At 40.6% G+C, this 104,119-nt stretch overlaps 7 protein-coding genes across 8 annotated transcripts in view; 3 read left to right on the forward strand and 4 right to left on the reverse strand.

The window, feature by feature from the left end:
• The window catches only part of emilin1a (elastin microfibril interfacer 1a), a 21,857-nt gene extending 13,735 nt beyond the window's left edge, over positions 1-8,122 (reverse strand). Inside the window, exon 1 of the mRNA XM_068341894.1 lies at positions 7,760-8,122. Within this exon, the coding sequence (XP_068197995.1) occupies positions 7,760-7,872 (113 nt within the window). The 5' untranslated portion in view covers positions 7,873-8,122. The remainder of the gene's footprint in view (positions 1-7,759) is intronic.
• A 26,580-nt stretch (positions 8,123-34,702) lies between these two features.
• On the forward strand, positions 34,703-43,194 carry stmn4 (stathmin-like 4). Its single transcript, XM_068342555.1, has 6 exons — positions 34,703-34,815; positions 38,960-39,022; positions 39,182-39,277; positions 39,467-39,672; positions 40,733-40,924; positions 41,533-43,194. The coding sequence occupies exons 2-6, from the start codon at positions 39,010-39,012 to the stop codon at positions 41,590-41,592; spliced, it is 567 nt and encodes a 188-aa protein (XP_068198656.1). The 5' UTR covers positions 34,703-34,815; positions 38,960-39,009; the 3' UTR covers positions 41,593-43,194.
• Positions 43,195-44,206: 1,012 nt separating this feature from the next.
• Positions 44,207-45,774, reverse strand: il17a/f3 (interleukin 17a/f3). Its single transcript, XM_068343303.1, is given in 5 exon segments — positions 44,207-44,330; positions 44,877-44,970; positions 44,973-45,043; positions 45,143-45,345; positions 45,766-45,774. Coding segments are annotated over 5 exon segments (501 nt in total).
• Positions 45,775-47,226: 1,452 nt separating this feature from the next.
• Positions 47,227-52,598, reverse strand: mcm3 (minichromosome maintenance complex component 3). The gene is made up of 17 exons (XM_068342514.1): positions 52,325-52,598; positions 52,109-52,221; positions 51,590-51,798; positions 51,344-51,474; positions 50,998-51,236; positions 50,810-50,918; positions 50,556-50,709; positions 50,300-50,431; positions 50,005-50,213; positions 49,748-49,922; positions 49,530-49,656; positions 49,274-49,424; positions 48,805-48,945; positions 48,601-48,710; positions 48,431-48,504; positions 48,104-48,197; positions 47,227-48,022 (listed from the first exon to the last, which is right to left on the reverse strand). Exons 1-17 carry the CDS (start codon positions 52,397-52,399, stop codon positions 47,824-47,826), a joined length of 2,442 nt encoding a protein of 813 aa, XP_068198615.1. The 5' UTR covers positions 52,400-52,598; the 3' UTR covers positions 47,227-47,823.
• A 3,117-nt stretch (positions 52,599-55,715) lies between these two features.
• Positions 55,716-56,832, forward strand: paqr8 (progestin and adipoQ receptor family member VIII). The gene has a single exon (XM_068343007.1). It carries the CDS (start codon positions 55,737-55,739, stop codon positions 56,811-56,813), a length of 1,077 nt encoding a protein of 358 aa, XP_068199108.1. The 5' UTR covers positions 55,716-55,736; the 3' UTR covers positions 56,814-56,832.
• Positions 56,833-69,872: 13,040 nt separating this feature from the next.
• On the forward strand, positions 69,873-79,753 carry znf395b (zinc finger protein 395b). 2 transcript variants are annotated; one of them, XM_068342316.1, is made up of 10 exons: positions 69,873-70,066; positions 71,968-72,146; positions 72,334-72,506; positions 72,586-72,698; positions 73,508-73,740; positions 73,868-73,968; positions 75,526-75,817; positions 77,152-77,247; positions 78,220-78,326; positions 78,917-79,753. In XM_068342316.1, the coding sequence occupies exons 2-10, from the start codon at positions 72,015-72,017 to the stop codon at positions 79,026-79,028; spliced, it is 1,359 nt and encodes a 452-aa protein (XP_068198417.1). In that variant the 5' UTR covers positions 69,873-70,066; positions 71,968-72,014; the 3' UTR covers positions 79,029-79,753. The 2 variants fall into 2 exon arrangements, with proteins under 2 accessions (XP_068198417.1, XP_068198416.1); XM_068342315.1 differs by having other exon boundaries at positions 69,874-70,066; positions 75,523-75,817.
• A 1,678-nt stretch (positions 79,754-81,431) lies between these two features.
• pnocb (prepronociceptin b) lies at positions 81,432-99,316 on the reverse strand. The gene is made up of 3 exons (XM_068342914.1): positions 99,239-99,316; positions 87,908-88,157; positions 81,432-82,666 (listed from the first exon to the last, which is right to left on the reverse strand). The coding sequence occupies exons 2-3, from the start codon at positions 88,043-88,045 to the stop codon at positions 82,052-82,054; spliced, it is 753 nt and encodes a 250-aa protein (XP_068199015.1). The 5' UTR covers positions 88,046-88,157; positions 99,239-99,316; the 3' UTR covers positions 81,432-82,051.
• Positions 99,317-104,119: the final 4,803 nt, after the last annotated feature.

The raw sequence follows: 104,119 nt of genomic DNA on the forward strand, positions 1-104,119 counted from the left end.
ACCAGCATGAGTAGAGCATTTCAAACAGTAAATCTAATAAAGTCTCAATAATCCAAACGGCTGTGGAGAAATGACTAAGTTGAAAGTCCACGAACTCGACTGTGCACATTTTCAATACATTTATGGGCACACTCACAGCATAACAAACATACTATATGCCCATTCCTCCAGTAACAGATGACACGCAAAATAAATATGGGGTCTAACTTGCTGTTTCCACTTTAACAAGCATATCATAGCGTTATAAAACTGTGTGTATCAAACATTAAGAACCCAGTTAAGAAGCTAATCTAGGAAGCAGAGAGAACTTCATGTCCCTTCATTGGTATTGTCAACAGCTAATCTCCCTGTTTCATTCAGTCTATCAGCAGCACAATATTCCACTGTATGTAAACAATCCACTTCCGGCATGTACAATACAAATTTTTTTGATAACAGTGTAAATTTGTAGAACATTGATCTATAAATTCTGACATGAAATTCATGTTTCAAGCTGTTTAAGCATTCTTTTTGTCTGCTGCCTCATGCTTAAAGACCTTTCACTGTAATTCTAGAAGAGGGTATGTCAGGCTGAGATTTTGGGTAATGATCAGCCCCATTTGGGATTGTCTCATGCTTCCATTATAAAAACTTCTGGAAGTGATTGTGTTGCTCCCCCTCAGAGGAGAGAGAGTTAACCAGACGTAGATTGGCAAACCTACAAGTTATTACTCACGCTTAATGCCATCTCTCCTCTAAAACCAAAGAATCTGCATCAGACTTTTTGCCACTGGAAAGACTCCAAGGATGAATGTCAAACTGGTTGCATATCCACATGTGGTCAACGTCCCCAAAAGCATAGCTGTGGAGTTAAGTCTGTTAAGCAAGTTAGATCAGAGGTACAACGCTGCTGCAGCCATTAGGTAAGGTCTTGGGGTCAACAGTCACAGTAAACATCATAAAGCAGGGGAAGCGATTACATCTGTCCAGAATCCCTCCAGGCAGTGGGAGTTGTACTTACAAATAAAAAGACTACCGGTAATTAACTGGCCATTAGTTCATATCGTCACTTTCTTACACAGTCATTTTAACTTGTTCATATTAGTGTGGAAACACCTCAACAATGTTCTTGAACCAGTCAAATCTACATGCAAAACCCACGGATCTCCTAATAAACCTAAAATGACCCTCTTACATTTATTTGATGAGCTTTATGAATGTCAGAATTAGGGCACACTATCATTTTAAATATTTTATGGTCTCAGACCATAAGGTTGGCAAGCCAGCTGGTGGTCATTCATATACTATACTATATAGGCATGAACTGGCTGACGGGAAGATTAGAGGTGAGCATTCTCGGCAGGTCAGTAAGGTAGCTCTGACTTGCAGATTTTTTTTTTCATCGTCTCAGAGAGCCAAGACTTTCTGCAGGATACACGCTCAAGTTTGTACAATACTGATTTAGTTTAAGTGTACATAACAAACTTGAAACTATGCCTTCATGGTCACAAGGTTTTGCGATGTTGGTTGGATAAAATCATTTTCTGATGTCACAATTAAAACAAAAACATTTTATTCAAGAATTCATTCATTCATGTTTGCTAGCCGACTGGCCTCATCTTCATGTGCTGTCATAGTCTTATACATTACTTCTTGGTCTGTCAATCACTGAATAAGAGTCAAACACTCAGCAGTAATGTGTATGGTGTTGTTACAGACACAACTTTGTGCTCATTTAAAAAAGACCAGAAAAAAGAGCCATTAACTGCTGTTCAGGCTTCAAAAAGCTGCAACGTTTACCAAACTTGAAGTTGATTTGTTGAACATGTTAGAAAAGCATACAGAACAACTTTATCACTCATTTGAAGTTGTTTGTCCCAATGGCAAAGGCGAGTCCAATGTTCACTCTGCTTTTGCTATCCAATGAATTTTTAAGGACTTTTCGTTTGACTGCTCCAATATGTTCACAAGTTTCTTTGAGACAAAACTCATAGAGCGATTTCAGAGCAGCTGTGATGTTTGAACACTGATGGAAGTAATGAGGGCATAAAACTGCAGGCTGTAAAACCCAAAAACAATGAGCTGAAATATGCTATAAATCTCTTTATAGTTAAAGGAAGCTAGTGATGGTTGTCTTTGGTCCTCACCACAAGCCACTTCTTTTTTGTGTATGCACTGGTGTGATTGTTATAAACACAAAGATTGACTGTAGCAGCCTTCACATTTAAGTGAGACTGTGTTCTCATGGACACACAGGAAAAAGAAATAGAAAAAAAAATTTTAAATAGTAAAGGGGTTGTGTTTGTGGATCAAGACTTGTTTCAGTTCATACTTTATGTGAGGTGTTCCCAGAAGAACTGGGGAACAAGCCCAAACACATTTACATGCATGTGAATGAACACAAACACACTGTGTCCCTCTTCTACAGACACATAAACAACGCTTTCATTACTTCTCTGCCAGGTACCACGCTGTGAAACTTCCATTGCTTCTGTCTTATTTCTATTTACTGGGTTGTAACTCAGTATGAGTGGAACCCTTACACCTGTCTGAGCATCACTTTAGCTCCCTATAAATTTCACCTTCTTATAAAAGGGCTGATGCTTCATAATGAAACAGGAAGTTTGACATCTCAGCTTCCACATACCAACTCCGTTTTACTCAACACCATCTCGGCATGAGTCTGACAGAGAGGAATTTTGGTCAAAGACAGAACAGCCGGTGACAAAAGTGAGATGGAGAGTAAGTGGGCGGAAGAAGGAATGAAAAGGGGAGTTGAGGTTTAATACTTGAACAAAGAAATCACTTGGCGCTGCCTATTGTTGAGGGATCTGTCATTTGGCTTCAAGGGAAGGCTTCGACAGCGACAAGAATAAGTAGATGGAAAGGGGTGTGTCCCCCTTGTTTGAACTGTGACCTAAAGGTCAAGCACCCCTCTAACGTCCTTGTAAAGGTATACCCCTGTACACACACTGAAAAGCACACAGACCGCCACTGATGACAACATACACACTCGAGGGCACTCACTCATGCTTCAGTAATCGCATGACGACAGGCAACCACACTAAAACGGCAGACACACACATTCCTCCAGTCTCTCTGTCTTAAAATGTACTTTTACACACACACACCATTTTCCATTTGGGACTTGACCCAACATCAAGGGACAATGTGACTGTTTAAACCTCTCTCTGATTGTTTAGCCTGGCAGTCATGAAGATAAACGGAGAATGTCCATGATACTGCCCTTTGCTTTAGCAATGTGTCAGCATTCAGGGGTCTGAAGGGGCTTTTTGTTTGACTTGAATTTTAGCCATTTATGGAGACGTGCGTTCGAGACACAAGACTCCTCAAAGCCTTAAAATCTCAGTTCCTTTCTTTAAATAGTACAGACTGCTCATGCAGGTACATCTTCATTATCCTGGAGGTTCAGCTGCTGTTGCATTGATTCCTTCAGGTGAGAAGAACTTTATAGTTTAATTGTTCATGCTTGTGGAATATTAGTATGGAATCTAAAAGTCAGTTTATCCAAACACACTAAATTCAGTCGTCATTGATGAAATGCATGCAAGGGACTGTTGTAATTTGTTAACAATGACCGCAGCTGGAAATAATCCCTTTTCCCACACTTTCTTTATAATATGGACAAAGAGATTTGTTTGCCGGACTAATTAGGAAAATGCAGAAACTCACGCAGATGAAGTGAATTTGGATACTTTCCACAGTTCAGACAATCCCATTTTCATCTAATTGGTGCAGTGGTGTTCTTTGGAACACCATCACTTTGGTAGAGTGCAGTCTTTTACACACCTAATTTGGGCATGTTGTGGCACCATGCCTGGAACCGGCCCATGGATAAAGTCAGATTTGCTCAAAGCAGGGCTGGTTACCTCCATAAAAATAGACATCCATCCATCCGTCCATCAATCCACAAGCATGTATACCGTATATGTCGACCTCACAAGGCTCTCACCAGTAAGACTTGACTTGTTCATCATGGTTGCCAGGGTTCCATGGTCTTACTTTGACTATGCCACATTTGCCAAAATGTGGCATAGTCAAGCACAAGCACAAGACTACAAAGTATCTGTACTCTTATTTAACTTGATTCCAACAGATGACATCGGTCATGGCACCAAGCTTGGTGTCATACCTAATAAGTTCATAGGGTTATCTATATTTAAGTCCCTGTATTTTTCATGTTTCGATTCAATTATTCAGTTCGGTCCCCTTTGCTTTCCTTATCTAAGTCATTATGGGCTTCTGTGGAAAAGAGTAGGTTTTTGTAGAGGAAAGGTCTCTCCAATGGCTGTTTTTCAAATGTCAGTCCAGACCAAATGGCTGGATCTCCTGTCCAACGAGCTGACATGCCAACATTATCCACAGAGCCACTAGACACTAGAACCTTTATTTATAGACCAGTTACAGCAAGTCATCATTCTTGAAATGTTTAGCAATTTCATAAACTGGCATTTTAATCTACAATTTTTGATCAGGGGACCTGAATTGATGGATAAAATAAACAGATCACAAGTTCAACCCAGGACAATGCTTACTTTATATCTGATTTTTGTAGCTTGAACTAATAGTTTCCTGTTACTCTTTTCCTGGTGATTGACACAGGACAAATTTTGAGACATTCCAACAAACCCACAGTGGGTTTCTGCAGCCAATTAAGCTTACAGAGTTACCACAGCAGAAGACTGTTCAGCATAAGATCTTCTGCTGCACTGGAGTCACTGAGGACAAATGACTTTCTGGTGAAAGTTCAGTCAGGAAAACAATTTCTATCTACTTTAAAGTCCTCTCTTTCATGTTTCTCATTCATGCACAGTCTTAGTTTCCTGTTTTCAGTTTATGAGCCTGTTCATGGTGATATTGACTGCTCTCATTGGTTGGTTTCCTTTATCAGTAGCACCGTTGCACATCTTTGACTTCATCAGCTTCATCATTTCAGCAGTATCAGCCAAATCATCAGCCACCACCACCACCACCACCACCAATGTCTAGACTCAATGGCGTTGATATACTGTGTATCTGATGCTGCTCAGAACAGATGCACTTCAATCTCCCTCTTCAATCTCGCTGAAGAAGAAGAAAGGTAAAGACTTTCTGCTGCAGTATTATCTTTGCTTCATCCACTCGATTCTCCTCACTGAATTTGTGTACTCCAGTTTTTTAAAGTGAATTAATTACAAAATGTTTTTCTCTGTATCTTTAGACCACTAACCCAACAGGATACTCAATCACTGTTACTTGTAGATGAAAGCCAACCTCCCACATTTCATTACGAGCACTGAAAACATGTTTAAATACCGAATAATTTGGCATTGTCAGCATTCCCACTGCAACAAAAGTCACTGAATTGTTAATTTGTTATGATACAAGGTCAAGGCTGGTCTACTGTTGATTTTGGACAAGGGTGTTCCACCTTGTCTATTGCTGAGTTTTTGAGTAGTGCTGATGATAGGAATCTCTGCAGGTCAGTCAGATACTACCACACTAAACTAGGCAAAACATTTCTTTGTGTGTCTGGCTTTGAGCACCACTGTACTGGAGATCTGTTTTAAACAATTACAAAAGCTGTACCAACACAACATCTGGAACTCCTATGTCTTCATACAAGTAATGTGTGTAGAAGAGGGAATAAGTGTGATTAATGACAGCGAGGTGATGCCAGTATGTATCATTCTAGCTTCAATTCAGTCCTGTCTTCTAAACTGTACATGAGTCTTAACACATCAGTTTAACAGCATCCATCCCCAAACACTCAGTTCCTTCTCTCTTCCTGTATCGCTGTCTGGAGATAAGTGAATAATGATGAGCTTTGACATTTTGGCCGAAGATGTGTCAGATAGCTCTGGGTCCTCCTGGGATCCCAATAAGACTCTGCTGGACGTCTTCAGTTCATTCAACAACTTTTACCACTTATGGAATACTTCACACATCTGTCCAAACAGATCAACTGAGTTCAACACATGTCAGAAGGGCAAACCGCATTGCCATGGGCCGACGCATTCTTCTCCACGATGCATTACATTGTGTTTGTGTGTGTATGTGTGTGTGTGTGTGTGCCTGTGTGTCAGCCATCCTGACTCCTTCAAAGCTTACCAGTTTCAGCAGGGGGAGGAACTGAAGGACCGAGGACTTCTGTCTCTTGTCACTTTGCTCCTCCCAGCCTTTCTTCACCCTTTCATCTGTTGTTATTCCTGCCCTCTCTTCTCTCCACATTGTCTTTTGTCTTATTTTGTCTTTCCAGCTTCTTTGTACTTTATGTCATCTCTTACTTATATCTCCTTAATCAGATACTCCCTTCTTCTAATCTCTACTCATCGTTGTCTTGACTTCTAATCACTCACTTCTTCTAGGCAACAGTTGAGTTTCATCATGCAATAAAGAGCCACAATAAAACAGCAGCAATAGCAGGATCACGGAGTGCAGAGAGAAACCTGATAGAAGTTCATATTGCAGAAGCTCAGCTCCCAGAAGCCAGGCCTACCTTGCATACACACATACACACACACACACACACACACACACACACACACAGGCTAAGTACAAACACATGCAGGCAGACATCCACCACATGGGTCTGTTCATGAACTCAGACATTCTGCTTGGGCCCCTTTTATTCACACATACACACAAACACATTATCAGTCATTTCGTTTTACCAAAACTTCCTCCTTCATAGTTTAGAAGCACATAAACAATCTCACACACACTCTCATCTGTGCATAGAGGTGAAGAGGTCATCCACACATGGGGCCTCAGGCAGAAGCTCAATTACACGCTAATAACATTACGGGGCTGCGAAAGCGTAATAAAAATATACATTCATTAGCTCACTGACAATATTAACAGATTTATGAGCGACAGCCATCTGTGATTTATGTGTGCCTATTCATCAAAAGTCTTTCAGATGTAATGAATTTCATCACTGTTGCAAAAAAAAAAAATGGCCGTCTGGGTACCCTAAATCTGACTCTAAAATTCCAGCATTATAAAATGTCAATCTTGTGGATAAATGATCCAGTTCAGATTCAGCATCCCAGTGACTTTTCTCTCCCCTGTAGAGCCCATTCATCTTTACTTGACTGCCATTTGAAAGAATGACATATTCTCAACCCCAACAAGGCTGAAGCTGGGGGTGCTGCTAAATTTCTGGGCCTCCTGAAATGTTTCACTTGAGGCCATGAAACAGTAAATAGCAAAAATCCCTTTAAACCCCTGTCCAGCTCCAGCCCCCCCACCCCCCCCCCCACCCCCCAAAAAAAGAAAAACAACCAGCAACCCATCACCCCCCCATTCAGGGAGTGCCCACAGTGAGTGAGCATGTGGAAGCCACCAATACCTCCAGACATAAAACTTTATGATTTTTTTATGTCTAATTTTCATGGACTCACATCAACAGAGATTCCTTAGCCTTGTCATGTTGATTCATTCATTCACTTTAACGTGAACTGATATTGATTTGTTGTTACCAAAATGTTTCAGATCATGATAATTTTCATTATTGATTAATCGGAGGGGCTGGATTAATAGATGACTTGTTTCCAAAAAAAAAATAATTTAAAAGAGCATCGGATAACATCTTCCAATTAAATTACCTGTCAAGTTACAAAATGCTAATTATTCTAGTTTTAATTAAATAAATCTGACATATTTAGAAAACGAACCAACAATCATGTGGTTAATTCATTTATGATAAGCATAAATGAACCCTGACCCCTGAACACAACTACTACTCTTACATTTACACAAACAGTGATGGTCCTACCTGTGTCTGCTGGCTGCTCTCTGACCCGTCTGAACGCTGGACTCCACGTACCCTAACCCCCAACTAACCCGGGCCAACAACATGAAAGCGAGCAGGTAAAAGAGCGTCTCCATCCTCGTCTCCAGCGCGCGTTAAAAACACAAAAAAGTCATTTAATCCCACCAACGCGCGGGTCCCCAGAAATGTCCTCTTTATTTAGTTTGTCTTCAGTGCTGCGCCGTCTCCAGATGAAGATGGAGCGCCATGGCCGAGCGACGGGCTGAGGAGCTCAGCAGAGTCCTGTCAAGTGCATGTCAGGAGGTAAAACTGGAGCTGGAGCGGCCGTGGAGGAGCTGCGCGACGAGAGGAAAGTTTCCTGTCAGGGTTCCAAGCAGCAGTCGTGCCCGCATCGGGCCCCCCCCCCCCTTCTCTCTCTCTCTCTCCCTCTCCTTCCTCCCTCACCCCCTCCCTCTACCCTTATGGACTCCTCTGTGTCTAAAAGACCAGTTCAGCCCATTTCAGCAGCATTCAACAGGAACTGCTTCCTTGGCATTTTTAAGGTTATTTTTCCACCAATGACAACTTTATTAATGCTATAATGACACCGATCCAAAAGATACAAAGAGGTCCAGACAACTTTTCCTTCATAGCATGTCGACCTTTGAATGTCACAACTTTCAGTATATTCTCTTACATTTACATAGGCTGCATTTAATTTGTAGTGGTTATTATTATTATTATTAAGGGAATCATAAAGTTAAGAAATATATTTTTGTATTAAGTTAATAGACTACGCGACACACTGACAGGCTTCTAACAAGGCAGAGCGAATTGGAGGGATGGGAAACCGTTCAGCACATAGTTTCCACCCATAGGAGCAAAAACAAGCCTCTAACATAGGTATCAGGGTTAGGGTTGGAAAAAAAATTACTCGTTCTTTTCATCCATCTCTGCAGAGCCATCAGCCACCACCACCAGTGACTGGATTCCATTTGGGTTTCAGCTGGTTTCTTCAAGTATAATCTCCCTAAATAATATGATCACTGAATGCTTTCTTAAAGAATAATTATCACATATCATCTGCTGCATTAAACAATTTCCTTTACCTAACCCCATTTACTCTATTCTCATAAGTGAGATGATCTTCTAGTAAGCAGGTAAACAGAAACATATTTCCCTCAAGCAAAACGTTTTTCATCCAGACCAATAAACACTGTCTTTTAACATAAGCCAGCAGTGATCATGTTTCATATCCAAATCTATCCGCTGTTGCAATTTAGTTGCGTATAAGCACATTTTCCCAGAGACAGGGTTGCAACGGTTGCAAGGTTCTTTTTTGTTCAGCAATACAGTTAGAGTACTGTGATAGACTGATGATGAGACTTTTCAAAAATCGTTATAAATTTATTCAGAGGAAATTACATCAATTACATTTCAACAGGCTTACTTGATTTAGTTTGTTGAAGGATATCTGAAAGGCCTAATATTGTATGTAGAAGTAACAAGGGTAGCCATAAAAATCAGTGAACTGCCTCGGTCAGTTGCTGAGCGATATCTGCCTAAAGTTAATGTTAGCAAACAAAGCTGGCGGTCAGATCAGACAAAGTTTGTCCGGACCCCTGTGCGCGCTGAACCTAGCATAACCTATGTTTTTAAATATTTAGTCAACATTTTGTCTTCTTATTTTCTAAAGATTTAATGTAAAACAAGTCAAACTGAGACCGTTTGTCCACCACTAATCAAAGATAAACAATTAGTCAACAATGCGACATTTCACAATTTTTGAGCAAAACCCATCAGCAGAATAGTTTGATATGACTGAAAGATTCAGAAAAGCTATAAATTCTTTTATTTTATTTTTTTATTTCATTTTATATTATTTTGGTGGCCATCGGTGTTGAGTAATTATGAACGAAAATCATCTGGCAAGTAAAATAATTTAAATATAAAAATCCTTCAGTGCGCGAGTTGAGCAGAAGCTTATACGTGTGTGTGTGTGTGTGTGTGTGTGTGTGTGTGTGTGTGTGTGTGTGTGTGTGTGTGTGTGTGTGTGTGTGTGTGTTGCGTACATGAATGCATTCCTGTTGACTCTCTTCTCATTATCACAGTCCATTCTAAGACACTGTGTTTGTCTTTTGCTCACATTTGCAGATTCCAATCTGAGAAGCTGAAGACATCTAACAGCTCGACTCTGACACACAAACAGTTCATGGTAGCAAACCTTATCTGCTGGATAAGGAGGCTGTTGTTGAGGTGTGATTGATGCTGTAACACTCCTGCAGTTTGACTCCTTGCCATGATTTATATTGCACTTCATTTCCCCTCTACCTCTTTCCTGTCATTATCTCCATCCAAACTTGGTGAACATGCCAAACACTTATAAATAGACTGACACAATCAAAGCAGTTTTTCTTACTTTTCTCTAGTCAAGTTTGAATTTCTTTTCATTGTAGTCATTTTCAGTGAAGTACAGTTATTAAGCCACTTTTGGGTACTTTGGACCAAACTATGATGAGAGAGTAGTTTTTGGAGATTTGAGAGTCAAAAGAAAACAAAAAGGCAAACCGTGAGAGCTGAACACTCACTCTTTCTTTGGTGCTAAGTTCGAGAGGGTTAATTTGATTTTCTACAGTTCCCTTGTTCGTCCAGTTGGTTTTTCATTTTTACTCAGCGGATCTCCTCCACTTCTACCACACTGGAATGCTCAACTAAGCAGTCCTCCCATCATTCCACTAATGGGATCAGCTCTCCCAGCTGCTCTGTCACAGACTTATCGGCTCCCAAACTGTGGAGGACATTCATACTGTACCGCCACGACCTGATCATGTACCACAATAAAACTGGTGTTTAAGTCCAGCATTCATAACATCACTGAACCAAGATATCAGTCAAACAGACTTCATGACAAGTCCATTTGTAGCACATTTGTTTCGTAATGGCGATGTTTGTCTTGCTGGTTTTTATACGCTTAAGCTGTTAATACTCTATTAATATTAATGCCGTTGACAGATTGCAAGAAAAAAACATCTGGCAAACACATAAAGTGAGGAAGAGTCTACTGGAATCCTTGTTAAGTGCATTCCCAGTGCGCGAACCTCTCAACTTTTTTCTTTCTAAAACAATTCTTTAAAATAGTTGCCAAAAAGTGCTACTGCAGATTTTGTTTTGATGACCTCTATTTGGTGATGGAGGGGCCTCTCTTCTGTGTTGCAGTGACTGATTATGTGTAGTACCTCTGCCTTTCAAATGAATTGTGGCTGAGGTTACAGTGTAAGTGATAAGACTGTGAATAAAAGAGAGGTCTTCACCAACCATGTGGTCGTTGACACAAACCAGATACATGAAGAATCCAAATGGATTCACATTAAAAGAGGTGCTGAAAAAGGATGGCATTGATCTTGTAAATATTATTTTTTTTATTGTTGCTCCCTGTTTATTGACTATAAATGTCATGAATCTACAAAGGAGTTAATCTGGACAAGCTGCAGATAGACACAGGCACATCCTGTTCATCTCAGCCAAATTCCTTTCCCTAAATTGCTTCCTTCATTGAGGCCAAAAGCTTACCCGCATTTATCTGTACGGTTTCCAGAATCAGACGAGGAAGCTACTCTAGCTTTCAGTTGAAGAGTTTTGTTGTGAACTTGTGTCATTTCCAGACAGGTACCCCTAGTTTATCAGCTGCACATTTCAAACAAACTCACGTTCATTCAACTCCTCTGTGCAGTCCAGGCCATGCTCCATCATTCCGGACACTGTTGACTGTGGAGGATTTGTTCCATGCTGCTTTTCTACTCATTCGTTTTCAATCCACTTTTCCTTGAGAGACAAAATAGATTGCTCCTTTAAGATTGAGATTACCTGAAGTGCAGCTGTGGAAGTCATCGTCATAAATGAACAAAAACTGTGAAGCTTACAGTAACACAAAATCCCCTGAGTGCAGCTAAGGCTAAAGATATCTCTGAAGTCACCCCCGTACACTATATTTACATAACAAATACTTTCCACTTTACTCACTAGTTAAATTTGACTTTTTATACAGAACAGACCTACTTATCAGTGTCATGACAGGTGCAAAGTGAATTGTTAACCGTACGGCCTATAGATAATATTTTTTCTTTTGATTAATTGAATATTTTGAACTCTGACACTCAGGGGGAGTTTTGCCTCTTCACACGTCAAACGATTACAATCTGGAGCCAGATTCAATCAGCCAAAATGCATTTGTCATGTAAATTAGTAGCCAAAACTCAACAAAGGCTTGCTGTGGGTAAAACCACAGCTGTATAAATGGACCCGTAGTCATAATAATGGGACGTGTTCACAAGAAAATCTTGACTTTGTTTTTAATTATGTTAACCAGTGAACAATAATTATAAAATGAGAAAAGCATTTGAAGTTACAATAAGACGCTCGTCTAAGGCCAAAAACATGCGATGTTACTTCATGTTGCCACCTTCCATGACTTTCAAGTCTTCATATCTTGACCCCCTCCATTCCAAAACCCTTATAGTGTTTATGTTCGATACCCAGGAGCTCATGTTCACCGTGAGCTGAACCCATGACAGTGTGGTAGGGCATTAATTTCAGTTTGTTTCTTTGTTCGCATAGACGCTTCAGGGTAAACCTTGATGTTAGAGTTGTCCTGACAGTTAGCTTGGTTCACTTTCATCGGTGAGTGGTTGCACTGTTAACCGTCTCTAAATAATGCAGGAAGCTCAGTTCTTTCCGCTCCGGGGGCTCTGGGTTAACTGTATCCTCCTCAAAGAGAGGACTAGTACTCGGATGTGCATGGATCGACCCTGTCAGCTGTGAGGCGTTCGTTGGCTGGGGCAGTGGACTCTTGACCAAAGTCCCTTGAAAGATTAACATTCCTATGTGTGTGGGGGGGGTCATCAGCAATTATAAATAGGCAGGATTAAATCATTCAACAAAACAAACAAGTCTCTCTGTTGTAGCAACATACAATATAAATACTATATATATTTGTGTGCTGTGAAGTCTGAGCTGTGTGTACCTTTGAAACGTGTGTTCTTTTGGCCTTTCTTTGGTCCCATTGTACCCCATTCCTTTTCTATCTTCTCCCACTACTTCCTCTATAGCCTTTATCTACACTCTGAATGCGGGTGGTGTTTGACCGGATCATGTTTTTGATGCTTTGCGGCTGCCATGTTGACATTCTTTGAGGCTTGGCCTGCATTTCACATTTGTGCAGGTCAGGGTGTTTTGTTTGCTTTTACTATTATAGGAGACCCCCAGTTGTTATTTCGCACTTTGGAGGAACCTTTAGAATGCGGTATGCTCTACTGCACAGAAAAGACTTGGGTCTTGGGGGAGGTGTCTTTAGAGAGCAGCTCTGTCAGGATACAGCCGAACTCTGGAGTTTATTCTTCTGCGCTTGCAAGACAGCCTACATTCATAAGTCACTGCAGTGTGTGCACAGCAAACATACAGTAGTCTTAAGCAAAGCCAGGTCCCCAACGTACAATGTGCCTTCGTGTTTTTCCAGACTTTATACGCAGAGCAGGAGCCAAAGTTTCTGAAACCTATCACGCTTCTTTTATAGCCGTCCAACAAGAGTTACTTCACTTTAAAGCCTTGTTTGACAAAAAAACAAAAAGTAAAGCTATGTGTGACTGTGGTGAGACTGTTTTGACTGAGAATGTGCTTTCACTGATAATTATTAGGGTTCACCACAATGAATCATAATCTGTAGTTGTACTTTCACATTCCAACAAAGATAATATGAATGAGTACAATCAAATTAAAATCTGCTGGAGGAAGCCTAACAGGAATTCTTTATGATTCAGAAACATGGGGGAGCATGACTTATATCCTACAGTAATAATCTATAGGCTGAGCTGTGTTCATGGAACATGATCAAAGTATTTGGTTGATGAATTCTTTTGTCCATTTCTGTAATCCTGTTGAATTCAGCAGTCAGATAGTAATGAAATGAGACTTTCCCTTGGTGCTGTGGCCTTCTGGTGCATTTCAAAGCTTAACAAGGCCTCAATACAAATGTTTAAATATTATGACCTGTTTGACCAATGGGGGCAAACAACATCAAAAGTTCATCTGATGGGCCTGACAGAGCAGAAAAATTTGCATTGATGTGACATTGTATTTAAGAGAAGCTAAGGAATCCCAGTTATAATCTAATTTAAGCTCTGTCTTTGCATCCATCACTTCCCCAAAGAAACGTGTGGCAAGTTTTTTGAGATAAGAGCCATCCCTTGGTCTGTATTTTTGGTCAACATATGAGCAAAAATGTGAGATATGAGCTGTATCTCAGATTTGACGTAACTTTTAATTAATTATGCGCAGGAAGAGTTTGGGGCTTTTTGTTTATGACTGGAAAAGATTAAAATGATTTAAGTTACTTTAAATAGGGAAATTTTCACTATTTTATAGCTCAGTCCACTGGGGGGGTGGTTAGTTCAAGACCTGTGTGGACCAAAAAGTTGTGGTATTAACTGGTGGTGGGAGGTGTCAGTTCACCTCCTGAGCACCGCTGACGTGCCTTTGAGCAAGGCACCATCCCCTTACAAGTTGCTCATTTGCTGCGCTCACGTGAGAGCTGGCCACCATTCTACCTCCTACAGGCCCTTTGTGTGTGTGTGTGTGTGTGTGTGTGTGTGTGTGTGTGTGTGTGTGTGTGTGTGTGTGTGTGTGTGTGTGTGTGTGTGTGTGTGTGTGTGTACAAGCCTGTACTGATTTATGTACAGTACGTGTGATTATTAGAGCAGAAAAAAGTAATTTTTATACGGGATTAATAAAAGATTAATGTTGATTAATATTATTATTATTCAGTTCTTTTATTCAGTTCTGTATTTCTTAAAAAACACCTTTGCTGTTTTGTATACCCTCCACCCTCCCAACACCACCCAGTCATTTGTCAATAGCCACTGTCACCTCCACCTAGCATTTAGTTTGCTACAGCTCCAGTCAGATGCCTTTTGATTACAATTTCCCAAAAATTAAGCCTCAGACAATACCTGTCAGATTAATTATCACATTATCTGGTGCCATAAACAAACTATTTTGAGAAAATGATTTGAAAATTGAGAGCCACAAATTTTCTTAAGTCAGTCCAATGTGACTTCTTGCTTGTAGACAAAGGAGCTGATGACACTGGAATGGCGCGTAAAGCTAAAGTCAAATCACCATAGGTTACCTGTGACAGATTAGACATCGTTTTCAGAGCAGTTATTAAGGTTTTAACCAAAATTTTTGGTATATTTTTTTCATACTCTTCAATGTACTTTCATTTTCATAGCTTGTGAGAAGTTCCTTCAAACAATAATACTGGCATGCTTGTGTTTATTTTCCCAAGATAATGTCTTATCTCTATCTCCTGCAGAAATAAACACCTAGACCTGTTCTTGGCCCTTTTTGTCTGTTCTGCAATGGTGAGACCAATATTCCAGTGATGCTGGGCAGGGCACAGAGGAAATAATTTCACTATCATGGCAGTCATTACCCATGGCTGTTATCATCAAGGATGTTTGTCTAAGAATCTGCATTAGCACAGCCATCATGAGGATGAGGATGGCATCCTTTACAGGGATCATGTCTTTGACTGTTTTGGGGTCAGTTTATAATTTCATCTAATTATAAGGCAGCCCTTCAAATTTCAGTTCCACAAATTATACAGATTACCTCATATTTTCCTAGCATAAAAGACAGCAGGCCTTATATGGGAAATCAAGGAGTGCAAATGGAAAATATAAGTTTTAAGCTACTAAGTGCCACATGACTCTTTTAAAAGCAATGGTTCCGAGCATTATATTAACAAAATGTTTCTGTTCCATTTGAGTCTTTTATTTTAGGCAATGGCTCATGCTTCTCGCTCTTTTTTACGAGCCTTATTGAGCTACTTAATAGCTGCCAGTGATGGCACATTGAGTGAACGATGCTGATTCCAGTCGTCATACGAGATGAAACCGGCCATCCTGTGTGGGCTTTGTTTGAAGAGGCTGAGCTCATAAACAAACCACGAGGGAGCTGCAGCAGGATGTTTATGGGGATATGAGGTAGAATGAATAGGAACCACAGGGGTTTAAGCTTCGGGGACATTGCCACACACTCACACACATTCGATGCATACTGTGTATCAATTCCCCATGCGATACTAGAACTTTTCCAGTTCTATACACCTCACAAATACACACAGAAGTCCAGTAAAAGCAAAAAACTGCTGCCCAACTTCAGTAGCACAACTTTTATAGTCATTGGGCAACAGCTTTGTTGAGTTTTGGTTCGCTTGCTTAATGAGCAATAAAAGCCAATTTCTCACACTATCTATGGGGGAGGCCAAATGAGAAGGTCTCACATGAAAGAAGCAAACAGACAGTCATGGAGTCCGTCCATCCAGAATCCACCTTCAAAGGTGAAAGTATACCTAAACCAGACGTCCAAAGCTGAAACACATGCAGTGCAAATATGGGAATTAAAACAACGGATTTGCTCAATTTCTCAATTTATGAGCGTTCCACTTGCTGCATAATGTTTACCATGTGTCCACAGCAATTGCACGCAATGTTCAGCAGCTGCTTTGTTGTTGTGTTGCTCTCCAGTGTGGAAAGAACCATAAGCCTGACTCCTGTTTGAAGCTAAATAGCCTTTGTTATCTGTTGTCAGATAATTGTATACATTTAGCTGCATTTTTAAGGCAGCAGCTTCTCATTTATATGTTCATTCCAAGGCTGGCATGCTACTGGGAAAACATCAGCCTGAGCTAAGACCAACAGCTATATTTTGGCGTTGTAACACACGCTGACATTTAAACTGTTCTCTAGTTTTGTGGTTTGTGTGTGTTCTGCTGATCAATGGAAATGGAAGGTCAAAAACCTGGGCTTTGAACAAGAAAAGAAGGCTTTGTCTTCCCCTGTCCATTAGTTTTGTGTTCCTTCTTTGGTCATGGGTGACATTCATGCAGAATTTCTTCCTCAGTCAGATGAGCTGTCAAATATGTCTCTGAGCAAAGGACAGAACATCTGGGCATATTTATATGTGATAAACTGTGATTTTTAGTGAGTCCCAGTCACGTAGAGACTTTGTAATGCTAACACTGTTGTTCCAATAGCTGGCATTTCATTGGTTTTACTTTGGAAAAATCCAGGTCAGTAAACGGAGAAAAGGGCCCATTTACTTGGATCTGCCTGATGCCAAAATAAGAAATTGACACTGGAAACCTCTTACTAGTGTTCGGAATAATATGTTTATAGTGAGTCATTTATGAGATATCAACAACAATTATTTTTATACAGGAAATTACTGCATGTATTTTGTTTTAACGATTAAAACATTTACAATGTATTTACATACAAAATCCAATATTCAATGTGTCAATACACCACAAAGATGATCATTTTGATGGGAAACGAATTTAATCCTTCATAATCACTTTTAAAAATGCAATATTACAGAAAAAACTGAAAGTACTGGCCTTGCTTTCAAATTCCATAGAAGGACATGCCCAGCCTTGAGAATTTAGGGTCTCTTGGGGCCAAACGCATGCCTGACTGCATATGGCCCAACCTGACCGCTCAACTGATTCCCTCACCACACCAGTGAGCCAAGAGGCAGCTTGAGCAGAGGCAATAATGAGGGAGAAAGTTTAAACAAAAAGCAAAAATCTTAAGTGAAGGCAGTCTTTATGTGGGGGGTATGTGTGCATGGATTTATGTAGAGAAAGACAGAAGATGTGATAAATATTTTCTTGTGTTGGTTCTTCCTGTGTACATGATTGTGCTTGTAGGTTTTGAACCTACAGGTTCAGCTGCAGCAACCTAAGAGTGAAACCCCATCCAAAGCAAACACGGCAGTGCCTCTGTTTCGATTTGAATTCCCGCTTCTTGGAAATTTTGTTTTCTAAATGGTGCTCTTTGTCCTTGCTGACGTGTATTGATCTGGCTGAGCACATGGGAGTCCACCCTCACTTAAAACGGACCCAGGAGTCTTGTTTTGCAGAAACAGAGACCACCACCTGGATAGGCATATTGAAGATTAGTAGAAAAGTTGATTGCTGGTTCTTGCGGACATGTCAGTAAGATATTTCTCTGCTCCCACCATCTACTCTGCATCTACTAAATGTTCCATTCAAATGAGATGTCCAAAACTTCAGTGGAATGGAAATGACTGCTCGGACATCCAATTGCAAAAACACATTTTTACTTAAGTGGTTACTTTCCCAGGTCCACCCTGCGCTTTAATTCGTTCAACAAACCATATTCAGTTCAGAAAATCATAAATCCTTTAAATGTTTGTAATTCATATTAAAAGTAAGTCTTTTCTTCACCAGCAGTAAGGTGAAGACTATGTTTTTTTCCCCACTCATGCCCCGCCTAAATGGTTAGACTGGAGGTGATCACAACCCACACATGCCGGCATACAAAGCCCAGCATTCATGCCTTCGTCCACCATCCTCGACGCCCACTGCCCTGACAGCATACAAAAAGCAGCGGCCAACAGGATGTAGAGAAACCTCGAGCTGATATTTCATGGAAAGGAAAAACACGAATAGCAGTGAATGAATAGTCCCCTCAACACACCTAGAGTTGTCTAGCATTGAATTCTGTAGAGGCAGTGTATGAGGACAACACACCAATGTTTGAACTCAACCACTTTTAATTATCAAGAAAAGCAAAAGTGTAACTGCTCCATCAGTTGGAGGGAAAATATGTTTAGACTGCAGAGAATAGTGTGAAAAAAAAGATTTTAAGTTCTGCTTAGAGACAGTTCATTGTACTCATGGCCTGAAGCACCCAATCCCAAAGCTCACAGGAGTAAGAGGCTATCTAATGTATGTGCAGTCCATACATCAGATCTGAGTTGGAACTTAGTCTCACATGCATGGCAGACTTTCAGACTATGACCTCTTCAGCTTCTTACTTGGTATTTTGAATGCTAAATCCAGAAGCTTACAGCAGGTTTTAAATGAGAACTGGAGTCTTATTGTCATTATTGGGACCATTCTAAAGCCAAGTCTTAATGACTTTGCATTTACCACATCAGCTATTAAGGAAACACAACTACAAAAACAACTTTTATAGGAGCAAGCAGCATGGGCCTCTTAAAGCTGTTTAAATAAAAAGCTCTCAGAGAGCACGTCGCTACACAACACCGTCCTCACTGCTTTGTTTGATGGTTGTACCCTGGAAAATGCAAACTAACTGACTAAACCTACTCATAACATTAGGAATCATCATTTTAATGCCAAGTAATCATTAGGAATATGAATTTCATGGCAAATCCATATCTATTTGTTAACATGATATAATTTCCTAACTTCACATTTACATGTAATCTATGTAAATCGAGTATTAATCATCTCAGCTACTTATTAATGCTAGTGTCTGCTCTCCTTTCATTTCTGTGACCCAATACTTACTGACCCTCTTCTATTTAGATTTTTATCCAGATCAATTGCACACATTATTAGTGTTCAATTGTAGTGTGTTTTTTTAAATGTTAAATATTACCAAAAAGATTCTTTGATATAATGTTGACGGGTACCAAGACCTGCCTCAAAATTTAATTTATCTGTGGGCACTGATTAAAGGGAGAAACTACAAACTGTTGGTGTCAGAGTTGGAAAATCTAGATCTGTCCATGAATGGGCAAGCCAGTGGACTAGACTGGTTAATTTGATTTTTTAAAATTATAGCTAAAACAGCTAAACCTCATGTTTCCAAGTTACCCCCTACCTAAACTCGCTTTGAGCGTTTCTTCTGTCACTTTTGCAGATATAAACTGTTTCTATGTTTGCTGCCAGAGTAATTGTTTGTACAGCTAATTTCTTAACAATTCTATCTGATTAACTGATTGCTGATAATAGCCAGTTAATAATTTTTTATGCTTCTGATTCTTTTTTGTGTCGTATTTTCACTACAATACAAATAATATAATTAATTAAATTAAAAAATAAAAATAAAAAATCAATACAATAATAAAGTGCTTCAAGCTAACAAAATTGACAGAGAAGTTTAAATCCTTAAAAGCTGAAACTGTTGTGCCAACAAGAAACAAGAAAAGATCTGCCAAAGCCTTGACTTTCATAAACTCTTTGCGTCTCTGTTGACTCAAAGGTCAGAATTCGAAAGCATTGCTTGCTGTTGTTCAATATAATTTTTTTTCTAGACTGAAAAAGCATTTGAATGTTACTTTCAAGAGTGTAAAGAAGCTTTTTTTTTTTTTTGGTCGAGACTATGTACAGTATGGAGAAAACAGCCAACCTGACCTCTGCAACAAGCTAGAGATAATCAGGGATCACAGATCTGTGAACAAGACACATCCGTTTAACTTATGGACTTTTCTCATGCCATGCTCTGATTCAATGCCTCTAATTCATCAAGCCTTGACACATTTCATATAAATCTGATTGATAGTCTTCAAATAAAAAATAAAAGTGAATAAACATTGTGCACTTTGCTTCAAAAGATTTATTGATACCGTGTAAAGCGTCCATGTACTCCTATGCCTTAATCTGTCCACCATCGCCAAGCAGGTCCATTATCTTTATGCTTCATTGGATTACGGGAAATATACACACTGGGTCACCACCTCCCTCCACATCCCAAATGTTATGGTAAAACATTCCTTACACATTACCTTATTTCTGCTTTCTAATTTCACACTGGAAGCTCCCACCTCACAGCCAGCAGCCCAGTGTGATGAATGTCTGCCAAGGTTGCAGCACTGGATCCTTGTGTCTGCACACAAGGTGCATAAATATGCAGGTGTGTGTTATACAGATGGTGCTTTATGGTGCACATCTTGGTGTCCAAACATTTGGGAAGCATGAATGAATCAGATAATTATGTAAAGCAGGCATAACGATTGTTCATTAACAGCGATGTGCTGCACACTTTTCCTGTAAGTCAGCCTAGATCAGCGATGGATTATTAATATGTTTCTACATATATATTATTAGTAACAGAGACTATTATGGTTCCAGGAGGCCCAGTAGCTGAGAGGATTAACAGCAGGTGGCCACTGACAGAGTGTTTGTGGAACCGAAGGAACCCTGCTCACTTGCTTACTTGACCTTGGCCCGCCATCAATTGCTCATGACCAAAAGTAAGACTGTTTAAAGAGGAATTCAATCTGCTGGGGAGCATTACTAATGTCTGCCACCATCATCTCTAAGGCTCATGAGAAGTGCTGCATTAAGTGGTTATTTTAGATAAAGGCTTTGCTGTTCTTAGTCAATGGATACCTTTTCTTTCCGTTATTAAGGCCTTGATTACATGGGAATGATGAAAATGTGTCTGCATTTTCAAAAACAGATCTGTGTTCAGGGCAGCAAGATGTCACAGTGGGTAGCACTGTTGCCTCATGGCAAGGAGGTCCTGGGTTCGCACTCATTTGGAAATGTCCATCTGATGAATGTATGTCTAACTTTAGCTCAATTTTGCTCTCTACCATTATATGAGGGAAATATCTAATAGAAAGATAAATGCTCGACAATATTCACTAGCTGGGTGATATCTATCAGCTTTGTCTTTGCCATTCAACCACATCACAGCTAGCTGTTAGATGTATATCTCAGCATTTTCTACAAATAAATGTTCCTGCTGCTGACTCAATATACAGTATCTGAAACGCTGTTCCTCTCAATGACACACGCATACCTGCAGGCATATTCATAGAAGTCCAGTCATTTCTTGGCACACCTTATGCTGATTTGTTCTTCTGGGTCACTATGTTATGTCTACATGTTGTCTTCATAACACATCTCTGACGCTCTGAAGACTTTCTTCATAGTTTATCGTAACTCTTCAGGGGCTAATTTTGAAACTCAGTCCACTGTTTAACATCCATTTACACTACTACTGTCAGACTGTTGTTATCATGTTGTCGTGAGGGGGTTGTGCACTGGACTTCGTCCATGGATTCCAGTTTTGGTTTTCATCCAATCTTCTGATGCTGTTTATAGTCCCACTGACTCACATCAAGATCAGAGCCGGGACGTTGTGGAGGAGGACAGCAGGAAAGGTTTCAAACAGTCTTAACAGTTAGATCTGAAAGAAAAGGCCAATTGACCAGTTTTTAAAACGGGAGAGCTCACAGAAATAAAGGAAAAGTATCACCAACAGAAACTTGAGATGCACAAGTTTTATAGTTAACGCCATTTCCAGTAATTCAGTTTCCATATTCATGATGGTGGCTTCTCGTGGTTGGGGATAACAGCGTCACGTGTGAAGCAATGTTAGTTTAAGGTTAACTTAAGATCAGTAGCTGCTTCTCACTGCAGCACTGAGAGGAGGCGTCCTACTGATCTGGGATCAGGATCTGGAGGCTGTTGGTTGTCGAGGTCAGCAGCTCCGGTGAGGGGCTGTCATGTACGTTTAGCCCTGAGACTAAAATGGAGACAGAAGCAGACAGAAGTTAATTTACCACACACACACACACACACACACACACACACACACACACACACACACACACACACACACACACACACGAACACACACAGTGGCAGCAGTGCCAGCAAAGCATAGTTTCCAGAGAGTTGCAGTGACAGACTTTACACACAATGTAACACACACTCTAATGCTTACGTCAAACACACACAGTAAGATATTTCAGTGTCTAACTTCCAAGACCTGTCCCCAATAAAATAGCCCATTGCTTCCAGCATAGTCCCCGTGGTACTGTATAATCATTCCACACTTCCTCTGAGATGTTGTGGTGACATTTTGAAAAACAGCCATGTTACTGTTTTCTGAGCAACAGAGGCTCGATACTTACGGTCGCTGTCAGTTGAAGACCTGGAAGCTCCAATAACTCACTTGATCAGGGTCTCAGAACAGTAGCATGACCTCCAGCAGGGATAGGCCATGTGTGGTTCAGAGCTGAACTGGAGGTTGTATCCTACGTGGACCAAATGGGGTACAATTCTCTTTAGCCTCAACATCAAAAACAAATCAAACTTTAATGTGCTGGCACATTAGAGCCACATATCACTAAAAGAAAGTCAGGAACCAGCAGCAGTTCACTTGATGTCCGTTGTAATTACTCTTTTGTGTCATCCAAAAGTTTTAAGTTGGACTACATTCATATAAAATTCTCACATTCTACCAGCTTTCTGAGTTTTAGTGCCTCGTTCTTAGTACACGCGTCTGAGAAGTGTGAAGTGCCGGTCCCGTCATGATTGGTCCTTCTGTCCTGACACCTTTTACAAAAGACAGCAGGTCAAAAGGAAATATTCAGCCTTTAAATACAAAAACAGTGAGGCAGATTCGATAAGCTTCTGTAAAGTTCAGGGGAGAACTGGTGTGTTTATGAAGGTGATTCAAAGCAGACATGGGTCTGCGATTGCCAGTAACATTTTTTTGTCTTATGCTCCACTGAAAACCAGATGTGAAGGGTTATCAGTGCAATTAAACAACACGTCAGATAAATGATCACATTTGATTTTAAATGCACACTTGCATACATTTATGGAACTTATTGTGTGCTGGCTTGGAATCAAGAATGAGATATCAGTGCTACCTAATGTCAAATTAAAAAAAAATATTATGACTTACTGCTTTAAGAAATTACAGTTTCAATGAAACTCTAGAAATATAGTTTGACAAGGGGATCAGTGAACAGCCTCCACACATTCGCCCTTTTCTCCCTCACGTGTGCGAGTCAGCAGCGACGGAGGGGGAGGGAGGGCATTAGTTCAGGGTATTCAATTCCTGCATCCAGTCATCGATCCGTCATCCACTGTATCTGACCTACCTCATTTCCCAGCAGCCATCCTGCACTGAGCAGCGCTGTCAAACTCTTTCATGCGTGTTAGAGCTGCAGTATTTTATGTTCACCTCTGCCCCCTGCAGGTTCTGCTGCCATGATTTAGAGCTTGAGGAGAAACAGGCAGAAGCACAGGGCAATACACTGAGGAGAAGGCCCCTCCATCTTTCCTGCATTCAAACAGTACCGCTGGGGAAACCTCAGCCAGGACCTCTGAAGACCTGAGATGTTAAGAGTCTCTCATCAGGGGGCTTACACAAAGGCCTTTAGTGAGGTAATAACTTTAAAGGCATTCCTACTATTTAAGTTGAGTGTTCACTTTATGGTGGTAAATCTTCAAATATGGTTTCATAAACTAGCAGTTATATTTCAGTCATGAAACTAAAATGATTGTATGAAATACTGGGGGCAGAACAATAAGTTGTGCTCGTCACATTAATTAGGTTTATGTCCTAATGTAACACAGACTTTGAGTGACTTTCAGAAAATGGATAACAATGCAGATAAAAGTGTTTTGTTTCCATCCATTACCACTACCCATGTGCAATAAAACCATTTCAGAAATAAAAGAGACATGTAGATCATGTAATTCAGTACTAATCAAACCTTTAACAGTGGAGAACTTGAGCAATCCTTTAGCCTAAAACATAGATCTGATAGGGATTTATACTATAGCATCAGCTCCATTACATTTGACATGTATGATTTTATCATCAATTTATCTTCATTTCCCAACTTTTCAAGGTCAAGTGTGAAATGTTCCAAATTTTTGTTTGATTTCCAGCAATTGTGCTGAATAAAATGGGCGGATGCCAACTTTCCCCTTGATATTCATCATATAGAGCTCTTGGTTGAATTGCTATAGAAACCAGCATTCATTCATTGTTTTCTTTATTTTATAAATTCAAGGCTCCTCATAGCTCTCTGGTTGAATGCTGGGATGGCAGGATATGGTGGGTTCATAGGATAAAAAAGCTACCTACCATTAGAAACTGCTGTATTATGCATGTTTATTATGGGGTGATTTTATACTTGTTATGGAAAACAACTGTTAGGTAGCTCATGTTAAGTTCCAGCGGTGAAAGAGCATCCCTACAAAGGCCTCTTCTGAACAGCAGGTTCTGGTCCAATCTGATACGTTATTGGTGTACAGTGTGTCCTCGCGCATTCGCGCATCAACGCTCGCGACTTCACCTCATCGTGGATTTTTGGTAGGCAGTCACGTGATACCGTACACACATTCTATTGGCTGATGGCACCTGGAAGTGTGCTCCATTCCGTGAGTGTTGGACTTCAGTGAGACACAAAAGTGCTTTAAACAGTCTATCAGAGTGTGGGAAAAGGTAATACAGATAGAAGGTGGCTTAATATCAGTATGGGGAGGGTTCATAAACGTCTAAATTACTGTAAATAAAAAAATAAATAGTTTGTCGCTCTATCGCGGAATTCATTAATCGTGTGTGGTTCCTGGAACGCATTAACCGCGAAAAAAGAGGGCACACTGTATACATATTTGGTGCTGATGAAGGTGAGAAATGTGAAGCCCTTCGAAGAAAATGGCGATGAAACACGTGAGGAATGTGGCAGATCATGAGATCTCTTTAAAGGAGCGATGAATGTGAAGCATTTCATTAGGGTGTGATGTGATCAAAGGCGTGGTGGAGGCCTGGCCTTGGTTTACAAGCGTGTTGACGTCAGCTGAAAGAGAAGGGAATTCACTTCTCCAGAAGCACACATCTGTGTTTGGTCCTCATGAATGAGCTGAACTAATGCAGAAATGCCTATTTAGACTGTGGATTAGGGAGGATAAAGGTGAAAAGGCTTCTGTTATCAGTGACATAGTTACTTGACTTTACTGCAGAAACTTTTTCTATATGCAAAAACTGTAAGATGTCTGGTTTTCCTTTTTAGAAATTTTTTTTTGTAATGAAGGCCTGTTGGTCACAACAATGTAAGGCATTATTTAGCATCTGTACAGCATATGCATTTTCCCCGAATTAAGGTTATATTTGGACCCACTTCACCATTATGAAATATTATCTGGTATGTTTGTGTGCCTCTGCATCACAGGTGGACCCGTTCCAATTAGCCACAAGCTACGAGCCATAGTTAATTCATGCCATATGGGAAACATAGAGGGAAATAGTTCAGCCCATGTTTGAAAAGCAGCATGAGTGGATTTTGGCAGACACAGTCAGGTATATATTTGGATAATTATTGGAAAATGATTAAATCTAAAAATAAAATGAATAATGGAGAAATGTCTGAGATTAAGTTCATGCTTTGGGCAGATTATTGAAAATGAGCCCAGGCAAAGGAACTGCTTAGAAGTGTTGTAGACAGATTGTCAGCAATGAGAGCTGGACCACAAAATGATGAATGAGAAAGATGAGAAAAACAGACACAGGATCATTTTTTTCCATTGGTTCTTCTGTTTCAGTTGAATTTTTTTACTGCAATAAAAGGTTTTATATTCCATTTTTTTTCTTCAATTTATACCCACTTTAACAACAGTAAATCAATCCCATCAAATATCTATATTTCTGTATTACTATGCATGACAAGCACATATCTCACCAGCAGCTGCTTGTATCTGATCTAACCTACTGTCTCCGTTTTGCTCTGACTTTAATATTGCATTTACATATTTATATTTTTTTTCTTTTGCATTCAACCAGACCAGAAATGAAAAAAACTTTAGAACACCCACAGACAACTTCATACTATTAACATCTCATACCTGTCAGTAAAATAAATTTTCTAGCACCTTACCTGTTGTCTCAGCCACAGCGCCATCCAGACAGGCAGCTTATTGAAATTATCATCACTGCTGGGTGACTACATTTAGTCAGTCAGACTCAAATACTTAGAGAAGTAGAACTCTATCATAGTCAAGAAACAAAAAAGACATGTCACAGCTATACTGTAAAAATGTGTTTATACAGTATAGCTGGTCTTCTGCCAGCAAATTCCACAGTATCACTAGAGTGTGACAAAAGTCTAACAGATACGCAAGTTACAAGGGGAATAAAATACTCTTGAGTCTAATCAAATTTGTGTTGGGTGACATTAAACCTTTGAATGCAGATTTCTGACATTAAAATGTTGAAATTCTAGCAAAAGAAATGGTACCAGCTGCTTTTCTTGCAACCAGGGTTTTGGGACATTTGGGGAAGGTAATATGGAGACAGAAGAGAAATTAGAAATTAGAGTGAACCTGGCAAATGAAGGATTACAAGAAGTGAGTAATCTACATCCGGTGGTTCAAATAGTTTCAACCAATACTGTTCTTAATAAAAAAAAACGACAATTCATCCCAAATATATGCTCATTATTGACAATTTATATAATATGTGACTATTTAATTGGTAAACCGGAGACCAGACAGTAATAAAGATATATAACCATTGATTTTAAGTACCCCAGAATCCCCACATTCCCTTGTCTCTCCAGTGACTGTTTGGAGAGTGAACTCACAGCTGAGGTTCAGCTCCATCATCCCCCCACAGACACTCGGTAAGAGGTTAACAGTAGCCGTAAATGGAGAGTAAATTTTGTTAAATGAGCCTTGACAACAGCCCCCAAAAACACATGCACAGTTTCAAGAAGAAAAGACTCCTCTGCATCCTCTGGAGGAAATGTTAAGCCTATTTGCCCACAGGGTCAAAGGTCAGGCCGGCATGACCCTGACTTTTTGTTTGTTCAGTGGGTCACCACCTGGACTTGCTTCTAAATGCGGACGGTGACTTCAAATATGCCTTTGTTACAGTAGAGGAAGTCGTTTATTAAACAGGAGGGGGGACAAGTAGTTTGGTGTATTTATTAGTGTGCATGTATATGTATGTATGCGTGTTTGGCGTTTCCGTCCCCTGTTTCTGATCTGCTTCTCCTTCTCTGTGATTTAACTAGTCTGTCTTTTCCCTCCATCTTTTTATCCACTTTGTCCTCCCCTGCTGCTGTGAGATCATGTGCTGCTCGCTCGTCTTTTGCTGCAGGAGCAGAGAACAAAGATAAGTGTCACAATCTCGGCGGGGAGGCGTCCGTCTGTTTGCCTGTCGTCACTCTGCTCGCCAGACATCTTTAAAAACACATCACAACCTCTGGAGGACCTCAGCAGACACTCATCACACACACAGAGAAAGACAGACTGGAGTGCTGTCCCCCTTTCTGACTGATTAACCTCATTGATTATCTAACAATACACATGTAGCTGAACTTAAACACACACAGGCCCCTCCCACTGCTGAGAGCCCCTCAAATAGCAGCGGCTTATCAATGACAGCGTGTTTTCTTTATTATTTCATTATGTTAAAGCTGTTCTAGTTAGATTATTGTACGGCGTTATTTTATCACATTACACAAGAACGTCATAGAGATTCCTTGGTAACCTGTCAGCTCCCCTCAGCTCTAACAAAGGTTTTACAGTCTTTCAGCTCATTGTTTCTCTTTTACAGCCTGTAACTTCTCTGATTTGGTGTTTCCAGTGTGCAGCTGCTGTGCTCAGTTTAAAAGCTGTGATAAATCCGTTGAATGCTACCACGAGCTTCCCAGCAGTAAACAGCAGACGTTCTAAACCAGCTGGGTTATATTGTGTCAGCGTCACTGCTGGAAGTTCAGCCCAGTCTCTGCCTTAGTTTTGTTTCTTGAAGAAAGTCACTTTGGGGAATTTTGCTTTGGAATGTGGATTATCCACAATACACAATATGTTTCAGTGGAAAAGTCTTTTATATTATATGAAAACTATTGGAGGAACATTTAACGCCTCAGACGTTAACCATTTATCTGTGTCTCTCAGTTTACTTCCTTTGTTGTACTTGTGTTCCCCCTATCGGTTTTTGTGTGTGTGTCTGTAAGTGTTTGTTAGTGTTATGTGTGTTTGTGTGTGTGTGTGTGTGTGTGTGTGTGTGTGTGTGTCTTCAAGGCCTTGTTCAGACTAGTTGCCTTTATCCGATTTTTAGCCCATCCAGATTTGTGTTTTTGGAGGTGGATTTGAATACGTACATCTATCTGTTCCCTCCGCAGAGGTTTTTGCGCAACATGTTGTGATATTTGATGTAAAACTACAGCAAAACTACAAACTACAGGTGAGGGAAGCGCAATACTTCATCAGCTTTGCTTCTATGGCTAATATATATTTACATTTGGTATTGAAGAGCCTGAATACATACGGTGCCCATATGGATTTGATGGATTTGATGCTTAACTGATGTTGCAAGGTAAGTGGGTCACCTCTCTCAAATTCTCTCCATATTAATCTTAAATGGAAAGCAGCTCTCTCCAGAGTAGTCAGTCTCATGCAGGTGTGTGTGTGTGTTTGTGTGTGTGTGTGTGTGTGTGTGTGTGTGTGTGTGTGTGTGTGTGTGTGTGTGTGTGTGTGTGTGTGTGTGTGTGTGTGTGTGTGTGTGTGTGAGTGTGTGTGTCAAATCAGAGAGCATTTGACCTGATTTAATTTAACAACTTGTGTGTTGATGATAATTATTTTTACATCCCCCCTAGTGAATCAAAAGCACTCAAAGAAGACTGAATGCATCAGATTTTTTACATTCCATAATAAAATGTCCGAGGCCAGCATTTATTAGCTACAGGTACTCCAATGGAACACAGCTTTTTCTAAACTGTCAAGAGTAATTTTGTGCCTCAGGCTGGAACCATTTCCAGGATTCAGAGAATTCAAAGCCATTTCATGTGAATCTCCTGCAGATGTAACCGAATGCATCAGCAAATTTAAAACTTTAGCCCATAAATTGGGAATGCAAAGGCCTTTAAGCTCTTCAGAACTTTCCTCTGTCTGCATACTGCAACACACTCCTGCTTTACTGGAAACCAACTTACATTGGTACAGCAGCTACTGGTGTACGTGTTAGACAAATTCTTGTCAATGCTGCTGTGATGACACCACGATTGGTAATGATCATTCTTCCATCCTGCAGTGGATGCTATGCTGTTACAGTCGGGGTGGGGTGGAGGTGGGGGGGTTCAGATCATTGCAGCTATGGTGCAGTAATCCAGTAGAAACTGGAGTCATCCATTTTCCAGGCAGCAGAGGGTGACAGAGTACCGGAGTCTGGCTTCAGGTGAATCCAGGAAAGGCTGACGAAGATACAGCGTCATTAACAGCATCAGTTAGATATCATGTTAAAAGAGTGATATTATAGTGTCTGAAAGTAAAGAAATTAATTGTGAAATAATTAAGTACAATATAAGGCACATAACAAGTCTTGATTATAGTTTTGTGTTGAAGTGTTTTATTGCATATGGAATTAAGGCCGTAGTTATTAGATACAATTCTTGAATAGAATGAAGAACATTTCATTAAAATAAAACATATCAAATATGAAGGACCCCCTAAAAAATACAAACTATATACAGACCCAGATTAGAATTTGTGCTGAACAGATGAAGAAGAAACCACCATCAGTGCAGGCCCATCATTCTAAGGACACGTTCTGGACCACCATCTCCATCTAAACTTCATTCGCCTTCACATGAACATTGAATCCATATTGTATTCCTGTTATTATTTACAACACAACAACCAGTTTGTCAATCAGATCCCAGTTGAAGCGACTGGCTGGTGTTGGTCTTGTTCACAGCAGACCACTAAATCAACATTGTCTTTGAGGAATGCGTCATCCACGCTGGCCCATACATCACATCCATCACACGAGGCTCATAAATGTCGTGCCGTCCCATCGCAGAAAAACCTCTCGTTTTACACCTCTGACCCGAACTGCATGGGGGCGTGTGTTTTTGTTTGCGTGTGCACACGGACTCACACTTTAGCGTGTGCTTGGCTTATGGAGTGCATCAAGGGAACAGGTCAATAAAACAACCGCAGCACATGCCTAAGAGGAGATACCTGGAACATTTCACCATTGACCTCCAGCACTCAGAGGATTTGGTAGTGGAGACCGAGTTAAAGCATGTGATTCACTCTGTGCAGGAAGCCATACTTGAGGTCAGGTCATCCCAATGGGACTGTAGAGACTAGTAATTGATACGGCTCTGCTATATGTTACTGTATCTATGAAGACACTGTGATTGGCTAGAAGTCAACGCCATCATTAGAATGACAATCATCACAGACAGGAGCATGATGCCCTGGCAGGGTTTGCTGTGGTTGATTTCCTCGTGTTTGTTGTCCTCATAATAGATGTTTTGTTTTATTTGTGTCAATGTCCTCACAGTGTTTTCATATTTTGATTGATAATTTGATAATGTAGGTATAATGTACTGTAAGGTTTCAGCTTTAAAGAACCAAGGGCCTATAAAGTGTGGTCCCTGCATGCATTAATATGATGAATAATAGATTGTCAAGGAAATCCTCTTCATCTTCACTGTCCAGCTGCTTTGTCACTGAGCCTGAACAAGCTGAAGTCATACATGCTGATGCAAACAGTAGCAGTCAATGCTGCCTGCTCTTGCCTGTGCTTCTGACTTACTGTAGCTGAGACATCACTACGACATTTCACAGCGTGTTGGGACATTTAGTGGGGAAATGTGTGGGTATTAACAATTAAGTCACAGTTAAAGCCATTAAATTTTAAAAGTAGTTAAATTTGTTGCAGCTAGGGTATAGTCAAAAAAGTTGCTAAATTGGCACAAATCAGCTTGGTTGCTCAAATCAGCTTGGATTTGAGCCTCCAGCATCTCAAGATAATCAAGTCAAGTTAGACAGAATTAATGTACAGTATCTGCAGATACAAACATAAAATACACATTCAAATGTTTTCTAGCTCCAGAGGAGAACCAAAACACACACAGAGAGACTGTGCACCTACACACAATTCCAGACACACATTTCTTGCCATTCAGTGATTTTGCTCCCACTGTACTCATCAGTTCTGTTTCCCCATGGTAACAGTGTGTTCCAGAGAGGCTGTGCTTTAAAAAGACAGTCAGCACAGAAAAGGAAGTCACTTTATCAAAAATAACTATTGTGGGAACACTTTTGTATTTCCATTTTGCATGTGGTTCTTCTGGATAATAATCAAATTGTTTTGAATCTTCATGAGATAATTGCTGGTTTTGCCTTTTGTTCTGGAGCAGGATGATTTTTGAGGGGTTGGTAGATCCGTTGTTTCCTCCTGACACCAGATCTTTCCTGTCCAAATCAATGCTAATAAAAGCCCTTCAACTTCAGTTAGATCACTCTGCAGAGCAATTTAACTGTAATCTAACGACTTTAGAGCAGACACCAACAAGACGCACACACACACACACACACACACACACACACACACACACACACACAGGCACACACTGAGCAAGGCTTCTATGTTGGAATGATCTCATCTTGAGACTGAGAGATGATGTCAGACTTTAGATTAAGACTAGGCTACTGTCTTAAGGGAGGTATTCATGCTTTTAGAGGCACATGCAAATGTGCGTGTGCGCGTGCGTGTGCGTGTGTGGGGAAACTCTGGGTGCGACGCCAGTGCACCACAGAACCATACAGAGACATACAAACATGCACACACACACACACTCACACCTACAAGCAACTTGGAACTGCCAATCAACCTGAGGCGCATGTTTTTGGAGGTGGGAGGAACCCGGAGAACCCGCAGAGAACCCACGCAGACGCGGGGAGACCATGCAAACTCCACACAGAGCGGGACTCGAACCCAGACCCGCCTTGCTGTGCGGTGACAGAGCTACCCACTGCGCCACCGTGCCGCCCATCAGCTACATTCATACATTAAAATATGTGATTCTCCATTCTCCATCCCCAGAGAGATTTTTTTTACCCATCCCAACATCTCCCACAGGTGTTTCCTGTAAGATCTCCAAATTCCACATCTCTCCTTATTTTTCCTCTTTGTTCTCCCAGAATCCCTGAAATAATCGTTTGATCTGATTTCCTCTTCTTCCTCACCCTCTCTCTCTCTCTCTCTCTCTCTCTCTCTCTCTCTCTCTCTCTCTCTCTCTCTCTCTCTCTCTCTCTCTCTCTCTCTCTCTCTCTCTCTCTCTCTCTCTCTCTCTCTCTCTCTCTCTCTCTCTCTCTCTCTCTCTCTCTCTCTCTCTCTCTCTCTCTCTCTCTCTCTCTCTCTCTCTCTCTCTCTCTCTCTCTCTCTCTCTCTCTCTCTCTCTCTCTCTCTGTCTCTCTCTCTCCCTCCTTCCCTGGTGATCTCATTTCCAGGATGTCTGTGATGTCTTGAGTCACACATCTACTTACCGTCAGAGGAGAGGAGAGGAGAGGAGAGGAGAGGAGAGGAGAGAGAGGAGAGGGGGACACACCCTGATGTGACCTCGTTGTGAGCCCTTTCATCTTGCGTACATGTGAGCAGCGTGGTGACATCATGTTAGGTGTGTGAGCTGAATACATGATTAAAGGGCGGCAACAACAGAAACATTCGGGGTTTGTCCTCCATCCATCATGCAGCCATCCATTCATCAGGTCTCATTTTTTAGCCCCTATTTTGTCAGTTTGTCATTTTTAACTACTATTTTAAATTAAGTTAAATTTTAGCTTACCTTTAATTTCTTTTACATTATTATTACATCAGCAGAAACAGGGCATCGTAACTTGAAATAAATGAAATATAAAACACTTAAAGTAATATTTTAAGCTGTCTGTTTGTTATATACTAGCTGTGTTTGATCATTTTGTATTTGTGTGTTAGTGTACACCCTGATTTAGCTGTTTTAATCTCCTTGAGGATGTTTGGAAAGCTTAAAACTTCATTTTATTCATGGGTCACAATCTTACTGACTGTTTGCTGTCTGGTGCTCAGCAGCACACAAATGAGTTTTAACAGCTGATAAGAGCCGGTTTGAAATAGTTCAAGTGTACATCGTAAAAACAAAACAACGAGCTGGAGAGCCCTAAAATGCTGCTTACAGCTCAATGGGCTTCATAAATGTTAACTCAAAGTCTGTTATGTAATCAATCTGATGTGCTCTGAAGGCTTACTGATCATTGAAAGTCCTAGAAGAAACATTTGCTCATCATCGCTGCCCATTTAACTCTGTTACAAGAAAGTAAAATTACATTCATGATGTCTGGAATACCAAAATGGGAAACAGTTCCTCGACCCCAGAAGCCTGGTTTAGTGTGTGCCTGCAGAACAGGTTTTATTACTTTGATTAGGTTTCTTGGAACGGCCAAACAACAGCAACTCAAGCACAAAAAGATTACCTTACAGCATTAGTGAATCATTACAGTTGTTCAATTTATGTGTCCATTTTGATTGGCCTTTATGCACAACACTTAATTATTTATATACATGGGTTTTCCTTGGAAGAATGAGTAAGTGGATTTCAGTGGTAAACATTTCAGGGGTGAACATTCTGATTTTTAAAAAAAATATTGTTTCAATGTCTTTAGATGGTCTTGATCTCAGTGCAAGTTATTGGAAAAACTTCATTATTTTTTTTGTTTAACCCAGGAAACACAAAGCAGATAAGCTGCAGTCTCATCTACAAGAAAATGGATGATGGATGGATGGATGGATGGATGGATGGATGGATGGATGGATCTATATATGGATAGCAATAAAAATACTCAGTGAGATGACGTAAAAAGTACAGGGAGGAAGACGATAATTAAATAATAAAGCTATTCGAAGGACGCATGTTTTATATTCTTCCTAATCATCCTCTGTGACTTTCTTCTGCTTTGTGCTGCAGGTCAAAGGTCAGACAAGAACATCATTAGCAGTCAGCTGAACCTGTGTATACGTGTTGGACTAATTTGTAAGCAATGTAACCTGCTCTTTAGTAATGGACCAACAATTTGTTTTAAACTGGGAAATACTAACAGCAGATTTTGAGTGTGTGTGTGTGTGTGTGTGTGTGTGTGTGTGTGTGTGTGTGTGTGTAACCACAGTGCCACTATTTGTAATCTCAACAGATAACAAAGGTTTGAAGGTCTCTTGTCTCCACAGTAAGAATATAAATATTTTAACATCCTACATGCTTAATGGTTAGGCCCCCTGCTGCGCTGCTACACACACTCACACACACACACACACACACACACACACACACACACACACACACACACACACACACACACACACACACACACACACACACACACACACACACACACTCATGTTCCATATAATAAAACAGTGAAACCACCCACCCTGCAGTACAACACAAAGAACTGACAGCCCTCCCCTCCATCCTTCCTCCTGCCTTTCATTGGCTGGGAGATAAGGATGCTGGCAGTGTCTTGGACCAATGAGACGTCTCCAAGGTGATGTCATGGAGGCAGCATTGATGCTGTTGCTGATGCTGTTACCCGGCGCCTGTATCCGTGCATCCAGATAGGGGCAGCCATAGTCAGCGGACCATCAGCAGCAGCAGAAAAGACACAGGGGGTAAGTGAGCATAGCAACAACACACACACAAACACACACACACACACACACCTGCTCAGTCACACGTCTTCACTCTTTTCTATACAGCCATTAAGTTGTGATGCACTAATGAAAGCTGCCTACATGAGTGTGTTTGTTGGATAATAGTGGCAGGGTGTAACAGGGTGAGTGTGAGGACGGTGATGATGCGGTAGTTCCTGCTGACAGAGAGGAGAAGAGGGAGAGAACTCGGTGCACCAACTGTGAGATGTGTAACCCCTCATCTATTACTGACCTTCCATATGAGCAGATGCGGCTCCGTGCCTGCTATGGAGGAGTGGGTGGGTTTGTACATGTTAGCATGTTAGAAATGTGTGTGTGTGTGTGTGTGTGTATGTGTGTGTGTGTGTGTGTGTGTGTGTGTGTGTGTGTGTGTGTGTGTGTGTGTGTGTGTGTGTGTGTGTGTGTGTGTGTGTGTGTGTGTGTGTGTGTGTGTGTGTGTGTGTGTGTGTGTGTGTGTGTGTACTCATGTAGTACTGAGGATATGACTTTCCAAATATTACAACTAGAATACAAAGAGATAACAATACAACAGTTCTAAATTGTATTTTTGCCTTTAGTGTCTATTTACTTTAGGCTCCTCTGTGTTTGTATTATGTGTGTAACAGTTCCTAGGTAAAACAGGTGGAACAACACAGTAAATTCACAACCAACTGGGTCACAATTGCTACTAAAAAGGATATTGATGGATTTAAAGGGCTGAATTTGACAAATGCCGGTGACGTTTAGCAGGAAGTTTAATTCTGTTACAGCTAAATCTTCTGGGTGATCCTAAATATAATGAAACTATTGGATATACAATTAAAGCTGATATGTAGCACTAAAAGTATGTGTGTGGTCGATTGTATGTGCAAAATAAAAATGTTGCATCCGTTGCCATTTCTGATGTAAAGCTACGCTCAGAACAGCGAGACCTTTAACGCAGGGATGCTAAAGGAACCTCGGGGCTGAGGTTTTTCTTTTTTTAACCGGCCGGTGCATGTTTTGGAATACAGTATCAACATATTAAGTACTGAGATCTATTATTTTTTTGTTTATTAATTTTGTTTTTTAATTAAAAAATGAAGATTCTAAAACCTTATCTCATTTGGTCCCATAAACAGAGAGTAATTAAAGTGTTGCCACCAAGGCCCGAAGGTCCTTTTAAATGAAATTAACTTCTGTTCTTAACACCAACAATACAAATGCTTCAATAACATGGTCACCCTCTGGCTTCTGGTGAGGAAATAGAATAAAACAAACACTCCTCTAAATCCAAACCCAGTAAATCCAGAATTTAATTCTGTCACCATTACTACATATTCCAAGAATATGTCTGCAAAATTAAATTAAAAAAATAACTGAAAGGGCAAAAAAATAAAAGAATTAAAAGAAATTTGTGGATTCAACCCTTGAACGAGATCCACTTTGAAGTTTGATGTGTCCTCCAAGCCACGCCCAGATTCACTGTAATCCATCAGGATTATGTGTAATTTATTGGCAAAAAAACATTTTAATAAAGTCACAAAAACGTTTCTGAATTTGCACATTAATCCTGATTCACTCCAGTGATTAGCTTGTTATTTTACACAACTACATAGTTATCAGCCCAATTTAGAAATGCTGATTGAGAGTGTGTTCCTTCTGACAGACCTCCACTCTTTATGCTAAACTCAGCTAATGAATATTAATGAAACATTAATAATCATGTTTCCATGTATGTTAAAATTGAAAAATAAGATCATACTTTATGAATGATTATTTACCAGCCATGTTTTTAGAGTCTGTATTACCTTCAGCAGACACAGTGAGATTCTAGGAAAAAACTTCTAAAATTATTTTTGAAATAACAAGTAATAACCAAATAAAACTGTATGTATTTGTATGTTTTACATGAACGTTACTCAAACATTGTCTGTTTTAATGGAAATCTTTCTCTCTGCTTATTCACAACAAATGCATCTCCGCTCCCGCAGAAAGTATTGATCTGAAATCGGGTGGATTCATATAATGAAATGTGTGTTTGTGCGTGCATGTGTCCATGCGTGTGTGTCTGTGTGTGTGTGTGTGTGTGTGTGTGTGTGTGTGTGTGTGTGTGTGTGTGTGTGTGTGTGTGTGTGTGCGCGTGTGTGTGTGTGTGTCTGTGTTCCTTCAGTGCACCTTTACTCCCTGATTAGTATGTGATGCACTGCTCCGTGTTTAAAGTCATGTCATGTATGATGCATGTGTTTGTAGTGTGTGACCTTGTGCCTGTATGTTCCACTAGGAATAGATAGATAGATAGATAGATAGATAGATAGATAGATAGATAGATAGATAGATAGATAGATAGATAGATAGATAGATAGATAGATAGATAGATAGATAGATAGATAGATAGATAGATAGATAGATAGATAGATAGATAGATAGATAGATAGATAGATAGATAGATAGATAGATAGATAGATAGATCTTTGACGTTGTAACGTGCAGTGGGTCTCTGATACTACTCCTTATTCTCTTCTCCTCAATACCTGATTACTGTGGTGCCCACATAATGAGACATTGATTAAATTCAATTAAATCTTCATTAGTACTGTGGGGCGATGCTGGATTATCGGAGGATGAGATTAGCTGTGTAAGAGACAAGCGCCATGAAGTATCCTATTGTAGATCTCATTCATGCTGAGCTGCAGTATTTTAAGTAACTGATTAAGTACATGGGTACTTGCATCCTTTAACTCTAATGGTCTTACTGATTCAAAGGTTCTTGAAGCCTGTATGACATGACAGTGACCACAGCAGCTGTCCATCAATTCAGTGTTGATGAGCCCATCTGACGAACAGGAGCAGGCAGCGATGGCAGATGGTGGGAGGCACGACTTCTGACGCTCTGCTGCCTCTGTTTGATTCAATCACTGTTTGGATTCATTCTTAACTGGATTATCCTTGGATTTCATGCAATGTAATACCAGTGAGCTCCGGGCTCCAGTCGGCCTCACAAGCATGTGTTTGCTGTGATCACACCCAGCACAGCTCCGTAGAAACATTTGAAGGTTTGGTTTACCTTCTAGCAGGTGGTGAGACAGACTGGTGTCACGAGTGTTGGCTTGCTTTGTGATTTCAAAGTCCTTCTTCATTTCATGCATCTTGTCACAGATTTAAAGCTACTTCTCCTGCATATGTTGTGGCTTTGGTTTGCTGCGGAGGGCTTGGGGGAAGGAAAAACACATCAAATGTGTTTTACTTCTTACTTCACTTGGGAAGAGTTCAACACTAAAAGTTTGAGTTCTCATTTTTGAGTCCTCTGCAATCAGGAGGGGATGTATCTCATCGAATCTGGATATGAGGCGGGAGTTTTTATGACATCACAAGGCATTTGGTATCTTTTAGTGATCGAAAAAGAAATATTTGTTTGCCATCTGTGATAGACCTCCATTGAGCCTGGAGTGAGTTTTCAGTTTTGGTTCATTTTTCAAATAAAAAGCAAATATGACACGTTCAGCAAGGTGCTATGTGTGCAACACTAAACACACAAGCGTAAATGTTATATATCCTTTGTGTTGGTTTGTCTACAGCAGATCTTACTTTGGTATAATAGTGCTGATTGAACAATTAGCACTGCAATTGGTCTGCATTGGGTCTCTGTCAAAAAAGTGGTGGTCTAGATCTCATTTTTGTTGTGATTTGATTCTATGTAGATAAAACTGCCTTGACGTAACGGATTAATTTGCATATTTATTAACATTTTCTTGAATCCTAGTTTTGAACTAATAAATGCTGGCATTTTTACTATTTAAGTTGTCGACATCGTTTTTGTAACAGTATTGAAAACATTTAGGACACAATTTTTCTTTTATTATTTCTGGATTTTTAACAAAAGGACAAGGATAAGAAATACCTAATAGGTCATTCATGTTGAAGAACCACATCACATGTCTGAAGGGGATCTTTAAGCCTATCCTCTAGTTGGCTGTTTGCAGAATTCTCCTTTTCTTGGCAAGAAATAACCTCTTCTTATGCCCATATTTTTATTTTTTGGTGCTTACATAAGTTCTCACATTCATTATATGACCATTCAGGCTGCTTCTCACCACCCTCCCTTCTGTTCCTCCTTCTCTTGGTGCCCTTCCCTCCTTGACAGACTGAGCAGGATCTGCAGTATCCCTGGAGAATTACATACGCAGCGAGAAGATGACTTTGGCAGGTAAATGCAGTTCTACACCTCTGAGCTGCAATCTCCTGTATCTACTCATTCACTGCTCATGATTCAGCTCAAAATAAAGGGCTTGAAAAGCATGAAGTGTAATTTTAATGGATTGTAAAAATGGGAATGACATCATTCACCCATAAATGTTGTCCTCAGCCTATAAAGAGAAGGTCAAAGAGCTCCCCCTGGTGTCTCTATTCTGCTCCTGCCTGAACCCACAGACTGCAGAAAAACCTGCATACAAGGCAGAAGGTGACAACTGCACGCACACACACACACACACACACACACACACACACACACACACACACACACACACACACACACACACACACACAAACACACAAACAAAATGCATGATAATCATATATTAATGATGTGGAACACTGCTTTTCTAATGTGATTTATTGTAAATAACATAGCAACAACCCGTCCCCACAGATGCAGTGGACCTGGGCTGGTGCGCCATCAAAGATGTGGAGGTGATCAAGCTGAACAAGCGGGCATCAGGCCAAGCTTTTGAGGTCATCCTCAAGCCCCCTTCTTTTGACGGCGTCCCAGACCTGAACACTTCCATGCCACAGCGCCGTGACCCTTCCCTGGAGGAGATCCAGAAGAAGCTAGAGGCTGCCGAGGAGAGGAGGAAGGTGAGAAGATTACAAGCAGTGTTAGAGAATCCTAACGTGAAACCCTAAACCCAGGTTATTTGTAGCCCATCCAGCCATTGTCAACCCATCTGACAACAGCCTTTGTGGGCAGCATGATTTATCAACACAAGAGAGAAAAGGGTGGCAACAGATAAAAGGAAAGAGGGAGGGTGGGAGTTGATGGAAAGGAAGGGAGGGAACACGAGCAGAGGGAAGATGAAAAGAGGGACATGAAAGTACGAGGGCAATCATGCAAGGACACATCGACAATGGGTCATATTCATCAAGCCGACAGGACGGTGGGGGGAGGAGGACGAAGGTAAAGAAGAAGTGTGAGAGGAGAATGTGTTCTACAACCATAAAAAGATGTCTGAACAACAGATCACAATCACTTGTTGATTGCATACTTTAACGGTCAGCAGCATTTACTCATATTCTTAGAAATAGATTCCTCATATATCCATAATATTTCATACTATATTTCATAATATTTCAGATCATGGATATATGTTGTTTTGTAAATGACATGCGTTTGATTCCTTGTGTTTGCATTCCTTCCACTTAAAAAAAAAAAACTCTTTATGTTATAGACGTGTAAAAAATTTAGTCAGGATGTAACTTGTAACTCCTCCTACAAAGGGGGCGGGGCCTGCACCCCTGGTCTCACTGCTTACGTTAGTTTGAGTTCTCAATGACAAACAGTTAAAGATATTTTATTTTTCATTTCACCCTTAAGTTATAAAAATGTCATGAATTAATGCTTGAGTTTCAAAGCTGCGATCTCAGAGGCTTTGGGATGACGATTCAAACTGTCATCAGTGATCAATACACATTTCCTGTTGCACTTAGGAAAGGAGTGTTGGGTTTCCTTTTCCTGGCTTTGTCTGCAGGTCAGTTAATAGAGCGTGTCAGGTGTTTGCGTACAGCTACAGGTGTGCTTTTCCTTTATCCCACCCCTTCGTTCTGCCTCAAATCACCAAGGTCACACCTAATACCCTTTTTATCGTTAGCAGTTTAACGACCTGATGATTCATCCTCATTGTCCTTTAACTCCCCTCAGTGCCAGGAGGCTGAGCTTCTCAAGCACCTGGCAGAAAAGAGGGAGCACGAGCGTGAGGTGATCCAGAAGGCCTTTGAAGAGAACAACAACTTCATCAAACACGCCAAGGAAAAGCTTGAGCAGAAGATGGAGGTGAACAAGGAGAACAGGGAGGCCCTGCTGGCAGCCATGCTTGAGAGGCTGCAGGAGAAGGTAACATCCTTAGGATTCAATTCAATCTAACCTTCACTAATAGAGAAAAATGTGCTACAGGCAATGTTCTTGTTTGCGTGCGTCCTTGCGTCTTTGATGCACACTTTTTGACAGGGACACACGATCATCAGACAACGTGTTTTAAATGCTTACAATAAAAAAAAAAATCGATTCTACCTTTTTCCACGATATAAAATATAAAATATAAGATATTACATTTAATTGTACCATTTACCACACAAAGACTCCACAAAACAGGACATTATTATTTTTCCAAGTACGCAATTAATGTGCATGTGAAAGTCGTACTAATCTTACACAACGTGGTGAGAAAGTGCAGCTGAGTGGTTTCATTGAGGCCTGCAATTGAATTTTCTTATGAGTGCAAATGAGGCTAGCCTTCCACATTAACTCTGCTTTCTATTTTAACATTTCTCACATGCATGTTCAGATCTAATGAATAATTCATCATTCGGATATTGGAGGTTGGTTCTCCCCTGCCATCTCACAAACTGTTGCTGTTGCTTCATCCTGCTGCCATCTCCCTCATCATCATGCTAATCTATTCGTAGATGCTGATGACTGATGTGTCTCTGTTTGTCTGGCAGGACAAACACGCTGAAGAAGTGAGGAAGAACAAGGAGATGAAGGAGGAAGCCTGCCGGTAGATGAGCGGAACAGGGGAAGAGGAGAGTCAGGTTGTGTGTGTGTGTGTGTGTGTGTGTGTGTGTGTGTGTGTGTGTGTGTGTGTGTGTGTGTGTGTGTGTGTGTGTGTGTGTGTGTGTGTGTGTGTGTGTGTGTGTGTGTGTGTGTGAATATAAAAGGGAATCAAAACAGGGCAGGCAAGATGAAAAAGAACTCAAAAGCAAGTGCAATGGCAAGAAAGGGTGAATTTTCATATTTGGTGTTTGCTGTAATAATTCTGAAAAAGCTGTACAAAGCTATGCCAGCTATTGATGTTAAAATTCAAATAGAATTTTTTTAAAGGAAGTTTGAGGTGCCAACAAAAATAAACTGCTCAAATGTTTAAAAAAATAGATAGATAAATAAATAATGGGGATTGTTGTTTGTCAGGGAAGCTGCATCCTTGTTTGAGGTAACAGTTTAGACCACAGTCGTGATTCCTGCAGTTTCCACAGTCACAGCAGGAATTACAACACCCTGCATGTAATTTTGACCAAATTGCACAGAAACCCAGCAAAAAACGACCGTTTCTTTCCGGTTAGAGTGTTAGCTGCGATGTACAGAGCTGCAATCTAAGCTGTTACCTCACTGAATGTGAAAAAAGATGTGATGTTCTTGAATGAAAACAGACAGGTGTAGTTTAGGAACCATAGTCACTACAAAATACGTTAAAGCCCAGTCTTCTGTCTTGAGTGTTTAATTTGCAGGATATTTACCAGTCAAAATATAAAACCGAACATAACACACAAGTCTCTGCTGTTTCTGAATTAAAAATAAAACTAGATTCCCCTGAATCCGTCACTTTCATGCTAATTCTTCATTGTTTCTACTGTTGTTCGGTCTGTCTGGAGACATCCGTGCGTCATATGGTTCATGAATATGAAATGAAGCATCAGGCTCCCATCTGCAGTGTTCCAGGGGAGAAAAGGGAGCAAAAAAACTTGAAAAGGGAGGAGGCTATGCTGCCTTCTGCCACTTTCAGGCTGTTTGCAAAAAACTTTTACTGTAGTGTAGTTGTAGATCAGTCACATGCATATGAGTCTTAGATTTAGAGCACTGATTGCACTCTTATTTCATTAAGCACAACTCAAAAGCACATATGCGTACATGAAAGGTTTTGAATATACAGTAGGCTGAAACAACACGAATCAAAGCAACAAGAATTTAGAATTAGAAATATGTGAGTCTGAGCAGTGGTCCCTTCGCTTTGGCATGTGTCACTATGCTGATTGTCAGATTATTGTTTAGCCTCGACCTAAAGAGTAAACAAAAAGATAACTTGAGTTGCTCAGTCATACTGACTTGATTTACCTGTGTGGAATATTTGCACTGTAAGAGGAGAGATAGTGAATATATTGGTAGAAGGATGCTGGACATGAAGGTAGTTGGTGTGAGAGAAGACGATGTAGAACACAGGGTTAGATGGAGGACACTGGTTCGCTGTGGCGACCCCTGAAGGGAAAAGCCGAAAGGAGAAGAAGAACGGGGGAGTCCTAACGCGGGGTTTGTACTTGTACTTTGTACTCTTTGTGTTGCTGTATATCTTCAAGGCTGGATTGGTTGTATCTGTTTGGCATGGTCAGTAAAAACAGCTCGACTGAATTCACGCTTCGCTGTCGTTCTCATCATTTCTCATTTAGCAATCGATTTTGAAATGTATCATGACACTTGAATGTATATAAAGGTGTGACATAAAATTTGTCACAGATGTAACTAAACTTTGCAAAATATTTTTTTAACTGTTGGTATTTGCACTATTTGGGTTAAAAAAAATTATTGAAATTATTTTTTTGTAAACTCCCACATCTCCATCCACAGTACATAATATAACATGAACAATTTACAGGAAGTAACTGGGTTAAGTGTGCATATTTTACACTACTGCATTAAAGTATTTGAATATTTATACAGTCATGAAGCTTTAAACAACTCACTCAGTTGTATTTGTTTTCCGACTTCATACATTTCAAATGGTTTAAACAACAGTTAGATTAGACAATGGGTATAAAAAGGAATTTTAATGAAATAAGAATAAGTTTATTATAAGATATGATTTAAAAAGAACCATCACATATACAAGAAATTATACAAGAAAGGAAAAATTTTTAAACCATCCAAACCAGTAAAGAATATTCCTGTAACATATAAAAAATACATCCTATAATTACAATAACACACCAAATTACCGTAATGACTTGATCATTCAGAGAAAATGAATACAGTATATTTTAATTCAATAATAATTTGAATAAGAATAAGATTAATAAGAATAATCTATCATAGATTTAATTATAAAAAATGTCCATTATGTGGAATTATTTGACAACCTACATCCAATCAGATTTGTGTGTTCTTCCCAATCAAAAAAAAGCTTTATTCACTATTTTTTTACCCCCAGGGGGGCAGAAAGGGAACTTGTTGTATTTCTCATGTGCCACCACTGCTATCAACATGTTCATGCAACAACTAAAACTGATTGGCTAAGATCAATTTACATAGAGACATGCTGACCCTTTTCACCACACACAAATTCAGTTATAAGGTGGTGCCAGTTTGCTGAGAGAGGAGTGTGTTACTGTTTGTTACTGTGTGTTAATGTTACGGAACGACACTGGGCCTCACACAGGTACAGCCCACTGGGATGATCTCCGTCCCCAGCTGGAAGACATATCCTGTTGTCACCTTCCTCGCTCTTCTGTTAGTGTGGCTCCGCCTGTGGACTCTGGTATGAGATGGGAACATCACTGACCATTGATTACATACCATCATTAAAACAGCATTAAGCTGGTCTTGGGATTCCATTCAATTCAATACAGCCAATATATCTGTTTGTAACATATTCACACTGATTTTAGTAAAGGGATGTTAATCATATTACAGTAATATAACTACTACATATAGAAATGGACGATAAAATTGGATAACATTTATTTTGGTTTTGATTCCCATTACTTCAGAAATTTATCATCTATTTTTCTCATAATTTATATTTAATTTCTTCATTTTTAATTGATTTTTTTATTTTTTTATTAACATTTGTCAGAGTCGAGGTGTCATGTAAGTCCTGGAGAGCAGTGAAGGTAAAATAATATCCACATCTTTCATTAAATTCTACCTCTCTGTTCTTGTTCTGATCGTTGCATCATCTGGAGGAAGAGAAGTGCTCTCCAAATTATAAGTCATGTCCGTTTTTAGCATCACCTACCACTGCAGCATTAACTTAGTATCCTTAGTATTAAAAGCAAAGGCAAAACCCAGCATTGTTAACAGCTTTAGACTGCGCTGGCTGACCTGTTGAGGACCAGGACTTGGTAATAGATGGGTTGAGCCACCAGAGCTGCATCCTCTTCTTCCCCCTGCATGGTCAGACAGCCAGAGGTCAGACAGTGGGCATGAGAAATCTGCCTGGGCAACCGAGATTCCACGGTGGATTCTCTGTAGACACAGATGTAGTGGATTTAAGGCTTCGAAGGTTGAAAACAGAAAACTGCTGCAAAGCAAAAAAATGAAAAACACCGTCCAGCGGTGACTCACCTGTAGGCCCATGGTGACAGAGACGTGTTGGCGATGGCTGAATCTGTCTTGATGGCGATCTGAGGCATTACTGAAGAATCCAAAAGCAACCGTATCATCTGGTCCCTCCTTCTGCCTCCGTGTCTCATCCTCACAGAAGCCCTTTGGCCCCTGGTGGCCTGCAGCAACGAGGCCAGACCCAGAACCAGCAACGCTTTCAGTACCTAAATACAGGAACACCCACCAGACAGATAAGAAATACAGCAGAGAATGGAGAAACAACAAACTGAATTTAAAAAATTAAACCAATATAATGAAATAAATAGTGAAAATCAAATTTCAAAGACATATCATAAATTTTAATCATTTAACTGGTTAAAGAGAGTTATTTCTAATATTTTATTTATGGATGGTCCATGAGATTTGGTTCTGACATTACTCAAATATGTAGTATGAAATTTGTAGTACAAAATCAAAACCTTTTACCCCGATTTAATTTTTAATTTACTTTTTTTTTTTAATTTTAATTTTAATTTAATTTTAATTTTAATTTTAATTTAAAAAAAAAAAATTTATCTCATAAATCTTCAAGGTTTTCTTTGAAAAGTAATATAATTTGTTAGATTTTAGGTTTCTCTGCTCACCTGCTGCATGATGCACTGCCGTCCTACACTATGTCGACAGATTCTGTGTATATACATATATATATATACTATATTTCCAGGCAGACTGTGTGAATTGTGTGGTTCATTCCTGTTATGACTGTCATGGATCTAAAAATACACACATATACAAGACGACTCATCTCTTTACTGTAAGCATTTCTTTATCTCCAAAAGCATTTCTTAATCTTCACACTTTGTTTGCATATTACAACATGCATTACTTCAAGTGTTTGAATTGTGTGTGTGTGCGCGCGCGCGTGTGTGTGTGTGTGTGTGTGTGTGTGTGTGTGTGTGTGTGTGTGCGTGCATGCGTGCGTGTGTGTGTAAAGGTAAAGAAGTATCAAGTTCACAATCCCACACATAATAATCTAGGTCAAGTGCTCAACCTGATATTGCAGGTTCTGGTAATTCATCAGCACAGCTTCTCATCAGAGACGACCCTGTGATAACATCTCCTCTCAGTGCAGGAAAAGGAGTGAAGGCTGTGAATTGGAGCACGGTTCAGGGTGAGAAGTGATTAAAAATGCTCAACCGACACCAAGAAGATGTACAACGGGATGTTCCTCACATATAAAATAGAGTTTAGAGAGCGGTTGTCCTGTTCTGGATGACCAGGAAGGCCTTTCATTACAGTTAACATAGAATGGAACGCTGCTTCGACTGCCTGTAAAAATCTTTTGGTTCGGGATTTATAATTATGGTGGGTTGGGGAGGGTCCAGTTTTTCCTAACCCTGTTCCTACATCCACCTGCTTCCCATCTCTCATCATATGGAGCCTCCACCTACTTAAGCTCAGCTCAGACCTCAGTTCACCAGCAGATTGTCACCAACTCTCCCTATCTTTTGTTGTTGTTGTTGTTGTTGTTTTAATATTTTGTTAGTTCCATGGATTGTGCCTGTTGGCCTGTCCCTTGTTTGTTCTCCTGAATCCTGTTGTAGGAATTTATGTTAATTAATGACCACACTCCTAACAGGGAATGTAGTGTGTAGCGAGAAGATGAGGCAATAACATTTATGCATGTGGAAACAGCTGCATAATGTTGCCTGTAGTCCTTAAAGGAGCTCTTAAAATACATCTAATGACATCGCTGGGGTTCACTCTCATTTTAACATTTTTATACCAGCTCACAGGAGAAGAATCCGCATCTTTAGATAGTGAAATCTGGAAAGCAGCAATATTAATATTGATCGGGTAACTACAAAGGCAGCTGCATATTCCTTATACATGTGTATGTTCATTATATATGCAATATAAGTAATGTCCATTTCATTTATCAAGTCAAATAACAAAAGCAGCTCCAATTTCTTTTTATTTAGCAGTTTCATTTTACAAGATGTCCTTGGTCCCGTTTCCCTGCAGTGACGCGTTCCAGTAAAACCCAGACAGTCTTGTTTGTTGTAAAACCGCCAGCAGCTTCATTTCACAAAGGTTAGGCTCGACTCCGACAGTTGGGCTCAAGATTATTTATTTATAAAGCTGCTGATTGTGAGGCGCAAAAGACTTTTGACGAGATGTTTCGTTTTAAAGAGGCAGAAAAGAGGGTAAAAGTGAACACGACAACAGCACAAATGTAAGCCTGCAGGGTCAGAAGAAAAGACACATGTGGAGCACAGAGGTTTCTGAAAAGAATCTGATCAAGAAGTTACACTTTATTTTTTAATACACAACTATTTCAAAACGTGTTTTCACTTATATACAAATCCAACCTTAAGCCTATAACGTCTGTTGGAGTAAATGGGTTTTGTTTGTCAAATCTGACTACAATGAGCTTCACATGAAGTCCTGATGCACACTGAAGACATTGGAAGGCTTTGTAACTGCGATTGTACACAAACAAGCTCACAGAGGGTTTCAGGCTTTTTACACTGGTTTACATGAAAGTGGATCCAAATCCAAAACAAGACCCATGTGTGGAGCTGCAGATCAAACACCAGTCCAGATGAAAAGCGGAAACTGCATGCAAAAAAACCCAAAAAAAACACGTATGTTTTGTCCATTTGATCCTCCCTGCATCAGAGTCCATGTATAGAATGCCATCAGATGAGGAAGATGATGTCATCGGCCACCATGACCTGGTTGTCGTCCTGCATGCGAGCCAAAGCGGATCGGACTTCGGGCTCCGTGAAGCGGTTCTGACCCGCCTTGTTGATGTCGTGCATCAGGCTCTTCATCTTCAATGACTGAGCGTGAGCAGACTGGAACACCTCGAACAAGGAGGACTTGAACTCCTTCAGCCTGGAACGAGCAGAGATGTCAGTGACAGGACTTTTTTTTTTTTACCTTTCTCACATAAAGCCGATTAAATGAATCGCCCACCTCTCCGCAGAGAGCTCTACATCCTCAGCATGCGTTGTGGCATCCATGGCCTCCTCCTGCTGTGGTTTGGATGGTTTCGGGGTGCCAGCTTGGACTAAAGGAGCAGACACACCAATGTGACAACTCCATTACCCCCCAGACACCAAGATGCTAAATATAAAGGAAAGTTTTTGTGGTGCAGCACTGTTACTGTACTGTTATGCATTCTAGAATCTTAGGTCATGTTATCAAGGTTTCCTTGGATTCTAATGTAAAAGATGCTCAAATGCCAAATCTGTAATTGTGTGTGTGTGTGTGTGTGTGTGTGTGTGTTCTAGTGAAGCTTACTCTCAGGGACCTCCTGCTCCTCAGTGAAGTCATACGGGCTGTAGGCCTCGCTGTCCTGAGAGCCATTGCGCCCCCTGCAGGACACAAAGGTTAATCACAGAAATTAAAACGCCACATATTTGTTCCTTTATACGTTTATAGAAAGTGTGTGTGCATGCATGTGTATCTACCTCTTCCTCACAGGTCTCTGTGAATGCTGAGTGGACACATCCACCTCGTCTTCCTCCTCGGAACCGGAGTCCCGGTCCCGTTTCGCCCGTTTCTTCTCTTTCTCCAGAACCTGCAGAGGACGGCACGCCCCTCGTGTGTTACAGTACAACTCTTTCAGCTGACTTTCCATCATCACTTCCTTCAGGAGATGCGACAGCACGGACCTTTTTGAAGTAGGCGAATTGGACGAGCTCCACGGCCACCTCCGAGTCCTCCAGCTCCACGGCTTTACTCAACCTGGCCTTGGCGTGAGCCGTGGAAAGACGGATCAGGGTCTCCAGGGTCCGGGCAGTCACTGGGGAGGTCTGAGGGTGGGGGAGGCAGAACAGAGTCAAAGGGAGGTGATGAAAAAATGATGACAAGAACAACGGTTGAATTTCATTCATCATTACTATGAAAGTAAAGTAAAACCTAAACCATGACCAATAAGGGAAAAGAAAACATACACAATCACACTTGGTGTGTTTACATGAACAAAAACACGCTCAAAATCTACAGCATACATTTATCAATTCTCTCTCTGCATGTAGTTGGTTTCTTTTTTTTTTAATTCACAGTTTACAGGTTGTCAGAAGTTCCGACTGTGGTTCAGTCGGTTCACCACCAACACCCCGGGTGTGTGCTCCTGCTCACCCTGGCGATATCCGCACTCATCTGCTCCTGGCTCCTCAGCCTTGAGTATTCTTCTGCGATGTGATTGGCTGCCTCCTCGGTCAGCACAGGGGTCACAGCCTTGGCTACGTGGATGTACTTCCTCATGAACTCTTTGCTCACAACTTTATCCCTGAGGCAAGAGGAAGCACGTTTAGAAGTGGGATGAACATAAAGTCCGTAAACCGAAATGTGAATGGTTTCTCTTTTACGCTAAAAGTAGATTCTGCGTCCGTACTTCTTTTTCCTGCTTCCATGAAGGAGATTGTTGTGTTTCTCATAGACTTGCAGCTCCTCATGCTCTTCTGCTACAGCGTCAGGATCCTCCGTGGTCAGGACGTCCACAGTCCCTCCCAGAGCCATGGCTGAAACAAACAGACCAAAAGAACAGCGTGAGTTTAGACATTTAACAAGCCCCACCTCCTCACACCTCCTGAAGCCGTCCTGCTGCAGCACCTGCTCCCTCCTCCTCACGGGGGTCACGATAGCGGTGCATCCTTAGCACGTGATCGGAGATCTCGCGGTCCTGCTCGGGGTCCATCTGATCCAACACTATGAACAGCAGGTCAAAACGGGACAGCAGGGAGTCCTGGAGGCCGATGTTGTCCATGGGGGTTTTATATTGATCGTACTGCAAAGAGAGCAGACTTTAAAGACGTTTTCACTCATGTGTGCGTCCTACCGCTCAAGCACGTTACTGATCAGCTGCTCACCCTGCCGTAGACGGGGTTGGCTGCTGCCAGCACGGAGCAGCGGGCGTTGAGTCGGGCGTGGATGCCAGCCTTGGCAATGGTGACGCGGCCCTGCTCCATCACCTCGTGGATGGCCGTGCGGTCCATGTCAGACATCTTGTCAAACTCGTCGATGCAGACCACTCCACGGTCGGCCAGCACCATGGCGCCCGCCTCCAGCCGGCGCTCACCTTGGAAGAAAATGTACAAGATCAGATGATCATATCAGATGCAACGACGTATGAATTTGTGCACTTTTAGGGAGTGTGCATCGTACCGGTCTCCTGATCGGTGGTGACGGCGGCAGTCAGACCCACCCCAGACGAGCCCCGCCCTGTGGTGGGGATGGCCCTGGGCGCCGTGTGCAGCACGTACCGCAGCAGCTGGGACTTCGCCACAGAAGGATCGCCTGGAAAGGAAATGATGACACATCTCATTATTAGCTACCATCTGTTTCACAAGTTTACTGACAGCACACACAAATAAACACACACACACTGTATATATATATATATATATAAAAACTTGGTTACCAATGAGCAGAATGTTGATGTCTCCTCTGATGCGCGATCCGTTTTCCAGCACCTTCTCCACGCCACCCAGCAACATGCATAGGATGGCCTTCTTAATGTACTCGTGGCCGTGGATACTCGGAGCCAGGGAGCGGGCCAGCTGATCAAACACATCCTGTGGAACAGCAAAAAAAAAAAAAAAAAAAAATTCACTTTCTGCTGCAAAGTGACGCCGTTTTCAAGCAACTGATCGAGTTGAGAGATCGGAGCCTCACTTTCGAGCGAACGCGACGGAACTTCCTGATTTTGGCCACGTCGTCCGCCGTGAAGGAGGCAGCTGCTTCCGCACTCATTTGTTTGACTTGGCAGGCAATCATGATGGTCCTGATTAGAAAGGGGGAAAATATTAATAATCAAGAACTGAGGGCCCAGCAGCTCCAACAGGCACTTCATCCGTCCTCACCTGAATGTACCAGAGGTGAATCCTCCCTTCTTTCCAGGCAGGCACCTGTAAGTCCCAATGACCTGGACTCTGTCCCCGGGTTTGACCACGTCCACCAGGTCATTGTCCAGGATGATGTCCACAGACCGAGGCAACTGGCCAGCTGGAGCTTTCTCTGGCATCTCCTGCACTGTGATGGTCTGGTGGTCCTTATAGATGGACAGACCGAACTCTGTCTCCAGGGGATTGTTCTCCTCATCCTGTCGAAAAAGAAAACAGATCTAAAGTGATGACCGTCTCTCGCTCCTGTGGCAAAATATGTCGTTAGGTATCTTGACTGTAAAAACATCAGAACTCCTCCAGCAACCTTGGTGGGGTAGATGGCGCTAGAGGGAAAGGCATCCAGCGAGGTCATGTCAGTGTACTTCCTCTCCATTGTCTTCTTGGTGGCTGGACAGTAGTGGACGCTGCGCACCACTTTGGGACGCACCAGAGAACCTGAAGAAGAATGAGGTGGAGAGGTGAGATCTATGTTTTCAGCACCAGCTTCATACTAATTCCTTTGGCACTTCCTATACGAATCAGTTGAGGAGAAATGCATCGATCAACTCACATTTTGTGATGATGCCTTCCACACACACCATGCTACCCAGCAGGCGAGAAGTCAGGGTCCGGGGGGTGACGTGCTTGGAGCCAAAGCTGCCCTCCAGGCCAATGTAGAACTCCTCGAATTGTTTGGCGTAGGTAGCATCCACAGAGGCCACCAGGTCCTTCAGAGCTCGCTGGAAAGCCAGCAACTCCTCAAAGGCATTGTTCATCAGTCTGACACAGACAAGAAATCATTTGGGTAATAACTATTGGAAGGTAAAGGTGGCATTTAGCTCCCCCTGCAACATTTACTAATTATTTAATTGTTATTGTGATGAAGCATTTGACAAATGCAACATCAAATCTCTCTGTCTCCAAGCTAAATTATTCTTTAATTTAAAAATAAAATAAAATTAGAGACTATTCAACTTGTGGTGTGTGACTGGAGAAGAGAAAATAATACTACTGAGAAATTCATATTTTAAAACTTTCGGCTTGTCAAAGGAAAAAAAAACTTAATTTACTGTACGGTTCCATTCCTTACCTGGAAGCCCGGGCCTCGTTGCGTCTCCTTAGGTCGTTGATATTGACGATGAGCCGAGCCTTATTCTCGCTGATCATGTCCCGAACTTTGCTCTGATAAATCCCCTGGTCTTGCTGCAGAAAACGGGTAGAGTTTCTGTGTCGATTTTGTGTCAACCGCATGGCGAACATTTATTCCCACAACAAAGCGTTCAAAAGAACGGAAAGTTAGACTTACGTCGTCGTCCAAGAAGTCCAGGTAATCTCTCTGGGCTTCTCTCATCTCCCGGTCATCTACGACGTCGGTTGCCATTTTTATCGCTTATACTTCAATATTAAAAAGCTTTAACTGTGGAATAGATTTGAAAGGAATACGCGCAGCGCTGCCGTCAGACCAACACAACTGCAGAATGTTCGCGCCACAACGTGCCGAGCACAAGTACGACGTAAGAGGTCATTGGTCAACTCAGCGAGTAGTTATCTGCATAGATGGCGGGTAAGTGTCACAGCCGTCCAATAGAAGCGATTGTAACAACACATGACCCGCCCCTTTAAAAACTCGCGCGAAAACAGACCAGGAAGTGGTGTGCAGTAAAAATGCAGGAATAAACTGCATAGCCAGCGCCGTCCAATAGGGGGCGCACGGTCGGCGTTCATTGTACTTCTGGTCTGTTCAAGTCAGAAGCCTGATATTTCTGGTGACTACGCTAATATTCGAAAAATATATGACAACACATTTTTCAGGGAATATCTAAGAAACAGCATATAGTTATTTTAACAGCAGTAAGACTGTTGTATTTAACGCCAATACTGTTCTTAAACCGTCTGTTCTTTTACACCACATCCTAAAATCCAAACATCACCGAATTAGCAAGCAGACAGCGACAGCAGACAGATAGCATTAGCCGCCATGTAAACTTTCTTCTTCTGTGCTTAATTGGGGGTTGCCACACAGTTCTTAGTCGTATCACCGCCACCTTGTGGACTGGTATGTGAATCACGGCGAATCAATGTGAATCAGTCTCATGACGTAAATGACTAGCATTTTCCTCATGATCTGGTAAACATCTGTAACCAATAACCATTTTTTGGATGTGTCCAGAAGATACAAAAATTTTTAAAAATTAAACTTTTACTTCAAAGTCTTTAAGAGTTATATGCAGTATCATGCATTTGTAAATCAATGGTTCCTTCATCTTGTGTGTTTGGATCAAATTGGAAATGGATAAAAAATTTAAATTAGGACTTCAATGGCCCTGTATCTCTATTAAGTAAAAGCTTGCAGGTTACTTACACCTTGTTTAGAAACACTGAAAAACTTTTGTAAGCTATATATTATTTTAGCTATACAAAATGTGGCACGTTGGTGATTGAAATACTGTATTGAAAAATGATTCAAATTGTTTCTTCTGGACACCGGGATAATAGGACTGTGTATTTAAAACATCTTAATATTTAAAGACAATAATTTATGCAATTCATGTTTAACATTCATTAAAGCCAATTAAAAATAGTCTGTTGATTTTTTTCCCGCTTCATTTGTGTGATTAATGTTTTGCCACAAGGAGTATTTCTTCTTAGTAAACGAATAAAGTGCCTTTACTTGTCCTCCAGTCTTTTTTGATTCAATCTTGTATTAACCATCGGTTGTTTTTTTCCGATCTTTACTCACAGTGCGCATTTCTTGAGTAAAAAAATTCTGTTTCTTGAGAACAGTTATACAAACCATTCTAAATAATTTTAGTCAATATGACGCAAACCTGCAGGTCGCTTTTCAACATTCAAACAAATCCCTGATCAGATGACTATCAATAACGATAAGGACCGATAACCATGTTTCAGGGCGTTTCTAGATCACCGTCCACGCCTTCTCTCTGTCTCGCTCTCTCTCTGTCTCTCTCGCCCCCCCACGCCCCCCACCTCCACCTCCAACCCCTTGCCTCGGTAGCCGGTGAAGCCCTGCCCCACCCACTGCCCACCGGCTCCGGTCCCATTGAGCGGGAGCGCCGGCTGCAGCGCAGTGACTCGATCAGTTGGAGCTGCGGATCCGGGGGCAACAGGTGCGTCGACTCGAGCAGGTGAGCGGACGCGTCTCCCTCTGCCGGGTCTCACAGGTCGGAAACTTCATTTTAAAACACTTGATCACTTTGGTAACCATCACAAACGCCTTGGCTCTTGTGTGACAACTAAATCCTACAATAACAGACGTTTTTCTGCAGTTATTGTACCAAGAACTAAACCTGCAGGAAGATCCTATTAGCTTTTCACTTTATAGGTTCAGGATGAACAGGTGACAATCAATGGATGGAACCTGTAGATTTACCAGGGTTTTCTAGATCAAGGGGGTACTATTTGTGTGTTAAGAGTGACAGCCTTTTCTCAGGTGCTGATTCTCTTGGTCCCTCCATAGGTCCACATTTTTTTCTGCGTGTTTGAACAAGGGGAAGGTAATTCTGCAAGATTTGACAACATACCTGCATTTCTGCACGTATGGCTCATGTAGATAATAATGTCCTGCATGTGTCCTCTCACGTTGAGAACATTACAGTGTCTTAAATTTTTGTCAGACTACATGTGAAAATCTGTCCTGGGTTCCATTCAATGAAATCATAGCTGCAGTGACATTTCGCAGTATGTGCACCTGGTTAGTTTAGAGTTTTATTAATAAGTGTTTTCTGATTTAATACATCCTTGGGTTTTATTGCCTCAAACAACAAGATTGACGTTTCTCTTGTGTGTTTGTTGGTTTGTCATTAGGATTAAGCAAAAAGTACTGAACACGTTTCCATGCAATGTATTATAGTAGATTCCATTTTTTTTGGTGTGAATCTGTATAAAGGAGCAAATCCAGTGTTTATTAATGACCTTTCATAAATATTGGATTTTTTCCCACCATTTACTTTTCATTTCTCAGGGATCTTGTTGAAACAGAGCCGGCATCTATAAGTGTATGAGTTATACATCCATTAATTTACCAGCAGGTAATGAGTCCAATTTTAAACAACAATGGACTAAATTAAAGGCAATTGTTTGTCCATACCCCATAGTTCTACCAATATCAGCAAGTGTTTTGTCTGTCCAGTAATGATGTGTTTTCGATTACAGTGATCCCTCATTGCGCGGTTAATGCGTTCCAGGGCCACTCACAAAAAAACGAAATGTCGCGATATAGTGGTGAAATATTTATTTTATTGTTAACGGTAGTTTAAGTGTGCATGAACCCTCCCCATACTGATATTAAACCACCTTCTATCTGTTTTACTTTTTCCACACTCTTATAGATTGTTTGAAGTACTTTTAAGTCTGCATTGCGTGAGTTTTGGAACACAGCGCACTTCCGGATGCTGTCAGCCAATAGCATGTGTGTGTGGTATCATGGGACTACCTACTAAAAATCCACAATGTAGTGAAGCCGTGCATCTTGAAGCGCAAATATGCGAGGGATTACTGTATGTGTGTAATCTGTCGATAACATTTGGCACCTTATCAACACTCTGTGTTGATAAGGGTAGTCTTGATATTTATCAAGACAAACCCTGAGGTTTGTCTTGATAAATATCCTCTCACTTCCGATCTACAAGTTATTTAATAATTATAATTCTTCACTCTCTCCCACAGGGTGCTAAGTCTCCTTCACCCCTCAACCAGCTATGTTGGGCGACATTCTTCAGCGACTCAGCACTTTGCCCCTAAGCATCAAGCACTTTGGCCGCCTGCCCAAGTACTCAGACCTCATGTCTTTCTCCCTTCCAGCTCCCAGCCCCACCGTCACAGCCTCTCAGGTCCCCGGTTTGTTCCGAGAGCCCTACATCCTGTCGGGTTACCGTCCTGTTCAGCAGGAATGGCGCTGCTACCTCCTCAGCCTCTTCCAGAAACACAACGAATCCCTGAACGTGTGGACCCACTTGTTGGCAGCTCTCGTGCTGCTGCTCCGTTGGTGGGCCAATGCGAGTGCCTTGGGGTACACCTTGGAAACAGCCTCTCTACCTCTATGCATGTTCCTGGTCTCCTCCCTCACCTATTTGTTTTTCAGTGTGGCGGCTCACCTCTTGCAGTCTCACTCAGAACATGCACACTACTTCTTCTTCTTCTTGGATTATGTAGGTGTAGCTGTTTATCAGTATGGTTGCTCTCTTGGACATTACTTTTACACCTCAAAGCTAGCTTGGAGGGGAAGCAGCATCGGGCTGCTGTTTCTACCCGGAGCTGCTGTCTTCGGGTGGCTATCCTGTGCAGGCTGCTGCTTCGCTAAGTACAGGTACCAACGGCCGTATCCAATGCAGCGTAAAATCTGTGTGCTGATCCCCACCACCTTAGCATACATGCTGAACATCAGCCCTGTGGTAGACCTCCTGCTTACTGTCTCCTGGACACAAGAGCCCTCTCTGCCGTTCCATGGCCTGCAGATTGTGTCATTTCTACTTTCTGCCATCTTCTTCTCCTGCCCCATTCCAGAGCGCTTCTACCCAGGCCGATGTGACTTTGCGGGTCAGGGTCACCAGATCTTCCACCTCTTTCTGTCGCTGTGCACCATGTTCCAGCTGGAGGCTCTGTTCCTGGATTATGCCAGACGGAAGGATACGTTGCTGGATCTGTTTGGAGAGAGCCAGCTGTGGTGGGCTTGTGCATCCTTTCCAGTCTTGTTCTTGTGCTGCATCCTGACGGCGGTCTTCACAATGAGGCACACAATCAACAAACTGCAAAGCAAACAAGAGAGAAAGAAATAACACGTTTAAGTTGGGCAAAGACAGGTGGCTTTAAACTTACTAATTTATATTAGTAATATTAAAGGAAATGAAGACTATAAAAAGAAGGTTTTTTAACTTAAATTAATTTGTGTGTAAAAATATGATTAAAGCGTTTAATTAAAATCTTTTGAAAGAGCTTCTTGTCGTCTTCCAATCTGTAGGTCATCTGAAATGTCCAGAAGGTTTAACTGCTGGGTATTTACAGATAATAACAATTTCATGCTCTTTTATTTTTTTGGTTAAATTTATTTACTGTCCAGTTCTATATCTTCTGCTGCAAACCCGTATCTCATGTTCTCAAGTTTTACATTTCTGTTTGGGAAGGCTGTCTGAGGCGAGCAGAAAAAGTTGTTAGGGAAAGGAGTGAAATCTGGATTACGGCATTCTCTGAAGAAAACAAGCCAAATATTGGGATTTGGCCAAACAAAGAGGCCAGTTTAATGCTGAGGCAGGGGGGAGAGACTGCATGGAGTGATCTGGGAACTTCTACATGATTAAAATCCCTCAGTAGCTCCAGTTACCATGAAGTGTGCATGTGTGGGTTTGTGTGTAAAGGAGTGGGTGGGATGGAATCAATGATGGAGGGAAGCAAAACGTTTTTACCACATGGTTTTACTTCTTTGCTGGGGGAAGCAGCAGTAAAAGGTTCATTTAGTAATGCTAGCTATTGTGTTGTCTTTTCATTCTGATTCATGTATAAAAATATGTTCAAGGATTTTGACTGGCAGACATTGGAACAGATGACAGATGGCTTTATCTCTGCAGCAACATCTACATCAGCCAGATATCCAGCAAAGCCAAGCGCAAGTAAGATGATATGGAAAGCATGAGATAACATAAACAGATTGGAGAGGAATGGAAAACTGCAGACCCTTGGCAAGATATGGAGCCAGGCATGGAATAAATCAGGGCCGTTTGAGCACTAATGTTGTGCAGATACTGTATGTCTCCTTGAATCTGTTTTCCTTATGGATGAAACCAGGCAGTTGTCTGGAGATGATTATTTTTGTTGCAGACACATTATGCTGTTTGCTGCAAATCTCTGACGTGAAATTTAAATTCTACCTAGAGGAGTTTCAGAATGGCCTCGTGTCAGTGTGCGAATCAGAGCTCAGGCCTCATTTTAAATGAATGCATCAACTTTTTGAGAACCACGCTTCTTCCCTGAAGAACCCTGTTTATCTGAGAGGCATCACCACTATGATTATGTTATTTTACCCATACCGGATCTGCCTGAGGTCAAATCACCCAAATCCAGCCTAATTACTTGACCTCAGAAACCAACTCCTTGAATAAGCAATCTTTAGTCGGTAGCCAAAAAAAAAGATTAAATAGGAAAAGTTCTCAGTTCATCAAGCAAACAACTAAAAATTTAGCAATAGACATGTGAGGGCAGTAGCTGGTAGTGTAACCTTTCACAAACTACATCACACGATAATCACAGGAGTGATGCAGCAAATCTACACTGGAGGAATCTTAATTTAAAAAAGAGATTCTGCAGCACAAACTAAACCAGACTATCTTTGTGGGATTTTTTTGTTTGTTCATCCCAGTTTTCACTCTGCATACAAGTACAAGGCTTAAGCCACAAGTTGTATTTTGCCTGTTTATAGAATGTCACAGTGGATTTGTCAAAAGATTACATTCTAGAACGTGTTTTTATAGGTTAGCAACAAGTCCAGGGAAAAAAAATGTTCTTGTGTGAACAAATAGTGAAAATGCAACAAAAGTTTGTCTAAGCAGCATCGCACCAATCCAGATTCCGATCTAAATCTGGATCCAAATACTCATTGTCTAAATATTTTGTCTCAATATTTCTATTTTGATTATTCTATTCATCTTCTTCTTCTTCCACAAAAGATTTCCATTGACCTGTTGCAGCCCTACATGCTACTAAAACTGATTAGTGAGCTTTAAGCTTGTTCAGATATAAAACTAAACAAACTGATGCCATTTATTATCTCCATTCATTTTACCTTTATCCATTTGTAGAGTCTATTTTCACTGAGCAAACCTAATACTGGCGATGGAAACAGTGAATGAAGTTTGCAATAAATAATTGTCTTCATTTCAGCTTCTTCTTCATCTGATCTCGTTCGTCCTCTTGTCTCCTTACCATTCATGAAGTCGATTCCTGAAAAAGCCTGAAAAAGGCATTGCAGTTGGCTTCTTTGTCACCTCTGGTGTTACCCTTTGGGAACTTACATTTACCTGTCAGTTTATTGTATCTGAGGTCACAAGCATCTAAAACTTGCCATGTTGGATCTTCAGAGCTTCGTGTAGTCTTGTATTCTGACCTTTAGATGGAAGTTGGATTAGCTGACATTTAACATTTAACTTCAGATTTAACAAAAGGCCATGAGAGTGATTCAAACTCCATATTTTACTTTCCCTATAAAGACAATATTTTGAAATGTGATAGTCAGCAGAAAAAAGCTTCTGACTTTTAAAAAAAAAAACTTCCTGTACTATTGTTACACTCGTGCTTTAGGCCTACTTTCCTCTGCAGAGTTGCCCTCATCTAACATCAGGAAGCTTATAAGTTTCTCAATTTACTCACAAAAGAGGATTATTTGTTAGCTGAGTTCATTCCTATATGAGAAAATTGTGCTTTTGGGATTATGTTGCAAATATTTGAAATTGCCCATGATCCCTGCAGGCTCCCTTTCTCCCTGTTGTGAACGTGTTGTGTATCGATTTTACTTTGTGCCTGTGAGCAGATCCCATAAAGACCCCAGAAAGCGAAAAAATGAACATTTCTAAGAGGTATAGATCTGCTCTACTGCGGGGTTTCAAAAGATGATAATGACAGAATAGGGCTGTTAAACAGTAATGGGCGTGGGTGTCATTATTAATAAAGAGGTGTGTGTGTGTGTGTGTGTGTGTGTGTGTGTGTGTGTGTGTGTGTGTGTGTGTGTGTGTGTGTGTGTGTGTGTGTGTGTGTGTGTGTGTGTGTGTGTGTGTGTGTGTGTGTGTGTGTGTATATGTGGTGGTGGTGGTGATGGTGAGGGTATTGGGGGGGCGTGAGGTGCATGTGAATGTGTGTTTGAGGTGAAGCAATGCAATTCTTCCCCTGCCTTACCTTCTGTTATCTCAAAGCAATAATTTGATGGTCAAATTACGGTAAACGTACCTATTCACCTCCTCTAGAGAGTTAGATGACACAATGTCACTCTAATATAAACAACTTAAATGGAGGAAATGAAGACAGGAAACAAGACAATCTTGGTTATGTCTAGAGGGTTTGCGTAAAGGTTCAATAAATTCTTCTTTTCCTTTCAGCTTGTCCCGTTAGGGGTTGCCTCAGTGTGTCATCCTTTTCCATGTCTTCTGCATCCTCCTCTCTAAAACCAACTGCCTTCATGTCATCCCCACTACATCCATCCTTCTCTTTGGTCTTCCTTTTGCCCTCTTGCATGGTAGCTCCATCCTTAATACCTGTACTCTTTTACCGATATACTCATGATCTCTTCCTCTGGATGTGTCCAAACCACCAAAGTCCTGCTTTCTCTAACTTTTTCTCCAAAACATCTCACCTTGGTTGTTTCTCTTTCCTTGTATGGTTTCCTGTACTTTAGGGTTCCACCACCAAGTTTCTTTCCCCACTTTCCTACCAGAACACCCTGAGTACTGTCCTGCCTCTTTCTTTGATCTCCTTGGCTGTGACTGTCCTATCTCCTGGGAGCCTTTCCTGTCCACCAATAGCCTGTCACAACTCTGCTCTAAAAGTTGCACGACACTCTTCCTTTCTCAACTTCCACCACATGGTTTCTGCTCTGCCTGTCACAGTCTTCTTAATCTTCTTCCTCACTACAGTCTAGCAGTCTAGCCACACTCTCTGCTACCACTACCTTCTGAAGTCAGTGACCTCCTTCAGATAATGTTGTCTGCATGAAATGTAATCCACCTGCATGCTTCTACCTCTGCTCTTTTAGATCACTAAATGTTCCTACCTTTTCTGGAGGACAGTGTTCACTAGAGCCATGTCCAACCTTTATGCAGAGTCTACTTGTATCTGTCCTTCTGAGTTCCTTTTCTGCCCCACAAAAATGGAGGTAGTTGTGGTTAAGTTAAATCTTAAATGGAAGTGCGTCAATAAATAAATAAACAACTTTATATAATTGCAGACTTCCTTAATTAATCCGTTCCCTTGGCTCTAATACTCCGCACTATTGTGTAGGTGTGGCTGCATACAATGACAATTTGCAACATATAAAGACAGGCCACTCTCCTACATATAACATAGATCTTGATGACATGCAGGCATTTCTGTGTGTTTGTCTTTTGCTGGTTGCTGCATTCATATTCACACTAACTCACCGCTACAGTGGTGACTCTGTCTTTTACAGTATCCCTCAGCTTCAATGCCTCACACCTTATGTCATTCATTCCTACCCAAAGGCGCAGGGATGTGACCCTCTCGTTCACCAGGGTGTACTCCAACATATGACGGCTGAGCTGTGGGGCTATAAGCAAGCCAACAACAGCCTGCCACCTCTCATCTTGAGCAACACCTGAAAAGTGGAGAGTCCAGCTCCTCTCAAGGGTTTGGGTTCCAGAGCCCAAGCTCTGGGTGGAGGTGATCCCAACTATATCTAGTCGGTACCTCTCAACCTCCCTCAAAAGCTCTGGCTTTTTTACCCCCAGCGAGGTGACATTCCATGTCCCTTGAGCTAGACTGTCCGGGGATTGGGTCGTTGAGCCCCATGCTGACGACTGCCACCCAATTCACACTGCACCCGTCCCCTACGGTTTCTTTGGTGGGTGGTGAGTCCACTGGACGTTGGGCCCACGTCGTCCTTTCAAGCTGCGCCTGGTGGCCGGGCCCCGTGGGCAGAGGCCCAGCCACCAGGTGCTCTCATACAGGCCCCAGTCCAGGGCCTGGCTCCAGGGTGGTGCCCCGGTTGTGCCATACCGGATGACATCACGGTCTTTGATGTTTTACTCACCATAGGGTTTTTTGTGCCTGCTCCTAGTCTGGCCAGTCACTCAGGACCTGTTTGCCAAGGGAGACCCTAGCACTAGATAGAGTAAAGACACAACAAAGAATGTTCTGAAGTATGAAACTACCCTTGGACTGAGACTGGCAGTCATTTTTTCAGCAGTGACTTAAAACTCTTCTATAAGGAACTATTGTGTGTGTGCATGACGAATAGGCTTTCCCCTGCACACTCAGGTCACAATTCCACATTCCAACATTCCTGAAAGTCACAGGCACAACAGGTACCAAGTGTTTTAGGTGCCTGTGCTAGTGATGATGAAAAATACAATAGGCTTGTCAGGCTTGTATCAGCACCTCCTTCACAATCGACGGTGAGTCCCTCCTTAAACTGGTCTCTAGCTGCAAGCCACATTAAGCTGAGGTAGTCCAATGCCTGGTAGTAGTTTTTGACTGAGCCGCAGGAGAGTCAAGCAGCGCACTATGTAAGTTATAAATCTTGTATTTATTCTTTTAATCAGTGATTATATCTTATTTTGAAGGACTTTAACATAAGACAAGTCACTTTTTTTCATTTTGGTTGCTTCTGGAAAACACACATGTGCCCTATTAACAAAGTTGTCATGGTTTGGCATTTTTTTTACAGAGCTCCATAGCAATGGCTCCATTGTGGATGGTTGACATAAGGCCCTCAACAGGGTTTTCAAGTCTAGAGGTGGGCTTCGTCTCCCTTGTTGTCTTCTTCATCCTGTGTATCATTCTTGTCACCCTTTGTGCCCAGTGTGAGAGGTAAGGGAAACACATGCAAACACTGACATGAATTTAAGAATATTTGTCATGTGTCTTTTCCCTTGTCCATTAGTTTATTATAAAATATGAGCTACATTTGAGCCTTTTGATTTGAATACTGTCTTTCAAAGAGAGCTACACAATTTTTTTTATGAGTGCCTGGGATCACTGGTACTGCCCAGTAAAGAGCAATCATTCACCTGATTAAAGTTTCCACTCTGGTAACTTTGATTATTTTCTATCTTCAGAGTTGCAAGTCTTCCAATCCTATTCAGCAGGACCGAGCAAAGACTTGTTAAACTTGATAGTTGGTTTTTAAATAAAGGGCGTTGCCTTGTTTAAGGAGAAGCCAGAGAGTATAAGGAGCTTTAAGCTGGAGGCAGTTCTCCCAATGGGCTGGGCTTTGAAAACTTCCTTCACATGGAAGTTTTTGTACTGCTGCGGTTGTCACACCAAACATACCAGTTAGAGTGGCACAGAGGTATCGTAGGGTGAAACAATAGCCTTATCTGTTGTAGTCTGTTCGTGTACATTCCAGAGGTTGTTTGTCACTCAAAGGAATGAAACTGCAATGCGACTGTAGTGATAGATGACCCAGAATGTAATGTTCACTGAAAGGAGGTAAACTCAATTGTATGCATGGGTGGTTATTCATTTCATACATAAACAGCTCCAGTATTAAAGGGGTAATTGTAGATTCTTTTGAACTTTCATGTGACTTGTGATCTGGCAAGTGCTCAAAAGTTATGGATCCAAACAGAAGCCTCTTAAAGGCAGGTTCGGTTTAGATTAAGTGCATGTAGGGTCACATGTCTGTTCAAAGCAATTCCAAGTCTTATGTCAAGTCTTGCCAAGCAATACTCAAGTCTTGTAGAAGCCAAGCCATGTTTTTTAACGTAAAAGTCTACTCTCGGATATGATTAAATTCAGTAAAGACAAGACAAGCCACACACTTTTTGAGCCAAACCCCAAGTTGAGTCAATCAAAAAAGTCCATATTCTCATGATTGTCATGTTTTGTATATTAAAAAAAATCCATGTCCATCAAGAAGACAATACTGTCATCTTTACTGGTGAAATCAAGGATTTGGACTGAAAACAATCAGAGCCATATTCATTTTCTTTGTGAACTATAGTGGCAGTTTGGCCTAACAAAGTCTTTCTAAAACTGAAGCAGATGAATGATATTTTCTGCCCGGCTTCATGTTAGCCAGCCACATAGACAACAAAGATGCACAGGTGCAAAACAATCAACAACAAAATGGGAACTGGTAGGCAGGGGTTAAAAGCTCTAAACCATAAATTGAACCTATATTTTGATTTTAGTTACATACAGAAATTGGACTGTATGTAACTACGTCCTTACATACACTGACTATACATAGTAATGTCAACTGTCAACATTTTACAAACAAATTTTTCTAATTATAGGGTGTAATCAAACTAAACCTTCTTGTGGTTTACAGGAAACCTACCAATACCTATGACATGAGAGGCACAACGGTATGTTCATTTTCCTCTTCCTTGTTCTATGATTGCGGTTCTTTGCTGTCCTTGCTGTTAGTCTGTCACTAAAGACTTCCATTCATGGAACATGACTGAAAATATTGAAATGTAAGATTGAGTAGCTATTGCAGCTCATTAGCTTCCAATTAGGGGCAATGACTGGCTGATTATCAGCAGTCAGCAGGGAGCTGCTATCATTAGACTCAAACCATGCAAACCCATGAGACAAGTGAAAATAGATCATGCCGTCAGTATGTAAAGTCCTGTACCAAGACTATTAAAGTTTGTTTGACACTTTATTATGAGTGTATCAAAGCGATGCAGAAGACAGGGTTAGATGGAGGCAACTGATTCGCTGTGGCGACACCACAAGAGAAGAGATCAAAGCCATTAGTTTCTATGGATGTGAAATAATCACTTTCATATTTTAACATGAATGACACTGTCTAGATGCATACATTTATCAAGGCCCATCAATCTTCTTGATTATACAGTCAAACTTTATTCAAAGTCAGAAATCTGTTACAATAAGTTCACTGGATTTGTAACGTACAAATATTTAATCTAGTGGATCCTGATTACATCCCACTTCAAAGCGGTGATGTATTGTAATTGTCAGTGTTCGTGAGTTCGTTCGTCCATGCGTCCGTTCGATAGTCCACTAAATATCTTCGCATCCGTTGCAGATGGAAAAATTAAACAAAAAACACATTACTTGGGCAGCAAAGGGGATGAAAATGAGATGATGAACTTGAGCTTGACAAAGCTAGGTCAAGGTCAAATTTCAACTTTTGCACACTCAGGAACCGGATAAGATAGAAAGACGAGAGTGAAGGCCAGTGTAAGACCATAAATCAAAGCTAGTGCTTTGATCTACCTATGCTTTGAATTTTGAATTCAGAGACTGCAACATCCCGCGATTTACCCTGACCTACTTTCAGAGTAGGTCAGGGTAAACTTTTGAATTCAGGGGTGTTGTGGGATGTTGCCCTCTGTGACTGCCTTGTTTCTAGTTTTTATTTGGATCCGTATCAAATTCCACAGTCTCATAAATACAGACCCCCTGAATGTGTTCCTTTCATAAAGAAATGAAAAAAAGATATAAATCACAGGATCTTGCATTTTTTTAAAAAACCTGAGTAAAAAATTCATGGAAAAGTTAGGTTTTATGGAAAGAATTTTTAAAAAAGAGTAAAAATAAGAAGAAGAAACGCCAGGCCTGGACCAAACACAATGTGATATTTATTATTATTAGAGTTTAAGTTTATTTTAAAATGGACTCACAACCAATGACAGAGGGCATACTTGCATAATAATCATGACGCACAATGTTGAATCTGTCAGCGTTTCTCTTCCTGCCGGCTGTGAACAGCGTGCCAACACATACACAACCACAGCCAAGAATGAAGTAGAACATCACTTCAGCAAACAACAACAAAAACTATCCTGGTTGTGACATCAAGCAGCTCATTTAGAAAATTTGATACAAATTAACACAAATCATAAATAAAGCAAGTTCCAGGTTCCTGAGATCTCAATACGCATGTTTCACTATATGTCTGAGATATAATACAGTCTAACTTTAACTGCAAAGCAAATACAAAAGGATTTACAGAAAAACTTCTAAAATTTAGCCCATTTGCAAAAAATCTTATATAATGATTTTAAAAAAAACCATAAACACTCTACTATAGGGATTAAATTTCTATTTCAATGGTGGAAGTGTTCATATGGATTGAAGAAGCCAAATTAGCTGATTACTCTTTGAAAGCTAAGATAGCTGTAGTTGAATCATATGATACTATTTGCATACATTATGCTGTTATTGTCATTTTAATGTTTTCTGTCCACCTCACCAGCAGACTGATGGAGCAGTAGGACCCAATGGGGCTGTTAGTGGTGGTGCAGGCTTTGGTAAGTTCTCTGTCAATGGAAACACATTTTCAATCAACCACCTAAATTTCACTTAAATTTTGTCATCAATATTTCCAGATTCATCTCTAAATTGGCGGAGCCACAAAGACATGCCTGAGCCCACTATCTCCACAATGGAGAGAAATCGTGCGGCAACCAAATAATCAGCAGTTGACCACTCAGAAGAATAACTGGATCCACCAAAACACAATATAGGAAACATAAGTTCCAACTTTCTCTGGCAAGATGCAAGAAAAGAGGACAAATTATATTCAACACTCCATTCCAAACATTCCCAGTTTTCCCAATTTTGCATTGTTCCAAATAGAGAGATGGATGAAAACAGAAAGGAAGAATGGGAGGGATGAATGGCAAGCCACCAACCACGCCTTCTCCTCCTGGGCATCACAAAAGCAAAAATTAGTTTTTCTCCTTTTTTATCTTGCTCAGCTCACATGTTTGAGAATTTAACTTTGTTTGTAATTGTTTTGTCTGTCGTTTCCAACATAGGAACGCTACTGATCTCTCACAAAATACTCACAGTGACGTGGATTGAATAGAATTTGGACAGTATTAAACTCATCGAGTAGAACATTTACTGTGAGGCAGTAAGATGTTGGGATAGCCTGCTCCTTTTGGGATGCAGACAGTGTCAGAAGTGACCTGAGAACAGGGAACTAGAAAAATTTTGTGATTGTCATGAAGTTCTTTCCTGTGTGGGAGTTGCGGCAGCGACCAGTTTGAAGGTCAACAACAACAGATTACAGGAAGGTGCAGCGGCTATTACTTGGTCAGGACTTCCTTAGTTCTTGCCGTGAGTTTGACAAATAAAATCACGACACCTGGCTTGGAAATAATCTATCACATAACCCCACCCACCCACCCACTCTAACAAATTATTGCAACTATGCCTTTTTTTACTTTTTGGTGTTGGTTCAGATTAAACTAAAAACATATAATTTACTAATTTGGCAGCTTTTCAGGTGCAGGTAGGCAGATGTTTCTTCAGCTACAAGGAGCTGTTTCCTTATTTCCAGTCTTCGTGCTAAACTAGGATGTTAACCTAAGTGAATAAGCACACTAGCTATTTTCAGTTATTATTTGTTTGTATTGATTCCCACTCATATCTGTAATATTTAAAACTGCATTAGCACATTCTTGAATCTATCACTTAGCAAAGACCGAACCACAGTCTGATCTTCATTCTTAGGTACTAGAAACTATGGTAATGAAGGGAGTGACTTCAGGTTATGTACTATGTATTAACACTGACAGATAGTGATAAGAGAGATTGTTTGTGGTTTTAGCACACTTTCATTTTTATTGAAGGGGTCAACTTTGTATTTTTTTGTTCTTTTGCATTCTGATATTTTTGTTGCAGTGATTCTCAGTGATTCATGATGTTTGATAATCCTTCTTTTCACCCCAACCCATGCTAATTGCGAAAAGACGGGAGTGGCACCTTGGAAAGAATTCACAGTGAACCAACAGTCGCATAACCTCTCCTTGGGGCGGAGTTGTCATTCTTGTTATGACAGATGTCATGCAAGATGCTTATTAATCCACAGGGCCACCCAAACGAAACACACCCAAGCATGAATGATACTGCTTCTGTTGCCACATTAAAAGCCCTGAAAACCTGTTTTCTCTGAGTCGTACTTTTAGCAATGTGATGCAGGCACTAACACCGAATGTTCTGTATTAACTTAAACAGTTTTATTCTATGTGACAGACTTTTATATTTGTGTTTTAATGAGAGTCCCTCTGGTATGAAGTGGGTGAGGAATGTTCACCAAAATTCACTGAGCATTGATTCAACATGTGAGGTCTGCTGCTGACTCAAAATTATAAATTCAAATATTGTGTGACACTTGTAATAAACATACAAAAATTAAAACATCACCTCTAAATATACTGTGTAAACTGATTCAGGTTAAGTGCAGTGGTTTAATAATAAGCATAAAAATTGTTAACAATTACATGGGCCTTGAAAAAAGTTTTTAACTCTACCAATATGTTAATTTCCGTAAACTAGTCCAAAACACCATTAGTTAATTTCATTGGGAGAGACCCCAGGAGCTTTGAACGTGTATTTGTTTGTAACTTCTGCTTACAAGGTAACACTTTTGCTGGAGTTGGTTTCTATCAGCAGAGTTTCTTCTAACCTAATGGATGATGCTTACAATGGTTGGAGGAAAATTACATGATAATAAATCATCATAAATTCAAGTACACATCAGAATATCATCTCGGATCCAAGTACTGTAATAGTCTTGATGTGGTGATACAGAGTATTTAGCAAATACTCATTTGGCCATACAATTTGACCCTTTTTATTTTGTGTCTGCTCTAAACCCAGATGAAAATCCATCCATATCGAATGTTGATTTTCTCAAATAACTGTCAGACTAATAATCTAACTAATGAGATTCAAATTTTTAGGCTAGGTTTTCATTACATTTGGGTGAAATGACATAAACAGGCAGAAGGTTTTTCCTTTATAAGTGATATATGACTAATAATGGAAATATGCGATTAGGATTTCAGTCAAAACTGTGAGGTGAACCACCAATTTAAACAACTGTTAATATTTACACACTGATGACTGCCCTTACATTTTTTTATACTTCTTGTGCAACAGCACATTAACAAAAGCTCCTGTATAAACAGAAGACTTACCAAGTAAACATGTACTCACTAAAGTGGAGTAAGTGGTGTATGTGGAGGCATCTGCAAAATACGTTTGAAGCCTAAATGGTGATATTAATATATAGAATTAAATAGCAGGACTTCTGTCAGGGTTAGTACTCAGATTGGGACTAGGATTAGGTTTCTCTGACTGTGTCGGTTCTCAGTCCTAAAATCCCTGCTGACTGGACGTCTGGTGGAGAGGGTGCAGACAGCCGACACTAATCCGGTCTCTTCAGCACACACACGTACGCACGCACACACGCACGCAGACACACACACACACACACACACATACACACACTGGAAATGCAAGTGTTTGATCTCTGTGGTGAATTTATCATGTGATGTTGGGGGTTGCTGGTCCGAACCATGGTGTCAGCAGTTTTATTAGATCTGAGTTACCTGTACTTGATTATAATTGATGATTTGTTCATTAACGTTTTTTTTTTTCAAAAACAATGATGAAATTTAAATTAAATGTGTGATAAATATAGCACCATAGTCAATTCCATCTACTAAGACTATACCTCAATAACTATGAATGTTATATTTTGGTTTAGAGAATAGCAATAGGTGATGTAGCTCCTGGTTGTTTGTGCAAAATGTCATGCAAACATTAATTTTATCTATAACCAGTCATACTCACGTATAAACATGGGAAATTTCCAAATAACTTTAAAATTGAAGGCCTTTGTATGTTCTAAATCATCTACAATCTAAACCACTACCTAAACCGTTCTTCATTCAGATTTGTAGGATGTGCGTTTGAGACAGTGACGATGATGATGATGATGGTGATGTTGATGATGATGATAGTGATGATGATGATGGTGATGATGATGATGATGATGATGATGATGATGATGATGATGATGAAGATGATGATGATGAAATGTAGGATCATCATCATCATCTGGTAACCTCTCACCTAGATCATCCTTTCGTGCAGAGCGCGCTGCAGGCTGATATCACCGCGCTGCGTCCAGCTGTCGCCGCCCGCATTGGTTCACCCGGCAGACGCACGTAGGCGCGTATCCAACCGGACACACACACACACACACACACACACACACACACACACACACACACACACACACACACACACACACACACACACACACACACACACACACACACACACACACACACACACACACACACACACACACACACCCCTCCTCCCTCTCCCAATCCCCCGGCAGACTGAAGAGCCGGCTAGCGGCGGGACAGCCAGGCAGCTCCGACCCGCTGCTGCAGCTCCGACCCACCCCCCCTCCCGCTCTCCTCATCCCCCGGCAGACTGGAGAGCCGGCTAGCGGCGGGACGGCATCGCAGCCCCGACCAGCTGCTGCGGCTTCGACGGGACGCGCAGGACGGAGGTCTCCATCGACTGCGTAAGTGCGACGAGTATGATGTTTGTTGCAGTTGGTTGTTTATTTGTTGTTGTTGGAGAAAATGTGTTTTGCCTTCAGCAGGGGGAGGGAGGACGGGGGGGGGTGTTCCTCCTGATCTCAATCTGCCCTGCCGGCATGAGATCTGTCGTGTAGTTGGAGGATAGTGAACTTCTCGCCTGTTATATTCCCTGAACACACCATAGCCTCCTCCAGACGCAACGCTCTTTATATTTGATATAGTTAAGTTTCGTGTAAAGCTGTATGATTGTGTGCAGCTTTATCAAATTTGCATGAGCCTTCTTAAAATATCCTGCAGGGATGTTTGAACCTTACATATAAAATACGTCTCGTCCCATGTTTGTGTTAGCTGTGAGTTTATCTGCCGTTATCTCTGGGCCTGCCATACCGGTGGGTGATGACGTTATTGTTGTTTGTTGCTATATTTAGCAGCACTGTTTGCGCCCATATTTACACGGATATTTCCGCTAATCTGTTATTTGTTGCATTATGCGTCATATATTACATTTAGCTTCGTTTCTTTGCGTTCATTATCGGGTTATTTTCGGCAGCAGGCCTATTCCCCCGTCCAGATCAGACCCTCCCGGCTGAACTCGTGTCTGAACACGTTGTCAGAAAGTGGGTGTGTGTCTGAAAACCAGAGCCCAGCCAATCAGCGTCTGCACCCACCTACGCTGTGGCACTTGTTTACTACTGGAGCTGGACGCTGATTGGTGGAAAGGTGGGGAAAATAGGCCTTTATGTTGCGTTCCTGCGCAGAGAAAGGAATAGGAATATTGAACTTTCTCTTTGAAAATACTATTTCCTATATATTTTTTCTTACCAAAATAAAATTTTACTGTTTTATTCCACCTAAGAGTTTGGAACCTAAAGATATGTAGATAAAAATAGCCTAACATCTACGAATGTAAAGACACAAAATATCATTCACTTCCGGATTTTTTTCATAATTTGTTTGTTTGCTGTAATTAGACAACATATATGCAATCACAGCACTCTGTTTGTGTGACGTTAAACAGCCTCAGTGCATTAATGATTGACGAAACTAACTATAGAGAAGGAATGTTTTATTCCCCATAATTCATGTGTGCCTTGAATGCAGCATTGCCCCATTTTCTCTTTCTGGGCGCCAGGCCACAGCGAACGTAACCAAACGTCAGATTATGTCTCCGGAACACCTAATCAGTGATGTTTAGCGCCATTTTTAAAGGGAAGCTGTTCAGGTTATTCAAACGTGCATCTTAAATGGACACTGGACTGATTCTATGCATGACGTCGACTATGATGACGACATTAGGCTTGTCTTTGCCTCGCGTTTGAGAATAACGAGATGATGAGTGTCAAATGAATCTTTCTCAGAAGAGAGAAATTCAATTGAAGAAGAATTCTTTAATCTCCTCACAATCCTAAATCCGATGAAACTCTATTTAAGTTTCCCAATCCGCTATTTCTGGAGAGTCACAGCAAATAAAATAATAATAATAATAATAATAATAATAATAATAATAATAATAATAATAATAATAATAATACAGCCAAATAATACAACCAAAATATATAAAAATCTTTCTAAATCTAACACAAGATGGCTTACATTTTATAGAGATCCTTGATGAATTCTTATAAAATAGCAATTTAATTTCTAAATGACAGCGATTCTAAGCAAAACAAACATTTTTAAAAAAAATCCAAGCAATTCATTATTATTATTCTTCCAAGCAATTCACATTGTTTTCTTTTTTTTTTGCAGCCATATTATGGTCATTGTTTATGGAAGTGCAGCTTTATAATGAGTACTTTAATGGTGATTGCATTGCCACAGGAGCATTTCAAAAGACAGTCATACATTATTATTAAAATCTCATGGCGTGCCTTGTCTGTAGGGAACGGTGACACTGCGCTGAGTCCCCTCACTGTGTGCAACAACAGTATGGCAGCTATGGGACTTGGGGATGGCGCGGGAGCAAGACCAGACGGGATGACTGTGGGCCTGCCGGGACCACAGGTCTGCGTCTCTATGGCAACACAGAGCAGCAATGGGCCACAGAGGCAGCAGACTCAAGTGAGTAGCTGAGCGGAAGATGAGAGTCCTGTTCAAAGGAAGTCCCACAAGTAGATCATTATTTTCTCCCTTTGTTTAAAACATAATAAAGTACTAGAATCTCTTGAGTGTGAGTTACTCTGTCATTAACTGAAAGCTTTTGATGATTTAAACTAAGAGCTGATTAAGTTATATCTTTTGTCTGAAGATGGATACCCGGAGCTACATCCAGGCTGGTGGAGTGTTGGTGGAAAGTGAGCAACACAAGAGTAAGACAACAGTTCACCAAGCTGAGCGAGGATGGAGCAACATGGCAGCTCCCCTGCGAACTGCAGGACCCACAATGCACTTCAGCAATGCTCCTGGAGAGACAACACGCAGGTGAGGGATAGCTAACGGTCTATGAGTTTGTGAAGGTGGTGGACCACACCAGTCTAAGGGTAGTTATCTGTACCTGCAGTTTTCGCAGTCCAGAGTCGGTGGAGATGGATGAGATCATGGCAGCCATGGTTCTGACCAGTCTGTCCTGCAGCCCCGTGGTCCAGAGTCCTCCACAAACTGATCCTGGACCAGGTCAGTCTCACCACACAGTCGCTGCTATTCTCAATAACACCAAAGCACCTTTACACAGCAAAGAGAGGATATTAGTAGTCGATTTAAGTACTCAGGTCTGCAAATTGCTATTGTTTGCTAAGTTCTGTCTGCAGTTTCTGAGCAATTGAACAAGATCATACATGCAAAATAGACAAAGATTTAATGCCAGCAAGACTAATTACTAAAAATATTTAATATGAAAATAAAATATTATTGGATAAAATTTCAGAATTTATTTGGAAATAAAACATATGAACATAAGAGGATATATATCAGCAGCAACACTGTTTCTAAGTCCTTGTTCAGATACGAGTCCGAATGATGCTTTTAGGATCCACATATGTTTAAATCAATTACTTGATTATTCATGTTTACAGATTGAAAGAGGTACTCTTGTACATATGTGGTATGATTACTTCGAAGAATGGTTTCCTACTTGCCTTTTACCTATTTCTGGTCAAGTGCATTTATGAAACCTCCAAAATACAAACCGAAAATGAATTATAAACAGGAAACAGTGCGCTGAGGGAGTAAAGTAGGCTGCCACAAATAGATGCATGTTGCCTCGGTGTCGTTGTGGGTTGCCTGCTGTTCTCTGCAGGATAGGCAGAGAGGAAAGCAGCAGAGAGTGATCCCAAATCAACAGAGTATTTTATCCATGAGGGAATAGACAACAATTGATTATGAACTCCCACTAAGTTACTGGAGGAAAGGATGAAATAATCATGACACCATGTTTACAACAATTATGTTTCCACGGTTTTGACCAAAAAAATTGTATTTGGTAGGAAAACCCAACGTTGAATCTTCCTGCGTCACCACCAGCTCTTCGTCGCCAGCTGACATGGAGTGTGGCGGCGGCGAACTCTCCGACAGTGGCAGCAGCGGCTACTGGAGCTGGGACCACGGCAATGTGAGTCCCGCCGCCTCGCCGTCCGTCACTGAGATGGACAGCAGCCCTGATGAAGGCCTCCATATGGAACTGGAACAGGGGGAGGAGCTTAATGCCAAAAAGCCAAAGGTACATGGATTTGTTCTTTTTTTTTTTTGCTCAAGATGGAAATGATTCTATGATCAGCTGTGTGGTTTTGTGTTCTCCATCCCGTCATTCCTCTCGTGCTTCACCTGTGCTGTATTCTCTCACACAGAGCTCCTTCAGAGGTGTTTATAAGTGTCTGTGGCCCAGTTGTGGCAAGGTGCTAACGTCCTCAGTCGGCATAAAACGACATATCCGTGTGCTGCATCTGGGGTGAGTCAGACTGCTTTTGAGTTACATTTAGAGTCAGTTGTGCATCTGGAACACACATGTCAAACTCAAGGCCCCGGGGGCCAAATGTGGCCCGCCCCATCACTTTATGTGACCCGCAAGAGCATAAAAGGTCAGAGTGTCTGAACATAAATAGGTCAAAAGTGTGCTTTGACCAAAAACTACTTTTCCCACAATGCAGTAATTAAGCCCATTTTAACACTGACAAAAAAACGTTTTGAACAAAGTAAATATCGTAACTTGTGTTTGATGTTTTTACTTTTTATTCTCTTGTATAGTTTGATCCTTGATTGATGGACTTCTGTGGGTTTCAGAACCTGTCAAACGAAAGGATTTATGTTATAACAGAGAAACAAACAAAAAATGTTTTTTTCTGTGCAACTGCAATGTTTGTAACTTGAATAAGTAATAAATTCAGAGTTATTTATTATTAAGGAGTAGTTACATTTATTTTACATTACATTGAATTGCATTTAGTTACATTTACTGTATAATTCAATCTGGCCATTTGAGGACAGGCATGCTGATGTGGCCCTCGGTTAAAATGAGTTTGACACCCCTGATCTAGAATATTACTGATTAGAGTTCATATCTCCACCAAAGCCCAACGGTCTCCATCAGAATTCCTAATAAAACAAACTCTGACCTTTTAATTGTCATTTAATGCCACTGGATTTTTAACAGACAAACATTTATATCTGGATTTTCATTTGGATGCAAATTACGACACATAGATACCAAGAGGCCCTGTCCTCCCGCTAAGAGACGTGAAAATATTTTTCCTATAATTTATTGTAGCTCTACTGACAAAATAACAAAAAAAAAATCATGACTGCCTGCACCAAGGAGAAACTGAACTGAACTGAAGCATGTTTTCAGTTTTCACTTCAATTCTTGAATCATTAAACCATTAAAGGGATGGAATAAAAGAACTATAATATAAATATCTGTACCAAAAAATGTTTTATTTTCCCACCATCAGCTCAAAGATCAAATGGAGTTACACAAGAGTGTTGCCTTTATGCAACTCTAAAATAGATCATTTAGATTTAAGAATTAGTCAAGATTCTGGATTTAGACTTCAGGTAAATTCAAGTGCAGCTGCAGACATTTTAGACTGAGTAAAAACTCTTGAGGTTTGATATTGGCCTCTGTTTTTTGGTCATTTTATGTGGTTTTTGAAGAAGTATTCATCGTGCATCTATTATAACAATGGTGAGAAGAGCTAGAGGTTTTTTTTTTTCAGTCAGACATTCTTGGTTTTCAGGTCTGGAGTCACTCCCCTATTGTAGCCTGAAGTGGAGTGAAAACCAGACAGTTTATCCCTCTAGAACATTTCTGACCTTAAAAACAACATTAAAAAAACAAGAGGGAATAAAATTTTCAGGCTGTGGAAGAGCTCTGACTTGGAGAAGCAATGATTTGAAATATCTGTTATAACTGGGCCACAGTGAGGACCAAAACCTCATCAATATCTGTGTGTCCATAAATCTGCCTAACACATCTAAACACTGCTATTCACACACACACATACAGCAGTGGGTCAGACCAGTCCCAGAGAGAGGAAGACTTCTACTACACCAAGATCTTCTGCGAGCCCGTGGACGCCAGCTCCGCTCCAGCTCCGTCCCAGCAGGCTCAGGGCCAGGCCTCATCCTCTCATCCCAGCTGGTCCTCCTGCAGTTCTCCTCCAGCCTTGGAGCTCCAGATCCCACCGCCTCACAGGCCAAGGTCCAACTCCAGCTCCGGACCAGGCCCGACCAGGCCCAGTCCTCTCAGCCAGTCGGCACCCAGTAGTTTCTGGCAGATCCACTCAGAGCATCTCTATCAGGTGGGTGCAACAGAGATGATCCCAGTCTCTAAGTATATTATAATTTATCATATTGGTAATCAGATGTCTAATCAGTGACATCAGTTTGGGTGACCATGGTTTTTTTTTACCAGTCCTGTTTGCAGGCTGAAATGTTTTCTAGCAAGGTGCTTAATCTGTATAGTGCATGTAATCTGCATATCATTTGTTGTGGTTATAATAACAAATTTATTGCAAATTTCTGTCAATAACTGTTAACACGTGTGCTCTTCTTTGTGTGTTTGGTGCTGAGCTTTTGAGAGCAAGGAGGGGAGACAACCCGGTCTTTGAATTATTAAATGTGTGCCGTTGCTGTTAGTGAGGGAACACAACAATTTACCTCACAAACGTGAATGTTTCTGATTTGTAGAAAAGCTGTAAATGAAAACAGGAGCAAATGCACACAGATTTAGTTTAATGAATGTCTCTGAGGATATTACTGAAAATTTTCTGTGCAAGGGTGTCATGTAACATGGATATGTTGTTTCTTCCCTTAGCCAGTGCAACCATGCTTGATATTTCTTTAGTGAGACAATGGGTTTGTTCCTGCATCGCTATGCAGCGCGTTTTACTTTTGACCCATGTTTACCCTGTTCATCTGAGCCTGTAAAAGAAGGCTTTGTGACAGTGAGACAGTTAGCTGGGGGCTTGTCGCTCACCCAAGGAAACTGGAGTCACTGGTGTGTAAAATTGCCACGTAGATCCTACCAGTGTAGATGTAAAGTGGTAAAGATGTGCACATGCAAATGTTGGAATGACACAACCTGAAACATTCTGATGAATACTCCTGTCAACTAACAAAAACCATGTGTATTTTTGCACTTGAGCCATATTTTTGAAGGAGTTGTACCTTTTTTGTTATCATGGATGAAAACCAAGAGCGATCCTGCCAAAGCTCTGACATGGGTTGAACTGCGGGTCAACGCCGCTAATGGAGCTGTGTTTGCTTTGTGTGTTGAGGCCGCTGGCGGTTTGTGGCTTCAAATGCTCGACCACAGTGTTGAGCTCACACTGGCACGTTGTGTTTCTGAATTAGACACACTCAATGTAACATCATCGTGTGTGTTTTCAGCCAATCTTGGTCTGAATTGTGGGCTGGGGCAGTAGAAAAGTAGAGGGCTGGTGAAATTAAACAAAAGGAGAAGGAACAGCACCACAATGGCCGACATGCCTACTTGCAGATAGGAACTTGTCTGCCATTAGTTGCCAGATTGTTTACTCCGGTAAAAAAGAGAAACTTTTATGTGAAAAAGATTTATTGTGTAACTTCCTGCAGATGTGTGAGTCAAGAGTCTTTTCTCTCCTGATCTTTATAGGCCTGTAGCCCTGCCCAGGTGTCGGTGGCCTCCAAAGGCCCCGGTGGCCACGGGTTGATCCCCTCCAGCTCCGTCTCTGGCCACAGCAACACTCCGGTAGGTCTAAGTTTGGTTGTGTTTGCCTGGATTAAAGTTAGTCTCACATTTTTGGAAAATCTTAATTTGGAATTCGGTTTAATTCAGGAAGCAAATTGCTGATTGCGTCCCAGTTGTGGAACCGTTGCCTAGCTTGACATGGGGGATCACGGGAGATTGCCATCTGGTGGACAATGGAGAGGGCTTATGACAACGTTTCATAGGGATTCTTGGAAGGGCACTTTCGGGTTACTGTAGTCCTTTTGTTCTTTTTCTAATCAAAGTGAGAGTTGAGTGTTTATTCTCAGCACAAAGTCAAGCATGTTCTCAGAGGGTGTTGGACTCTGACAAATTTACTCTTTGTCCTGATCCTGTTCGTTACGTTCACGTGCGGGATTTCTAGTCACAGAGGTCCTTGTTCTCTGCCCAAAAAAAGATTGCTTGCTCCCACTTGGTTGGGAGTGAGCTGCTGCCATATGTAACAGACTTCAAGTGTCTTCCTCCTTTTCACTGAAAGGAGCTAGCTGAAGTGTTTTGGGCGGCAAATTTGGATACCCACCCGCCTACATACAGTCCTTTAGAATTCACAAAAGCAATTTCATATCTATCCTGGTCAACGGAGGCCTCAGGATCTACCGGGCAGATCTAGAAAATGTGGCTAGGCAGACTGATTTCTGGAATGCTGTACCCTGCTTGGCATTCTACAACTGCAACCTGATTCAGGAAGTTTCATTATTGTTAATTTTGGCACCATCATAAATTATACAAGTGCATTTTTGTTAAGGCACAATCAGCTTTATAGCTTTAAAACTGTCATTGCTGGTGTCTTTGTCTTTTTGTCTTTGTATTTGTCTTTTTCTTAAGGGTGACAACGAGTTTGGCTGATTTACTTGGATGTGGCTGATTTGTGTGAACAAACACAAGTTGCGTCTCTCGTATGACTTCTTGTTCTTTCTAGAATGTGCTGATTCTGTGGCTGTGTGTGTTCTTCAGATGGTGAAACCTCGCTGTCGGTCCGTCAGTGTCGGAGAACAGTGGCTCCAACAGAACAGGCTGCAGCCTATGAGTGTGTCACCATCTCGCAGCCACTGCTCCTTCAGGTGTGTCATCGACTGCCCTTCAACCTGTTCGATATCTGACACTTTTCTTTTAACCGCTATTAAAATTGTAGCACCTGCCTGCCATGTTTTGATGGGAATATTTTCAATTCTGCATGTATTTGATCAAAAATAAATTATACAAATTGACCTGATGATGGTGAAAAGGTATCACCACATAGATCACTGTAGTGTTGCTCATGTATTTTATTTTGTGCCATCCAAATAGAAAAGACAGTGTGTCTTTTCTTCAGTTTTTCAACTTATGAGACCTTTATTTGACTTAAAAGCCACTAATCCTATTTTTCGGGTTGTATCATCACACTTAACAATTGCTTTGTGTTTTTTTTATTACCGTTCTTGTTTTTGTGTGTTTCTCAGTGGATTTAACTGAAAGAAATACACATATTTTTCAAATCTCTTCAAAACAAAATTGTAAAAAATAAATAAATGAAAAGCTCAATTTAATAAGTCTACATATTAAAATTGTCATCTTTATCACTACCATTTATGGAGGTGTTGTAGCTAGTACCTTCCGCCCCTGCCCTTGTGCATCCGTCTCATCCATGCCGTTTATGTGCTTACGTCTGCAGGAAGGGTCGCGGGGAGGCAAAAAAGTGCCGCAAAGTGTATGGAGTGGAGCGCAAGGATCAGTGGTGCACCGCCTGCCGCTGGAAAAAAGCCTGCCAGCGTTTCCCCGACTAAATACAAGAAAAGACCATGTGATGGGAAGCAAGTGAGAAGTAGATAGTTTGAATGAGAGCTACAAGACTTTTATCATGAGGATATAAATCAGGGCCTGAGAGCCATCAAGCAAACAACTGCTCTTATACTACATGTGGTTTTACATTCAACTTGTTCTGTTTCCTTCCTTAACAAATGCAAATGGACTTTTCTGTGTCTTCGTATCCTGAAAACTGAAGTCTGCGATGGTGCTAGCTGTTGACCGACTTTGTGATGTGCTAAGCCTACCATACTCTCCCACTTTATCCAAAGGTCATAGTCCTAACCTGTAGCTCCACTGTCTTAGAATGCTACTTGGCTGTTTTCTTTATTCCAACCCTCTCTTCCAGTGGTTACACAGTGGGTAAGATATACTGTATATTGTGTGCTTTGAGTTATGTACAAGTATTTTATACCTTTTTTATCGTCTCGTTCGGCCCATGTATTTGGGAAGATTATTACTTCTTGGAATCTAAATGTTTTTGGCACTTTGTTGAAATATAAACTCAAAAGAATAAGCTATATTTGGTTCAACTCAACCAATTTTGTTCCTGCCCACATGTTGGCACACGACCAGTGTTAATGGTTTTGACCGTGAAGCTATGGAGTCAAGCCAATGGGGTTAGAATTAGAGGAATGAGTTTGTAGTAGCAATAAAAAAAAAAGTTGAAATATATTGTCAAACACAAATTAAAAAGCACTGAGAATTTGAAGATTTTCTTGTCTGAACATTTTTTGGTGTGCATGACAGTCCACAAAAGAAATAGCAAACTATTTTATTGTCTTTTCTCTCTATACACATTTTATATGAAGACTTATAACAATGGTATAATGTCAGAAATGCGGTTTGAAATGTACACTGTATTCACAAATTCCTTTTTTTTTTTTGTTGAACTGATAAACGCACACACATGCATGTGCACAATCATATTCACTCTCTCAACTGAACACTCTTATGCAGACATTGTTACAGCTCATAATCAAACATGGATACACCAAATTAAGATGCAAAAAATGAATGAGATTTGCTACTGGAGCAAAACATCTTGATGAAAAAACAAATTAGCAGGTTTATTTTTTTCCCCAGACAGACGTTCTTCTTTATAACAAGCCCAGCTGAAGTGCACAGTTCATTTCATCCATCTGCCCTCAAACAGTACATTAAGATGTTGACGTTCAAGGCTGGTGTCATTTAGTCTTCATCAACAGTCCTACAGTGTGGTACCAACCCAATGGCCCTGCCTGTTTCCAGCTCCATGCATTCGTGTTCAATTGGAATAAAGTGACAGGAACACACTGCAAAAAGCCCCAGGTGGAGTAATGTTTGAGACTGGGGACTCGTTTCTCCTTACTCTTGGTAACACTTTAAATTATTGCAAGCTCACTCCAACATCAGGGGAAGTTCGGGACTATATGAAAATTAATAAACCAGAAGAGGTGGGGAGTACTTCTGGATTATAATATTGTAGTTTTCACCATAGTAAGTTTTTATATTAGGAGAATCAAAAAATCTTCATTATATGTCAAATACCACATGAAATCTGATCTGACCGTTCACATGGAATCAGATATGCATCTGATTTAAGATCACTTATGAAAGTGGTCCTAATCAGAACAAACAGATCAGATTCCATATATTTCTTATGTTCATACTGTCCTGGATGAAACACATCAGAGTGACATGAGAGAGAAAAAAAATATTTTTGGGCCACTTTGGCCCACAGTTTGAATTCAGTCACAAGTCCTGTCCAGATTCATATTTATTATTAATTCTTGTTATAAGTTTCACATTGAGTGATAAATTATAATGACTTCAGCACATCAGACGTGCAGAATTTTTCTACTTTCATATTTGCATGTAAAGTGATGTATACCTTATCTGTGCATTTTCTAGACATTTAGAAGTGGGTTGTACTGCAATGAATACAAATATGGCAGCAGATTGCTTTTCCTTATTATACTGGTATTATAAAAATTGGAGATACTAAATGCTGGTGTTATTATTTTTAATAAATTTTAATTGACTTTTTTTTTTACTGTGGTATGCATCACTAATAAATGTTTATCAGGTTAAGTTAATGTCTAATTTTACTGTAGTGACAGATATTGATCCAGAGATTAAAAGCAATGTATGAGAGAGGACATGGCTAAACTGATCCTGAGTCAGCCAAGGGCAACATGTCTTAACTTCAAACAGCAGGTGACAGTGTTGTTCCACTGAAAGGAGCCCATGAGGGTCTTCAGCCCAGCCGATTCCCTCAAAACACACTCATCACTCATAAAGTTTACACCAACAGTGACTTCATGTCAGAAGTTTGAACACAATATAAAGCAAAAAGACTTTTTTTCCATTCGACAACAAGGGTTTTTTATGGGAGCAATGCTGAGTTTTACTGAGTTAGAAGTTTTAGAAAACCAGTTTTACATGTGAGTTTAGATTATTTCAGTTAAATTTGTGTAGCAGGAACTTAACACGCTTTAACACTTCAGTTTCTGCTCTGATTTGTGGGAAGAGTTATGTTTTCATTCCTTCATAAGGAAAATATTTGATCTGTTTGGTCTCAGATTTACAATATTCTATTTTTAATATGGGAAAGATTCCTAAATAAACACATCATGAGTTTTCATTACATAAATTATAGTGCAAAGCAGCTGCTCAAGTCATTCACACATGCATGAAAGTCACATCTCACCTCAACAGTTGTTTTTTTTTTTTTTTTTCAATCTCATTTGGCCCCTCTTATTATACCGACACACAAAAATATATTCAATTGCACTTCTCTAATTCTTTTATTTCACAGAATGGTGTGTAAATATGTTTAATAAGAAGGACATCACGGTCAAAACATTCCTTGTTACTTAGAGACACAAAGAGAGGTGCCGCAAGAGGGCGCTAGTCTGTTGGTCTGATGGAGATAGTGATGTCGACTTGGGAGTGAGGGTTGAAAACATGATCGGTTGAGGTAAGTGGGGCAAATATTGGGGTGAGAGAAAACAGAAACACATCACAGTTTGTTTTGCCTCCAAATCCGCGTCACGGGGATGTTGTTGAACCTGCCGCTGCGGCTGCTCCTCATGCCCAGGTACTGCCTGAGCAGCTGGTTCACCCGCTTTTGACTGTTCCATTTACGGGCAGATTTCCGGACACCTATGAACCCCCCGTAGCGCTTCTGTAGGGGCCTCATGGGGGAGCTGATCAGCTTCCTGTACCCATGCCGCCCCCTCTGAAAGCCGCCGAACCGTTTGGATAAGGTGATGGCTTCGGAGGTGTCGTCCTCGTCCCCTTCGCTTTCCTCCCTTGGCTTCCTCTCCTGGTCCTCCAGACTGAGATCCGGACCCCGCAGGCCCTCCCCCTCATCGGAGGACTCCAGCAGCGATGAGTCATACTGGAAGGGCGCCTCATCCTGACCCCCCTCCTGGAAGCGCTCTGCAGCGGCAGAGTGCAGCAGCTCGCCGTCTGAGTCCAGGTCGAGCGAGGTCAGCTCCAGCTCCTCCCCCGTTCTCTTGAACAGAGCCCCGCCCCCAGACAGAGTGGGCGGGCCCGACAGCTTCACAGCACGTTTACACACCTCCCATGTGAGGGGACGGGAGGCGTGGCCCTCACACTCCAGCAAACACACCTGCAGAGGTGGAGGGGGGGTGGGGGGGGGAGAGTGATGTGCTAAATTAAAGTTTCAGTCCACTGACTCAAAAGACCCGGAAGTAAACGCTGCTAGAATTGAGTTCAATTGGTGAGTTTTTCAGGAAATTAGTCACCAAGGAAAAAGCATTTTATTCAACTTGAGACCTTCACGATGGATCAATCAGTCTGCAGTGAACAACAGGTCCTTTCCCCATATGCAGTTTTGTTTTGTTCATTTTCTTTTGTTTTTTTTTTGGTATTTGATGTAATTAACATAATTGTTCTCTTAGTGTGTTGATGCGAAAACTGGCATCTGCCTTCTTTTTGTGGCCACTAGGGGGCACAACTCAACAACAAGCTGAATTTAAAAAAAAACAACTGTTAATATTGTGTTGGTTTATTAAATCTAGCAAGTCTATGTTTTTTTTTTCCCTATTAATAATCATCCAATCAGAGCAGAACGGAATTGATTGAAAGCTTCCTAAATACTCACCGCTTAATAAAAAAAAACCCAAAAAAACAGTAGCATCATTTAATTTTCAAAACAAACAGGAAACGATTGATGTAATCAGAGTTTGCATTTAACTTGAAGTTACTGCTTTGCTAAACTGGCTGATGAAACAGTCTTTTCACCTGGAGGGCTTATTTTCCAAAGGAGGAAAGAGGGGCGTCGCTCCAGTCGTGTTCAGAGTGCCTTGAATGTTATACTGCCAGTATGAGACGTCCATCATCTCATAAATGTGACGTCCGCTTGCAAAATGATTGACAGCACCAAATTGCAAGAAATTAGAAATCAGTCTGAAGGACAGCAGGTAAATTGCACCCTTTCTTCATCAATTTGCCGCTCAAGTTAAGGTAATAATTTTTTTTTTTCTGTCAAAATGACTTATATAATGTTTTGCAACTGAACTTTTGATATCGAACATTTTAATGACCTCCCTGTCTTATTTCTAACACACATTGCAATTTGGCTTCCTGCCTGAGCCATCCTGATAGAACCACAACATTAACAATCTAGAGGCAAGGGCGTGTAAAGAACATTTGGTTTTTTGAAGATAATAATACAATAAATCAAGTCTTTCTTTATTGTCTTTGGTCATAACACTTGAAATGCAACTATGAATTTTTTAAGATGCCTGGAAATGATCTTGCCTGAGTATTTTTCCTCAAAATAAAACTGACTTTGCCATTTATAACCTTGAAAGTAGAAAACCATGAAGCATTACTGTTTCCTCAGACAGGGTAAATAATCTGAAAATAGGCTCCAGCTGCCACACTGTAGCGATTTATGCATGCACATCTCCTTTTTTCTCCTTCCCTAAACTCCAGAGCCCTCTGACTTAAATTTCAGTTTGAGGTAAGAACCAAATCCCATTTACTCGTCAAATCTCACTCAAACGAGATAAATTGCATTGTTATCGAAAAACCTGCTCACATCAAAGGAACGAGAGAAGAGGGAGTTCCGCTGTGAATCTATCAACGGAAATTAATTATCCATCGTAAATGAAATGAGGACACCAGGGGATTCTCCACGTCAGATCAATGGAGCAATCTAAAAGACTTTATGAGTAAGAGAAGATGTGTGTGTGTGTGTGTGTGTGTTTGTGTGTGTGTGTGTGTGTGTGTGTGTGTGTGTGTGTGTGTCTGTGTGTGTGTGTGTGTGTGTGTGTGTGTGTGTGTGTGTGTGTGTGTGGTTATATATATATAAGGGGCCAGAGGATAAGCACTTCGGAGACGTTTGGATAGTGAGGAGACTTCAGAGACTTCGTTTTGTCAGCAGAGACTCAAGGTTGGCAGTTAATGAAATTGTTAAAGTTAGAACTTTCTCCGGTTTAGTCTTTAACAAACAAAAGCAAGAGTCATCTGAGGATATCTTCCTGACACCCAACAAAACTAAGTGGACATCAGTGCATTGGTATGACATATCTTCCGATTCTGGGGTTGGGACAGTTTGTAAAATATCAGATTGTGATAATTCCTCTAATCCTGTCCTGTTCAGCTGAAAAAAGTCTCTATAAGTTTTAAAAAAAGAGCAACAAAAGACTTGGAAACAACACCTGATTGGATGATTCCTCAGGTAAAGGGGTTTACGGGTAACAGGTGATTGTACCATGATTGAGTATGAAAGAGTCAAGCAAAGACTCAAGCATTCACAAATACAGATGAGGAGACCATCTGCAGACCATGAATCAAAAGATTCAGAGAATCTGACCTACGGGGTCAGGATGAAAACTAACACTGAATCTCTGTGATCTTGGATCCATCAGTCCTGCCAATGGCCTAATGGTGCTAAGTGGTGTTTTTACTACATGGATTCAGAGATATTGGAAAACTGTTATCAGAAAATGCAGTGTTGAGATGAAAGTTATGTCTCTGCCATGTGACGCTGCTGACATCTGAGATGGGCAGACGTCATTATTGCTCATGGCAATAATGACGTCGTAAATGAAATGACGTCGGCACTTACACATCTGCTAAGGTACCATTAATCCTCAAAGGTACATAGAGGTGTAAGAACCACTTATTGTGACATCCTGATGACATCTCTTTCAGGAGGTCTTTGCCGATTCCACCAAGTAAATGGAGACACTCTGTCAATCTGTCTTCAGTTAAAGTGTTCACCCGTCGTGTAGCAAAGGGACAGATCAGGACAAGGTAATGAGGGTCGGCCATGGAATCTATGCACCGTAGCTCCGGTGTATAGTTTTCAAAAGAGGCACATTAGTCACAGTGGATAAGTGCATAGACTACAAAGCTTTTGCACACTGTAGCTCCTTAATGCATCTACACCCTGGGTTGGAGAGGGTATTTGTAGAACCTCAAAAGTGCTATGTATTAATGAGGATCTGGCGCTAGATTTGAAACAGCAAGACCTATTTTGTGGCACATATCATTTGTCAGGTTGTGTCCATCCTGTACTTATCATAGTCACTATACAATCCGTAAGTCTTACTATCACCCATTCATTGGCAGAAGGAATATTCATAATACACAATTAAATATATGCATATTTGATTTATGCAGCTAAACTAGTTTTTTACATTTTTGTGTGGTTGAACACCCAAAACAGCAACAAAAGCTTTTAAAATGGAGGATTAAAAAAAAATACAGCCCCTTCTCTTCCATCCCACCCCCTATGAAGATGAGGCATTCTTCAGGCAGCCTCGATCACACACTTGAATTTTGTATTATGCATGTTCAACAGAATTGGCAGCGCTGCACAGGACACTAATAACACACAGCTACAGCATCGTGGATAGACCTCCTAAATCCCAGCCTGAGGGAGAACCGATGTGGCCATATGCAAAAAATACACAACAACACACACAACTGTCTACAAAACCATAGAAAAAACTCCAAAACCAAAGCTGCCATTCCAGCACTTTCACATAAATAGTGGGGTATCGTGTTTTATGATTTGTGTACAACCTGTGGCCACATTCTCATTCCATCATGTTTTTACAATGTTGTTTGATTAAATGTTCTACATTTATGTATTTCAATTTCTTCCAATGCGAAGGCATTATTAGCTTGCTAAACTATACTATTGCAGGTTAAAAGGTTACACATCTGCTGTCCTGCTTTAGTATATTAGCTGTCCTTCATCTTTAAGACTAGCATTATTCAGTTATTACAGCCAAGAAAGAGGATAAGAGTATGAAATGCTTGACATTTGTGTCTGGGAGCACATATGAATGTGTTCACGGGTGCATAGGTGCACTAATAAATCAATGCGCTCTGACATCATAACAAACACTGGCGGGAAACAATGGAGTGGCTCAGTGGGTTCCATCTGTGGCTCAGCAGGAAAGCAGATAACACAATGAGGAACTGATAAAATGTGTCAGTCACCAATGTAAGCCTGGGATGATGATACTGAGCAACAGTCAATTACAGAGTTCTATTACAACTCCCAAAAAGGGCCCAGCTGTCTTTCTCCGCATCATTATCAGCTAAATTAGCCGTCCTGCAGCTATTCATGGACGCCCACAGATTATTTTTACCCGCTGATGTGTCTTGCGCTGCTTGGAAATGAGATTGTGTGCTGCAGTGGTGTTTTCGGTTCATGTTCGGAGGACAGCCGCATTCGCTCAGCACAAGGCTGGTATCTTCATGTTAGTCACGAAGCATTGCACAAGTTCTGTAGATACTTAGACATGCAAATAATCCCCCTCCGCTGTAAAAGGGAATAACAGTCATTTGTGCAGCTCAAAATCATTTATCTCCAGCTTTGTCAAGGAATCAGACAAAAGGATTTTCTAATTTTTAAATAAAGTTGTCTTATTCAAAATCGGGCAACAGGTGTAACTTAATGGAGGCATCGTTTTCTGCTATTGATCACATAATCATTATGTTCAATCTATTCCAATGTCAAAGTAAAATGAAATTTTGACCCACTAAAGTTGAAGAAAGAAAGAAAATGCTTAAGATTGCATACGTAGTATTTTCTGAATTAGTGTTTCGATGTAAAATACGACTTTCATTCTGTCTTTTTTCATATTTTAGCAGAGCAGGAATGACTTATTCATATTTCAGGGCGACACCACTCAGCAAAACTGTCAAGGGCTGCGTGACTCACAGTCACGGGAGAAGTTACCCTCATTCAGAAAGACTTAATTTCATGTCTCTTGTATAAATTTCCTCTGTGTATTATCTGCCAATCAAATCAATGAGCTTTGCTCACTTTGATTTGATTGCTCTTGACAAGTGCAGTGTATGACTTAGCTGCATTTCATCAATGCCAAACCAGTAAGCTTTATTTCATCAATGCCAAACCAGTAAGCTTTATGTTCATGTTTTACTGTAGCGCCCAGTTCAAAATATGTCTTTTTATTTGTTTGTTTGTTTGTTTGTTTGCTTATTCACTGGATTTCACTACTTATTGGAAGGATAGACCAGAATTGACCTCTAAAGAATGTCATTCTATTTGGAAAAAAGATAATTCAATTCAATCGGGCTACTTACTTTGATGAAGTACGTGACATCATAATATACGGTATTACTTTTTAAACATGACAACAAATAATTTGCATTGCATTTCAAAGATCTCATTCCCAGCGCTCCATATTCACAAGCACCCATCAGCATCATCAGACCGATCACGGATCATCACACAGAATCTGATCACCACCAACATCAAAACAACACATGTTTCATGCTCGCTAACAAACACAACGATGTTGACAAGCAATTTAACAGATAATCTTATCACCACTGACTCACACCTAGAAATACTCACCATGGTGTTGAAGGCTTGTTGCAGTTGCTGTTGCTGCAGGAGCAGACCACAGGCAACACACTCCCCCTGGCAGTCACTGCATCCGGAGGTGAAGAGACATGCCAGCAGCACCACCAGGTACCACAGAGGGATCTTCATTGCTCAGCAAAACCAGACAGTCAGGGGCAAACAAGGGCCCAGCAGGTAGAAGAGTCTGAGATGCGGGTCTCACTGGAGAAACAGTGAGATACAACCTAAATCCAAGATGAGCCTGAAGGGAGAAAGTGAACAGAGTGACAGAAACAGCCCATCAGTGCCACTTTATAGGGAACTTAGGCTGGATTTAGGTGGTCAGACAACGTGATGGTTGTGATGTGGAATGATCAGCCAATACCAGAAAATGGACAATGTGGGTGGGATGTAGAGAGCAGTATCTAAAGCAATAAATGAGAAAAATTGGTATTTTCCAGTGGGTAGAAAGTGTCAGCTACAGGCCGGAGGGGTGGATCACTAATGGAAATCATGGGCTGCAGTATATGTTGGAGTGAAGTGGATCTGTTCTTCTAGAGAACATCACGGATAATACCATTTATCCACAAAAAAACACTTGACAAACAGATGAGTTTTGTTCAGTTTGACTGTAAATGCACAAACGGACAGCATTAATGTCGATGTTGAAAAACAGTAATAATAACACCTGACATTGAAAAGCTATGTTCAAGATGATGTATGTGTGGAATAAAAGATCCTGGTGTCTCCATGGATAAGTCCATGAAGCATGTGTCGTGTGTTTGCTGCTTGAACTCTAATTCCTGATCCCCATTTACCCCAGCACAGACCACTATATCATCCAATAACACAGAGATAACAAAGAAAAAACAGCCTCTTCGACCGTCATAGATTGCTTCCACCCTTAGCCTGCTGTCTTTATAGAGCACTCTTCATACAACAGATGCTCTAAGTGCTTTCCAATAAAATGAAATACATTAAAAACAGAAAAAAATAAAATAAAGCATGGCAAAATGTGTACAGGGATATAAAAACTGTATACTAACAATTAAAAAGTAATTGAATAGATTTTGCATCTCTTATAGCTCTCTGTGGGTTGTTCCATAATTTTAAAACTGTTTATGTTTCCTGTATAATTGTGTGTATTTTAAAAAGAACTCGGCATTAGAAGCTGGTGAGGGATTACACGAGAAGAGAGAATCATTGCTGGCCAGTCCCAAACCATTCAGAGCTTTATAACCAAATGAAACAACCTTAAAATCTACTCTAAAAGATACTGAGCGCCAATGGAGTGAAGCTAAAACTGGATTAATGCCCTCTTTCTGCCTTGTTTTGTTTTAAAGTCTAACTGCACAGTTCTGAAGAAATTTTCAGTCCATGTTTCAGGAGAACGGTAAAAAGAACATTTCGATAATATAGTCAGCTTGAAGTAGAAGATTTAATATGTTTTTCAACGTCTTTCAGGCAAATCAATGGTCTTACTGTAGTAACTTCTTCCTAGTGGTCAGGGAATGCAGGGCAGTATGGTAATCAGACTATATCAGATCATATTCCCTGATATTATCTTCAATTGGAAGGATTTTATATTGAATAAATGAAGAACTACTAGTTATTTTTTGTTTTAGGTATGAAACAATAACAAAGATCCTGCAAAGAATGAAGACATTTGTTGCTAACTGATGTAAATCAGGTTGATTTCCAAAATCAGTGGAGTTTAATAGATCTGAAGAAACATGCTATTCTCAGTCTTTCTCAAAGAAACCTTTCATACTTATTTAACAAAAATATGAGAAATATAAGGAAATTACTGGACCAATAAATAAATTACAGTAATAAAATTGTCCTTTTGGTATTCAACCATACTCAACGATGCTTGCACTGTCTTTAGCAACATGTGCATCCCTGTATTATTTTGTAAAAATAATATAGGGTTGTGTAAAGACAGGGAAAGGATTGTTATAAATATAAGCTAAATTTTTTTTTGAACAAATCCAGAATAAATTAAGGATGTCTTTGAAAAGGGTTGGCGCTGTAACACTGTGGGTAACACTGTCTCCTCACAGCTATAAGGTACCAGGTTCGAGTCCTTTCTGTGTCTGTATGAGTCTGTATGTTCTCCCCATGTCTCCCTGGGTTCTTCGGTCTTCCAAGGTGGGTTAAAGAATGAAAGCCAGGGAGCCACATTCACATTCACAACTGTTGTCGACAACATCATCCGACATCAAGGATGAAACTCACCCCTCTTACCCACACAGGACCCTGTGGGACCCCAAATCATCTCTGAACTTTGTCACAGGATTGATGTGTATGAAGTCAAAGTTATGACACACAACATAACCCCCCAAATGAAGACGCCAAATTGATGAGAGTGAATGGAGGTCTGTGGCGATATACGCAGAAGGTTATTGATGTGAGCACTCAAGGAATATTAAACAAATAAGTACAAACCAACCCACTGTGACCGTGGACCACATTACCACTGTCAATAGTATATAAAACAGGTCATGTGTGACTGCAGCCCATTTAGACGTATATAAATGGCTTTAGGGGAAATCATTAGAGGGATCTGTTTGTTTGCATATCCAGGATGTTTAGTGTAGTGGTCATTTACTAGCTTGCTGACTAAGTCCTTTTCATACTTTTATGTTCTCCCTTAAGTGGCCCTCACTAAGTGATTTGAATAAATGAGCAAAACCAGCACAGCGTCAGCCATGCGATCGCTCTCAGCTTGCTATTATCATTTTGTAAAGATGTGCGATGTCCAAATGAGCTTTCTAATCAGACAAATACGCACATTTGTTTGCCTCCACAAATTTAGACGTTTCTGTTATAAGGTTGTGATTTGTGCTAATAGTGAAACAGGTTGAAGTATTATTTAAAAATTTTTTAAAAATTCCATGAGAGTTACATAAAATTTCCTGCAAGTCCTCTCAACTTGTTTTTAAAGCTAGAGGTTGTTCTTGTTATTTTTCCAGAAGTTCCAGAATGATTGATGTTGTATTTATTTGATCATTTTATTTAGATGGATGTTTCAATCAAGATATATTTAACTGCAGTGTATCTCTGTATATCTCTGTAAAGAGATGAATGACCAAGCTATTGTCTGCTTCCATCTCCTTGGAATAGAAGCCATTATTGTTACTGAGAAACAATTGACAATGATATTAAATCTTAATAGGCTACAATAACATGCAAATATAGATGCCACAGACAGAAAGTGGAAACGATTAGCATTTGTTCAATTTGCGGCCGGAGATTTAAAGGATTGTATATCGTCATCTGTTTCACACCTCTTGGCCCCATAACACACTGCACACCTAGTCTGTTACCAGCCCATAATACTGCACAGCTGATTTTACTATTTTGAAGATTCGTACAAGTGATGTCATTGTTTGTGTAAAAATTCTGTATACCTTAAAGACCTTATATATAGTACTTCCTTTAGACACATGGAAAAAAAATTTTTTTTCCTTTAACAAGAAATTTATGATAATGATTTGATGATTTTTAATGTTGACACCTGGTATAGAAAGCCAACAGTACAAATGGGACATATACGTGGTTGTTGTTTTTATCTTAATAATAAATAAGAGATGTTCTGTCTCACATCCCACATGTCTTTTTTCTGAATCCACAAGCTGGAAGCCAGAGATTGGGGTGCATATCTGTTCCATCAATAAAGAGCGAGAAGGCCAGAGGATATCATTTAGAGTGATTAACCTATTATAATATCAAGAGTTGAAGTCATTTTATTTCTTTTCCTTTTGTTTGGGTTAAAGATAATTGTTTGGGTAGAACTGTCACATCGTTCTCCAATGGCAAAACTTTCTATATTCATGTAACTCAACTCCTCACATCTCTGACACCTTCAGCCACAATCCCAAATTCTCCTCTTTTCTCATTCCCTGTAATGATTCATTTTTGGTCTTGCTATCACCACTGATCCATTTTAGTTATGCTCACCTTTAAATTTCCATACTATTTCAGCTATCTGTAATATTTCACATGATTTGCATAACTGATCTTGGAGAGAAGGTGACTGACTGGGTGCCTCGGGGGGGCTGATATGAGATCAACTGCATTTGTATGAAGTGGTGATCGCCACCACAGCGAGGCCCACTGCAGACTTTTCCCCCAGGGCAAAGCAAAAATACCTCCAAGAGCCTGACAAGTCATCAATGAAAGTTTAATTTTAAGAAAGATCTTCATCCTTCTGAAATATAAACAGTCTTGCCTTCTAAATGAATGTTGGCATAAAAGCAAAGAGAACATGGAATATATCCAAGAGCCTGGTGTCCTCCTACTTTTAGATGAGCCTTTCCATTTTGCACAAATGAATGCTTTCATCCACTTCAATCCCTAACAAATATACTGTCGTGTGGTTCCATTAGAGTTAACTAAGACCCTGAAAGGGTTTTCAATACAAAATGTTTTCCTTTTCAGTCAAAAAGAAAGCCTTCAGAGAAGGACTATGTACATTTGTTTTTGTTTCTGTTTTCTGAGCCTATTTTTCACTGGGCCTAAAATACTGTATATAAGAACAGGAAAACCGGAGTGATGTTCCACCAGCTTACTACCCTACAGGGGCAGTTTGGGAATTATGAACAGGAAAATAGCCTCCAAAATTAAAACAAAACTGGTTTGAAATTTTTGGTCATTTTGCTTCGGAAATAAGAAATGGGAGCAGTGGTGAGTGTGTATTACAATTAGTATCACCGTAATGAGATCATCCATTGTGTCATTATACCAAGGGAATAGCACAAGCAATGAAGATGGTGGCTTTATGATTCCACTTTACTTGGATCTGCCTCCGTTTATGAGGTTTAAACAAAAATAAGATTTTCCTTATTCCAGATTTTCCTTACTCCAGATTCTGTCCAAATAAAATAAATATTTTATTTAACGTCTCACCTTTCATAGAGACATGAAATCCATTTAAATAACTGAATATTATCTAATAATTCTATTTGCTTTTTCTTTTATCATGTTGACAAAACGACCCTAATTTGCTATGTTGACGTGGAAAAAAAAAAGACCCAGAATCTTCACCCATACTTCAATCCACCATAAAATGTCATCAGATCCTCCTCAGCTGAAGATTCACAGATACAAAAATAAAAAAAATCAAGCAAAATCTGTTGCCAACTTTTTAAAAAAATCTCTCAGCCAAATGGAAAAATATGAATAGTCAATGGAAGCTGTCGTTGGTGGAGGAGATAAAAGACAACAAGACTGGGCTTACTTTTTAAATAAAATATTTTTTTAATTAAATCATCCTCTCAGTTTCAGGTCTTTTTGTACCGCCACTAAAAAAAGGCCTTTTAGCTAACGAGTGAATGGAGAGTGGTATCCAGCCTCCACGCCGTGAACAAAGTGACTAAATGTAATGTATACTAACGGTAATGGTGAGATAAATTAACATTAGTGTATTTATTGAAGGGTAGAGAGGAGGCCGAGGTGTCACGAGTGTGAATGAGAAGAAGAAAAGCATTGTGCTCATCTCTGACAAAGCTCTGCTCACTCCATCTCATCCATTAGTCGTCTGCACAGAGCTGAAATGCACAAAGGAGTCTGCTAATGCACAGATAACCTAAAGGTCGCTCTTCTTCTGTTTCCCTCTTGATCCCGCTCTGTATCTACTTTGTGGTTCTTCTTCCACCTCCTTACTTGTCTCCCACTGTTTCTCAATTTCCATTTCAACATTTGTGAATATGGTTGTCATCTTTTGTCTTTAATGGCACACTGAAGAGGTGTCTAGCCTCCTCCAGTGTTTTAATTCCACTTCATTAAAGCCAAACTGGAACCAGGGGCTACCAAAGATGGATAAAGTGAAGATGTGGTCAATCTGTGGGAGGGAAAATGGTTTTGAATTCCTGCTCTGCCTTTTACGCCTCACATCCTTTTAATGATACTTTATCAATTCTTTATAACCTGAGGAGATTAATGAGTGTTTTATCACCTTACACTCTGCAGTTGTGGGTTAAGAGTGTGTTAATCTGATCTAATGGGCCAATAAAGCGAGGTTGAGTGTGTGCATGAGGAGAGTGGAGGAAGACAAAGGCCGGCTACCAGGCGATGATTCAAGAATTCAAAGATTCTACAATCTGGTTCGAGCCCAACCCTAAACTGAGTGTGAAATCAGTGTCCTCTCAGGATGCTTAATTGGTGGAAAATAATGACACCAAAATTTGTTGGCCATCCAGAACAGCAGGGACAATACATTCTACATGCTACTGGTAGTCGTTATTGTACGTTTTCAATGCAGTATGAGCTGCATATCACTAAAGACTAAGATTAGCCATGTAACTTGACAACAGACTCCTGTCTCCACTAAGACCTGCGATGACTCAAGTTTTTTCATTACAGAAATTTCATGAACTGTAAAGAATAGGAAGCTTTTATCCAAGTCAGAAATACAATTTTAACACAAATACCCTCTGACAGCGCAATCAACTAAAATCATTGTGGTCAAGATTTCCCAAAAATTCTATTCTGTTCTGCAGTCAGAGATCAGGTCTCAGGCGTTTTATAAAATCAATTCCTCCTCAAGGCCTAAATCTGAGACCCCAGAGGAACACGATTCACACGTGTTACTTCTGCTAAAAGCAAAAATACAATTGAAAATCCATCACAAGTCACATCTCCCCTTAAAGAAAATAAAGTCCTCTCATGCTCTGCCACAGACCTTTGTCTAAGGGAGCTTCATTCACATGCTGTGGGGGCTGTCCTGCAGTATTCGTCTAGAACGGTTTCATTTGAATTCAGTTATAATGGATATAAAGTGGTGTCATTGTGTTTCATGTGAGGGAAGGGAGAGGAGGGTTAGGATTACCAAGATAATTTCAAACTGAATGAACAGCATGGCATTAATTTATGACTCCAAAAAGACTGAGTTTATTTAACAGATTTGTAAGCAGGAATTTTTTTTGAAATAAAATTGTGGTTTTCTAAATGGTTCAATCTTTTCTGAAGAGAACTACCACCTGATGAATGATAAAATGCAATTTCTGAGATGGATTGACATCAACTTTAATGTACTTGTTGTTATTGTTGTTATTGATAGCTGATATTTTTAATCTATGTAAAGTAAGGATCATTATCATTTCTGCATTACAATGTTGACACATGAATCCCTAAAGTCAAACACATAACTCACTTTCATTGTAAAATTGTCTTACGATTAAAGCCATGTACTTTTATTTGTAAACAACAAAAGTAATATAAATGGGATTAGATTGCTGTTTATTTAAATATGAAGAAGTATAACAACTACTTTAACCTCTCCTTTTGTTTCCTGAACCGGACCACAGAAGGACTGACCCTGGTCTCACACAGGTCCGGTACAGTGTGGGCCCCACCAGCTAAACAAACCAGCCTGGCTCGGTGAAATGATCATTTTGGAACTAATTCTTTCAGCTCAGTTAGACAAAAACTCCAAATGATTGTCTGTGGTGGAACAACATACATAGTTTAAGGCAAATGATAGAGCTAATAAGGACCTTGTGATCCCTTTGAACAAGGAGTTAAAGAACGGAAGGATGCACATAAGCATAAAACTTTGAATGCCCAGTTTAATTTGAATCAACAGTCTAAAGGGCTGCTAACACATGGATAGTTCGTCATGATCCTGTATTATTTAACCAAAAATCTCATAAAATTTGAGCCTTACTTGTATCATTTCAACATTATATTTTTCTTATTCTCCCTCTCAGATGTGTATGGAACACTTCAAATCCAATCAATTAAAAAAAAACACGACATGTATTTTCTTCTGGGGAGGGCAGCAAAACTCTTCCCAAAAATCCCTTCCATCCTCTTTTCTTTTACAGTTTAAGTTGAATTTTAAACTAACATGCTGCTTATCATCATTCTCTGATTCTCCAGCAGTCAAGATTCAGGCGTGGAAGCCTGATAAGAAGAAAAAAATAGTGACACAAACTTGTCGATGTCACCTCCACTTATTAGCACACGCTAAGAGGAACGATTCTACATGCATCAGCGACCAGTGGAGAGAGAATCCTGAGAGGAATACCTGAAGAAGTCACTGACAACTGGTTCTCCAGTTATATATTCTAACAGTTAACACCCTCCTAAAGCAAAACTAGGATTGAACGATGGTAACACAGAAGAAACAACCCTCATGCAGCACTGGACCAGCACAAAGCCTCACACAGCCCACGCCAAACCACACAACACCACTGAAATCACGACTGTCTTCTATCTAAAAACAGCACACTATTCTGTAACTCATCAAAAACCTTCAATCTGATGAGGTTTATCACCGCATAGGATGAAACAGCCAACACCATGTGACTCCTCTGAAGAGTTCTGAGGAGCAGATGGAGGAGTTGGAGTGTTTGTGTCCTACCCTAAAAGGATGGATCTTCAGGTGACTAATATGTGAGAATGAGCGTAATCTGATTCTAGCCACCGCTGCACAGTGTTAGTGACTGTACCTGTTACAGGTCTAAATATCATCACACTGAGGCACAATTGAAAGATTCTGTGGACAATGACGAGGGGGACATCAGGAGTGAAGGCCATCTCCGTTGTGATGCTGCTGCTTAAATTCAAGTATACACACCTATAAAAGCAATTTTGTGTGTAATAATGCCATAGAAACACTTTTAGATGTTTATTTTTTCCCCCTATACTCTGATCCTATCTGCTGGAAGAATCACAACTCCTCCTGGATAAGTATCAGCTGTTAGAAAGTCTTGTCTTGACTCCTTACTCAGAAGTTAAGTGAGAATATGATAAACTACATTATCTTTTCTTCCTCATATCCCCTAAAGGCTATTACAGACTCAGACACACATTAACAGAAATAAAAGTGGAGATATGATAGATTCATATCTCCTTCCTTCTCATGCTCCATCAGATCAATTGAGCATATGATTAGTTTTGTTTCCAGCAGTTGCACAGGCAGGGTTTCTTTTAATTGCAAACACATTTCCACCTGAGGGCAGATGCAACTGGTTGACATCTCGTCTGAAAACATTCCCAGCATTAGACTCACAAGGAAATCACACCAACAATCATCTTGATTTGTCCCCCATGAAGTTGTGCTAATAGCCCCAAAATAATAACCCTCCCTGCGCGGCTCAACTCGGATGATCGCCCACCGACAGGGGGAGGGGGGGTGGGGGAGCAGAGCGCGGATTCAGACGCACCGCCGCGCAGTTTGGCTGATAAACTGTCACACATGCGGGGCAAGATGCGTGGGAGTCCGTGGGAGACGGGTGGGTGAGAGAAAACGGTTGAATGATGAAGAGAAGGGAATCTGTCATTGTGCCAAAGTTGCAGGGAGGACGCGTCATGCGCTTGCGGACGGGAGCGCGAAGCGTCAAGACGCAGAATATATATAAATATATATATATATATATATATATGTATATAAAAATAAATTTAAAAAAGTAGTAAAAGTAAAACTAAGATTATAAAACCTCATTAAAGCTAAATAGGCTCGTTTGCATCTGCAAAACAAAAGTTATAAGTCAGCAGGGACATTAGACCCCAAATGACGCAGTGGAGTCCTGCGGTTACTTCCCCCCAGCTCTATTTTGCAGGGTGTTAGGCAGCTAATATGGTGTCATCATTGATCTGGTTGCTGTTAAGCTGCGATGACACCTGCGCTAATCCATTAGACACGGAGCCGATGGGAAGCAGTCCACCACGGGCAGACGGGCACACCGCTTCTATTAATATGAGGGAATCGAGGCTGGGAAAAAAGTCATAAAATAGTGGTGCGTGTGGGCGCAACAGATGTGGCAACTTTCTTTTAATTCCTCATTGATTTATGTGCGCCAGGCGCTGCGGGGGGGGGGGGGGGGGTGTCTAAATGAATACTGACAGAGAGGGCAAAATCCCGTTAACAGTTTAATCAGTTCAAGCAGCAGAAATCCTGAAAGCTTTTTTTATTCGCTGATTAGAAAGAGAACACCGATGACGTGGTGGCAGTCTATTTCTGTTTTTTTTTTTTCTCCCCCCCCCCCCCCGTCTTTTAACAAGACAGACGAGATAAACTGCAAATGAAAGCACGACATTCCTTGCCAATAATGTAATGTGAAGCATGATTAGATTTTTAGAAGCAGTTTTAATTTTCAGGAGGACTGTGGAATGGGATTAACAAAAAAAAAAAATGAAATGAGTTTTTATGGCTCTTTGCATGATTTATATTGATTAAACAGTCCTTAACATGTTGGACTTTGTTTTTTATGCTCAAAGTGTTCACAAAAAAATCAATAAAATAATCAAATGCAATGGAAATTGGATAAGGCTGACCACTTAATTTATTTAAATACTTTTTCTTTGTTATAAACTCATGTCTAAAATATGTAAAATACAGTATCTGACTGCATTTTTTCATTCTTCATGAAACATTCCTCCAGTCATTTGTCTTTGAATGCAACATTAACCATCCATTTTCTCCCCTGTCTGCACAAGTATCATCTTTACCGAGAATGGGAATAGATTATGCACATTCATTACCATTATCATTAAATTCATCATTATCATGTGCTTAGCATAATAACGGCTCTGATACACTTCTCCAGCTTTTTTTTTCTTTTTCTGTTCCACTTGTTTGGATTGACACTGGAGCCGCTTTAGGAAGAATGAAACAGCTCTGGTCTGTGTTTCCCTGAAGCTTTAATGTGATGCATTTAATCTGACATACAGCAGTCTGTGATTAATCAGAAGAGCAAACCATATGTAAGAGGAATTTTGGAGAGCTCTTCACTGACTGCCATGAGGGCTGTTTTGACAAATTAAGGCAAAATAGTTGTGAAAAGTCTGAACAACATTCATAATATTATATTGTTTCCCATATTATCATTACATTACATTTTAAGGTTTTTTTTCTTAACTTCTTTTGTGTATTTTAAATCATGTATTTTAGCCCAATGCAATGTGCTTCTAACAGCTTAATTTCGGACTTTCTGTCTTGTTAATTTAGTGTTAATCAGGTGTGACGTATATTGTATGTGCTGCAGCTGACTATGTTCCCTTTTAAGGGTCTAATGACAAAAAATAAACAAACATTACTCCACATGAAGAGGGTGACTTCCAGAATCACCCTCAAGGTTAAAGTACAAAATTACAGCAGGAGCAGATAAAGCAGCGGTGACGGTCTCGGCATAGAAAGGAATGACAGAGGGAGAATCCCATCAGTGGTTTTCCTTAAACACCGGTATTCCTCCAGGATTACTGCAGGAGACAACAAGTCCTTTCCTAAAGAACTATTCTCATCTCTAAACAGGTGCATTTTATCTCTTCATACAACTAACTGGTCTCTACACAGGTAGCTTCAAACGCGTATGAAAGAAAGTCTGACTTCCTTACCTGTACCTGTGACGTACAGATGTTCTCTGGCTCCTCTGTCTGCGGCTACAGGAGAGTTTTGGTGGCTCAGCTTGTATCCTTAGGCTTAGGGTTTCAACCACTGAACGCATGCCTCCTGTGAGGCTTCTTATAATGGCATACCCCTTCCCTCCTGGCTCAACCCTCCAGTGCCCCCCCCCCCACCCTCCCTCCTTCCCTCCCTCACTTCCCCTGAATATCACCATCACCACAGAGGAGAGATTGAAAAGGGTGAATTCCCCCATTTCGGATGTGCACAACTGGACAGACACACAAGCCGGGGTGGCGATGACGTAGGAAGCCTTGCCTACGCCATCGGTTTCGTCTTCATTGAGTCAACTAATGGGGCTCTAAAAATATGCATCATCCCTTATGACATTGACCTAGGATTCCAGTGTCTAAGGTGTACATGAAACCCACCACATAATGCCAACCTGCTGTGAAGGTCAGAGAAAAACAGTGGCGCTTGGAATTAGATGTTTAAATTAGATGTCTGCCCCAGAAAAGTTCAATATAAACTAGAAAAGCCACAGAGATGATTGTGAATAGATGAGGTTGTTTGTGCTGGGATGGAAAAAAAAACACAACAGGATTCCTTTTTGTTGGTGGTGAAGGCACACCTGAATAGCAGAACTTGTTCTTTCTGCCAATGAAAGAATGAGCACCACAAAGCAGAGCAGTGACTGAATGGAACAAGCAGCCAGCCCGGGTCTGTAAACAAGAGGTTGGGATGAGTCACACAGATCTGAGATTGGAAAACTACACCTGCACAAGTTTCTAGGAAGTTCCTCTGTGGCCTGAGATCTATAACACCTGCAGAGTGTTTGGTGAAGGATATGATTATGATGATGATGATGACGATGATGTTGCTGATGATGATTGGAGATGGCACGAAGTGAGAACAGATTAAAAAATGGAAGAAAAAATGAAGCTGATGAGGTGCAATAACGAGTGTAAAATAATGCTAGCAGCTCTGTGGAATGCAAATAAAATTGCACAAATGATTTTACAACAACAACACATTTACATCACATTAAAATAATATCAACAACAAGGTTTCTCATCGTGATGAAATGACGACAATGTTTTTCTACAACTTTCAGTTGTCCTTTGTTTCACAGGAGTTAATCATGAGCTTCAGCCAATAGATTTAGCTTTGTGTATTGGATTAGCCTGTTCTGAGGTGGATTCAGACACTATCACAATGGTGATGACTAGAACCATGTCACGTGACTCTTTAGAAAGTGATGAGTGATGCCACAGAGACAGTGTCCATGTTTTACAGTCTGTACCTGCTGTATGAATGCAGTTTAACATTTAGCTCGAAGCTTAGCAAAGAAATTTGGGATTTTGTGGAATTAACACACATTGCAATTGCTAGAACCACCCCATTTTTATGTCTCAGTTGTGGTTCATTAGCTAAAAGTTTGTCGTACATGTAATTACAAAAAAAAAAAAAGCGATTATATGTGTGAAAATAACAATAACCACAACAAGCCCTACTGCTAAAAAACCTCCAAATGAGCTTCCTCTTCTTCGTGACAGTGGCTTTTGCTCCCTGTAAGCGTGTGAATGGTGGTGCTGGTCCTGTGTGCAGTCTGATAGTGATGGATGAATCGGGTACATGGACAGGGCCCCCCGTCCTGTTGAGATAAGGAAGCCAGGAGAACGGGCGGTTGTTGTGAGGTCTGTCTGCTGTTGATATGGCCGTTATCCACCGACTGTCTGGTGTCTACGAACGAATTCACTGGTGACCCAGAGGTTCTGATTGCTTTGACGACAGGGAGGGTCACGCTTAACATGGCATCACATCAGTCCAGTTTAGGCTTGGATCATTTGGATCACTTTTTATATCAGGAGCATGAAGCCGATAAAATGCATCTAACACATGTTTTGGCTGCTGTTTGGAATAAATTCTACTGAATTTTTAAAAAAATTAGAAATATCAGATGCTGGGTTTTGGTATTACTGTTGATTTTTTGTTGTGCATAATTCAAAAAGTATTAGCTTACTGTAATAAATCAACTATTATGTATTCTTATTATTTTGATAGATAATCTTGTGTCTGTGTTTTTACTCCCTCGTGGAAGATACACTGCTAATTATGTTACACACACACACACACACACACACACACACACACACACACACACACACACACACACACACACACACACACACACACACACACACACACACACACACACACACACACACACACACACACACACACTGTGGGTATAGAGTACAACCTATTCCTGCGGTTAAAAATCTGTCTTGTCTGAAACAAAAGCTGTCATTGTTCATGAATTTTCACCGAGAATTAGAAACACAAATAAACTCTACAGAGAAGTGTAATTGGTTTCAGCGTTAAAGCTGAAGAAGGCTCCTAATAAAAATGTACTGATTTATATCAATGAAAAGATGAAAAATATTTATACTTACCAGAACCAACTAATCTCCATACCATAAACCAGATGATAATGCACAAATGTTTGAACAAATAAAAACAACCATCTTAAATAATTAAAGTTTAAATTGGAGATTTACTATTCATACACTCTTTTAGAAAATTAATACAAAGAAATGATAGATCGATAGATAGATAGATAGATAGACAGACAGACAGACAGACAGACAGACAGACAGACAGACAGACAGACAGACAGACAGACAGACAGACAGACAGACAGACAGACAGACAGACAGACAGACAGACAGACAGACAGACAGACAGACAGACAGACAGACAGACAGATATTTTATTAATTATAGGGGAAATTGCACAAAAGTTATTATGTGATCAGTATGAATGTGTGTTTTGTCCCAAGACAGTTCACTGTAATGAAGTCTGTTTCCAATACAGAGATAAGTACTTGGCAGAATTTCCCCAAATTTGCATATACATGAATTTGCATATACAGCACATTCCATTTTAGTGGTTTAATGGCCGTGACACCAAGTTGTACTTTCAGTTCCTCCACTCACAATTAAATTAAGAGGATTTTTTTGAGAAAACAAAAGTAGAAAAATGCTGACTGTCTGCCAGAAGCATTAGCAGAACTCAATGACGGCAGCGGCCTGACCAGCGTAGCTTGGCTGCTGTCTGCAGTTCATTTCATTTCGAATTCCGCGTCTCCTCTCCATCTCATCCAGCTGAGGTGTTTTACCGTCCTCCTCCACAATTAAACCCATTGATGTGAAACCACAGGCTGTGTGTGTGCGTGTGTCTGTGTGGGAGATCTCCACAAGGTTTATGGTGGCTGTGGATTTTTACCTGTCGCAAGCAACTTTTATTAACCACAGGGCTGAAAAATCAACATTTCCATTCCAAAAGCCTCCTTAATTTTCCACGGAGAGAGAGTTATACCTCTGCTCCAAGTATCTATCGTACCAATCAGCAAGAAACTAAGAAACTAAGCATTCAGTGAGATGCACAGCAGTAATTTGGGGTTTTGTATAAATCTGATCTGAAAACCACTGTATTCATACTGATCGAAACTGAAAAGACATTGGGTTAATGATAGAAACATGAGGATGGTGGGAGGGGTGCGTGGTAGGATTTGCAAAGAAAGGCTGGATTACTGAAGAAGAAAGCAATCATTTATAAAATAGTGACTGCTGCGAAATTGAGTACGGGGATACCGGGAAGTTGTTTACTGATGACTACTCGGTGTGTGAGGAGTGCGGGATAGACCATAGGATTAAATGTGAGGGTTTTGACCTCAATCAAGGAAATAATTACTGTTGCCCCTCCTGTTGGTGGACTCCATAATTAGCAAGCAAATCCTCCCCCTGGAAACACAATTAGTCTGCAAACAGAGGTGATTACAACTATAATTCTTATTTCACTCCTAAACATCTTTTTGGTGTGCCTGGAATGCTTTATTGAATTTGTCAGGAAATTCAATTCTAGCTGTTTTTGAGATCCCACAAAATATTACTTACTATATTATCCAGCCAGAATGCACTCTACATAATGCCCGATGTCTGCATCTAGATATCTGTCAAAGCAAGTGAGATATGGTAATAGAATAGAGGGCATTTGCTCTGGGATAAAAATAAGTCAACTGTGACTGACTCCATCTTCCTCAAGTAATGAAGACACTGATGAAAGCTATGGATCGCGTAGGTCTACAAACACATTCATATCACATGTGCATACCCTTCAAAGGTGCTTTTCTCTCTCTTTTCTTTCAAAGTGTGTCTCAGTGCAATGAATCACTATGTTTCCTATTACATTCTCTCAGAAGAACAAACACACACACACACACACACACACACACACACACACACACACACACACACACACACACACACACACACACACACACACACACACACACACACACACAAAAACACACCAGGGCTGTTATCTGTCATCACCACTGTTGCTGGTTCAGTCGATACTCATGCAGCACCTACTCATTGGGTGTGAGAACATAGGTGTATTTTCTTCTGCCAGTCTTTTGTGAATAAATGGAACTGCAGTAACAATGGAAGTGTGCTGTTTTTGCATTCCCGATGCTTTTAGTCAAAGGAAATGGATCGATTAGAAAACCGTCACAGTTATTAATAGACTAATGATATAAATTCAGCATGTCTGTGAGACATGATCTAGTCTTTCTTTTCTCATGTCTACACAATATTCAAAATTGAAAAACTGAGGTCATGAACAGACGGTTTTTTTCACCATTCTTTTCAACAAATGGCCAAATGAGCACTAGTTTTTCAGAATTTGTCAAAACTTGGATTTTACCACTTTGTGAAATACATTTTTATCCAAAGACGGCATTGTAATAAATTTAATATTTCCATGGTGAATTTGAGGCGACCTCAGTTATACCAATGACAAATTTTGCA

This window comes from Antennarius striatus, chromosome 19 (genome assembly GCF_040054535.1).
Source record: "Antennarius striatus isolate MH-2024 chromosome 19, ASM4005453v1, whole genome shotgun sequence".
NCBI classification, from domain to species: Eukaryota; Metazoa; Chordata; class Actinopteri; order Lophiiformes; family Antennariidae; genus Antennarius; species Antennarius striatus.

Bases quoted from the DNA above. Each gene is read 5' to 3' on its own strand.
- stmn4 (XM_068342555.1), top strand. The intron at 39,278-39,466 runs GTGACAACTGCA...CCGTCCCCACAG, and splicing joins ACCTGCATACAAGGCAGAAG to ATGCAGTGGACCTGGGCTGG. The intron at 39,673-40,732 runs GTGAGAAGATTA...AACTCCCCTCAG, and splicing joins CTGCCGAGGAGAGGAGGAAG to TGCCAGGAGGCTGAGCTTCT.
- mcm3 (XM_068342514.1), bottom strand. From the start codon at position 52,399: ATGGCAACCGACGTCGTAGATGACCGGGAGATGAGAGAAGCCCAGAGA. The intron at 51,799-52,108 runs GTAAGGAATGGA...TGTCTGTGTCAG, and splicing joins AACGAGGCCCGGGCTTCCAG to ACTGATGAACAATGCCTTTG. The intron at 51,475-51,589 runs GTGAGTTGATCG...ATTCTTCTTCAG, and splicing joins GGAAGGCATCATCACAAAAT to GTTCTCTGGTGCGTCCCAAA.
- paqr8 (XM_068343007.1), top strand. From the start codon at position 55,737: ATGTTGGGCGACATTCTTCAGCGACTCAGCACTTTGCCCCTAAGCATC.
- znf395b (XM_068342315.1), top strand. From the start codon at position 72,015: ATGGCAGCTATGGGACTTGGGGATGGCGCGGGAGCAAGACCAGACGGG. The intron at 72,699-73,507 runs GTCAGTCTCACC...TGTATTTGGTAG, and splicing joins ACAAACTGATCCTGGACCAG to GAAAACCCAACGTTGAATCT. The intron at 77,248-78,219 runs GTAGGTCTAAGT...TGTGTTCTTCAG, and splicing joins CTGGCCACAGCAACACTCCG to ATGGTGAAACCTCGCTGTCG.
- pnocb (XM_068342914.1), bottom strand. From the start codon at position 88,045: ATGAAGATCCCTCTGTGGTACCTGGTGGTGCTGCTGGCATGTCTCTTC. The intron at 82,667-87,907 runs GTGAGTATTTCT...CCACCTCTGCAG, and splicing joins AACAAGCCTTCAACACCATG to GTGTGTTTGCTGGAGTGTGA.